The sequence below is a fragment of the Hippopotamus amphibius genome, chromosome 1, assembly GCF_030028045.1.
Source record: "Hippopotamus amphibius kiboko isolate mHipAmp2 chromosome 1, mHipAmp2.hap2, whole genome shotgun sequence".
Lineage (NCBI taxonomy): Eukaryota > Metazoa > Chordata > Mammalia > Artiodactyla > Hippopotamidae > Hippopotamus > Hippopotamus amphibius.
In genome coordinates, this window is record NC_080186.1 from 68,974,484 (window position 1) to 69,092,727 (window position 118,244).

General features: G+C 35.7%; 2 protein-coding genes and 4 non-coding genes across 9 annotated transcripts; 1 reads left to right on the forward strand and 5 right to left on the reverse strand.

The window, feature by feature from the left end:
* Window positions 1-13,215: 13,215 nt before the first annotated feature.
* MSH4 (mutS homolog 4) lies at window positions 13,216-95,523 on the reverse strand. The gene is made up of 20 exons (XM_057715996.1): window positions 95,239-95,523; window positions 90,000-90,182; window positions 84,562-84,722; window positions 83,147-83,257; window positions 80,310-80,425; window positions 79,246-79,419; window positions 75,418-75,590; window positions 68,246-68,313; window positions 54,996-55,070; window positions 52,266-52,330; window positions 50,992-51,161; window positions 45,861-45,997; window positions 44,763-44,866; window positions 43,372-43,496; window positions 41,912-42,112; window positions 38,757-38,875; window positions 36,986-37,114; window positions 27,342-27,516; window positions 25,939-26,027; window positions 13,216-13,627 (listed from the first exon to the last, which is right to left on the reverse strand). Exons 1-20 carry the CDS (start codon window positions 95,474-95,476, stop codon window positions 13,436-13,438), a joined length of 2,805 nt encoding a protein of 934 aa, XP_057571979.1. The 5' UTR covers window positions 95,477-95,523; the 3' UTR covers window positions 13,216-13,435.
* LOC130842359 (U6 spliceosomal RNA) lies at window positions 74,605-74,711 on the forward strand. The gene has a single exon (XR_009050412.1). It is a non-coding gene; the product is annotated as a U6 spliceosomal RNA (small nuclear RNA).
* A 1,344-nt stretch (window positions 95,524-96,867) lies between the features above and the next one.
* Window positions 96,868-104,643, reverse strand: RABGGTB (Rab geranylgeranyltransferase subunit beta). 4 transcript variants are annotated; one of them, XM_057715958.1, is made up of 9 exons: window positions 104,571-104,643; window positions 103,463-103,570; window positions 102,635-102,832; window positions 101,374-101,479; window positions 100,500-100,552; window positions 100,312-100,422; window positions 99,625-99,750; window positions 97,853-98,002; window positions 96,868-97,436 (listed from the first exon to the last, which is right to left on the reverse strand). In XM_057715958.1, the coding sequence occupies exons 1-9, from the start codon at window positions 104,571-104,573 to the stop codon at window positions 97,296-97,298; spliced, it is 996 nt and encodes a 331-aa protein (XP_057571941.1). In that variant the 5' UTR covers window positions 104,574-104,643; the 3' UTR covers window positions 96,868-97,295. The 4 variants fall into 4 exon arrangements, with proteins under 4 accessions (XP_057571941.1, XP_057571950.1, XP_057571964.1 ...); XM_057715967.1 differs by lacking the exon at window positions 104,571-104,643 and adding an exon at window positions 104,518-104,537; XM_057715981.1 differs by lacking the exon at window positions 104,571-104,643 and adding an exon at window positions 104,291-104,452.
* LOC130843128 (small nucleolar RNA SNORD45) lies at window positions 102,422-102,493 on the reverse strand. Its single transcript, XR_009050739.1, has one exon. It is a non-coding gene; the product is annotated as a small nucleolar RNA SNORD45 (small nucleolar RNA).
* LOC130843139 (small nucleolar RNA SNORD45) lies at window positions 103,111-103,193 on the reverse strand. The gene has a single exon (XR_009050750.1). It is a non-coding gene; the product is annotated as a small nucleolar RNA SNORD45 (small nucleolar RNA).
* On the reverse strand, window positions 103,743-103,821 carry LOC130843150 (small nucleolar RNA SNORD45). The gene has a single exon (XR_009050761.1). It is a non-coding gene; the product is annotated as a small nucleolar RNA SNORD45 (small nucleolar RNA).
* Window positions 104,644-118,244: the final 13,601 nt, after the last annotated feature.

Below are 118,244 nucleotides of genomic sequence, written 5' to 3' on the forward strand. Positions count from 1 at the left end.
CTTTCTACTGGAATTCTTATTATTTCTATATTTCTCAACATGGTTGATAGCATCACCACCTAGAAACATATTTAACTTTTCCCTTCTGTATTAATTTGCTAGGGCTGCCATAACAAAGTACACTAAAACAACAGTCATTTATTGTCACAGTTCTAGAGCCCTGAAGTCCAAAACTGAAGTGTTAATAGAACCACACTCCCTCTGAAAACTGTAGAGGAATCCTTTCATTTCTGGTGGTTTTCCAGCAATCTTTGGCATTACTTGGCTTGTAGATGTATCGCTCCAATCCTCTATCTTCACATGGCATTCTCCCTGAGTCTTTGTGTCTTCACATGGCAATCTTTTAATGACAGCAGTCATATTGGATTAGGGCCCCACCCTACACCAGTATGACCTCATCTTAACTAATTACATCTGAAATTATCCTATTCCCAAGTAAGGTCACATTCTGAAGTGCAGGGGGTTAGGACTTAACTATCTTTTTCAAGGGGACACAATTCAATCCATAAAAATCAGGTAAGTCATGAATCACTAAATCTGGCTATTGAGCACTAAATCTCCTTAATATTTTTCAAATCAATGTCTTCTCTCCTCCACCAACCACTCCATCCTCTCCATTCTCTTCCTTTATACACACACACACACAAACACCTGTTCCATTCTCACTGTTTCTACACTTAATCATCCATTCTCTTCTGCACTACTGAAATAGTTTCTTAAACCATCTTGCCTCCTTGGTTTCAACCACACATTCCAAAATCAGTTATACCACCACTCAGATGATCTTTCTAAAACAGAAATCTAATTATGTTATTCCTCTACTACCACCACCACCACCCCTCTTCCACTTTCTAGCAATAGACTAAAAACTCTTCAGTCATTTAAAGGAGAAACTGATGTAAAGCACCTACTTTATCTTTTTGCCACTCTTTCATATGCACTCTATCTCTCAGCTAAACCAAACTGCTCACTGTTTCACATATCATTCCTTTTACATATGCTGATCCTTATATAAAATGCTCTTCCCTTCCTGAACACTTGACATACTTTACTACATTTTAAACTCCCTTGACCCACAAAGAACTATAAACTTCTTTTGTGCTTCTACCCTTCTTATGTTCCTCTATTATTGTACTTATCACATGGTGTTCCAACCCTACTATCTATGTCTTTTTCTCTTAACTACACCTGAAAAGTCCACCTCAAGGTCAGACATCTTTTTCTGTGCCTAGCACCTCGTACGTTGTCTGTTCCATAGTAAATATTATTGGATTATATTTTTGGTAGTTTTTTAACAGTAAGACCTACTCTGAAAATTTTGTTTGAAGGGAAAGACATTTAAATGTGTTACCAGAGAGGTTCAACTAAAAAGCAGGTAAAACATAATTTAGGAAAAAGATTTTTAAAAATCACTGCTTATTAAAGAATGAACAGAATAGCTTTAAAATATTTTAAATGTAGTACTCACTATACACCTATTAGAATGGCTAAAAAAGTTTTAAAAACTGACAATACACCAAGTGCTAAAGAATGTATGGGGTGGGGAGGAAAGATGGCAATGAAGTAGAAGGACATGGATTGCATCCCTCTCCACAGATGCATCAGGAATACATCAAAAGATGCAATAATTCCCGCAGAAAACCAGCTGAACACCAGCAGAAGACCTTGGACACCAGAAAGGACTGCAAAGATCCCAATATAACTGGGTAGGACAGAGGGGAAAAAAAAAAAAAAAAGGAAAGGGACAGGTCCTACACCCTGGGGCGGGGGGAGCTGAAACAGAGGAGGGACTGCCGGATCAGGGAAACATCGCTTATCTGACGGGGAAACCCCTTCTCCAACAGGGAATTTCATTGGGTCAGAAGGGAGGCATTTGGGACTGTTCAAATAGGGTGAAGTGGCTGAGCTGTGGCAGACGGGAAAGAGTGAGAAACATACAGAGGGTCCGCACCACAGCTCAGTGTGTCTGGACTGAGACGTGGGTTCACAGCTGAACAGGGGGTCTGGGACCTGGAACGTGGGAACCAGAGAACTGGTTCAGGGTGAGAAACATTGTTGGCTGTGGGGAGATGGACTGAGGCGACAGAAGGGAAGAAATCTGCAGTGGAGAACGGCTACTGCAGAAAGCTGGGCAGCCATGGTGGCAGCTCGCTAGTGCTGACTCACAAGCAGGGGGGAGGAGCCACGGGTGTAGCCTCTCTCTAGGCACCTGCGAAGAACAAAGGGAGGCCCCCTCTGGGCCTGGCTGTCGCAGTTGACAAGGGATAGAAAAATCCCCCTAACAGGCTGGCCTGGTGTGCCTGCAGGCGAGAGCCAGAAGTCTGCAGAGTGGCGCAGCTCTGGAGACATTCTGTTTGCACCTGAGCCTACAAGCTTCCCTCTGCAATAGGCACCACCACCACTGCCAGGGCTCCCGCGACCCAGGCAGGGCGCTACTGAGCAGTCATACACAGTGAGGAGGAGCCACGGTTGTAGTCTCTCTTTCGGTGCTTGCGACAAACTAAGGGAGGCCCCCTCTGGGCCTGGCTGCTGCAGTCAACAGGGATAGAAAAAGCCCCCTGACAGGGCTGGCCTGGTGTGCCTGCAGCTGAGACCCAGAAGAATTCTGCAGAGTGGCCCAGCTCTGGAGACATTCTGCTAACACCTGGGCCCACCGGCTTCCCTCTGCAATAGGCACCGCCACCGCCTCCAGGGCTCCTGTGACCCAGGCAGGGTGCTACTACTCACTCACTCCCAGGGGAAGGAGCCAGTACTGTACCCTCTCTCTCCCCACACACCCGTGCCTACAGATGAACAATAAAGGAAGCTCCACTGGTCGCAAAGTAATACAAAAAGCCCCCGAGGACCACCCATCAGGCACCTTGCACCAGGCACCACTGAAGAACCACACTAAGGCCAGATTTCCTATACCCATGCCACCAGCATCCCTGTGCATTTGGTGTCACCACCAGGGCTCCCGCAATCCAAGCAGGGTGCTACTGTTGAGTCACACACAGGGAGAGGAACCACTATCAAAACTTCTGTTTCCCCACACACCTGCATGTGCAGATACACAATAAAGGAAACCCTCAATGAGGCAGACCCAAAGAGCTCCAAGGCAGCCTCTGGGCCAGACTCTGGTGGTTAGACCACACGCAGAAGCAGGGACAAAACCAAAGCTGAACACCAGGGACAGGTGGACTAAGGAAGAGGTTCTCAAATCTTTCTGTCAGATATACATGCTGCAGACTAAACCCCTGTGATCAGCTAGGTAGACTCTATGTCTTTGGAATACCTGAGTAGACAATGAATGTTCCCACAAATGAAAAAGGTCTAACTCTGGCAGCTGTGGACTGTGGCAGCAAGCACATATAGGAATAGGGTCAGATCAGAGCCTAAATGGACCCCATAGGACCCACAGCAGGTCCACAGTGCAACCCAGGGGCAGCAGAGGGCCTCTTGGGGAGGTGAAGGTGGCCTGAGGCCCAAGGCTTGTAGAAGGACACTTACAGCTGGGACCCCAAGGAAACAATGCTATTATTATTAATTCTATTGATCTGCTCCATTCTGTGGTCAGTTCTAGCTTTTTTTTTTTTTTTAAATTACAATCTTACTCCTAAGGGATCTACATGTTTTATAACATTGTTTATTCTATTTTTTCTTCTGTTTTTATTTTTAGCCTTTTTATATATTTCAAGCAAAGTTTTTTGTAGTGTTGACTTTATCTCTCCTATCTTTTCTTCTTTATCTTTTATACATTTCTATTTTTTTCTTTTCATCTTTCCAGTCATACTACACTCTTCTGTTGCTCTGTCTTCTATCCTTTTTTAGTTTATCATAATATACTTTTATTCAATATTTTTGGTCTGCCCTGTTTCCTTGCTTTATTATCCAGATGACACACTGCTTTGGTTTTTCTTATTAGGTTTCATCTTTATCTTAGTTCTAATTATAATTGTTTGATTTCGTTTGGGGGATCTTCAGTTGTCTGGTTGTTCTCTTGCTCTTTAATATATTTGATCCTCATTTGCACAATTTCCCTGGTTTTATGTTTGTGGGGGCTTTTTCTGTTTTTTTTTTTGGTTTTGAATTTTTGTTGGTTTTCTCTTTGATTGTCTGATTGCATTCTGGGGTTCTTCTGTCAGACTGTTCTAGTGCTTTATGTTCTATGGGGTTCGGTATTTGGGTGTCTTGTGCATGTACCTGTTTCCTTGATTTAGTGTTTCTTTGACTTAACCCTTTGCCATTAGTATGCGGCTTGGATAGTCCTCTTTAATCCCCTTTACTGCCATGACAAGAGACCACTGAAGTCTGGATTACTTGATCAGAAGTCAAGTTGGAGGCTCTGGGGAGGGAGCACCAAATCCAGGACACTAGACCAGTAGAGAGTCCTCAGCCACAGGGAAGAATAACCACAGAGAATTCTCATGGAGCCCTCTATCAGAGTCTAAGACCTGGCTTCACCTGACTGCCTGCAACTGCCAGTGCTGGACACCTCACACCAAACTACAAACAAGACAGGAACACAAACCCACCCATCAGCGCATAGTCCACCTAAAGTCATATTAAGCTCACAGATATCCTAAAACAAACCACCTGACACAGCACTGCTCATCACAGAGAAAAGACTCAGATCCACACACCAGAAAGCAGATACCAGACCCCCCCACCAGGAAGCCTACTCAAGACACTGGACCAACTGCACCAAAGGGGGCAGAGAGCAGAAACAAGAGGAGTTACTACTAGACAGCATAGGGAAAGGAGACAGCAAATCCTATAAATTAGACAAAATTAGAAAACAAAGAAACACCTTGCAGGCAAAGGAGCAAGATAAAAACCCACAAGACCAAATAAATGAAGAGGACATAGGGAAATTGCCTGAAAAAGAATTCAGAGTAATGATAGTAAAGATGATCCAAAATCTTTAAAACAAAATAGAGAAAATACAAGAAACATTTAACAGGGACCTAGAAGAACTAAAGAGCAAACAAACAGTAATGAACAACACAATAGCTGAAATTAAAAATATTCTAGATGGTATAAACAGCAGAATAACTGAGGCAAAAGAACGAATAAGTGAGTTGGAAGATAGAATGGGGGAAATAACTGCCACAGAGCAGGAAAGAGAAAAAAGAATAAAAAGAACGGAAGACAGTCTCAGAGACCTTGGTGACAACATTAAGCACATCAACATTTGAATCATAGGCATCTCAGAAGAAGAAGAAAAAAAGAAAGGGTCTGAGAAAATATTTGAGGAGGTTATAGTGGAAAACTTCCCCAAATGGAAAAGGAAATAATTAATCAAGTCCAAGAAGCGCAGAGAGTCCCATAGACAATAAACCCAAGGAGAAATACACCAAGGCACATATTAATCAAACTAACAAAAATTAAACACACACAAAAAATATTAAAAGCAGCAAGAGAAAAGCAACAAATAACATAAAAGGGAAAACCCATAAGGATCACAGCTGATCTTTCTGCAGAAACTCTGCAGGCCAGAAGGGAGTGGTCAGGATATACTGAAAGTCTTGAAACAGAAAAACCTACAGCCAAAAATACTCTACCCAGCGAGAATCGCATTCACATTTCATAGAGAAATCAAAAGCTTTACAGACAAGCAAAAGTTAAGAGAATTCAGCACCAGCAAACCAGCCTTACAAAAACTGCTAAAAGAACTTTTCTAAGTAGGAAACACAAGAGAAGGAAAAGACCTACAAAAACAAACCCAAAACAATTAAGAAAATGGTAATAAGAACATACATGTCAGGCTTCCTAGGTGGTGCAGCGGTTAAGAATCTGCCTACCAATGCAGGGGACACGGGTTCGATCCCTGCTCCAGGAAGATCCCACATGCCTCAGAGTAACTAAGCCCGTGCACCACAACTATTGAGCCTGTGCTTTAGAGCCCATAAGCCACAACTATTGAGCTCATGTGCTGCAACTACTGAAGCCCACACGCCTAGAGCCCATGCTCTGCAACAAGAGAAGCCACGGCAATGAGGAGCCTGTGCACCACAACAAAGAGTAGCCCCCACTCACTGCAACTAAAGAAAACTCACGCAAAGCATAAAAAAAAAAGACCCAACACAGCCAATGAATGAATGAATGAATGAATGAATAACAAAAAAAAGAATATACATGCCAGTAATTACCTTCAATGTAAATGGATTAAATGCTCCAACTGAAAGACACAGACTGGCTGAATGGATACAAAAATGATGCTTATATATGCTATCTACAAGAAACGCACTTCAGACCTAGTGACACATACAGACTGAAAGTAAGGGGATAGAAAAAGATATTCCATGCAAAGGGAAGTCAAAAGAAAGCTGGAGAGCAATACTCATATCAGACACATTAGACTTTAAAGTAAAGACTATTACAAGACACAAGGAAGGACACTACATAATGATCAAGGGATCCATCCAAGAAGAACATATAACAATTGTAAATATCTATGCACCCAACATAGGAACACCTCAATACATAAGGCAAATGCTAACAGTCATAAAAGGGGAAATCAACAGTAACACAATAATAGTAGGAGACTTTAACACCCCACTTACACCAATGGACAGATCATCTAAACAGAAAATAAATAAGGACACACAAGCTTTAAATGACACATTAGACCATCTTGACTTAATTGATACTTATAGGACATTCCATCCAATAATTATAGAACACACTTCCTTCTCAAGTACACATAGAACAATTTCCAGGAGAGATCACATCTTGGGTCACAAATCAAGTCTTGGTAAAATCAAGAAAACTGAAATCATATCAAGCGTCTTCTCTGACCACAACACCATGAGACTAGATATCAATTACAGGAAAAAAAATGTAAAATATACAAACACAAAGGAAGGTAAACAATATGCTATTAAACAACCAAGAAATCATTAAAGAAATCAATGAGGAAATCAAAAAAAACCTAGAAGCAAATGACAATGAGAACACAACAAGCCAAAACCTATGGGATACAGCAAAAGCAGTTCTAAGAGGGACGTTTATAGCAATACAGTCCTACCTGAAGAAACAAGAAAAATATCGAATAAACCACCTAATCTACACCTAAAACAATGAGAGAAAGAAGATCAAAACAACCCCAAAGTGAGCAGAAGGAAAGAAATCATAAAGATCTGATCAGAAATAAAAGAAAAAGCAAGGAAGGAAACAATAGCAAAGATTAATGAAACTAAAAGCTGGTTCTTTGAGAAGATAAACAAAATTGATAAACCATTAGCCACACTTATCAAGAAAAAAAGGGAGAAGACACAAATCAACAGAATGAGAAATGAAAAAGGAGAAGTAACAACTGACACCACAGAAATACAAAAGATCATGAGAGACTACTACAAGCAACTATATGCCAATAAATTGGATAACCTGGGAGAAATGGATAAATTCTGAGAAAAATACAATCTTCCAAGACTGAACCAGGAAGAAATAGAAACTATGAACAGACCAATCACAAATACGGAAATTGAGGCTGTGATTAAATATCTCCCAACAAACAAAAGCCCAGGGCCAGATGGATTCACAGGCAAATTCTATCAGAAATTCAGAGAGGAGCTAACATCTATCCTCTCAAACTCTTCCAAAATATAGCAGAAGGAGGAACACTCCCAAACTCATTCTATGAGGCCACCATCACCCTGATACCAAAACCAAGCAAAGGTGTCACAAAAAAAGAACATTACAGACCAATATCACTCATGAATACAGATGCAAAAATCCTCAACAAAATACTAGCTAACAGAACCCAACAGCACATTAAAAAAATCATACACCATGATCAAGTGGGGTTTATCCCTGGAATGCAAGGATTCTTCAATATATGCAAATCAATCAACGTGATACATCACATTAACAAATTGAAGGATAAAAACCATATGATCATTTCAGTAGATGCAGAAAAAGCTTTTGACAAAATTCAACATCCATTTATGATAAAAGCTCGCCAGAAAATGGGCATAGAAGGAAATTACCTCCACATAATAAAAGCCATATATGACAAACCAAAAGCCAACATCATTCTCAATGGTGAAAAACTGAAGGTATTCCCCCTAAAAACAGGAACAAGACAAGGGTGTTCACTCTCAGCATTATTATTCAACATAGTTTTGGAAGTGTTAGCCACAGCAATCAGTGAAGAAAATGAAATAAAAGGAATCCAAATCGGAAAAGAAGTAAAATTGTCACTCTTTGCAGATGACATAGTATACGTAGAAAACCCTAAAGACTCTACCAGAAAACTGCTAGCACTGATCAATGAATTTAGTAAAGTAGCAGGATACAAAATTAATGCACAGAAATCTCTTGCATTCCTATACACTAACAATGAAGGAGAAGAAAAAGAAATTAAGGAAATACCCCCATTTACCAGTGCAACAAAAAGAATAAAATATCTAGGAATAAACCTGCCTAAGGAGGCCAAAGACCTGTATGCAGAAAACTATAAGACACTGATGAAAGAAATCAAAGATGATACAAACAGATGGAGAGACATACCATGTTCTTGGGTTAGAAGAATCAACATTGTGAAAATGACTGTACTACCCAAAGCAATTTACACATTCAACGCAATCCCTATCAAACTGGCAATGGCATTTTTCACAGAACTGGAACAAGAAATCTTACAATTTGTATGGAAACACAAAAGACCCTGAATAGCCAAAGCAATCTTGAGAAGGAAAGACAAAGTTGGTGGAATTAGGCCTCCTGACTTTAAACGATAGCACAAGGCCACAGTGATCAAGACAGTAGGGTACTGGCACAAAAACAGAAAGGAAGATCAATGGAATAGAATAGAGAACTCAGAGGTAAACCCAAGCACATATGGGCACCTTATCTTTGACAAAGGAGGCAAGAATATACAATGGAATAAAGATAGCCTCTTCAATAAGTGGTGCTGGGAAAGTTGCACAGCTACATGTAAAAGAATGAAATTAGAACACCTCCTAACACCATACACAAAAATAAACTCAAAATGGATTGAAGACCTGAATGTAAGGCCAGACACTATAAAACTCCTAGAGGAAAACATGGGCAGAACACTCTATGACATCCATCAAAGCAACATCCTTTTGGACCCACCTCCTAGAATCATGGAAATAAAGTCAAGAATAAACAAATGGGACCTCATGAAACTTAAAAGCTTTTGCACAGTGAAAGAAACCATAAACAAGACAAGAAGGCAACCCTCAGAATGGGAGAAAATACTTGCCAACGAAGCAACGGACAAAGGATTAATCTCCAAAATATACAAGCAGCTCATGCAGCTTAATACCAAAAAAGCAAATAACCCAATCCACAATTGCGCGGAAGACCTAAATAGACATTTCTCCAAAGAAGACATACAGATGGCCAACAAACACATGAAAAGATGCTCAACATCACTAATCATTAGAGAAATGCAAGCCAAAGCCACAATGAGGTATCACCTCACACCGGCCAGAATGGCCATCATCAAAACATCTAGAAAGAACAAATGTTGGAGAGGGTGTGGAGAAAAGGAAACTCTCCTGCACTGTTGGTGGGAATGTAAGTTGGTATAGCCACTATGGAAAAAAGTTTGGAGGTTCCTTAGAAAACTAAAAATAGAACTACCATATGATCCAGCAATCCAACTACTGGGCATATACCTAGAGAAAACCATCTTCCAAAAAGAAACATGTACCGTAATATTCATTGCAGCACTATTTACAATAACCAGGACATGGAAGCAACCTAAATGCCCATCAACAGATGAATGGATAAAGAAGATGTGACATATATATATATACAATGGAATATTACTCAGCTATAAAATAGAATGAAATGGAGCAATATGTAATGAGGTGGATAGACCTAGAGTCTGTCATACAGAGTGAAGTAAGCCAGAAAGAGAAAAACAAATACTGTATGCTAACTCATATACATGGAATCTCAAAAAACGGTACTGATGAACCCAGTGACAGGGCAAGAAAAAAGATGCAGATGCAGAGAATGAACTGGAGGACATGGGACTTCGGATAGGCAGGGGAGCGAAGGGGAAGCTGGGACGAAGTGAGAGAGTAGCATTGACATAGATACACTACCAAATGTAAAATAGATAGCTAGTGGAAAGTTTCTGCATAACACAGGGAGATCAACTGGATGACGGGTGAGGACTTAGAGGGCCAGGACAGGGGAGGGAGGGGATATGGGGATATATGTATAAATTCAGCTGATTCACTTTGGTGTACCTCAAAAAGTGGCACAAGAGTGTAAAGCAATTATATTCCAATGAAGAGCTTTAAAAAAAATAAAAAAAGAATGTATGGGTCAACTGGACCTCTCACACATGGCTGACAGGAATGTAAAACTAGAGTTTGGCAGCTTCTCATGAAGTTAAATGTACACTTACAATAAGACAGAGCCATCTCACTCCTATTTAACCCAGATAAATTAAAACTTAACACTCACACAAAAATCTGTACACAAATGTTTACAACAGCTTTATTCTTAATCACCAAAAACTAGACACATAAATGTCCTTCAGTGAGTGAATGGATAAAGTTTTGGTACATACAAACAATGGAATACCAGGCAGCAGTAAAAGGGCACAACCACATGGATATATTCTAAAGTACATTATGCTCAGTAAAAGAAGCCAGTCTCAAAAGGTTACATGCTATATGCTGGGTAAAAACAAAGCTATAGAGAAGGAATGTTTAACCAATTCCAGTGATGCTTGGGTTAACATTAGGGGTCAGGGAAGAATTTGGCTACAAAGGGACAGTACTAATGGAATCATCTGGTGGTGATAGAACTGTTCTGCATCTTGATTGTGGCAGTGGTTCCACGAATCCATTAATGTGCCAAAATTCATAAAACTGTAGACCAAAAAAGATTTAACTTTACTGTTATGCAAATTTAATACTAAACAAATGTTTTACTTCCTAGGCATGAGGATAAGCTGCCCTTTTCCTCTACTGCCATATACCTTACCCCTAGACTTGAAAAAGATTACTTTATGTGAAGAGAAATGTAGAACAGACTAAAAGAATGGCTTTAAGGTGGAAATTCAAGGAGTTTGCTAAAACATTATGGACATTTATCTTAAAAGACTGAATTATGAGATAATGATCTATAGTTTTAGAGAAAGGCAAAGGCGAAGAGGTACTGAAGAGCTGAGCAAATAGACCTGAAAATTAAAGAATGGATTCTAGCATTCACCTCTATCCTATAGGACCATGACTTCATTATTATATCTTGAATTGATTTGCTTTTTTATGTTTCTGCTACACACAAAATGACTGAAGTAGAAGTATTTAATTTTAAGAAGATATAAATCCATTTTTATTTCAGTATTCCAAATCTAAAATAAAAGGGGTTAATTAGTTGGCTGCAGTTTTTGCATCAAAAGCTCTAAATGATGAAAAATTTCTTAAAAGTCTGGTGGAATTCAATATTGAGGTTAAATGTAAAGGGAAGTTAATATATTTGAGGAAATGATATTCAGCATATTTCATACTTTACACCTGTCTCTGCTTGCCTGTTTTTCTTCCATGGCCCCGTTTCCCTCCTGCCTTTTACCATTTCCTCCCTTTTCTTCCCTGCCCTCCCAAACAATGTGCCATTCCCTTTTCCTCCTCAGTGCCTTCTAGAAATTTCCCACAAGTCTAATTATCTAACTGCTTTTAGGAATGGCCACATAAAATATAATTCATTTCAAAGGCTGTGAATTAAAATGTGGCTAATGGTCAAATTCAAACACTGTGGTGCTCTATTTCTAAAACATGACAATAGGAAATATAAACAGTCTAATAAGACATTTAACACATACCTAATGCAATTACTAACACTAATTTACAATTATTTTTCAAAAAATTGTCATTCAAATTAGAACTTTTTCAATATATCTGGCTACTAATGTATATTTAGAATGCTGAGAAAGAATTTAGTAAAGTCAAAAATATTAATATTATATTTTATAAAATAAAATATGTGTATATTAACAAAAATAGGGCCCTAACCAGTCTGTGAACAGCTTTTTGTAATAGTAATTCACAGTAATTCAAATTACTATGAATCTTGCAGCTTATTGAATGTATACCCTGAGTTCCAGATACTTAGTTTCCAAAAGTAATTTACCTATCTTAGGCCTTTGGGCTGAGGTTATATAAATAAGTCTTCTACTGAGATGGAACTGTAGAAATAAGGTGTTTGAGAAGACAACAGTTCTTTGTAGTTACTGAACAACTGATGGTCTTCCATTTTCTTCTGTCCATAACCAGAATAACCTTTGGGTTAGCTCTAAAAGGTGGTATGAACTGCATGCCTGCGGAAGTACAATTTTATAAAATGCTCCCTCATGAACCAACAATTAAGGTAAATATATCAATATTACCTTTCTGCTGCCTTAGTTACTCACCTAAAAAAGATGGCCAAAAATGAAAATTTGGAAAATGGAAAGGAGAATAGGTTGGTTAAGAGAAAACAGAACACCTGGCTATTTGGTAAGTACTCCTTCCAGAAACACTCTGCATTACAGAATATCTATTTGCTGTATGTCACCCTTTAGAACTATACTGAAGGCCAAAAGGAATACTTTAAATTTCTCATTATCATTCTAACAAACTTCAGAAGCATCCAGTGTTGGAATCTAGGGGTATTAATTAAGAAATTGAGTCATAATAAGAATGTAAAAAAAAATATTGCTTCTCAGTAAGAGTATAAAAGAAAACCTCACCTAAGTTTTCAGACCTACAAAGAAAGACTTCTTTTAGCTAGGCTATTTATGATAACATTTTAAACCATAACTTGTAAATATAACTTGTAAATAAACTTAACATGAAGTTTCATAAATGAAAAAAAAGTGTCACATTAGACTGACTTTTTTCTAACATAAAAATCAGTTCTTGGACTTCCTAGGTAGGGCAGTGGTAAAGAATCTGCCTGCCAATGCAGGGGACACGGGTTCGAACCCTGCCCTGCGAAGATTCCACATGCCACGGAGCAACTAAGCCCGTGTGCTACAACTATTGAGCCTGTGCTCTAGAGCCCATGAGCCACAACTATTGAGCCCATGTGCCACAACTATTGAAGCCCATGTGCCTAGAGCCCATGTTCCAAAACAAGAGAAGCCACTACAGTGAGGAGCCTGCGCACCACAATAAAGAGCAGTCCCCGCTCTCAGCAACTAGAGAAAGCCCATGTGCAGCAATGAAGACCCAACGCAGCCAATAAATAAATAAATAAATAAATTTATTAAAAAAAAAAATCAGTTCTTTAAATAGTTCTCATTTCTTATATAACAACTATTTCCTTATACAGAACATATAGATGATAATTCTGAGGTTAACATAATGCAATTTTCAATTAAAATATAAAAAATAGCATATATTACTCTCTTTTGCTCTTGGGAAAAATTAAATCTAGGTTTCTCATATTAAGACATTATTTCATTAGTATAAGATGTGAATTGTTATTATTCTTCAGTCTTTCCTGAAACTTCTTCAGCCTTGGGAAAATCTGCTTCATACTTCTTTTTGAGATTACTTAAATATGTTCGTAAACTGTCTGGATCCAATTGAGAGTTTCGAGCAGTTTGAACAAGCCTAGTGGCTAGATGGTACACAGCTCTCTGTCTTTCCATCTCAGGGGTACTCCTCTGGCTTTGCTGTTATTGAAAAAATATAGGTAAAAATTAAAAGATGAATATGATGGTTTTTATTTTGGCAATATTCTATCTCCTTTCATAGAAATAAGAACTCAATGGTTAACCAGTCCCTTTGGATAAGTCAGTCCCACCCAACTCGTAAATAATGTACCAGAAGAAACACATATTATTTTGGAGAATAAAATTTCTCATGAGTATTTACTACTTTATGACAGACCATTAATCCTGGAAAACCACTTCTCAATGAAAAAAAAAATCTGCTAAAAACAGGTTAAATTTCTCAACACAATGCCAAAAATTAATGGAACATCCACAGAGCTATGTTCTATACAAACATTTTGTCATTAAAAAAGGTATGGGAAAACAGCACTCTGCTCATTGTTACGCAGTACTCATAATTTTAAATGTCACTCAAAGTACTACTCTGCTATCTCCTACTGTAATTCCCCAACAGATAAACTAGTAGACAGAACGGGTCATCAGTAAACTGCTTGTCCCTTAAGAGAGTTCAGGTATAGAACTGCTAGAGCCTAAAAGAAAATACTGCCAAGAAAATACTGCCTGAGGGGTAAATTACATTTTTAAAATAAGCAACATAAATTGCTAGTTGAAATTATGCCTTAATTCTTAACAAACTATACTTAAGGATACGCAAGAAATAATGTTTAAAATGGGAATCTTCTAATACTTTGGAACACCTTTAGATATTCAGTCCTTGAATACCTCCCTTCAGGGTTGGGAGTACAGTTAGAAAACTTTTCATTCATTCCTTTTCCTGAGCTAGATAGAGGAATCAGAATTTTCAACCTTAACTGTTTATGTAGACTTAGCTTCTGTTCACTAAGTGAAATACAATCTTTTTAACTCCTTCTCAATAGCCAAGAATTCCAGATATTTCTCTACTTTCACTATAGGAAAAATGAATACAACTCCATGAGGTAGGATAAGATTATCATATATTGATCCATCCATCCATTTGATATACTGATTGATCAACTACCAGTTTATTATTTAAATAACAGTTATTGAATATCTATTACTATCTATATATATTCCAGAAGCTATAACTTGTATTCATGACTATGGGGGCACATGAAAATGTCATCCTGACATGACAATGAAACTCAAAAAGCTCTGTCTTAAAGTGAAACAGACATGTTCACAAGCAATTGATTAATCATGAAAAGTCCCATAAGATAAATATTAAAATATTCATAGGAAAGCAAGTTCACTTCTAGCTTGTGGCAAGAAAAGCTTAAATAGGATGGAGTATTTGAAATGAATCTTGATGGTTAGAAGAGTGTAGAAGGGAGGGCATTCCAGAAAGGAAACAGAGAGAGCAAACACATTAGAAAGTGTAGTACACAATCAGGTCAAAATGATGAAACGATATGCAATTCAATGTGGCAGAAATGTAGGTTATTGTTAAGTTGAGTGATGTTATATAAGACTGGGGTAGTAAACAAAGGGAGATCATAAACCAGTAGTTAAGAAACTTTAATTTGCTTAAAAATCATCTGAAGACTAGTTAAAAGAGTAAATCCTTGAGCCACAGGAGACTCTTGAAAATCTGGAATAGTACCCAGTATCCAAGGTGATTCTAATGTAGGTAATTCTCAGATTACATTTTGAGAAATAATCATAGAAGACTTTCAACATTAAGCTAAGGAGTTCAACTTTTATTTGGTAAGAAACAGCTAAAAATTTCTGAGCAGGTTAACAACAAAAGAACTATGCATTCGAAGACAATCTGGGAGATTAAAAGATGGTGGCGATATGGGGATATGTGTATAAAAACAGTTGATTGAACCTGGTGTACCCCCCAAAAAAATAAAATAAAATAATAATAAAAAAAAAAAAAAAAAAAAAAAGATGGTGGCGAAGTAGAAGGATGTGGAATGTATCCCTCTCCACAGATGCATCAGGAATACACCAAAGGCACAATAATTCCCACAGAGAAGCAGCTAAACACCAACAAATGACCTCACACACCAGAAAGGACTGCAAAGATCCCAACATAACTGGCCTTTTTATATATTTCTACTTCTAGCTAAGTTTTTTGCAGTGCTGACTGTATTTCTCCTACCTTTTCTCATCTCTATCTTTTATACATTTCTATTTCTTTCTTTTTCTTTTCATATTTCCAGTCACACTACGCTCTTCTGTTGCCCTGTCTTCTATCCTTTTTTAGTTTATCTTAACATACTTATAAGCAATATTATCAGCCTGCTCTGTTTCCTTGCTTTATTCTCCATATGACACACTGCTTTGGTATTTATTATTAGGTTTTGTCTTTATCTTAGTTCTAAGTATAATTGTCTGATTTCATTCTGAAAATCTACAGTCTGTCTGGTGGTACTCTTGCTCTTTACTATATTTGATCCTAGCTTTCAAAGTCTCCCTGGATTTGTGTTAGTGTGTGTGGTGTTTTTTTTTCTTTGTTTGCTTGTTTTTGTTTTTCTTTTTGTTTTGTTCTGTTTTGATTTTGAATTTCTGTTGGTTTTCTCTTTGATTGTCTTATAGCATACTGGGGTTCTTTTGTCAGGTCTTTCTAGTGCCTTATGTTCTACTGGATTTAGTATTTGGGTGTCTTATATGTGTATGTGTTTCCTTGACTTAGTATTTGTTTGACTCAACACTCTGCCATTAGTCTGGGGCTTGAAAAGCCTTCTTTAAACCCCTTTATAGCTGGGACAAGCAACATCTGAAGTTTGGACTACTATGAGAAAACAAAGAAACACCTTGCAGGCAAAGGAGCAGGAAAAAAACAAACAAAACAAAAAAAATGAAGAGGAAATAGGAAAAATGCCTGAAAAAGAATTCAGAGTAATGATAGTAAAGATGATCCAAAATCTTGATAATAAAACACAGAAAATACAAGAAACAGTTAATAAGGACTCAGAAGAACTAAAGAGCAAACAAACTGTAATGGACAACAAAATAACTGATTTAAAAATACTCTAGATGGTATAAACAGCAGAAAAATTAAGGCAGAAGAACGAATAAGTGAGCTGGAAGATAGAATGGGGGAAATAATTGCCACAGAGCAGGAAAGAGAAAAAAGAATAAAAAGAATGGAAGACAGTCTCAGAGACCTTGGTGACAACATTAAGCACACCAACATTCAAATCATAGGCATCCCAGAAAAAGAAGAAAAAAAGAAAGGGTCTGAGAAAATATTTGAAGGGGTTACAGTGGAAAACTTCCCCAACATGGGAAAGGAAATCATTAATCAAGTCCAAGAAGTGCAGAGAGTCCCATACAGAATAAACCCAAGAAGAAATACACCAAGGCACATATTAATCAAACTAACGACAATTAAACACAAAGAAAAAATATTAAAAGCAGCAACAGAAAAGCAACAAATGACATAAAAGGGAAAACCCATAAGGATCACAGCTGATCTTTCTGCAGAAACTCTGCAGGTCAGAAGGGAATGGCAGGATATACTGAAAGTTCTGAAAGAGAAAAACCTACAGCCAAGAATACTCTACCCAGCAAGAATCTCATTCAGATTCAATGGAGAAATCAAAAGTTTTACAGACAAGCAAAAGTTAAGAGAATTCAGCACCACCAAAGCAGCCTTACAAAAATTGCTAAAGGAACTTTTCTAAGTAGGAAACACAACAGAAGGAAAAGACCTACAAAAACAAACTCAAAACAATTAAGAAAATGGTAATAGAAACACACATGTCAATAATCACCTTAAATGTAAATGGATTAAATGCTCCAACTGAAAGACACAGACTGGCTGAATGGATACAAAAACAAGACCCTTCTATGTGCTGCCTACAAGAAACACACTTCAGACCAAGGGATATATATACAATGAAAGTAAAGGGATGGAAAAAGATATTCCATGCAAAGGGAAGTCAAAAGAAAGCTAGAGTAGCAATACTCATATCAGACACATTAGACTTTAAAGTAGACTATTACAAGAAACAAGGAAGGACACTACATAATGATCAAGGGATCCATCCAAGAACATATAACAATTGTAAATATCTATGCACCCAACATAGGAGCACCTCAATACATATGGCAAATGCTAAAAGCCATAAAAGGGGAAATCAACAGTAACATAATAGCAGTAGGAGACTTTAACACCCCACTTACACCAATGGACAGATCATCCAATAGAAAATAAATAAGGACACACAAGGTTCAAATGACACATTAGACCATCTCGACTTAATTGATATTTATAGGATATTCCATCCAAAAACTACAGGATAAATTTTCTTCTCAAGTGCACACATAACATTTTCCAGGAGAGATCACATCTTGGGTCACAAATCAAGTCTTGGTAAAATCAAGAAAATTGAAATCATATCAAGCATCTTCTCTGATCACAACACCATGAGACTAGATATCAATTACAGGAAAAAAAAAACACAAACACAGGGAGGCTAAACAATACACTATTAAACAACCAAGAAATCATTAAAGAAATCAAAGAGGAAATAAAAAAATATCTAGAAACAAATGAAAATGAAAACACAACAAGCCAAAACCTATGGGATACAGCAAAAGCAGTTCTAAGAGGGACGTTTATAGCAATACAGTCCTACCTGAAGAAACAAGAAAAATATCGAATAAACAACCTAACCTTACACCTAAAACAATGAGAGAAAGAAGATCAAAACAACCCCAAAGTGAGCAGAAGGAAAGAAATCATAAAGATCTGATCAGAAATAAAAGAAAAAGCAAGGAAGGAAACAATAGCAAAGATTAATGAAACTAAAAGCTGGTTCTTTGAGAAGATAAACAAAATTGATAAACCATTAGCCACACTTATCAAGAAAAAAAGGGAGAAGACACATCAACAGAATGAGAAATGAAAAAGGAGAGGTAACAACTGACACCACAGAAATACAAAAGATCATGAGAGACTACTACAAGCAACTACATGCCAATAAATTGGATAACCTGGAAGAAATGGATACATTCTGAGAAAAATACAATCTTCCAAGACTGAACCAGGAAGAAATAGAAACTATGAACAGACCAACCACAAATACGGAAATTGAGGCTGTGATTAAAAATTTCCCAACAAACAAAAGCCCAGGGCCAGATGGATTCACAGGCAAATTCTATCAAACATTCAGAGAGGAGCTAACATCTATCCTTCCCAAACTCTTCCAAAATATAGCAGAAGGAGGAACACTCCCAAACTCATTCTATGAGGCCACCATCACCCTGATACCAAAACCAAGCAAAGGTGTCACAAAAAAAGAACATTACAGTCCAACATCACTGATGAATACAGATGCAAAAATCCTCAACAAAATACTAGCTAACAGAACCCAACAGCACATTAAAAAAATCATACACCATGATCAAGTGGGGTTTATCCCTGGGATGCAAGGATTCTTCAATATACACAAATCAATCAACGTGATACATCATATCAACAACTTGAAGGATAAAAACCATATGATCATTTCAGTAGATGCAGAAAAAGCTTTTGACAAAGTTCAACATCCATTTATGATAAAAGCTCGCCAGAAAATGGGCATAGAAGGAAATTACCTCCACATAATAAAAGCCATATATGACAAACCAAAAGCCAACATCGTTCTCAATGGGGAAAAACTGGAAGAATTCCCTCTAAGAACAGGAACAAGACAAGGGTGTCCACTCTCACCACTATTATTCAACATAGTTTTGGAAGTTTTAGCCACAGCAATCAGAGAAGAAAAAGAAATCAAAGGAATCCACATTGGAAAAGAAGAAGTAAAATTGTCACTCTTTGCAGATGACATGATGTTATATATAGAAAACCCTAAAGACTCTAGCAGAAAACTGCTAGCACTGATCAATGAATTTAGTAAAGTAGCAGGATACAAAATTAATGCACAGAAATCTCTTGCATTCCTATACACTAACAATGGAAGAGCAGAAAGAGAAATTAAGGAAACTCTCCCATTCACCATTGCAACAAAAAGAATAAAATACCTAGGAATAAACCTGCCTAAGGAGGCTAAAGATCTGTATGCAGAAAACTTTAAGACACTGATGAAAGAAATCAAAGACGACACAAAGAGATGGAGAGACATACCATGTTCCTGGATTGGAAGAATCAACATCGTGAAAATGTCTGTACTACCCAAAGCAATTTACAGATTCAATGCAATCCTGATCAAACTACCAATGCCATTTTTCACAGAACTAGAGCAAGAAATCTTACGATTTGTATGGAAACGCAAAAGACCCCGAATAGCCAAAGCAATCTTGAGAAGGAAAAATGGAGTTGGTGGAATTAGGCTTCCTGACTTCAAACTATACTACAAGGCCATAGTGATCAAGACAGTATGGTACTGGCACAAAAATAGAAAGGAAGATCAATGGAATAGAACAGAGAACTCAGAAGTAAGCCCAAACACATATGGGCACCTTATCTTTGACAAAGGAGGCATGAGTATACAATGGAATAAAGACAGCCTCTTCAATAAGTGGTGCTGGGGAAATTGGACAGCAACATGTAAAAGAATGAAATTAGAACACTTCCTAACACCATACACAAAAATAAACTCCAAATGGATTAAAGACCTACATGGAAGGCCAGACACTATAAAAATCCTAGAGGAAAACATAGGTAGAACACTCTATGACATCCATCAAAGCAACATCCTTTTTGACCCACCTCCTAGAATCATGGAAATAAAATCAAGAATAAACAAATGGGACCTCATGAAACTTAAAAGCTTTTGCACAGCAAAAGAAACCATAAACAAGACTAAAAGGCAACCCTCAGAATGGGAAAAAATAATTGCCTATGAAACAATGGACAAAGGATTAACCTCCAAAATATACAAGCAGCTCATGAAGCTTAACACCAAAAAAGCAAATAACCCAATCCACAAATGTGCGGAAGACCTAAATAGACATTTCTCCAAAGAAGACATACAGATGGCCAACAAACACATGAAAAGATGCTCAACATCACTCATCATCAGAGAAATGCAAGTCAAAGCCACAATGAGGTATCACCTCACACCGATCAGAATGGCCAGCATCACAAAGTCTGGAAACAACAAATGTTGGAGAGGGTGTGGAGAAAAGGGAACTCTCCTGCACTGTTGGTGGGACTGTAAGTTGGTACAGCCACTATGGAAAACAATTTGGAGGTTCCTTCAAAAACTACAAATAGAACTACCATATGATCCAGTAATCCCACTCCTGGGCATATACCCAAAGAAAACCATAATCCCAAAAGAAACTTGTACCATAATGTTTATTGCAGCACTCTTTACAATAGCCAGGACATGGAAGCAACCTAAATGCCCATCAACAAATGAATGGATACAGAAGATGTGGCATATATATACAATGGAATATTACTCAGCTATAAAAAGGGATGAGATGGAGCTATATGTAATGAGGTGGATAGAACTACAGTCTGTCATACAGAGTGAGGTAAGTCAGAAAGAGAAAAACAAATATTGTATGCTAACTCACATATATGGAATCTAAAAATGGTACTGATGAACTCAGTGACAAGAACAAGGATGCAGATACAGAGAATGGACTGGAGAACTCGAGGTATGGGAGGGGGAGGGGGTGAAGGGGAAACTGGGACGAAGCGAGAGAGTAGCACAGACATATATATACTACCAACTGTAAAATAGTCAGTGGGAAGTTGTTGTATAACAAAGGGAGTCCAACTCGAGGATGGAAGATGCCTTAGAGGACTGGGGCAGGGAGGGTGGGGGGGACTCAAGGGGGGGTGAGTCAAGGAAGGGAGGGAATACGGGGATATGTGTATAAAAACAGATGATTGAACCTGGTGTACCCCCAAAAAAATAAAAAAATAATAAAAATAAAATAAATTAAAAAAAAATAAAAAAATAAAAAACGATATAAAAAAAAAAGCAAAAAACAAACCATATGATAGTCTCTACAGATGCAGAAAAAGCTTTTGACAAAATTCAACATCGATTTATGATAAACACTCTCCAGAAAATGGGCATAGAAGGAAATTACCTCCACATAATAAAAGCCATATATGACAAACCAAAAGCCAACATCATTCTCAATGGTGAAAAACTGAAGGTATTCCCCCTAAAAACAGGAACAAGACAAGGGTGTCCACTCTCACTATTATTATTCAACATAGTTTTGGAAGTGTTAGCCACAGCAATCAGTGAAGAAAATGAAATAAAAGGAATCCAAATCGGAAAAGAAGCAAAATTGTCACTCTTTGCAGATGACAGAGTATACGTAGAAAACCCTAAAGACTCTACCAGAAAACTGCTAGCACTGATCAATGAATTTAGTAAAGTAGCAGGATACAAAATTAATGCACAGAAATCTCTTGCATTCCTATACACTAACAATGAAGGAGAAGAAAAAGAAATTAAGGAAACACTCCCATTTACCAGTGCAACAAAAAGAATAAAATACCTAGGAATAAACCTGCCTAAGGAGGCCAAAGACCTGTATGCAGAAAACTATAAGACACTGATGAAAGAAATCAGATGATACAAACAGATGGAGAGACATACCATGTTCTTGGGTTGGGAGAATCAACATTGTGAAAATGACTGTACTACCCAAAGCAATTTACACATTCAACGCAATCCCTATCAAACTGGCAATGGCATTTTTCACAGAACTGGAACAAGAAATCTTACAATTTGTATGGAAACACAAAAGACCCTGAATAGCCAAAGCAATCTTGAGAAGGAAAGACAAAGTTGATGGAATTAGGCCTCCTGACTTTAAACGATAGCACAAGGCCACAGTGATCAAGACAGTAGGGTACTGGCACAAAAACAGAAAGGAAGATCAATGGAATAGAATAGAGAACTCAGAGGTAAACCCAAGCACATACGGGCACCTTATCTTTGACAAAGGAGGCAAGAATATACAATGGAATAAAGATAGCCTCTTCAATAAGTGGTGCTGGGAAAGTTGCACAGCTACATGTAAAAGAATGAAATTAGAACACCTCCTAACACCATACACAAAAATAAACTCCAAATGGATTGAAGATCTAAATGTAAGGCCAGACACTATAAAACTCCTAGAGGAAAACATGGGCAGAACACTCTATGACATACATCAAAGCAACATCCTTTTGGACCCACCTCCTAGAATCATGGAAATAAAATCAAGAATAAACAAATGGGACCTCATGAAACTTAAAAGCTTTTGCACAGTGAAAGAAACCATAAACAAGACAAGAAGGCAACCCTCAGAATGGGAGAAAATACTTGCCAACGAAGCAACGGACAAAGGATTAATCTCCAAAATATACAAGCAGCTCATGCAGCTTAATACCAAAAAAGCAAATAACCCAATCCACAAATGTGCGGAAGACCTAAATAGACATTTCTCCAAAGAAGACACACAGATGGCCAACAAACACATGAAAAGATGCTCAACATCACTAATCATTAGAGAAATGCAAGCCAAAGCCACAATGAGGTATCACCTCACACTGGCCAGAATGGCCATCATCAAAACATCTAGAAAGAACAAATGTTGGAGAGGGTGTGGAGAAAAGGGAACTCTCCTGCACTGTTGGTGGGAATGTAAGTTGGTATAGCCACTATGGAAAACAATTTGGAGGTTCCTTAAAAAACTAAAAACAGAACTACCACATGATCCAGCAATCCCACTACTGGGCATATACCCAGAGAAAACCATCATCCAAAAAGAAACATGTACTGTAATGTTCATTGCAGCACTATTTACAATAACCAGGACATGGAAGCAACCTAAATGCCCATCAACAGATGAATGGATAAAGAAGATATGGCACATATATACAATGGAATATTACTCAGCTATAAAATAGAATGAAATGGAGCCATATGTAATGAGGTGGATAGACCTAGAGTCTGTCATACAGAGTGAAGTAAGCCAGAAAGAGAAAAACAAATAATGTATGGTAACTCATATATACGGAATCAAAAAAAAAAATGGTACTAATGAACCCAGTGACAGGACAGAAATGGGGATGCAGATGCAGAGAATGGACTGGAGGACACAGGGTTGGGGGCACAGGGGGCGAAGGGGAAGCTGGAACGAAGTGAGAGAGTAGCATAGACATATATATACTGCCAACTGTAAAATGGATTGCTAGTGGGAAGTTGCTGTATAGCAAAAGGAGATCAACTCGATGATGAGTGATGCCTTGGAGGCCCGGGACGGGGCGGGTGGCAGGGAGTGAGGGAGGGAGGGTAGGTGGGGATATGTGTATGGGTACAGCTGATTCACTTTGGTGTACCTCATAAGCTGGTACAAGAGTGTAGAGCAATTATATTCCAATAAAGTGCTTAAAAAAAAAAAGACAATCTGGTAGGTGTATGTAGGATGGGTTGGGAAAGAGACAGAATCAACTGCATAGTCCTAATGGGAGTTAATTAAGAAGAAGGATTCATAGACTCTGATGGGTCACTGGGAGATTTGAAAGTGAAGAGATAAGAATATTTTTCAAAAGATGATAAATTTAATTTTGGACCTACTAAAGAGTGAAAACATAAATTAAGATTTCAAGAAGAGATATGGATAAAATATATAGATTCAGCGTCAAAAAGAAATGAAAATGTAAGCCAAGGAAAGGATGAGATCACCAAGAGTATAGAATTTTAAACAAAGAAACAGCAGTAAAATCTTAGGATACTTCTATTTGGTAGGTGGAATAATAAAAAGCACTAGTGAAGAAAGGAAAGAAGTAATAATCAAAGAGGTAGGAGGATGAGAACATTCAGGAGAGGACAATTCTACAGTAGTCAAGATAGGGAAGAATTATGAAAAGGAAAGAAGGGTAATGTCAAATGCCATAGAGGGAAAAAGGGAAGATGAGAAGTAAAGAAAAGGCCATAAGGTTTTATGAATAGTTAGTATTTAAGAGGAAACTTTCTGTAGGGTAATGGCAAGATCCAGTCTGCAAGAGGAATTGGAAGAAGTAAGTATAGACTACTCTTGAGAAATTACCAGTAAAAGGAAGAGAAATATAGTTTGAGAAGTAAGGTAAAAAAAACAAAACCTAACCATATTCATAGGAAAAAGAAAAGTCAATAAAAAAACACTAAGAATGAAAAGAGAAAAAAAGAAACTGATGAAGAAACTGATCTTAATCGAGATGGGAAGAAGGTAGAAAAGTTAACCTTAAGGTTGAAAATGAATCTCTTCCTCTGAGATAGGAAAGAAGAGAAATAGGTGAAAAACACATTCTAAAATAGAGTTCTGAAGGAGGAAAGGTTCAAGCACTCATCAGAATGACCTCAAGTCTCTCAAAAAGTATAGGAGGTAAATTTTTTGTAGACAGTAAGGTTATTGAGGGCTCAGAAGAGTAGAAACATTTTGAAAGAGTTACTATAAGAACTGAAGAAAAAACTATTCAGTAAAATATTCAACTAAAGTTATGATATAGTGATTTACACTGGATAAAATTAGCCTGTCTTGAATATATTTTGAGCAGCATCAGGAAATTCAAAACTTAGAAGGCTACTGAAGAGGTTGCCCATTATTGGAATTTGGCAAGAGGAACTGTGAAGAACTAGGCAATGAGAGGTTCTTTAAAAGTGGAGCGCTGCCAAAATTACTGGTGAAGGAATTCCAATGGAGTAATTAGGCAAGTAAGGTAATGAAAGCAGTCTAGGAGGGTCAAAAGACTGAGGAATGCAAAAAACATTGAAGGCAGGTTAAGAAAGAGTGAAAGACACAGGAAACTGTTAGTACCAAAGAAAATTTCATACTGCACCTAGCTTAGTTTACTGAACACATTGGATTCTTAAAATATAAAGCAATCTGATGTGAAAAAAAAAAAAAAAATTCCAAATTTTCAGTTAACAGACGTGAATTCAGTATTGCATCTACTGCTTCCTAGCAAATCATTTAACCTCAGCTATAAAAATGTAAGTAAAAGTAATACCTTTATTATTTATCTTTTATTAGACCTAACTGCTTCAAGAAGAGTTATGAGGCTTATATATGATAATGGATAGAAGAGCTGTGAAAACTATTTAAAAAGATATGAAAATGTTGTGCATAGTGATTATTTTTAATGCTTACTTTTTTACAGATTTCTTATAAAGTCAGCATAGCAATAAGTAGGAACTGAACTGTTTAACTTTTGTCTCCTATCTTATTAGTAGATTTGCTGGGAAAAATTGTAATAGATCAAACCAAAAAAGTTTTGAGAAGTAAAAAGGATTTTATTTAGGAATAAGGTTTTTGTTTTATATATTTTAATTATCAGTTATTATATATTTAGATCCAAGACCATAACAAATATGTACACTAAAAGTATCTTCTTGAATATGAAAAACAATTCTTATTGCTAAAGAGTTTCTTACCAAAATTTGTCTGGTAATTTGAGTTGTGATTTCTTTGGCATCTAAGACAATGGATGGTGGGAGTGACGAAACCTCTGCAGCTTTTAATCCTAAAATTATAAACAATGGGGCTTCAAGATTATTATTGCTGGTTTGGTTATGTTTGTTTTAATCAGTATTAATCTTTTCTTCACAGATTTAAACTTCCTTTCTTAGGCATTTATAAACGACTTCATTCTCAAAATTAAGTTTTCCTAAGTTCTGGATGACAGCTTACCAATTATGAGATTTAATTACTTGCTAAAACATGTAAGACAAATTAGAATATCAATTACCTCTCAAGATACCTCTGAAATAGCGAAAACATGACAGGAAAAGGAAAAGTTGTAATTAGAAAATCAAATAATAGCAATGACATTCAAATTTCAACTACAAATTCATTTGGTTTGTAGGTCAAAGGACATATGGGCTTTGCAGGGGAGAAGAAAGTATAGTCAGAGATAAGCCTAGAGCTGAATATTCATCTATCCAGCAGATAGAGGGATCAATGAGGGAGGAATTTCTCAGAAGACATAACCAACTAGTATTCTCATGTGCTAATAGTTTATTGCTTTAGAGGCAATAGAAGCAATACTAACATTTATTTGAAGTTACTAATTGCTAGGCACTATGCTAGGCAGCTTGTATTTGATAATTCATTTAATCTTCACAAATCCACATATATCACCATTTAATAGATGAAACTGAGGCTTATAAAGATTGAACATCTGATACAAATTGTTATCCATTTGATTTTCCCATTTCAAATAGCAAAAATGAAGATGCTTTTTTTACCCTCACAAAGGTCACATTCATAGCTAAAATAATTTTTGAAACTTTATATGTAAAACTCAACTGAAAATTCCCTGAATCTGTGCAACCTTACCTGTCACATAATGATTTAGACAGAAAACATCTACCCAAGTTTATGAACACACATAATTTGATAATACATTCCATTTTAAGACTTAAGATTTAGTTATCAAGTTCCCTGAATCTGAAGAAAACAGAGGAAGGACCCTGTTACTGAAAGAGTGTCTAAGAAATACATAATTTTAAATTCATTATGTAAGTTGCAAATATAAACAACATTTTTCTAAGGATAGAAACTCTACTTCTGAGGCTTTCATGTATTATAATTCTACATAATTACTGTTAATGTTTTAAAACAAGCTTAATATATATAAAAATGTGAGTTTCACATAGAAAATACAGTCTTAGAGCATATAAGCACTCAAAAGAATGAAAAGGGAAAGTTGCTTAGATTGACAGTCAGGTAAAGAGGAGAAGAAAGTTTGTCTTACGAGAAAATGTAGTGTTTCAGTGTGTGTGTGTGTGTGTGCGTGTATATATATATATATATATATAATTTCTATATGCAATACCATAGTTTTTTTCTTCTGTGAGTCCCTTAGAAAGTTTGTAGGTATACAAGATTGCTTCTTTATTTCTTGAGGCGTTCTTTACATGTTGAACTTCAAAATGAACATTTTCTACATTAGGATACAGAACATCTATATGGCATAGTTCCAGGAAATGTGTAGCAAACAGTGTAAATGCCTAGAATATACAATAATGAATATCAATATTTTTAAATGAACTAGAAAATTTTATTTTAACTATTTAAACAAAATTTTAGTTTAACTTTCTGAGTAGCTTAGCAGAAATGCAAAAATAAAACTGATGAACTTTGAGGATAACATGGTCAATTCATCTTAAAATGTTTTGAAATTTTATATTCAACGAAGAAAACATGTTTATTATGTTTACATACACGTATGTTACATTATGGGAAAGAGAACAAATGCAAAAATCATAAAAAAAAATCTGAAGATATTGAAAGGATGAAGTTTACCAGAAATAAAGCTATTAGCTGAGGTAATCATTTATTACAGAAGTAATCCACAAATGAAATTATAACATTCCCCTCCACTTTTAAAAAGCTCTAAAAGTAGCTTCCTTCCGTATAAGTAGTTTTGGGAAACTGAAATCAATGGATTGTCTCAGGTATTTGAAATTGCAAAGGTTTCTGCTTTTATATTTGCATTGTGTTTGGGTTAGGTACTTAAAGAGGAAAAAAAGGTTGAGAACACTGCTTAGTACGATGATTCTTAAACTTTAGTAATCCCCTGAGGAGGTTGTTAAAAATGCAAATTCTTGGTGTTTATCCCCCTCACATTCTCACAATCAGCAGTGTTATTTAGGGCCCTGGGGAACTGAATTTTCCCTAAGTACTTCAGGTGATTTTGATGGAGGTGGTCCAAGCAACTTAAGACCAGCACAGTGGCCTCCTGCCCAGAGTTACTAAAACAAAAGGAGATGTGACTAACTAGTTATGTTTTAAGACACTAGTGAGAAACTAAATAGGTGATTAGTGGAAAATTTAAATATTAAGACATTAGAAAGAAAATATCTGACTGGCAAATGGCTATCAACTATGGAAAGAGTATCAATGGGAGGAATGGTTTTGTATATGACAGAAAAATAATAAATCTCAAAAACTGCTAAACAAATGAAAAGGGGGTATAAAACAAACCAAATTTACAAAGCAATAGGAAAATACTTAGAAACCCAGTAAACTATCAATATTTAGGAGCCAGAGACCATGTTCATAATAACAATAATATCCTCAAATTTTATATATCAAATCAATCTATTCCAGTAACTCTGTAAACTCTATTTCAGGTTAATTTGATTTAACAAATAATTATTCAAGACCTTTCTACTACAAGGACTGTGCTAGGCCCTAAAGATACTAGGTTAGAAAAAAAACAATTAACTTTAAGCTCCTTAAAAGTAAGTAGCAATAATTATATTTTTACTATCAAGCCAGCTGCTTCAGGATGGTTGAGGAACATAAGACAAGTCCATGAATACTGGTTCACTGCTGCACTGCATTTGCTATGAAGTGAGTTCCTTAATCAGAAATAGTTCTGCAATTCTGTGTGGAATACCATGATGGTGGATAAAGCATTCTGTTAAGTTCATGGGTGGTAGTTTTTGCAGAAGCCATACATTCAGAGAAGGCAAATCTGTATCCAGAGTAAGTATCTAGTCCAGTAAGACAAGTTGCTGCCCCTTTCTTAATGGAAGTGGTCCAATGTAATCAACCTGCCACCAGGCAGCTGGCTAATCACCTTAGGGGATTGTGCTGTATCAGAGGCTAAGTGTTGGTCAGACTGGGCACTCGGGGATGGCTGTAGCCAGGTTGGCCATGGTTAGTGGAAATCTATGTTGCTGAGCCCATGTATAACCTCCATCCATGCCATCAATACCAATTTGTTCATGAACCCCTTGGGTGATGGCAGGGGTGGCTGGGGAAAGAGGCTGACTGGTATCCACAGGACAGGTCATCCTATCCACTTGATTATTAAAAGCCTCCTCTCCTGAGGCCACTCTTCACTGACTATTCACACAGGACACAAATGTCTTTACATTTTCTTGCCTAGTCAGAAAGATTATCCACATTCCTCTTCCCCAAACGTCCTTGTCACCAAATTTCCAAAAATATTCCTTCCAAGTCTCAGCCAGACCACACTGGCCACAGCCCATGAACTGATATATAATCACACACCTGGCCATTTCTCCTCACAAGCAAGATGAACAACCATGTACGATGCTTGAATTTCTGCCCAATCACTGTTTTCCTTCACCAGTGTCCTTCAGGGACTAGAAAGGGTATAGTGCTAGAGCTGTCCACTTTTGGGTGGCACCTGAATATCATACAAAACCACCTGTAAACAGGCAAGTCTTCTCTTCTTCTGTCAACTCTCTATGAGGCCACAGGTGCAAGGTGACAAAGAGAAAGCAGTGTAGGAGGAGTGGGGACCATGAGCACTTGAGCCATTTCTTCATGTAACTTGTGCCTTCATGGCCTTCTCAGGTCCAAGGGCCTGTCAAAGGGGCCAAACAGCATCTCTGTCTGTCACTGACACTTGAAACACTATTGAATCTGCTTGATTATATGGCTTAAGTAGCAGAGCAGCTTGCAAGGCTGAAACTGTTGCAGAGCCTTCTCTTGCTCTGGGCCCCATGCAAAACTAGCAGTATTCAGGTCACTTGGTAAATGCGCTGGAGTAACACATCCAAATGAGAAATAGGTTGCCTCTAAAATCCAAAGAGGCCAACAATGCATTTTGCCTCTTTTTAGTTATAGGAGCCAGGTGTAACAACTTATATTTCTCTTTAGAAGGGATATCTTAACATGCCCCATATCACTGGACTCCTAGAAATTTCACCGAGGTAGAAGGCCCCTGTAATTTTTCCTTGTGTAAATTAAAAAAAAATTTGATGTATAGTTAATTTACAATGTTGTGTTACTTTCGAGTGTATAGCAAAGTGATTGAAGCATGCATACATGTATATTCTTTCTCAGATTCTTTTCCATTATAGGTTATTATAAGATATTGGGTATAGTTCCCTGTGCTATACAGGAGGTCCTTGTTTATCTGTTTTATATATAGTATTGTATATATGTTAATCCCAAACTCCTGATTTATCTCTCCCCAACCCCCACTATCCCTTTGGTAACCATACACTTGTTTTCTACGTCTGTGAGCCTATTTCTGTTTTGCTAATAAGCTCATTTGCATTATTTTTTTAGATCTCACATATGTGATATCATATACGTCTTTCTCTGACTTTCTTCACTTAATATGATAATCTCTAGGTCCATCCATGTTGCTGCAAATGGCATTCATTCTTTTTTACAGCTGAGTAGTATTCCATTACACACCACACCACATCTCCTCTATCCATTCATCTGTCAAAGGACATTTAGGTTACTCCCATGCCTTGGCTATTGTATATAGTGCTGCTATGAACAGTGGGGTTCATGTGTCTTTTCAAATTATAGTTTTCTTTGGATATATGCCCAGGAGTGGGATTGCAGGATCATATGGTAACTCTACTTTTAGTTTTTAAAGGAACCTCCATACTGTTCTCCATAGTGGCTGCACCAATTTACATTCCCACCAACAGTGTAGGAGGCTTCCTTTTTCTCCACACCCTCTCTAGCATTTATTATTTGTAAACTTTTTAACGACTGCCTTTCTGACTGGTGAGAGGTGATACTCATTGTAGTTCTGATTTGCATTTCTCTAATAATTAGCAATATTGAGTATCTTTTCACATGCCTATTGGCCATCCATATTTCTTCTTCAGGGAAATACCTATTTCTTCTGCCCATTTATTGATTGTTGTTTTTTTTTATTAAGCTGTATGAGCTGTTTATATATTTTGAAAATTAAACCCTTGTCTATAGCATCATTTGTAAATATTTTTTTCCCATTCTGTAGGTTGTCTTTTTGTTTTGTTTATGGTTTTCTTTGCTATGCAAAAGCTTTTAAATTTAATTAGGTCCTATTTGTTGTTTTTACTTCCATTACTCTAGGAGACAGATCCAAAAAAATATTGCTGCAATTTATGTCCAAGAGTATTTTGCCTATATTTTCCTCTAGGAGTTTTATAGTATCCAGTCTTACATTTTGGTCTTTAATCCATTTTGAGTTTATTTTTGTGTATGGTGTTAGGAAATGGTCTGATTTCATTCTTTTACATGTAGCTGTCCAGTTTTCCCAGCACCACTCATTGAAAAGACTGTCTTTTCTCCATTACATATTCTTGCCTCCTTTGTCATAGATTACTTGACCATAGGTGCATGGGTTTATTTCTGGGTTTTCTACCCTGTTCCACTGATCAGTTTTTGTGCCAGTACCATATTGTTTTAATTACTGTAGCTTTGTAGTATAGTCTTAAGTAAGGGAGCCTGATTTCTCTAGCTTCGTTCTCCTTTCTCAAGATTGCTTTGGTTATTCAGGGTCTTTTGCGTTTCCATACAAATTAAACAATTTTTTTGTTCTAGTTGTGTAAAAAATGCCACTGGTAATTTGATAGGGATTGCACTGAATCTGTAGATTGCCTTGTGGTCATTTTAACAATACTGATTCTTCCAATCCAAGAACATGGTAGATATTTCCATCTGTTTGTGTCATCTTCAATTTGTTTCATCAGCATGTAACAGTTTTCGGAGTACAGGTCTTTAGGCCCCTGTACTTTTGTCGGATTTACCTCCCCCTCCCCCGACACACAGATGCCTTACCAATAAGTCTAGAGTAGTTGCTACTTTGTGCTCACTAGGTCCAATCAGCATAATGTTATCAATGTAATGGACCAGTGTGATATCTCATCAAAAGGAAAGTAATCAAGATCCTTACAAACTAAATTATGAGAGTTGGAGAGTGGATATACCTCTGAAGTCAGACAGTGAAGGGGGTACTGCTGACCTTGCCAGCTGAAAGCAAACTGCTTCTGGTGAACTTTATGGAGAAAAATGCATTGGCTAAATCAATTAGCCGCATACCAGGTACCAAGGGATATGTTAATATGTTCAGGCAATGAAACCTCATCTGGTACGAATAGCTGCAATTGCAGTCACCACCTGGTTAAGGTTACAATCATTCACTGTCATTCTCTAAGGTTCATCTGTCCTCTGCACAGGCCAAATAGATGAGTTAAATGGGAATGTGATGGGAATCACCACCCCTGCGACTCTCAAGTCCTTGAGTGTGGCACTAATCTCTCCAATCTCTCTAGGAATGGGGTACTACTTTGGGTTACTATTTTCCTACACAGAAACAGTTCTAGTGGCTTCCATTTGGTCTCTCCTACCATAGTAGTCCTCACTCCACAGGCCAGGAAACCAATGTGGGGATTTTACCAGCTGCTGAATACACATATCCCAATTATACATTCCAGAACTGGGAAAACAACTGGGAAAATAACCATAAGATGGGTTGCATACCCACTGTAAGACAGACCTGGGCTAAGGCTACATTGATCATCTGACTTCCATAAGCCCTATTGTGACTGGTAAGCCAGTGATGTTTTGGGTCTCTGTAATTAGAGTCAGTTCAGAGCCAGTATCTAGCAGTCCTCAAGAAGCCTGATTATTTCCTTTTTTCCCAATGCAGTTACCCTGATAAAAGGCTGTATGTTCTTTGGGGGAAGGCTGGGAGAAAAATTAACAGAGTACATTTTTGGAATATACCAGAGTCCCTCCTCAAGGGGACCCAGCTTCCCCTTCATTTAAGAAGTTCTAGATCTGTAAACTGGCTCAGAAATTGGCTGAGGGGCCTTGATTCTCTTTTTTATGGTTCAGGCTTGACATGTACACTTGGCCGACTTATACAGATCAAGTAAGAATTTAATAAGCTTCCTTTCTATTTTACTTCTAGGAACACCACAATCAACCAGCCAATGCCATACAACTGCCCAAGTCAAGACCATTCTGATTGCTGCTTTGGACTCTGCTGTCTGTTTTGGTAACCATGCCTGTCTTGCCTTTGGTAGTAGAGTATCATCAGTTGGCTCCTGCCACACCAAGATATAATTACTCCCACTGTATTTAGGTTTTCCAATTCAGTAACTGCAGTTTCCACCATAAGATCTGGCCTACACAGAATAGTGATCACAGATCACAGAGCTCTTCAAGGATGCTGGGGCTCTCCTCACACATTTATTTCTCACAAGTCATGGTGAAAGGTATGTCTTCTGGACCCTTGCAGGGTAGGTGAGTAGGTCTTAAATGACAAATCCATAATAACATTCCAATTCCCCTAAGCCTTTGAATCTTTTTTTCTACATTTAACCAAGGCTGGTACTGGGCTATCTTTTGGTTCATGTTTCAACTAACCAACCAAACATCCTGAACTGCAACATTAAATTCAAAACCTCTGCTTAGTGAGTCCATATCAATAAGTTTGGCCTTATCCAGCTTTACATTCCTTCCATTATTATCCCACAGCCTTAATATTCAGTTCCATACATGTTCCCCAGATTTCTATCTGTACAAATTTAAAAACGCAAGTAGTTCTTTTGAAGTGTAGTTTACCTCCTCGTGGGCCATACTTCGTACCTCACCTTTAGGGGCCAACTGGGACCTGAGTCTATGTATAGTTAAGAAGCAAATAAGGATGGTAAGGGTGGATCCTGAGGAGGTTTAGCATTGTCTTACATGGCAACTGCCTCAGAGGAAGCCATTACAGTTTCTTCAGACAAAACAGAGTTAATCCCCTCAGATGGGCAATGAAGCTACTCACATTGAGGGTAGAGAAGCCTCTTCCACTGGCAAAGAAGACTCATTAGAACTTAGAGGTTCAATGTTCCCAGCTTCAGTAGACTTCCCACATGTCCCCATTCTAACTTTCAGGATTGCATTCCTTCCCAAGCAATGTTCTGACTTTAATAACAGAGTTGCTACTATGTGGCTGGGAATTCAACTTGCATTATAATTCAGCCAGTCACAGAATGAGATTCTGGATTTTCAGTAACCTTAGGCTATAGAAGGTAAGAGTCTCCTTCAGGACACATATACAAGCTTTCAGGTCATTTATGCATGGATTTACTCAGGAATTTGAATTCCTGAGCTCATCTCCTTTTCTTTCCCTACTTTGTTGAGCAATAGTAGAAGCAACCAGACAACCTCATTATATTTGTTAGTTTGCCAAAACCTTTGAAAGTATCATATACACAGTTACCAAGCTCCTTGCTTCTTGTAAGTGGTTGATTAAGAATATCCAATAGTGATATTTTGCATATTTCTATTGCTAGATCACACTATGCACTACCAGTGCTTTCTTTACTACTGGAAATAGTCATTCGTATCTTTAAATCTAATTAGATTAGAAAGTCAATTCCAGAAACTCCAGAACTCAAAACATTCATCCTTAAAATTTTGTTCCCCTAAAACCACACTTGATATTAAAATTTATATTAGGCAGGGTTCTCCAGAGAAACAAATTAACAGAATGTGTGTGTGTGTGTGTGTGTGTGTGTGTGTGCGTGTGCGCGCGCCTGTCTGCAGACAGAAAGAGAAAGACTTATTATAAGGAAATGACTCATGTGATTATGGAGATTGACAAGTCTTCAAAGCTGCAATCATCAAGCTGGAGATCCAGGAAAGCTAATGATGTAGTTCCACTCCAAGCCCAAAGGCCTGAGAATCAGGAGGGTCAACAGTGTAGTTCTAGTCTAAACGTTAGCAGGCTGAATATGCAGAAAGAGCTGATGTTTCGGTTCAAGACGGAATGCAAGAAAGAATAGATGTTCTAGATCGAAGGTAGTCAGGCAGGAGTTTCCTCCTACTCCAAGAGGGTCAATCTTTTCATTCTGTTCAGGCCTTCAACTGGGCCCCACTCAAAAGTGACTGGATAAGGCCCACCCACATTAGAAAAGGCAACCTACTTTACTCCTTATTACCAATTCAAACACTAATCTCATCCAGAAACACCCTTACAGATATACCCAGAAAAAAATGTTTGACCAAATGTCTGAGTACTCCATCGCCCAATCAAGCTAATATATAAAATTAACCATCACTATTACTAATGAGCTTTTAATCCCAATAAGCAATATATGCATCTTATTTACATGAGAAATTCTTATCAACTGAAATAGAATGGGAATTACAAAGACTAATGTTACCTATTAACATTAGTTTTTATTCATCACATACCTTTCTTTAAGTATAAAATAAGATTTTTCTCCAAAAAGAATGAGAAAAGAAAAAATATGAAAAAATAAAACTACAAAACAAAAAAACAAAAACAAAGAAACCAAAAAATAAGATTTTTCTCATTCTATATATAATAAATCATTACGGACTCTTATTTAAGGTACAGAACCTCATCTTAGGGATATTTTAAAGTACTTTAAATATAGAAAAATATTTTTATGTAAATTTTTTCATACCAATATATATTTTGAATGATTATCTAAAAAGATATTTTAAAATTACCTTAAAAATAGAGCAAAAAATCATAGTTTGTTTTACATAGTTGATTTATGAAAAAATGTTTTCTTTAAAGAAATAAAATCTTAGGAAAATAAAATAGATTTTCCATAAAGTGACTTCAGATACATAGTTTATTAATTCATGTTGTAACACTGCAGTCAGTGTTATTATATGTGGAGTCAATTATTGAAATGTTTTCATGTTTTGCTATTTAATTTGATTAAAGCCAAGTGACTGTTTTTGACATTATTTTTATTTCTTGATTTCCTCCTTTCCTTTTGTACATTATGACTATCATATTAACTGTTCTTGCTTCCATGAGAAATGAAGTAACAAAAAATATAAATGCTATGGTATGATTACATTACTTAAAATTATTTTAAAGAGCTATTTTGTAGGTGCCTGTAAAATCCAATCGTGATAAGTTTACAAAGGATACATCAAAAAAGGATTCAACAAATTATTTACAATAGCCAAGGTATGGAAGCAACCTAAGTGTCCATCAACAGATGTATGGACAAAGAAGATGTGGTGTGTGTAAACACACACACACACACACACACAGTGGAATACTACTCAGCCATTAACAAGAATGAAAAATTTTTTAATCGAAGTATAGTTGATTTACCATGTTTCAGTTGTACACCAAAAGAATACATATATTCTTTTCCAGATTATTTTCCATTAAAGGTTATTGCAAGATATTAAATATAGTTCCCTATACTATATAGTAGGTCCTTGTTGTTTATCTATTTTGTATATGGTAGTGTGTATCTATTAATACCAAATTCTTAGTTTACCCCTCCCCCCTTTCCATTTTGGTTACCTTAAATTTGTTTTCTATGTATGAAAAAAAATGAAATTTTACCATTTGCAGCAACATGGATGGACTTGGAGGACATTATACTAAGTAAAATAAGTCAGAGAAAGACAAATACTGTATGATACTACTTAATATGGAATCTAAAAATTACAACAAACTAGTGAACAAAACAAAAAGAAACAAACTCACAGATATAGAGAGCAAACTAATGTTATCAGTGGGGAAAGGGAAGGAAGCAGAGGCAAAATATGACTAGGGGGGAAAAAAGGTTATTACGGGATTATATGAAATCATTTGTGTGAAACTTTTGAAAACTGTAAGGCACTATAGAATTTTAAAAATATTTCATTCAATACAACAATTTTTGAAAAGGGCTCAAAATTAATGTACTTAACATAAATAGAGAAGAATACCTTTAAGCTCAGCAGATATTCACAAACAGCATAGCAAATGCCAATACCTTCTTCTGTATTAGTACCTCTGCCAAGTTCATCAATTAATATGAGTGATTTGCCATTAGCATTATGTAGAATATATGCTATCTGAAAATATAAGTTCAGTATTATTCATTGCAACCAAACAGCTGCCACTATCATAGGAAAAAATGAGGAAAAATCCAGTCTCTTTATTAGTTCATTTGAAATATATTTTTACAGAGAAATCCTGCTGAGCAGAAACTAACACATTGCTTTTCTTTCTAAAAGTCTCATTACTAACAATTCCAATAGAATAGCTGATGTGTACATAAACAGACATATGCATATGTGTATGAGACAACAGAGTAAATAAATATTATCTAAAATATTGATGTTTCCGATACAGTGAAATAAAGCAATGAATGAAATGTTTAAATAAAGCACAAAGATGGTCATTTTCGTCTCTACAAATGACTAATCGTCATAAAATGCTTTAAACTCTCTCTCAAATTTATTTTAACATCTCTATAGCCAGTAAAAATGAAAAGAAAAATTTAGGGAAAAGCATCCAAGTCCACTGATTCCCAATTAAACAAATAAATTTAAACCCATGCCCAATAAAGGCCTATGTCATGACACAATAGTAACCTTCGTGGCCATTTTACCTTTCCACGAGACTAAGCTTCTTGAGAGCTAGGATCATTTAAAAATACATCTCAGGACTTCCCTGGTAGTGCAGTGGTTAAGAATCCTCCTGCCAGTGCAGGGGACATGAGCTGAGCCCTGGTCTGGGAAGATCCCACATGCCATGGAGCAACTAAACCCGTGCACCACAACTACTGAGCCTGTGCTCTAGAGCCCCTGAGCAACAGCTACTGAGCACACATGCCACAAGTGCTGAAGCCCACGTGCCTAGAAGCCCATGCTCCATAATAAGAGAGGCCACCACAATGAGAAGCCCGTGCATTGCAACAGAGTAGCCCCCCACTCACCACAACTGGAGAAAGCCCATGCACAGCAATGAAGACCCAATGCAGCCAATAAATGAAATAAATAAAATCAGACTGTAACTTTAAAAAGATAAAATAAAAATGCACCTCAAGCATCTAGTCTATTGCTATATTCTCCCACAGATATTCAACATATACTAAATAATTATATAAGTATCATATACTGTGGGCAAATGATAACTTTATTCTCCCTCTACCTAAAGAAAATTAGGCAACTGTATAGGGATCCAATAACTCCTTCCCACTGAAGATAGCCCAAGAGCTATACTGAATTCTTTTAGCCCTTCAAGCTTATTTGACATTGCTCAGATCAAAAATAGGTGATGATACATACTTTGTTACAGGAAGTAAAAATTCTACAAGAGCACAGAAGAGGGTGATTTTTAAAAGCCTTTTAACACAGTGATCTTTTATTTTAAAATCAAGCCTAACAGGGACAATAGGTACTATGTAAAATGTTCCTGAACAGGTCATTGTTCCCTGAAGTCTTTTATATATTCCATACAAAAACATGCATACACGTTATCATTCAATAATACTAGCTTTTTCTTTAAAGCTGTATTTGTCAATAAAATATGTGCTGCCATTTCCACATAAGACAGAAATTAGGAAGCTGTCTTTGACTGCCCTCTGGCTCTTGTAGAGGAGTATAAACACATCTGCATGCTTTAGTATAAGAATACTTTCTTATGTTATTATTGACCATTAGTAGGAGAAGTCAATATGTTTTTAACATAAGAAAAGCTGAGTTTGGGTACCTCTTTCATTTCCTTCATAAATGTTGATGAATTTGTTTCGATATCATCATCAGTACTTATTCTTGTAAAAATCTGTTCAGCAATTCTAAAGGAAGCATATTCTGCTGGAACATATGATCCTACAAAATATAAGGTCAAAGTAAACTGAGATGTTTTTATAAAATATAAGTACTACTAACATTTTGCACTTTCCACCAACACAGATTATTTACTAGCCTATCTAAGGATTAATATGGTAGAAAGATCACTGGATATGGAATTAGAAGACATGGCCCCAGCTCTGTCATTAACTGTATAACCTTGGACAGCACTTCAATTCTTCCAGCTTCATCTTCCTCACATATGAAATGGAAATGCTTACCCTACCTATTGTACAAAGTTATCTGGAAGTTGAAAAAAGATAATATATATTCAAGTACATTAGAAAGATTTGTTACAAACTTGACAAAAATTTTAAATAATATAGTTAGATGACAAAGAATACTCAAAATGTGAAAATCTGAAGGAAATAGTTATGAAGTTCAAGTTGATAAAATCATTACAGAAAGATATATTAGGAAATCTCTGTTATTAGAAAAGTACAGAAATATCCACGATTAGAACGAAGGCAAAACATTTAATTTTTTTAATAAGGTATATTTTCATCCACAAACTGTTTCTGTCTGAGAAATTATCAGGCTAACTAATCTAAAATATTCATCTTTTGAAAACAAATCAATCTGATTAATGCACCTACCTGTATACAAAATGGGATACAAAAGGGATTCTAAAACCATAGGAAGATAAAAAATATACAAATAGTTGAATGGGAAACGTATCAAGTATACAGAACTCTGTACAGACAAAATGGTGAAATAATGGGAGTGAAGAAACAAAGCCAGATTAGTCCAGGATTTAAAACAAAGGCAAGGGTGAAGAATAGGATCCATCTCTGAATAATAAGGACTAGCAGGAAGAGAAAGCAAAAGTCAGGATAATACTAATAAAAATAAAAGTAATAATAACAATAGTAATTATAATGATCGCACCTCAAGAGGACAGGTATCTTAAATACAACTTTCTCATAAGATTGCCAAAAGGATTAAAGGGGAAAATAAATGTGAACGTATCAAGTACAGAATATAGTGTATATGGTATATGTTCATATTTTCCCTTCTCTCTTACCTCCACCAAAAAGGCTCTCCACATATCATCAGGTCACAGAAACCTATTGGCTGATATTGTGCTTCTAATCTGGCTCTCCTCTAACCATACATTAGCCAGAGTGAGCTATCTAAAACTCAAATCCAATTATGCCATTCTTCTGCTTAAATTTCAATAGCTCCCTATAGATTTCTGGATAAAGTTCTATCTCCCCCATTAACTACCTAAGGCCCTTCACAATCCGACTCCTGCCCATCTCTCCAGCTTTAAGCTTGCCACTTCTCACAGCCACTCTGTTCTACAAAGCAAAAGAACTACTAAGCCTCTGGATTGCTTGTAGTTCTTTGCGAACATCATACCGTTTTTTGCTTCTGTGGTTTAGAACATGCTCTTACCTCCATCTGGAAAGTCTCCTTCTTTCTCATACCCCTCCCTTAAGTCCACAGCATTTTATGTATATTATCTTGCTTAAACTTTACAACAATTCTTAGACATAGGTACTATTATAATTTTTATTTACAGATAGAAAAACTAAGGAGGTTAAGTAATTTGCCTAAGATCACACAGCAGTAACTAGACAAGCTAGGCCTAGTTCCAAAGTCTATATTCTTAACTCTGGTGCCTTTCAAGTCCTACTGTTTCCTTTATGATCAGATCATATGAAATATTTTATATACTTTTAGGTATTTCAGAGGCTGAAGAGGGACAGTGACAAGAGGAATAATAGTAATTTTCTTAAAGTATTTGAAGGGCTATTCTCAGGAGATACTAGATGATTCTGAAAAGCATAGAAGAATCAGGACTAATGAGTAGAAGTTATAGACAGTCAAATTTCAATTCAGTATAATGAATGTTCTAACAATTACAGCTATGCAACAATTAGATAGCCTGTTTTTTTTAAAGGACCGAACTCCTCATAACTATTCAAACAGAAGTAAGATTATCATGTCACGTATGAATCAGTATTCTTATAAGGGGAGGGAAGTTATCTAAGATGGCCTTTTAAACTATAAACTCAATAAACTATTTACTCTTTAATCATTCATTCGCTCATCTCTAATTTTCTTTCCCAGTAGTAAGGGTAAATTTGCACTATATAATCAATATTATTATTGCTGTATTTCCCTTACAATCCATTACATTAGACCAAGCTTTTTCAACCACATCTTGGGCTGGATAAATCTTTCTTGTGTACGTGTGTGGCCTAGGGTGGGGAGGTGGGGATGAAAGGGAGAAGGTGGCTGTCCTGTGCAGTGAAGGATATTTGGCGGCATCTCTGCCATTTTATACTCCCTTCAGTTGTTACAATCAAAATGTCTCCAGACATTGCCAAATTCCAGGGGGTGAGGGGACCCAAAATCATCTCCGGTTGAGAAATACTGCGTTAGGACCAATAATTTCATCTCTGATTCATATAGTCCTCAAGGAACCCAGTTTTCAGAGATAAGCGGTGAGTTGTGGCTCTATGCCAAGAAATATGTAACAATGTTGGGCCAGTGACAGCCATTTACATGTGTGTAATATATCAGTTGCTGTGGCCAAGTCATTGGTACCCCTTAAATTAAGTAAGGGATATGTCTCTGTGCCCAATGTTATAATTTTGGGAAAATCTTCCATGAGTTATTAAAGGCAGCAGTTTATCCTACTTATTTCACTTTTTCTCCCAACAAAGTTTTTGAATCTCAGATAATTATACGATTCCGTTTAGCAATAGTTGATACAACTTTAATAGCTATAGTAAGGAAGTTTCTACTTTTGTTATATCCCACAAAATTTTCAGTACAATACGATCCAAATTTAATGGAGCTTAGTAAATACTAAATAGTAAAAGTTACTTTATATATACATATATTATATTATATATATATATTTGACACTATTATACTTTTAGGTAAGAAAATCTACTCCAAACTGTTCTTGGGTTAATTAGGCACCTAGATCTAAAATACTGGGCATGAAATATTTAAAATGGGGAGCAGAATTGGTAACTATAAAGTAAATCCATAACTTACCAATCTGGGCCATAATCTGACAAAGAGCAATCTGTTTCAAATATGTGGATTTTCCACTCATATTTGGTCCAGTTATGATAAAAAAATTACTCCCTTCTGTAATATAGGTATTGTTGGCAATAGGTTTTTCCACAGATATTTTTTCAAGAATGGGATGCCATCCCTGTTTGATTGCTAAAGTATCAGTAAACTCTGGCCGAACTAAAGAGAAAAATAGAATGTTTTCGAAAGATTAATATATTTATACTTAAAGATTTTGTGGTGTGTACATACTGTTTGTACTTTAGTGATTTTACTAGGGTCAATTTGGAACAATATCATTAAGGTATTATTTTATCCCTAATCCCTCTAAATTATAATTGACATACTCTAATCACATCACAACTTTTATTCATTTCCAGAAAAATCTAAGATTTAGTTCCCTGTCATTGTACTGGGCTCCAAAACAGTTCATAACATTTTCAGATTTGCATAAATTAAAAAGAATCAACCAGCCATTCATAACACTTTAAAAATAACAATTAATTTACAGGTACTCCAAAATTGTACATTTACTTAATCCTTGCCTTAAGCATTATTTCAAATTTGGCATACTCAGCTTTTCAAATGAGATCTGAAAATAGAGTAAAACCAAATAAAAACATAACTTTAACGTCCAAACTTATAGAAACTTTGTCTAAAAAGAAATCTCAGAGGATAGAGAAAATAGACACAAAAGATTTGTTAATTTATAGCAAGAAATAAAGATCCGGTCTCTATAGATAATTCCTGAGGTGAAGGGAGGAGGAAGAGGGTGGGAGGACAAGTAAAAATTAAAATGCTACATGCTTCTAGATGAAACACATGGATAAACTTGAAAGCATTCATTATAAAAGTGAGGTTGATCAGAAAATTTTTTTTACTATTTTTAAATCATTTTTAACACCAAAAATTCACTATTTTTAAGTTTTGAGTTTTAGGATGTCCCTCTCAAAATGGAGCAACAACAAATAGCTTAATAGTTAAGAAAATTACTATTAAAATAGCTGATCTCCAATGTAAGCTTTTGACCTCCAAAGAGACAAAAAAGATTAAAAAGTTTTGGCCTATATAATACCAATTGAAAAATTTAACATTTCTATAAGAAATACAGAAGTATCAAAAATGAAAAAAACCTTGCAAAATACCTTTTCCCATCATACAGTCTTTCTTATTAAGGGAACCTTTAAAGTTTCTTGCAGTATTTTTTTTCTTACTGATTTCTCGATTTCTCAGTAAATAATTTTCTAACTTGTAAAAGAAAATTTAAGGATAATTTCACTTTCTCTATTTCGAGTCTCAGTCTAGGACCACAGGCAAGAGACTATATTTCAGGTCAAAAAATAAAAAAGGTAAACCCATTCATAAGTGTTATATAGAATTTCTTGAATGGAATACAAATTTCAGTATGCAACATATTTATCCCAGAGAAAATAACTTACCATAGTCAGAAAGAGTGCAGGCATGAGCAAATGACAGTAACATATCCAGCATTGACACAGTATCAGACAGCTTATATAAGCAATGAATATGTTCATAAATCTCACTAAGCAGTTTGCACACTATCCTGAAAGTACATGTTTGGTAAGACAAGCAGTGCTTTTTACAGAGGGACATACAATGTAATTGTAAAACAATATTAAATTCATTGCCTGAGTTAAAATAACATTCACAGTTGAGTTGTATACTACAGATAAAGTCTATTGTTCTATTGCCTCAGTTTAAAGATGAGGAAATTGAAGCACATACCCAGGGTCACAGTCACTTAATAGCAAAAATCCATTTTCTAATGTGTTAACACCAAGCTTTTTAAATAACTGCTTTCACTAAATATTCATAAAATAAATTTTTATTAATAGGAATATTTTATATAGGTAAAATCAAGCCTTCACTATACTTCAACAGATCTCATCTGCTAATAATTTTGTTTTCGCAATGCTAAATTTAACACAAGAGCTATTATGTATTTTCTCTCTCACCCATTCTCCCTCTCTCTCTCTCTCTCTCTCTCTCTCTCGCTCTCTCTCTCTCTCACACACACACACACACACACACCCTAACAACATAATTATTTAAGCTTTTATGTGGCAGTTATCATATTGTGACATAATATAAAAGTTTTTCCCTTACATGGAGAAATATGTTCCCCAACTACTTATATTTTATAATCTTTTTGGTCTATGCTCTGAAATTGTTTTGAAAGCCCAACATTTATCATCTCAGCTCACCAATTCTGAATGTCCTAGTTCTTATTTCTAGACACATTGCTACCATTTCATGAACAGCTGAAGACTAGCATTATCGTCATGTTGCTATGTAAGTACTAAGGCATGAGAATTTTAGGGCTTACATACTAAAGGAAAAGAATAAACTAAATGAAACTTATCTGGGCCCAAGATAAGCCCAGATGTGCCAAGTTCTACATCATGATGGAATATATGCTACAAAAGTATCAGTGGTACTACAGATATTTCAAGCTCATGTCATTATAACATTTCTTAAAACTTTATCAAAAGAATGAATGAAGTACTGCTGAAATGCAGAAATTTAGTTGGGTATCAAACTTTTTCTATAACCCAGTATAATGGGTTTGTTTTGTTTTGTTTCGTTTTTGTAATTAAGATTTGCCCTGAATGTTCTGTGAGGCTCAGTGATCCTAACCACAATGACAGACTTTAAAGTTTTAATTGGCTTTCCAGGAAATGGTCTTTCTTTGCTAACATTCATAACTTTACAATTTTCTGCAACCAGAGAAAGAGTCAATTAATGAAACTTATAGTACCTCAAATTAAATCAATTTAGTTCAGTATTCAAAAATTTCAAATGCTCTTACATATAAGTCATGTGATAGATTTCTCTCAAAGACTCTTGGCATCTTTCATTCATTTTAATTAAATCTGCTGATGTAAAGCTATAAGAATTTTTCACTTTAGAAATCTGGTAAGAGATTAAAAAATAAATGTCAAGATACATATATACTCTTATGAAGTAAAACATACAGATTTTAAACAATAGAAGTATCAGTACTTAGGTTTAATCACTTTAATTTTTGAGGTACCAGTCTCACAAAAAAAGTCCCAAATAATATTTGTGAAAGAGAAAAAGAAGATTACTTCTAAAAAGCAGAAGTTTTTCACCTGGTCCATCTGACATTATTTTTACAGGTCTTAAAGTAGCCATGTAGAAATTTTAAAACACTACATCATATTACCAAGTAAAAACATGCATTGTGGATAGTAATCCTCACTCCATCTCTGATCCCTGTCTTAGCCTTTGTCCCATATCCAAATCTCATTCGATCTCTAACCCCATTACTAACTCTCCACCCATTCTTTACTTCATCCATCCCTCATTACTTGGTAATACAGTATGTATTTTAAAGACCTGAAAGTTGAATGGTTTGTTTTTGTCAAAAGGTACTCTTGGGGGCAGAGAAAACAAAGGTTAGAGTGGGTTAGACTTTACCAAACTGGTATATTATGGAGGAGTTAACATATATATTGATAAAATATCACCCTGGCCCAAAGGTTTGGCAATATTGAATTTTTTAAAATTAAGCAAATTTCTTTACTTTAGGACTTTTAAATAGGCAGATAAGCATTGAGAATAATCTAAAACAGGAAGAGTACAGTATTTTCCAAACTTCTTTGATCAAAAATTCCTTTTGGACTTTCTTTCTTCATTTTCCTTTTTTATCCATACCAAGCTCCCAGAACTGCAGGAAACACTGTGTTTGTTATTTTTCTAAAAAAATTTTCTAAATCCCTCTTAGATTAGTAAAGCTGACAGGTGGCTGGGTAGGAGTAAGAGAAGCAACACAGAGAACATTGAGAAATTTGTCATGTAATACTCAAGAAGTGCTTGAAAATACGTAAATGCAATTCTGTAAAATCAGAAACAATAAGTTCCTAATCAAAACTCTAGAATGAACCTTAATAAACTCTGAAGGAAGTTGATCATTGGGTAGGGCTGTACAATCTGTAGTCATCTGAATGAAAAATCCTCGAGCAGAGCTAAAACTTGTCCTTAAAGGAAGGCTATATTTTTCTGCAAGCTGCGATATCATTCCTAGTGACCAGAAACAAGAAAAACAAAAAACAAAGAAATTTTGTGAGAAAATTACTCTTCATGTTTAAAAAAATCACATAACTTTTTCTTGTTATTTTATATATAAGTAGGAAGGTCTTGTTACACTTTTTTTTAAATTGAAGTACAGTTGGTTTACAATATTGCATTAGTTTCATGTGTACAACATAGCCATTCAGTGGGGTTTTTTTGCAGATTATATTCCATTATAGATTATTACAAGACACTGAATATAATTCCCTGTGTTATATAGTAAATCCTTATCATTTATATATTTTATGTATAGTAGTTTGTATCTGTTAATTCCACACTCCTAATTTGTCTGTCCGTCCGTCCCTCCCTCCCTCCTCCCCTCCGGTAACCATGAGTTTGTTTTCTACATCTGTGAGTCTGTTCCCATTTTGTACATAGACTCATTTGTATTATTTTTTAGATGCCATATATAAATGGCATCATATAGCATTTGTCTTTGACTTATTTCACTAAGGCTAATATTCTCTAGATCCATCCGTGCCGCTGCAAGTGACACTATTTCATTTTTTTATGGCTCAATTATATTCCATGGTATGTATGTCACATCTTCTTAAGCTAATTGTCTGTTGATAGGAACCTGGGTTGTTTCCATGTCTTGGCTATTATAAATAGTGCTGCTATGAACATTGGAGTGCATATATCTTTTTGAATTATAGTTTTTGTTTTTCCCAGATATATACTCAGGAGTAGGTTTGCTGGATCATATGGTGGCTCTATTTTTAGTTTTTAAGGCAAGTCCATACTGTTTTTCATAGCGGTTGCACCAATTTACATTCCTACCAAGAGGGTATGGGGGTTCCCTTTGTTACTCTTTTAAACTCTAACAATTTTTAATATCTAAAATATGTGGTTAGGTATTCTTTTAAGAAAAAACATTGTGGTAAAAAGGTGGTCATTCTGATAATTATTTTGAAAGAAAAAGAAATTGTAAAAATTTAAAAAAATAAAACCAAGACTAGAGTATAATCTCTGTACTAGGAATACTGGAGTTTGTTATTCATTCCATTTGTTTGATATTATACACAGAATATGTATAAGGACTCTATCAAAAAACTACTAGAACTCATCAATGAATTCAGTAAAGTTGCAGGATACAAAATTAATATACAGAAATCTGCTGCATTTGTATATACTAACAACAAACTATCAGAAAGAGAAATTAAGAAAACAATCTCATCCACCCTGTATCAAGAAGAATAAAATACCAAGGAATACATCTAAGGAGGTAAAAGATTTATACTCAGAAAACTATAAAACATTGGTGAAAGGAACTGAAGACAGCACAGAGAGAAAGATATACCATGTTCATGGATTAGAAGAATTAATACTGTTAAAGTGATCATACTACTCAAAGCAATCTATAGATTCAATGCAATCCATATCAAAATATCAATGGCATTTTTCACAGAATAATTCTAAAATTTGTATGGAACTACAAAAGAACTTGAATAGCCAAAACAATCTTGAAAAGAAGAACAAAACTGGAAATATCATGCCCCCAATTTCAAACTATACTACAAAGCTATAGTAATCAAAACAGTATGGCACTGAAACAAAAACAGACACATAGATCAATGCAATAGAAGAGAGAGCCCAGAAATGAGCCCACACTTACATGGGCAATTAATCTGACAAAGGTGGCAAAAATATACAGTGGGAAAAAGACTGCCTCTTCAATAAATGGTGCTGGGAAAACTAGACAGCTACAAGACTCAAACTGGACTACTCTCTCACACCATGCACAAAACTAAATTCAAAATGGGTTAAAGAGTTAAATGTAAGACTGGAAACTATAAAGTTTCTAGAAGAAAACACAGGCAGTAAGCTCTTTGACATCAGTCTTAGTAATATTTTTTTGGATGTGTCTCTTCATGCAAGGTAAACAAAAGCAAAAATACACAAATGGGAGTATACCAAACTAAAATCTTTTGTACAGTGAAGTAAACTATCAACAAAACAAAAGGGCTACCTACTGAATGGGAGAAGATATTTGCAAACAATATATCTGATAAGGGGTTAATATCCAAAATATACAAAGAACTCATACAACTCAATATCAAAAAACCAAAACAACCTATTTAAAATTGGGCTGAAGATCTCAATACATATTTTTCTAAAAAAGACATACAGATGGCCAACAGTTACATGAAAAGATGCTCAACATCAGTAATCATCACAGAAATGCAAATAAAAATCACAATGAGATATCACCTCACACTTGTCAGAATGGCTGTTATCAAAAAAGATGACAAATAACAAGTGTTGGCAAGGATGTGGAGAAAAGAGAACCCTGGTGCACTGCTGGTAGGAATGTAAACTGGTACAGCTACTATGGAAAACAGTTTGGAGATTCCTCAAAAAATTAAAAATAGGTAAATCAACTATACTTCAATTAAAAATAAATAATTTTTAAAAATTAAAAATAGAACTACCATATGATCCAGCAATTCCACTCCTGGTATTTATCCAAAGACCAAAAACAGTAATTCAAAAAAATATATGCACCCCTTTGTTCATTGCAGCATTATTTACAGTAGCCAAGATAAGAAACCTACCTTACTGCCCATCAATATATTATAATATGGCTAATATTATAATATTAGTCATAAAAAAGAATGAAATCTTGCTATTTGCGATAACATGGATGGACCTTGAGGTGTGTTATGCTAAGTGAAATAAGTCAGACAAAGAAAGACAAATGCTGTATGATTTCACTTATATGTGGAATATAGAAAACAAAAATGAATAAATGTAACTGAACAGAAACAGAGTTACAGATACAAAGAACATTCAGGTGGTTGCCAGAGGGAAGGGGGTAAGGGGAAGAAAGAAATAGGTGAGGGAAATTAAAAGGTACAAACGTCCAGGTGCAAAATAAATGTGTCACGGGTATGAAACGTACAGTGTGGGGAATACAGTCAATAATTATGTAATATCTTTGTATAGTGACAGATCATAACCAGACTTATGGCAGTGATAATTCTGAAATGTATAGAAATATCGAATCACTATTTTGGGTAACAGGAACTAACATAATGTTGTAGGTCAATTATACTTCAAACAAACAAACACAGAGAAAAAAGAGATCAGATTTGAGTTTACCAAAGGCAGGGGTGGGGAGAGGAGGAACTGGATAAAGGCAGTCAAAAAGCACAAACTTTCAGTTATAAGATAAATAAGTACTAGGGATGTAATGTACAGCATGATAAATACAATTAACACTGCTGTATGTTATATATCAAAGCTGTTAAGAGAGTAAATCGCAAGAGTTCTCATCACAAGGAAAAATATTATTTTTTCTATTTCTTTAATTTTATATCTATATGTGACGATAGATGTTCAGTAAACTTTTGATAATCATTTCATGACGTATGTAAATCAAATTATTATGCTGTACACAAACTTATACAGTGCTATATGTAAATTATCTCAATAAAACTAGAAAGAAAAAAAAGGAAAAAATAATTATATAAATTACTGCCAATAATTAATTCACAATAAGAAATTCTCTCTACAAAACATATTTTACAAGACAAAATATTCCAAGAAGGAAATAGGTGATTCATCAAATAGAATTCCTTAAAAAGTCCAAATCTTCCTATAAACTACAAACTCACTACAGAGTTCTAAATTTCTAAATCTATATTTTTAACATTATGAGCAGTAATGGTTTGAACATTACCTGAGAAAACTAACATCTTTATTCCTCAAAATGAGTTCCTCCAGGAATTTTCCTGTTTTTCTCAGTGGTACCACCATTCTCAGGCTAAAAATTTTAATTAGCACCAACGGCTACATTTCTCTATACCATGGCCATATCTACTCAATGATTAACTCATCAATTCTTCCTTCAACCTTTGCATTTCTCTCTTCTCATATACAACCTAAATAATGCATTGTTAACTTGTAATAGCTTAAAATAGTTCCTCTTTCCATTGCCCCACTCAAATTCATTCAACATATCTTCTTGATCAATTTCACTCCACAGAGCAAAAACATCTCAGTGTCTCTCCATTCTTCTTGGGAAAAATCTCCAAACTGGCCTTCAAAAATTAAATTCTGATCCCCAGTCTACATTTCTGACCTTATCTCTTACTAGTTCTGTAAGGAAATACCCTATTCCATCCTAACAAACTTCCTCACTCATCCATTAAGGTTTCCTCGAGCTTCTGTGCTTCAGTTTGTACCACTGCCAGAGGGTGGAATTCCTTTTTAGGCTATTCTAACTACTAAAAATATTCCCATCCTCTATGTTTCCACACCCAGTCACCCTCTGACCCCTAACCTACTATTTTTTAATTCACGTATCTTACATCCATGTGAAATTATGCACTATATATGATTCATATACTTTATATATCAACATGGATATACATATATATATACACACATATGTGTGTGTGTGTTTCTTTATTATCTGTCTCTACTACTATTATAGCTCCATGAGGAACAGGGCCTTTGTTCTGTTCACTATGTATTCCCAGTACCTAGGACAGTGTCTATATTTACTAGAAGATTAATAAATTCATGAAATGAATTACTATACTAACTCAAATGCTACCTCTTCTAGACAAAAATAGTATCTCTTCCTCCACTGAAACTCTTTAGCACTGATAGCCAGTATCTTTCACGTAATTTATACACAAGGCTGTATGAAGGTAAACTACTCTTCTAGTCTTCATGTAACCCTATATTTAAATTTGAAGAAACTCTATATTTAAGTTTGGAAAAAAGGAATTTATTAAAATACTTTGAGATCTTTTTTTTTTTAAGGCTCCTTAAGTGATAACATGTGTTAACCTTATCTGTTATTTGTTTTAGTAACAAAAAATAAATTTAAAATGCGCATAGTTAATATCATCAGCAAAAAGGCACAGCATGTCCTAAAAAAGTTTGTTTTATTTCTAAAAAACAGAAAAAATACGCTCAAGTAATTAAATTACCTGCTATGTCATCTACAATCTCTGTATATGTTCTTCTGGCTATGTCAAGAAATTCATTTATGTTAGATCTCACTGCATAGCACTTCTGAGTCCTCATGTTCAGGCATCCTTTCATGTACCTTGCATCATCATTAATTACTGTTTTAATCTTGTCTAGTATGATTCCAAACCTAAAAAAGACCATTATAGGCCATAAGTCAAATGGTTATTTTAACTGATAATTTGAATAATAGTTAATGACAGTAAATAACATTTTCTTAAAATTATTGTTGAAAATTATTTTGCAAATAAATAATTAAATAATATATATAAAATTACATAAGTTAGGACTGTGACTACATCAATTTTAAACTATTTTGTCAGTCATAACTACTCACCTAAAATAACATGAGACCACCAAGAATAATCCTACAACTGCTAATAAATAGATCTCCCAAATTATACATACTAACTATGTCTGTGAATATAAAATATATCCCTAAAGCACTATTATAAAAATTCTGGCTTCATGCTCATTAACTCAATAAACATTTACTTATACCATGTAGCAATCACTGTGTTAGGTACAGGAATTCAAAGAAGGGTTAACATATGTTCCTTACCCTCAGTTGGGGCAAGGGACACTAAGCATATTACGAGACAGTATAACAGGAACCTTTCAATTATCAGTGTTTAAGTACAATGATCATGCAAACCAGAAGTCCAGTAACGCCTATTTTCTTAACCTTTTATTTTACACTATATACTGTTCTGTATTTATTTTCAATAATGTCGTTTTTATTATTAACCTCATTTTGTGACCTCACACAAGGTATGAATCTTGAATCAATAAAAACAGTTTTTAAGTATCACAAGTCTTTTTGGTCAAGAATGAAGGTCCATTGCTAAAAGCAATACTAAAATTAAACTGTACTTAGATCTTACTCAGTATTCATATAGACTATGTTTTGGTTACATTAAGTCAAATAGTATATTTTTATATTTGTAAGTCTTTCCATGGAGAATAGCTAAAAAAAAGAAATATTAAAATTTTGTATGATTTCAATTTTTAATGCTATTCTAATTGTCCATAAACACAAATACTCAGTGTGCTGTTACCCTATTGATTGGTATTTATAAAATATAATGTACAAATAAATTTTTAATGAATAGTTTAAAGTTTTTGTTAACCAGAGTTCAAGTAAGTGTTCTATAGAATACAGAGTTCTTAAAATCAGTTATAATTAGGAAGAAAGGAATAATCGCTATTTTATTAACAGTTGAATGACAAAGACCTCTTATCTTCCAAGGAACCACAGTAAGCTCTTAATAAAGGTGTGCTACAGTTCTTCAGAGTAATCTATTAAAGAATAAAAAAAAGATAGTTAAGGATAATAAGTTATAACATTATTCAAATAAAGTATTTTAGACTCATCTAGTACTTTGCATTTTACCAAGTACTTTCTTGCTTAATCTTCTTATTTAGATATTCATAAAAGAAATTTTAGGTATGTAGGTGAAGACAAATTGTATCTGGCCCATTTTCCAGATAAAGAGCACACGGCTAAACAGTGTCATCCACTGCTTTTATTTTTCCTGTCTCCCAGCTAATCACTAACACAAAACTACCTATTAGTGGCAGTTACTTAAACAGTTATCATTGTACAGAGTACTCTATGTATAACTCCAAAATTTGGGTTAAATGTACATTAAACTAAAAAAGTGTTTTGTATATTTGTAAACAGAGCAAATTCTCCATTCTTACATGGCAAAAATAGGGATTTTACTTTGCTTAATGGAAACTGTGAGTGGTCGCTATTTGAATAAACAGGGAAGAAAGAAAACACAAGTTACCTGACTTTTACCTCTTATTTTAGTTTGCTATGAGACAATGGCAATAAAAACTTTTTTTGCTTATTAACAGAAAAATATTTACATACCAATAAAAACTAGAAATTCATAAAAGCATAAAGAAAAACATTTAAATCACTCATTCTACCAGTCTCCCAAAGATAAATACTACAAGTATTATGTATGATATATTTCCTGTCACTTTTTCAAATCAAAAAATTTATATCATTACATGCTACTTTTCTCCCCCACTTAATACTACATCACAAGCATTAGACCCCCTTCATGGTAAAATTTTTTAATAAGTCAAAATATTCTACCTGTGGAAAGCAAATAGTCTCTTCCCTTAATTATTGGAGTTCTACACTACTTACAGTAATGTAATATAAACAGTGCTTCAATGACCATCACAGGACATAAATCTCGGTCATCATTTCTTAACAGTTTTTCTGAATGGATTTCTAGAAGTAGTATAATAGCATCAAAACATATGATATGTGTCATAAAACATTCCTGTAAGGAATGTACAATTTGTACTCCTACCAGCTATCTATGAAATTGCCTGTCTCACTGTTCTCTCATTAGCAATAAGTTGCATCCATTAAGAAAAAAAAAAATCTTTGCTTTTTAATTTGCATTTCTTTGACTAATAGTGATGTTGAACATTTTTTGGTACTACTTATTAACCATTTGGTTTCCATTTTTTTGGCCATTTGTCATATTTCCATTGGCAGACCAGTACTTTCTTATAAAATAACATAAGTTTAATGATAACAGAAATACTTCCTCTGACATTTCTTATAAATTTTTCCTTTCATTCACTTTTACTTTGCCTTAGACATATCAAAGTTTGAAATTTGTGTTTCATCAACTCATCAATTTTGGGGGATGATTTATTATACTCCCTTCATTCTAAGACAGATGACAACACTTTTGAAATCTTTTGCCAAATTGTTTTGTGTGTGTGCGCGTATTAGAATAAACTCTATAACAAAATTCTTCCACATTTTTCACTACTTTTATTTTACAAAAGTGGTTCTTCTTTGTCTTTTAATTCAAACATTTTTAATTGTTTTACCCCATACAGTATTTTAAAATAGATGAGAAAAATCACCATTTTGTAACCATTAGAGTTACTTCAGGTAAGAGTGAGTCATTAATAAACACTGAAATCAGTGGGCGAAAGCTTGATGAGGAACAGTATATTTACAGAGTCTCAAGGTATCTCTCCACAGATTACTTATAACTTTATAGTGAAGCAATTGATCAAAGTTATTATCACAAAGAAGGGGAAAATGACATCATGTGCCTCCTGATGTGATATACTGAGAAAGATATAACATTGCTCATAGAGTATTATTGCCAAATATGGGTAAGCCAAATTTAATCATGAGGAAAAAATCACACGAACTGAGGAATATCCTATTAAATGGACCCTTACTCTTCAAGATGTCAATATCATGAAAGACAGTAGAAACTTTTCAGTTTAAAATCGTATAAAAAAATAACATTAAATACAGTGCATGGTCCTGGACTGGATCCTGTATCAGGAAAAAAAAAATACCATAAAGAACAGTATTAGGACAATTGGAAAAATGTGAATATAGGCTATACATAATATACAGTTGATCCTCGAACAACACGGGTTTGAACTCTGCAGGTCCACTTACGGGTAGTTTTTTTCAATAGTAAATACCACAGTACTACATGATCTGCAATTGGTTGAATTTGCAGATGTGGAACTGCAGATATGGAGGAACTGTGGATGTGGAGGAACTGAATATACATAGGGCCAACAAGTTACAGGCAGAATTTCCACTGCATAGAGGGTTGGTACCCCTGTCCCCCATGTTGTTCAAGGGTCAACTGTAATAGTATTTTATCAATGTTACATATATTGAATTTTAAAATTATATTGTGGTTATGCAAGAGAACATCTTTGTTCTTAGGAGTTATGCACTTTAGTATTTAGGTACTGCAACTAATTCTCAAATGGTTCAGTAAGAGTAACAATGAGGATAATAACATGAGTGTGTGCTGGGTGTGGAAAGAGAGAATACGGGAATTCACTATACTATTCTTGCAACTGACTCTAAGTTTGAAATTTTTTCAAAACAAAAATTTTAAAAAACTAATGCTAGACATGTTTTGTACAAGATACACACATAAAATACCTTTAAAGGATCCACGAGTTCCAAGGTATGTTTTAGGTATATTAAATTTGTTATCTTTGATTCAGCTGCATTAACCTATTAAGATAAAAATCCAAATGTAGACACCATAAATATTTAATATGTGGATGGGTTTTCCTCTTGAACATTCTACACTTATATTTTCCATATGTTTTTATTTATCAACCTAAGCAGGATAACAGTTTAGACAACAGTTAAAAATTACTGACCATCATGATAAGCCAAATGCACTAGTCTCGTGTAAGTCTGACAGTGAGAAGAGTTTACCTTACTGTACCCAACTTTCATTTCTAACTCAACTGTTTGTGTCCAGCTTAACTCACAGTAGCAATAGGGGATACAGTTCAGTAGTGACCAGCACTAAGAGACTAAGATTAATTTTAAAAGGCAGAAAAGATACTTGTTAATGGATGATATTTAAAAAATCTCCAGATAGTTATAAATCCAAACCTCCCAGATAGTTATAAAACAACATGGATTTCCCTCATCGAGGGCTTCCTAGGTGGCGCAGTGGTTGAGAGTCCGCCTGCCAATGCAGAGGTCATGGGTTCGATCCCAGCTCCAGGAAGATCCCACATGCAGTGGAGCAACTAAGCCCGTGTGCCAAAAAAAAAAAAAAAAAAAAAGAAAAGACAATATTCTGGATTTCCCTCATCGATCCCTGTTTACACAAGCAAAACAATTTTCATAATTCCAGTGGTCCAAACTAATTATAGATTTTCAAAATCAAGCAATGTCAAACATTCTAAATTTAATACATAAACTTTTTATAAATCAAATATACCATCTCCAGAGCCAAACACTGGTACTAAACCTGGGAAAATGAGGAATGTTTGTGAATGGACTAATTTACCAATACTGACAAGGAGTTTCAGGATATGACAATTATGACATAATGTGCTTGATATAGAGTTGTTGTATTTTTTTATTTTTATTGAAATATAGTTGATTTACAATGTTGTCTGAGTTTCAAGTGTACAGCAAAGTGATTCAGTTACACAAATATAAAAATATATATTTATATATATAAAGAATATATATCTTCTTTTTTTACATTCTCTTCCATTACAGGTTATCACAAGATATTGAGTATAGTTCCCCATGCTATATAGTAGGTCCTTGCTGGCTAACTATTTTATATATAGTAGTGTATATAGTTTAATCCCAAACTCCTAATTTATTCCCCCCACCTCAGTAACCACAAGTTTGTTTTCTATGTTTGTGAGTTCATTTCTGTTTGGTAAATAAGTTCATTGTATCATTTTTTAGATTCCACATATAAGAGATATCATATGATATTTGTCTTTGTCTGGCTTACTCTACTAAATTTGATAATCTCTAGGTCCATCCATGTTTCTGCAAATGGCACAAATTCATTCTTTTTTATGGTTAATATTCATCTGTGTGTGTGTGTGTGTGTGAACACACCACATCTTCTTTATCCATTCATCTGTCAATGCACACTTAGGTTGCTTCCATGTCTTGGCTATTGTAAACAGTGCTGCAGTGAACACTGGGGTGCATGTGTCTTTTCAAATTATGGTTTTCTCTGGATATATGCCTAGGAGTGGCGCTGCAGGATCATATGGTAGCTCTATTTTCAGTTTTTTAAGGAACCTCCATACTGTTCTCCATAGTGGTTGTACCAACTTACATTCCCACCAACAGTGTAGGAGGGTTTCCTTTTCTCCTCACCCTTTCCAATATTTATTATTTATAGACATTTTAATGATGGCCATTCTGACTGGTGTGAGGTGATACCTCATTGTAGTTTTGATTTGCATTTCTCTAGTAATTAGCAATGTTCAGTATCTTTTCATGTGCTTTTCGGCCATCTGTATGTCTTCTTTGAGGAAATATCTTTTTAGATCTTCTGCCCATTTTTTGATTGGGTTGTTTGCTTTTTGATATTGAGCTGTATTAACTGTTTGTATATTTTGCAGAGTAATCCCTTGTCAGTCACATCATTTGCAAATATTTTCTCCCATTCTATAGGTTGTCTTTTTGCTTTGTTTCTGGTTTCCTTTGCTGCACAAGAGCTTTTAAATTTAATTAGGTCCCATTTGTTTATTTTTGTTTTTATTTTTATTACTATAGTAGACAGATCCAAAAAGATACTGCTGCAATTTATGTCAAAGAGTATTCTGCCTATGTTTTCCTCTAAGAGTTTTATGGTATCTGGCCTTACATTTAGGTCTTTAATCCATTTTGAGTTTGTTTTCCTGTATGATGTTAAAGAATGTTCTAATTTCATTCTTTTACATGTAGGTGTCCAGTTTTCCCAGCACCACTTATTGAAGAGACTGTCTTTTCTCTATTACATATTCTTGCCTCCTCTGTCAAAGATTACTTGACCATAGGTGCATGGGTTTATTTCTGGGCTTTCTTTTCTGTTCCATTGATCTATATATCTGTTTCTGTACCAGTACCACACTATTTTGATTAGTATAGCTTTGTAGTATAGTCTGAAGTCAGCGAACCTGATTCCTCCAGCTCCACTTTTCTTTCTCAAGATTGCTTTGGCTATTCAGGGTCTCTTGTGTTTCCATACAAATTTTAAATCTTTTTTCTAGTTCTGTGAAAAACACCATCAGTAATTTGACAGGGATTGCACTGAATCTGTAGATTGCCTTGGGTAGTATAGTCATTTGGACAATATTAATTCTTCCAATCCAAGAACAAGATGGATATCTTTCCATCTGTTTGTGTCATCTTCAATTTCTTTCATCAGTGTCTCATAGTTTGCAGAGTACAGGTCTTTTGCCTCCTTAGGAAGATTTATTCCTGGTATTTCATCCTTTTTGATGCAGTGGTAAATGGGATTGTTTCCTTAATTTCTCTTTCTGATCTTTAGTTATTAATGTATAGAAATGCAACAGATTTCTGTGTATTAATTTGGTATCCTGCAACTTTAACAAATTCACTGATGAGCTCTAGTATATTTAGTATTTTCTATGTATGGTATCTGAAAACAGTGACAGTTTTATTTCTTTTCCAATTTGGATTCCTTTGATTTATTTTTCTTCTCTGATTGCTGTGGCTAGGACTTTCAAAATGATGTTGAATAAGAGTCGTGAGAGTGGACATTCTTGTCTTGTTCCTGATCCTAGAGGAAATGCTTTCAGCTTTTCACCAATGAGTATCATGTTAGTTGTGGGGTTTTCATATATGGCCTTTGGTTATGTTGAGGTAGGTTCCCTCTATGCCTACTTTCTGGAGAGTTTTTATCATAAATGGATGTTGAATTTTATCAGAAGCTTTTTTTGCATCTATTGAGATGATCATAAGGTTTTTATTCTTCATTTTGTTAATGTGGTATACCATACTGATTGATCTGCAGATACTGAAAAATTCTTGCATCTGTGGGATATATCCCACTTGATCATGGTGTATGATTCTTTTACTATATTGTTGGATTCAGTTTGCTAGAATTTTGTTGAGGATTTTTGCATCTATATTCATCAGGGATATTGGCCTGTAGTTTTCTTTCTTTGTGGTATCTTTGTCTGGTTTTGATATCAGGGTGATGGTGGCCTCAGAGAATGAGTTTGGAAGTGTTTCTTCCTCTGCAATTTTTCGGAATTGTTTCAGAAGAACAAGTGTTAACTCTTCTCTAAATGTTTGATAGAATTCACCTGTGAAGCCACCTGGTCCTGGACTTTTGATAAATGTTTGATAGAATTCACATGGTCCTGGACTTTTGTTTGAGGGGAGTTTTTTAATCACTGATTCAATTTCAGTACTTGTAACTGGTCTGTTCATATTTTCTATTTCTTGCCAGTTCAGTCTCAGGAGATGGTACCTTTCTAAGAATTTGTCCATTTCTTCTAGGTTGTCCATTTTATTGGCATATAGTTGCTTGTAGTAGTTTTTTATGGTTCTTTGTATTTCTGTGGTGTCAGCTGTAACTTCTCTTTTCATTTCTAATTTTATTGATTTGAGCCCTCTCCCTTTTTTACTTCATGAATCTGGCTAAAGATTATCAATTTGGTTTATCTTTTCAAAGAACCAGCTTTTAGTTTTGTTGATCTTTTCTATTTCTTTTTTAGTCTCTGTTTCATTTATTTCTGCTCTGATCTTTATGATTTCTTTCCTTCCACTAGCTTTGGGTTTTGTTTGTTCTTCTTTCTCTAGTTGCTTTAGGTGTAACATTAGGTTGTTTATTTGAGATTTTTCTTGTTTCCTAAGGTAAGCTTGTATTGCTATGAGCTGTTTCTTTTTGAAGCCTCCTAACCTATACCCCCATTGCACAATACCTGGACTGTTCCATGACATATGGATTAATTTAGAAGAAATATTCAAATGAATGTTGTCAGCCCCAAAACAAGTTATCTCATGCTCTCTTACAGTGAATCTCTGAAACTAACTGGAAAATTAAAAATAAATAAAATTCACCAAACACGAAACAACTATCATCACTATTACCAAAGGAGAATATCTTCCAAAAATAACCAAGATACTCTTGAAGAACAACAACATGGAAGGACTAACTCTAATGAATATCAACTTTTAATAAAGTTAGAGTAATTAAGAAACTGTGGTATCAGCACAAGGGCAGACAAAGAGACTAATTTTACACAGTAGAGTCTAGAAAGAAAATCATATATGGGCACTTAATTTATGACAAAGGTTGACTGTGGAGCAGTAGGGAAAGGAAAGTCTTTTCCATAAATGGCACCAATATGATTATTAATCTGTACAAGAAAAAATTAAATATGGCCCCTTCTTCACATCACATGCAAATATCAATTCCAGGTGGACTATAGATCTAAATATAAAAAGTAAAACAATAAAGCATCTGGAATATACCAAAGAAGAACACCTTCATTACCTCAAGTATTCTAACTGAACTTTTATAAGTTTTATAATTGATGATTCGGCACACATTAATCACAGGTTCAAACTAATGGCCAAAGTTGTTTACATCTCCCCCATGGTCTGGCTTTTGTGGGCACACAAAAATCACATTACAAACACTCCAACCACAAATCCCACCATCTGTGTTTTGCTTCCTACCACATAGGGGATGTTCCCCCCTAACAACTTCCTACTACTGCAGTAAAAAAGGCTTTTGCAATATTTTCCCCTCACTTCTCCACCTCCTGAGCAATTCTGGTACCTTCCCCCCATGTGATCCTGCAGGAAGTACTTCTTCTTCTCAGGAATTGTAAGTAATAAGAATCTCCTTTAAATGGCATTAGTCGCTCCATGTCATCACTCAGTGATCTCCATAAATTAAAATCCCATGGGTACAATCAAGACATTAGGGTAAGTAAAGACTTCTTAAACAGGATACAACAAACACTAACTATAAAGAAAAAAAAATAAATTTTGACTATATTTAAATTAAGAACTTCTAATAAGTCAGACAGAGAAAGACAAATACTACATGACCTTACTTATATATGGATCTAAAAACAAACAAACAAAAAAACAAGCTCATAAATACACAGAACAGACTAGTGGTTGCCAGAGTTAGGATGTGGGGGATAGGCAAAATGGGAGAAGAAGGTCAAAAGGTACAAACTTCCAGCTATAAAATAAATAAGCCAAGGGGATATAATGTACAGCATGGTGACTATAGTTAATGACACTGTATTGCATATCTGAAAGTTACTAAGAGTGTATATCTTAAAGTCCTCATCACAAGAAAAAAAAATTATAACTATGCATGGGGATGGATGTTAACTAGATTTATTGTGGTGATCATTTCGTAATATATATAAATAATGAATCATGAAAAAAGAATTTCTTTTCATCAAAAGACACCACTGACACAGGATAGGTTCTCCAAAACCCAATTTTTAGAAACCAGAATTTGAGGGCAAATAATTTACTTGAAAAGTAATTCCAGGAAGTACGGGCAATACCTGATGCAATGATGAACAGGCTACCAGTGCATGGTACTGTGGCTCAATTCTGCTGGAGACTGCTGAGAGATGGTATAGTGTAAGGTTCAAAAACTACTTCTAGAGGTAAGGAAAATGGGATATTTATTCACCAACTCCAATTGAGTATTGGTCAAGACCTATTGCTGGGGCAACAACTCTGATTACTCTCTAGTCTCTCCTGTGGCCAGAGAAATTCCTCAGGCAGAAAGTTTCAGCTGCTTGCAGTAAGAAGCCTTCCTTACACAAAAGTGAATGCCAGGGGAATGTGGGTGGCACACCAACAACATCTACTCAACAATACTGAGTAAAAAAAGCCAATTACAAAGTGGGAAAAGATATTTGCAACACACAGAATCAACAAAAGACATATAAAAAGAAGCTCTACAAATCAAAAAAGATGATAACTCAACAGAAAAACAGACAAGACTTTCACAAAAGAAGATATTCAAATGGTCAATATACATATGAAAGGATGTTCAACCTCATTAACAGGAAAATGCAAATTAAAACCACAATGAAATACTACTATCTACCAACCACTATGGCTAAAATTTTTAAACTGATAATATCAGGTTTGGGATAAGAGCAATGGAACTTCTCATACACTCCTGATGGGAGTGTAAATTGGTAAAATCATTTTCAGAAACATTTTGTCATTGTCTATTAAAGTTGAAGATGTATCTCATGACTCAGAAGTTCCATTCCTATATACCCAATAAAAATATGTCCAAAATTATATTAAGAAACAGGTATAAAATTGTTAAGCAGTATTGTTTCTAATTGCCAAAACCTGCCAACAACTCAAAAGTCCAACAACAGTGAACTGACTAACAGCATATTCATAGAGTAGAATATTACACAGCAATGGAAATTACTGAGCTACAGCTACATGCAACAACATAATTAAATCTTACAAATACAATGTTGGACAGAAGAAACCAGATTAAAAAATGCACACTGAATGATTCCTTATATGTAAAGTTCTTTAAAGAACAGGTAAAGCTAAGTTATAAAGAAAAACAAAAAAGTAATAAAAAATGGTTTCTTTTTGGAGGGAGGTAGAAAATAATGAAAAGGAAAGAGCATAAGGGGAGTTCTGAAGTACTGGCAGTATCTGTTTCTTTACCTGAGTGGTCATCACATGGGTGTTCACTTTTGTAATGCTTGAAGACATTTTTGGCTGTAACAACTGGGGGTAACAACTGGATTCTACTGGCATCTAGTGGGTGGAAGCTATGGATACTGCTAAACATTTTAGAATGCACAGAACAGTAAAAGAATTATCCATCCCAACATGTCAACAGTGCCAAGTTTGAGAAACCCTGCATTAGAGAAGCTGCCTTACTATAAGTACACAGGTACTCTCTTAATCTCTTATATCACTGATGATTTCCTGTTTCTTCTTTCTCTCTCTTTCCAATCTCTCCCTACCTTAATGGCTTTGAAAAAGTATACTGCTGTGAATCCTACAGTTGCAAGGTACTAAATGTTGCCCATAGCACATAAGCAGGGAGGTAGACCGTTCCCTAGGGGAGTACTCCAAATGAGTATCCCACCTGAATGACACCTTAACTACTGTTCGTAAGACCCTAAGCAGAGGACCAAGCTAAGATACACATAGACTCCTGACCGACAGAAACAGTGAGATAATACATATGCATAGCTTTAAGCTGCCAGAGTTAAGGTCACTTGTTATGCAGGAATAGAACACTAATACAGTCTCTTTACAGCTTGCTTCTTGAAAGCCAAGAAGAGAATCTCTCCATGGAGAACTGGGAGACAATTCTCTACTGGCCTTTTGCATTTTTGCATATCTTTATGAGCAATGGCACCAACTGCCTTTGTTCTGCGCAGACTTTTCAAGGATGTTTGTATAGTGAACAGCCTTGAAAGACATAGTACCTCCTTCTAGAGCAAAGGGCAGGTTTGCTTACAGTCTTAGAAGATAAAGATGGTGCCTCCCTGCAGAATAGCAGGCAAATATGCTTACTGCCCATTATAAAAGATTCAGGTTCCCTAAGATGAGCAATTCTCACCTGTAAAACACTGCATGTGTTATGTATGGCCTAGGTATCATCTATCCCTTTTCACATTGCCCTGTGGGAAATGGAGCTTGGGGAACCAGTGCAAGAAAACACTGATACTCTGGATACTGCTATTGTGAGTATAAAGTCCTTTTTCTCTGATCCAGGAGTCGGTGTGTTCTGTCAGCATTTATGAAACTGCGGCAGCTAGCATGTTAGCTTGCAAGTAGGATAGAATATCAGATCCCTTACAGTTCCAATACTATGCTGTAATTGCTTTTTTTAGCCAAAATCTCAAAGTGAATTATAAATTCCTTTGGATTAGAGACTTAATTCTTACTGTATCCCTAGCAGTCATTACAATGCTTAGTAAAATAACTTGTTGAATTAATTAAAGGAGTCATGTACTAGATACTCTATATGGTGGTCTGAAATCAATGGAAAAAAATTAACAATTATTCAAAACAAAGCAAAGAAACTTGGGTAAAACCTTGAAAAAAAAGTTTTATTTTCAATGAATACTTAAGATAGGAAAATACACATCTTCTAAAATCAATATTCTTAAAGAGAAAATAAGAACTCATCTTAGGCAAACAATCCCATATTCGAAATTTTCAGAGAACGTTTAGTTCACTCTGAAGTTTAAGCCAATCATAAAATTCAGCCAAAAGAACATTTAGTTCATCCACAAGTTTAAGCAAACCATGCAATTTAACCAGCACAAGTCAGAACTAATTTAGTAAATATTGTGTTTAATTAAGATATATATATGCTTATGTTAAATGAAGAAAAAGCCTCATTTAAAATATATCTCCAGATGGTCATGAAAACAGCAACTGAGAAACAGTATAAGGAATACCGAAATTCATGAATTATGTATAAAGTCAATATATTACTTAAGTTTCTTTAAAAGTTAGTAAATCTCATCTGCAAAGTATTTTTTTACTTTATTTTTCTTCCTCTTTTTAAATAAAATTTTTATGGGAGTATAATTGATTTATAATATTGTATTAGTTTCAGGTGTGAAAAGTATTTTTTTAAAAAACCTCCATGGGACTTTCCTGGTTGCGCACTGGTTAAGAATCCACCTGCTAATGCAGGGGACACAGGTTTGATCCCTGCTCTGGGAAGATCTCACATGCCATGGAGCAACTAAGCCTATGAGCCACAATTAGGGAGCCTATGCTCGAAGAGCCACAACTACTGTGCCCACACGCTACAACTACTGAAGCCTGCACACCTAGAGCCTGTGCTCCACCACAAGAGAAGCCACTGCAATGAGAACGCACCACAATGAAGAGTAGCCCCTGCTCTCCGCAACTAGAGAAAGCCCGTGCGCAGCAACGAAGACCCAACACAGCCAATAAATATATTTAAAAACAAATAAATTTATAAATAAATAAAAAAATAAAACTTAAAAACTTCCACAAAGGACAGATGTGCTGATTAGGAAAAAATTTACAACTATGACTGGTCCCCGCAAAACCAAAAAGGATGGAAAGCAGCACTGGCCCTTAAAAACCTTTTGGAGCTAGTTACAGATTGCCTTTTTTAACAGGAAAAAGATTCCAGATTCTCAGTTTACAGAATTTCCTTACACATAGCCCACCGGGCTTTTCTAAAATCTGATAGTGAAACTGATTACAGAAGCTGGTTAGTTAATCACAGATATTTCCCAGAGAGGTAGTTGGCTAAACTGATATTTCTTTCTTAATATAACCAGAAACAGTCTAATGCAAAAACATGCACAGCTGACCCTTCAACAGCACAGGTCTGAAATGCATGGGTCCACTTAAATGTGAATTTTTTTTCAATAAATACATATATATACTCAAGATGCACTTTCTCTGCCTTATGATTTTCTTTCCTCTAGCTTACTTTATTGTAAGAATACAGTATAAAAACACACAAAGTATAAAATATGTATTAATCAGCTGTTTACATTATCAGTAAGGATTCTGGTCAACAGTAGGCTATCAATAGTTAAGTCTGGGGGAAGTCGAAAATTATATGAGGATTTGCAATTGTGAAGGGGGTCAGCACCCCTAACCCTCATGTTGTTCAAGGGTCAACTGTATATTACTAATTCTTATAGCTGGTGACACTAAAACATGAATATGTATGACTGTGTAACAGTACACATTACACAAGGTGACAACAAAGGGGCTGCTCTGAGGTATAATCTGATAATTAATTCTCTCCTATAATGAAACTGAAACAAAGCCTTTGCTTATACACTGCTACGAGTTGAATTGTGTCCCCCCCAAAAAAGATACTTTGAAGTCCAGACACTCAGTACCTCAAAATGCGGTCTTATTTGGAAATAGGATCATTGCAGAAGTAACTAGTTAAGATGACATCATACTGTAGTAGGGTGGACATCTAATTCAGTGTAACTGGTTTCACATAAAAGACAGCCATGTGAAGATACAGACACAGGGAAACGACCATGTGACAAGGAAGAGAGAGATTAAAGTTATACAGCAGCAAGCCAAGGAACACCAAAGACTGCCAACAAACCACCAAAAGCTCAGAATAGGCAAGAAAGGATTCTCCTACAGGTTTCAGAGAAAACACAGTCCTGCCAACATCTTGATTTCATACTTTTAGCCTCCAGAACTGAGACAATAAACTTATCTTGTTTTAAGCCATGCAGTGTGTAGTATTTTGTTTCAGCAGACCTAGGAAACTAATACACATACTAATTATCAGTACAGAGTAGCCATTTCCTATTCCTACACTGCATTGCATTTTTCTGTTTTAAAACATGTAGTTCATAAGTAAAACTGTTACTTAAATTATTTAAGATCTTTTCCATTTGAAAATATTCAAAACAGAGACCTCTGGTAAAAGATCATAAAGGCTAATTGTGCTTTGCATTTATATTCATAATTGATTACTCATTTTTAAGTCTCTAAAAGTCCTAAAACATTTGATGACTCCAAAAACACTGCTAAACAAGTACGGAGTAAAATAAAGGTTAATGACACATGCTAGCAAGAACATATCCAAAAGTAAACTGAGGAACCCTCCATGTATATTCAGAAACAATCTTATTTTAATATAAACACTGTGCTTTAATATTAGTTGTCAGGGTCCAAACAGGAAGAAGAGAGCATCCCTGGCGTAAGGGAAGCAAAGCCAGAACTGGGTGAGGATGGAGAGGTGGCACAGCACATGAGGATAAGAAGGGCACCATATCGGAGGGCTACCTGGCACAAAGTATATGATAAGCCTGAACAAGGTCAAGAGGGTATCCAGGCAAGGGAAAGGGGGCAGCCTGCCCTTGGATTCTAAGTAGGTAAGTCCCTGCGTAGGAAGGCATCTTTATGCAGAGTATCAGAGCCTGAGTGAGGTGAGAAGAATTTCTGGATAAGAGAATGGTTTAGCACAGAGTGCTGGAGCACTGGCAGAGTGGAGACGGAATCTGCATGGGGGAGGGAGCAGCAGTGATCAGAGATTGGTCACGTACAGGAGGATGAGTCAAATATGTTAATATATTAAGGATAATGGGAGCCAGGTTTCTCACTGTTAGAGAAGGGAGTTACTACCATGGAAAGGGAGAAAACTAGTATGAACCCTAGGATATTGGACTGAATTGGAGGTATTGGTGTTAACTCATGGTTTTCAGCTGTATAGATGTATAGAAATAAATATAGAGGTAAATGTGTATATATTTTTACATTCATTCATATATATACACGTATTCCCTAGACATGAGAAGGGTTGGGAACCATGATGCCCTAAGCAAAGAGTACACCTAGTACCCAGATCTTGATTTTTATAAATACCCCATTAAAACGAACCAAGGCTCCTGGGAAAATTGGCTCATTCAAAGGCTGGAGCAGGAAAAGTATAAGAAAAGCTTCATTCATTTTCTTGAGCCAGAAAATAATTAAGTGCTCAAAGAATGATGGGCATATTTCCAAAGGACATTGATACCAATTAAAAGAGCCTTGCACTAGTTAAATCTGAGACAATTTAAGAATCAAAATAGTGATAACAGACTATAATCAATTGAATAAAATATGAAACCATGAGTCCACAGACATTAAATAAACAACTTGAAAGTTTGATAAGGAACAGAATATTTACATGGTCTCAGAGTTACTCCCCACAGAAATCCCATTAACTACATAGGGAAAATAGTAATTTCACAGTGGAAAAGCCTAGTGGACACCACACCAATCAAGTGTACAAAGTTAACATCATCGCAATGGAGCAAACTGAAATTGTGAGCCATCTTGATAAGATGCAATATTCCTGCCAAAGATACATTACCTGAATCTAATGATGAGGAAACATCAGACAAACCCGAACTGAGAGAAAATACATACCCGTAATTTTCAAGTGTCAAGGTCATGACTGAAGACTAAAGAGACACAAAAACTAAAGGCAGTGCTTGATTCTTAACTGAATCCTTTATCTATAAAGGACATTATTGGCAAAACTGGGAAAACCTGAATGGGGTCTGAGGCTTGTTATTCAATGGTATTATCATCGTTAATTTCCTTATTTTGAAGGTTTGCTGCGGTTGAATAGGAGAATATCCTTGTTTGTAAAAAATACTAACGTATTTGTTTATGAGCAAAAATATACAGGTGACACTTGAACAACACGGGTTTGTACAGTGCCAGTCCACTCATAGGTGGATTTTATCCAATAAATACAGTACTACACAATCCAGTTGGTTGCATCTGTGGATGCAGACCCCTCATCTGCAGAAGGCTGACTGTAATCTTACAGGAGGGGACACCCCAACCTCTGCATAAGGGTCAACTGTACATGTATTTCATTAGAGTAAATATTTTTCAATTCACCTTAAACGGAAGAATGAAAACCATCTATTACTTCTTTATAGAATGTACCTATAGGCACTAAGTATTTAAATTTATAAAATATCCAAAGACTTTGTTTCATCCTTAAAGGTTAAGCATATTTGAAAACTAATCAAACTTCACATAATGATCACCTTTTAAAGGACCTGTAATCTTTGGAACTAACATAATTTTTCTCTAGTTTATTAAGCAAATGTTATTATCTAAGGTTTTCGAAAACTATATCCAAACTCTTTAAATATTTGATTCATGAAAATACACCAATTCTTCAACTAAGAAACTTTACATTTTAAGTATATCATATATGATAATACATTGAGGTAAAAAGTTTCCTTTAAAAAGGCATACTACTCCAGATAGCAATAATGAAGTACTTTTCCAAAAGATTTTCATATTTTCCGATTGTTACATCATATTAAGACAAGTTATATCACATATAACAATATAACATATAACATATAATTTATACATAAACATACCGTGTCTTGTTTTGGAATTTGGACTAAAACAGAAAGAAGCTGCTCTGTATCAAGAAATCTTGCTATAACTGAAACAAATAAACAATGAGCAGTTAAACTTTGTTACAGTTTAAAATATAGACTATGTAAAACATTACACTCAAATAGTAGAACTGTTCTACCTGAAAATATTACCTGTTTTAATTGTCTTCATCTATCTTACATTTACCAGGAATAAAATAAATAAATTCTAGTGGTCTTTTCCTAATTTTGATTACTCAGAACTTGTCTTCAAATTTTGACACTGTGGATCACCCCTTCCTTCTTGAAACTCTACTTCTCTGACATTTAGATGTTGCTTATCACAATTTTCTTCCCACCCTTTTGATTTCTAACTTTTCTTCACGATACTTAAAAGATCAGATAAGATTAGTTTATAAAACACAGTTCAACCACTAACCATGTAACCTTCCAGAAGTTATGTAAGTTCTCTGAACTTTAGTTTTCTCATCTTTTAAATGTGGATAATAACGTCTTCCTCCTAGGGTTGCTATGAGAGGATTAAGTGTGATAATATGTGTAAAGTCCCTCGCACATACCAGGGTTCAAAACTGTTATTTTATTCTTCTCAACTCATTTTCCAACTTAAAGTACACCATAAAAGTAAATTTATAGATAATTGTAATCTATCCCTTTTAAATATCCCCAGGTTTTTTTCTTTAAACTATAGTAACTATTTCTTAATGACTCAAGGTTATTATCAACATTGTAATGTGTGATCTCAAAGTTTTTGTGTAAATTTATTGTTACTTTCACAAAGTGGCCCCAATCTGTTATCCTTTAAAAAAAAAAGCAAAACTAAATACAAAAATTGTATGTCACTTCCTTCTTGTTCAAACTTTTGATATTCTTCAGTTTGCCTACATCTAGAACTGTGCCTCTTTCTAATTTAACACTTCTATGGTAATTATGTTAAAACTGTGTTTAAAAAAATTAAAGTAAATCGGCTGAGTATTCTATTATAGTTATACTATTATATTATACTACTATGACATTTTATATGTGAGTCCACTAGTCAGATTCTCTTAAGCCCTCACAGAGCTTGGCCTTTCTCTTTTTCAGTCTCTTCCTTCTTCCTTTCCCCAAAACTACTGTAACAAACAAAATAATGTTTCTAAATAAGGATTTGACCATATTACTCTCTTGGTTTAGAATCATCACCTCCCTATTGCTTTCAGGATAAAATCCAAATTTCTTAGCATTATATAATGGCCCTTCATAAACCAGCCCCAATCTTCATTTCCTGCCATTCCCCAAGGCTTTAAGTCATAAATTACTGGCCATGCCTTAAACACAGCAATTCTTTTATAACAATGTATTAATATAACTGCAGAAGCTTATGTTAACTCTACCTTCCTCAACTTCTGAAAAACAAGTGTACCCTAGAAAGTAACGACTGCTCAAGATCACAGTCAGTAGCACCCATACCAGGTCTCTATCCCAGCCACTGCAACCAAAAAACATTTTTGTTACCCCTATGCACATCAACACACTTTGCTCAGATGTGTTCCCTTTGCCTTGAGTATCATTTTTAGAATTCTCCTGTTGTCAAAATCCTACTCTTTCCCTTAAGACAGAGCTAAAATTATCTCTGTGACTCCTGGATTCTATATTTATCCCAGCTTCCTCCTCTGTTTCTACAAAATATTATTATTGCATTTATCACACTGTATCATATTTATTTATTTAGAGTTCTGTTTCTCTAATATGAATGTAATATCCCTGAGGACAAAAACTTATAACTTAATTTTCATGTTTTGATCCCTATTATAGAATGCCTACAATAAAGTACATACTGTTCTTTTTATGTGGTTCACATTCTCATATTTTAATAAACTATAAAAATTACCCTTGCTCTATATTGCTACCCCCCACTTTATTAAGATAAATGATAAACTGTCAAAATAAAGAAAATACAGAAATATTTAACATTTGTAGATGCCAATTTAAAACTTTCCGTTATAAGGTATTATAAAACTTAAAATATATCAAAATTAAAATTTCAAATAAAATCCAACTTTTTCACTAAAATCTCATCATATAGAACATTATAATCTTTGGAACAACAAAATACAATTTTTCAACATGTTCAACAATAAATCAATAGCTTAACAAATATGAATACCTAGCAAATATTATGTCCAAGCCTCGTATGGGAATCATCCAACAAAACATGCACCTACAATATGGTAAGACAAGTGTCATAACAAGACACTACAGGCAACATGTAGAAAAGATGCCTAATACAGACTTGGGGAGTCAGAGAGGCTTCTAGCATAGTGACTTCTAAAATGGAATGGTAAATTATGAACTGCAGTTGACTAAAGAGTAGCTTGTGAGAAGAAGTTTCAGGAAAGAAAAAGATTCTAGACAAATGCTACAGAGTACAAAAGCCAGAACATGATATGCACAAAAACAGACATGTAGATCAATGGAACAGAAATAAACCCATGCACATATGGTCTATTAATCTATGACAAAGGAAGCAAGAATACACAATGGGGAAAAGACCGTCTTTTCAATAAATGGTGCTGGGAAAACTGGACAGCTACATGTAAAAAAATGAAATTAGAATACTTTCTCACACCATATACAAAAATAAATGCAAAATAGATTAAACACCTAAATGTAAGACCTGAAACCATAAAACTCCTAGAAGACAACAGACAGAACACTCTTTGACATGAATGGTCAATATTTTTTTGGATTTGTCTCCTAAAGCAAAGGAAAGAAAAACAAAAATAAACAAATGAGATCTAACGAAACAAAAGCTTTTGCACAGCAAAGGAAACCATCGACAGAATGAAAAGACAATCCACTGAATGGCAGAAAATATTTGCAAATGACATATCCAATAAGCGGTTAATATCCAAAATATATAAACAGCTCAAATAACTCAATATCAAAGAAAACAAATAATCTAATTAAAAAATGGGCAGAAAACCTGAATAGATGTTTTTCCAGGGAAGACATACAGATGGCCAACACGTACATAAAAAGATGCTAGACATGGCTAATAATCAGAGATACACAAATCAAAACCATAACGAGGTATCACCTGACACATGTCAGAATGGCTATCATCAAAAAGGTTACAAATAACAAATGCTGGCAAGGCTGTGGAGGAAAGGGAAGGTTTGTACACTGACAGGGGGAAGGTATCAATATATTGGTGCAGTCACTGTGGAGGTTTCTCAAAAAACTAAAAATAGACTACCGTATGACTCAGTAATTCCACTCCTGGGTATATATCTGAAAAAAACAAAAACACTAATTCGAAATGATACATGCACCCCAATGTTCATAGCACCATTATTTATAATTTCCAAGATATGGAAGCAACCTAAGTGTCCATCAACAGATGAGTGAATAAAGAAGATGTGGTATGTATGTATATAAACACACACATTCACACACACACAATGGAATACTACTCAGCCATAAAAAAGGGTGAAATTTTGCTATTTCCAAAAACATGGATGGACCTGAAGGGTAGTACACTTAGTCAGGTAGAGAAAGACAAACACTTTTATGTGGAATCTAAAAAATAAAACAAATGAACAAATATAACAAAACAGAAACAGACTCATATATACAGAGAACCAACTAGTGGTTACCAATGGGGAGTGGGTAGGGAGGAGGGGGCAAGAGAGGGGTAGGGGATTAAGAGGTACAAGCTACTATGTATAAAATAAGTAAACTACAAGAATATATTACACACCATAGGGAATATAGCCATTATTTTGTACTAACTTTAAATGGAATATAATCTATAAAAATTTTGAATTATTATGTTGTACACCTGACACCAATATTGTAAATCAACTATAACCCAATGAAAATAAATTAAATTAAAAAAATTTTAAAGCCAGAACATGACACAGTATGTAATTGAAAAGAACTTCAATTATACTAGAAGGTAGAATGGAAAGTGATGAATAACAAGAGATGTTGTGGGAGGTGATAAAGAAAGAGCCGTCCAGAAGAGTTTGGATTTTATACTAAAAGTAATGAGAAGAGATTGAAGGATTTTATACAAGTGGATACGTGGTAGCCCCGCAAAGATGTCCGCATCCTAATCCCTGGAAACTTTGAATATGTTATCTGGTAAAAGGGGCTCTGGAGATGGGATTAAGTTAAACATCTTGAAATGGAGAGATTATTCTGGATTATCTGTTAGTTCCAAAGTAATCACAAGCGTCCTTATAAGAGGGAGGCAGGGGAATTCCCTGGCGGTCCAGTGGTTAGGACTCTGTGCTCTCACAGCCCGGGGCCTGGGTTCAATCCCTGGTCAGGGAACTAAGATCTCACAAGTCAAGCAGCCAAAACAGATCCAAAAAAAAAAGAGAGAGAGAGAAAGGCAGGAGGATCAGTCAAAGACAGAAGATACAAGGACAAAAGCAGAGGTTAGAAAGTGGAGAAGAAACTATTCTGCTGGCTTTGAAGATGGAGGAGGAAGGGCCATGAGCCAAGGAATGTAGATGGCCTCCAGAAACTGGAAAATGCAAGGAAAGAGTTTTGCCCCTAGAGCCTCCAGAAAACGTGGACCTGCTACACATTGATTTTAGCCCAGTAAAACTGATTTCTGACTTCCAGAACTGTAAGATAATAAATTCATGTTGTTTGAAGCCACTAAATTTGTGATAATTTTTTACATCAACAGTAAGAAACTGACAAAGAATAATATGCTCAGATTTATATTTTCCAAAAGATCACTCAGACTCCAATATAGAGAAGAGACTGTAAAGAACAAGACTGGAGGAGGAAGGCCAAATAGAAGGCTGCTGCAACAAATCAGGTTATAGATAAATGGTACCCCAGGGTGGAGCAGCAGCACTGGGAATAGAAGCTAATACATGGAAGAGATATATAGAAAAGAGACTTTGCAGAATTTGATGATTAATTTCAGGGAAGGAAGTGTCAAGAATGACTTCCAGGTATCTGGTTTGCTAAAGAGCTTGGATGTAGAGCTATTCTCTGAAATCAGAAGAGACTGATTTAGAAGGGAAGACAGCACAGTTTGGACACATTAAATGTGAGGTAATTAAGGAACGTCTGATAAGTGCTCAGTAGGCAATCAGAGGTATGGGGCTGAAGGTCTGGAGATATCTAGGTATTAGATGTAAATGTGGAAGTTATGAATACGTGAATGATAAGACCAGGAAGGTGGGTAAATCATATACTAAGAATATACAGGGTAAAAAAGACAATCTAGGACATACCTTTGAAGAGCCACAGCATTTAGGGAATGAACAAAGGAAAACAAGCCTAAAAAGAAGACTCAGAAGTCATTCTCTCTTCCATTTGAAAGAAAGGACTCTGGGGTTTTTACTCTGTTACCTTATCAATGATAGAGCTTTCTGAAGACATTCCAAGACAGTATACAGGCCTATAGTCTATTAGGAAATTGTAAAGATAATATTAGAAGGGAGATACCCCATTGGTTTTGACTGGATAGTCACAAACTTTTTAAAGAAATGAGTGACAGAGCTTAAAAAATAGGAAACTCCAAAGAAGTAGGAAGAAAATCAGGAAATTGTACAATCACAGAAGCAAAGAAAGACAGTAATTCAATAAATAAAGATTTTTGGCAGCACCATAGAAGTTGGATTTCAAATAGAACGAATATGTGTCCATTAAATTTAAAAACAATGAGACTGTGGGTGAATGTTTTAGGCTGGGTTTTCCAGAAGCAGATGCTGAGATGAGGATTCATGTGCAAGTAACATATTAAGAATTTGCTTCCATAAGAAACCAATAACAAAGAGAAGAAGGACAGAAAAGGGAGAAAAAGCCAAGCAAAAGCATAATTTCAGGCAAAGCCCTATGGAAGGTAACTTCAACAGATCCTGTAAAAGGCTTCTGGACTTTAAGTTACATTCATGGTTTTTGCAAAAACGACGTGAGAGAGCTGGGCTTTCATACTCCCACACCATTCAGTCATTTAAGGGCTGCAATCCACTTTTGGCACTCTGTGCTTGAGAGCAAAGCCGTCTAACAGCCAAGGGCAGGCATCTAAAAAAGAGTCCAAGTGCAGGCCATTAGAAGCAAAAGCACACAGAGCAGGGAAAAGGGGCACACACAAAGGTAAAAGAGACCCAAGAGGAACTGGACAGACAACCAACAATATCTGCTATAGTTACCCTGACAAGGGCAGTCCCAGTGCAGTAGTGGGCACAGAAACAAGACTGGCTGATTGAAATGCAGTGATGAGACAACAGTGTGTGCAGAACATTTGTTTTTCAACAAGGTGATAAATGGGAGAAGAGAGATAAGGTGTTGCTGTGAACAAGGGTGACCAGTTAAAAAGTGGCCTTTTCGTGCTCGTTTCGGCAGCACGTATACTAAAATTGGAACGATACAGAGAAGATTAGCATGGCCCCTGCGAAAGGATGACACGCAAATTCGTGAAGCGTTTCATATTTTTGTCAAGGAAGGGAGGGAATACGGGGATATGTGTATAAAAACAGATGATTGAACTTGGTGTACCCCCCAAAAAATAAAAAAAAATAAAGTGGCCTTTTCGTACCTCTCCCAAAGCCTCACAAAATACACAGGAAAATATAGAAAAATATGAATATACTCAACAACATTGGAAATGCAGAGTCACAGTCAGCATAATGTCAGAATTCTGAAGAAGTTATATTAATTAAAAGGTACTTAGAATTGGACTGAGGAAAACCTAAAGGCGGCAAATGCCTTCTAGATTTTTATGTACCACTTCAATTTAGACCATAAGAACAACAGGAGGGGAGGCTGGGGAAGTGGGAGTATGGAAGACAGATCAAGCTGATAGAAACCAGGAATTGGATCAGGATCAGTGCATATAAACTGCCCTCCCACCTACAGATTTAAGAAGAAAATTGCACCGCCATGCCAGTGAACAGGTCCCAAGGGCAATTCTCTTACCTCATGTTATAAGTTGGACTGTATCCCCCAAAAAGAAATTTTAAAATCCTAAGCCCTGGTATTTGGATGTGATATCACTTGGAAATTGGATCTTTGCAGATGTCTTCAAGTTAAGCTAAGGTCATTGGGATAAACCTTAATCCAATATGACAGGTATCTTTTTAAGAAGACAATGTATCTTTTTAAATAATTTGTATTTGTAAAAGTAGATGATATTCATTTACCTGACTGAAGTCCAAAAAAGAGTTCCTCATCTTGAAGCAGTTCTTGAACACAATCTAATCTCATGCTAATGGTTTCAACATCAACTAGAGGTTCTAATATATTAGAACGAAGTCTTCTACTTCCTCCAGGAGTCTTAGTATAATTTAGAACACCAAAGAGTGTGTGATTATTCCTTTAAAAACACAAGTAGGAAAATTTTATTAAGTATACAAAGGAAAATCCAATAAACTGTAATTTAACTTTTAAAATGACCCTATAATCTACAGTAGTGATTCTCAAACTTTAATATGCCTACAAATCACATGCTGATTCTGATTCAGTAGGTCTACGGTGAGGCCTGAGAAGCTACATTTCCAATTAACTCTCAAGTATGCTGTCTGTCAGTCAGTGAGGCACACTTTGATTAACAAGGACTGACAGTATCTTCTATGTTAATGGCTTTCTCCATAGATCAGTTACAACACTCAGACTAATATAAAATATTCTAGTCCATGGTATTCCATAAATAATAGCAAGATATCAATAATACATTTTTAAGGGGAGAGAGAACTTTTACACTGATAAAATGAATATTTAATATAATCACTCTGTTCTAACTTAAGAAGTTAGAGAATTACAAGTAAAAGAGAAAGAAAGAAAATATCAGGTACAGAAATTGTTAAAAACAAACAAACAAGACTGCACAGAGAATGACCAGGAGGGTTGCTTTAGTTAGGTTGGTTGAGAAAGACTATGTATATTTGGCATCCATGCCAAGATGATGATGAGATGGGAATAATGATGACAATGATGGTGAGAACAGCTAACATATATTGTACACAAAGTATGTGCCAGGCGTTATTCTAAGCACTTTATATATATTAACTCATTTTATTCTAACAACCATGGTATGAGATAGATGCTATTATTAACCACATTTTATAAGGGAAAAAAACCAAAACACAAAGAAATTAAGTACTTTGCCTAAGGTTTCCAAATAAGTGAACAATAAGAAAAGAGTTGACAGTTTAAAAGGGTGAAATAGAACAGCAATTTAAGCCCAGATAGTCCTTCTGGCTACAGAACCAGAAAGATGATCAAGGTTGGTAGAGCACTGCAAGTGAGGAAAACAATTAAGGGAGATGAATGAAGAAGTTGAGAGAGACCAGAACACAGAAGTCCTTGTAGGCCATGGTAAAATGTTTGAATTATACTCTAAATGTAATGGGAACGCTGGAAGATTTTATGCAGGGACGTTCCAAGATCTAATTTCTAGTTTAAAAGGATCACACTCTGGCCACTAGGTTGAGAACAGACTAACTATAGGAGGGGAAGAAGGCAGAGAGACAAGTTAGGGGCTATTACACTATACAGTAGTCCAAGCTAAAATGATGGAGGTATGGGTTAGGGTTGTAGTCTTGAAAACGGTAAGAAGTGATCCAGAATATGTATGTACTCTAAAGGCTGAGTCAACAGGACTTACTGACATACTGAATTTGGGTTAAGAGAGGAAAAGAAATAAAACTGACTTTTAATTTAAGTCATCAGACTACCAAATTTTTGGTGTATCAACTTAAACAGATTTTTAGGGAACTATTCAAATCAAGTCCTGGCTGGGAGTTGGGGGTGGGGATCACCATAGGTAAGTCACAGGCACAATTTTGAGAACTTGTCTTCTGTAGGAACAAAGGAAGTGGGGAACACACCTAAACCTGCCATTTGCTATAGAAATCAATGGGTGAAACAGTATGCTGAACAAGTGACAAATCCATAGAAGCATTAGAGCTATTCAGATAGTTCAGTAGGTAGCATGCCCATCTTTTAACCTAAATGTCTTTGGTTTGAGTCTGTGAAAAAATCTCAATTTCTCCTTTCAACTATAATATGAACTCTTGGAGGTCAAATATCCTATCATTTAATATACAGCAGAAACTCAAGCACTGTTTGACAGTGATAATGGTAAACAAAGATTAACTATGAAATGCGACAAAGTAAAACTGACTATAACTTAACTACTTCCTCTGCTATGATCATATCATTTATTATACAAACTTTCATATCACTATACAGTCATCCCTTGGTATCTGTAGGGGATTGATTTCAAGACCTCTAGCAGATACCAAAATCTGCAGATGGTTAAGTCCCTTATATAAAATGGCCTACTATAGTGGGTCCTCCATATTCACAGGTTTCATATCTGCGGATTCAACCAACTGTGGGTCCCTTGGCTATGGAAGGCCTGATGTACACTAAGTAAACATTAAAGATACTATGATACTATGCGTCTCCTCCTCTAGACTGTAACTCCTCAAGAAGAAAAACGATGACTCACTAATTCTTTGTACCAAATGGAACCCATATTAAACTATACAGGTTTGTCCTTACTATAAACACCACCACAGGTTGATTACATTATCTTCTAATAACATTTTGATTCTAGTTTAGGTACCCCAACCACTATGAAATCTTATAAACACTGTGTGTTTGTGTGTATGCACGTGCACACATATGGATGCACACACTTGCATGCACACACATGGGCAATCTCCCATCCTCCATCGTGTTCATGCTTACCATCAATATTCCTTTAACTAAAGCTAATAATAAACCAATAAAACCAGCAATCTAGTCATACACAAAGACCAAGTTGATTCAACTATTTTCATCTTCTCAAATGATTATGTAGCCCCTTGAATTTCCTGTATTTAATGCTTTTAAATACAAAGTGATTTTAACTTTGTAGTATTCAGCATAAAATAACTTCTTTTGTATTATGGTAAAACATACAGAACACAAATTTTACCATTTTAACCATATTAAGCACACAATTCAGTGTCATTAGGTACACTTGCAATATTGTGAAACCTTTACCACCATTCACTTCCAGAGCTTTCTCATCATGCCAAACAGAAACTCTGAATCCATTAAATAATAACTCCCCCATTCCCCACTTCCCCAGCCGCTAGTAGTCTGTCTACTTTCTGTCTCTTATAAATTTGCCTAGGCACTTCATATAAATGGAATCATAAAATATTTTTCCTTTTGTGTCTGGCATATTTTGCTTAGCACAATGTTTTCAAGATTCATACATCTTGTGGCATGTATCAGAATTTCATTCCTTCTTAAGGCTGTATTTATAAGTAAATATACCTTATTTGTATACACCTTATTTTGTTTATCAGTCACTCATTGATGGACATTTGGTTTGTTTCCACATTTTGGCTACTGTGAATAATGCTATGAATACTTGTGTGCAAGTAACTGTTTGAGTCCCCACTCTCAATTCTTCTGGGTATATACCAAGAAGCTGAATTTCTGGATCATATGGTAATACTATGTTTAACTTTTTGAGGAACCACCATATGGTTTCCCAAAGTGACTGCATCATTTTACATTCCCACCATAGATAGACTAGGATTATAATTTCTCCATATCCTCACCAACATTTATTTCCATTTGCTTAATAATTACCATCCTAATGGGTGTGAAGTGGTTATTGTGGTTTTGATTTGCATTTCCCTAAACGACTAGTGATGCTGAGCATCTTCTTATGTGATTACTGAACCTCTGTATTTCTGCTTTGGAGAAATGTCTGTTCAATTCTTCTGCCTAGTTTTGAAATAGACTATTAGTTTTGTTTTTTCTTGTTTAGTACAAATATCTTCTTAAAATCTGATTTTGGTGAGACATCTGAGCAGTTCAGCAACAATGGTACGAGGACCAAAAATATGTTTAGTCAATATTTCTCCATCAAACAATTTAAAGAAATGTAAAGTAACTATTCATAGAAAAATATGACATAATAAAATATACTGATATATTTTCTAAAAAAAAATGGATCATCTTACCTAGAGTCTTGATTATTAATTAGTAATTCAAGGTTCTGGGCTGATGATGAATCTATCATGGCTGTCTGTTCGCTACCCTGGAAACAAATCTTCAGCGATTTTGGTGCATAAACTGAATTTTGAATAAATTCAACATATTTTAATAAAGCTGCAACGGCTGCAAGGCAGTAATACCTGTAAGGTGACCAATGATACATCATTATAAATCTCTGGAATAAAAAAAGCATTGCTATAAAAGAAAACATTTATTTCACTTTAATATTAGTAAAATTATAAATATTTGCATAGCATTGCTTAAATTCAAAGGGAAAAAGCACATCAAGTCTTCCTTACTTTTGATAACTAGTTAAATTACCTCTAAAACATAAAAGTTGATAAAAACAGACAATTTTCTGAAGTCTGAGACTTAAGGGATATTAAATTTCCAATAAGTCACACGTTAGAAGTCAACATTCAATGGTAATTTTGTGTCAATTTTTGATGTACCATTCTAAGTACATATTCAAATAATGTTGAAAAAGTCTGAGAGCTTTAAAAGTACAGTCAGGAGGTCCCAATGTATAGGAAAGTATGTTTTGATCTCGGTGAGAGTAGTCATACGATTAACTTAGTGAATAAATGTTCCAACCTGGCTCAAAGAAAGTATCTGCTCAGCATGTTCTAAGAAATATCCATTCCAAAAATATCATTCCCTGTCTCATTCTGAAGGAGTAAGGTATGAAGTAACAGGAACACAGCTTTAACTGTGTTTCACTTCTGTGCCCTCACATTTCTGGTTTACTGTAGCTACTCTTGAGCTTTACACTCCAAAGTAAAGTGAGTAGCAACCATTAGGGCAATAGATTATGACTAATTTGGAGAAATTCTATATAAATTAAGTTAGCAAGATATGCCTTATGTATAAATTTTAGTTAACTATTTTACTATTTCAATAATTACTGAGTTTTATGAGCCAGGCACTTTTCTAGGTGACAGGGATATAGCAAAGAACAAAACAGATAAAAGACCTTTCCCTACTGGAATACACACTAGAGATTTACTACTTGCCCTAAATCTTAACTTACTTGGACTGAACCTCCATTAGGACAGTGCTGAATTCTGCTATGCATAACTGTTCAATGTACTCTAGTCCTTTTGTTTCATTGAAGTATTTCCTTTGGACAGTAGTGAAATTAACGTTCTGAAAAGAATTTTTAATTTCAAAATAAATTGTAAGTTTCATGCACTTGCCCAAAACTGCTTTCTTAAAAACATGCTCATATATGGGTAGGTGGCTTAAATATTGTATGAAGTTTATTTTTCATTATTTATTATTTTCTAAAGTTAAATAAGAAGTTTTCTTAGTTATTTAAAAAAAGAATGCTGGTCTGTCTTGCTAAGTGACTTGCAGCAGTCTGTAGCTCTTATTAAGCCATACTCACATGAAATTTAAGTATGACAATAAAGAATAAACATGAGAGTCTCTGACTTCTACTAATTTTATTCTACAGCAACAAGAGTAACAAAGGTTTTACATTCAGCCTCATATACACTATCATAATTGAGAGACGGTAAATCTTTGTAATACGCTAGTTGGGGAAGCCAAAAATATCACTTCCAGCTACCAAATCTATGAAATGCTATCTACATGAGGTGAATTTAATTTATAAAATAAAGGAGATAATGGAACTTTTTTTAAAAGAGCAAAAAAAAAAAAAGCATGCACTTGCAGAGTAAAAGGTCTGCCTACTTTGAATAAAAGTAATAGGTAAGAAAGGTAATATAATAACAGTGGACTGTGAAAAAGCTCTAAGACTGAAAAAAAAAGTTATAAGCAGGTAGAGAATTTGTTATGTGCCAAGACTGTTTGAACAGTTATCTCATTTAACCTTCCCCATAGCCCTATGACATGTCTTGTATTAACTACAATTTTCCTCTAAGTCAAATTCTGAGAAGTCAAGAAACTTTTCTAATATCATACAATTGATATGCGCCAGAGTTGAGACTTGAATTTAGATTTCTTTGACTACAAAGTCCATGTTCCTTTCACTTTATATTGCTTCTGATCTAATTAAGGTATTTTTATGGTAAGTGTGATAATGATAACAATAACAACAACACTGATTTCTCCCTCTGCTTGTAACACTTTCCTACCAAAGACTTCTATGCTTCTCTCACTCCCTCCAGGATTTTGCCCAAGTGTAATCTCATCAATGAGACCATTTCTGATTAGCCTATATAAAATATCAATTCTCTAGGAGGTAGATATATTATTGTCCCTATTTTACTGATGAATAAAAACTGAAGCTTAATGAGGTTGATTAACTTAACTTGCACCCAGTCATTTGGAATGAGGATTTGAAACCACAGCAGTCTGGCTCCTCTCTTCTTAAGCACTATGCTATAATGCCTTACATCTCAAGTGTAGTAAATACATGTTGTTTTTGCCTTTGGAGGATTTATCTATCCCACATTCTATGTTGTTCTGTCCATGTAGGACTGTCAATTACAGTACTCTGTGCTCCACAGCAAAAAGCAAATGACCTGGAATTAATCAATCATAGTGCTTCTACCCCCAGAAACAGCGATTAATCTAACATATGGGAACATGAACAAAGCAGAAACAGCCAGGGTCCTTCTCTCAAATTCACATATGTACACTGGAAGGAAGAACTTATTTTTTACTCTCAGTTGGCTAAGCTGAGTTGACATTGGCCTGGAGCCATCAGCAATCATTTTATTAAACCTCACAAAGGCAACCTATCTGCAGTCAAAAAAAAAAAAAAAAAAAAAAGAGAGAGAGAGAGGCGGTGGTGGAGATGAGAGTAAGGATAGGATCTATCCAACCATTTGGCTTCTCGGTTACATAAGCCAATAAATTTCTGTTTTTATTTAAGCTACTTTAAGTTGAATTTCTGTTATACACAAAAAAGGTCTTAGAATGCTTAATCAAAACAATATAATGAAGGTATATGGAAAGGTATACATAAAAAAGGGTGATGAAAAGAAGTCTGAAGTAATAAAAGAAAGAGAAAAAGAGTCCTGCCTAATAGAGACAATAGGTTTTCAAAAGAAACCATTTCTGGCAATGAGTCAAAGACAGCAGAGCTACTCTGGATCTCTAAAAGCACAAGAAATCTTATATGACTGTAGGAGCTGAATATATTAAGAACCATAAGGAACTCATTGGATCATAATCTCAGCTTGGTTTCAAACATGTTAAAGATAAGTCTACAAACATAACAAAATATAATATATTCTGAAAATAATTTGCACTCCTCAGGAGCTATTCTAATTGCAATGCTGCCTACTTGGTTCAGAACCATAGCCTCCATCCCACAAAGCAGGGAGATTTGCTAAAGGGAAAAGATAAACCACATAGTGAAAAGGCCCTTACTGAGAGGGAGAGCATGGCTGGATAAGGTTCCAGAGCACTTACCTGTCACAGTCCCACAGATTGTGAGACAGTACATGCTGCCAGGGGAAGCTGAAACAATTCTATAATACACATTAAATCAAATTCTCCAAAACAAAAAGTACTTGCTGATAACTGCTATCCCCTAGAAGAATAAGAACTTCAATTCAACTAGTCTGGCCGCACAATAACTACCTTACAGGAAGCTATACCTAAGGAAATCCACGCTTTCTCTATCTGCTTCCTGTATACTCTAGGAAACCTCCTTATTATCTAAAACATTTTTCCTTTTTTTCAAAGTATATCAAGTGTACCAAATCCAATAAGTGAATTCCTTGTCACTTTTATCATGTGTATTAATAGTCCCTTAGCTTAGGACTTGTACATAGTGAGTACTTTAGGGTAAATATAAAGTTACTCAAATTACTGTTCTTAAGGATGATATTATAAACGGATTTTAAACAAATAAGATCTTGAATGTTACTAGTGAGATTAAAAATCACTTACCTTGAAATTTTCTGTGATGAGAGTAAACAACTTGGTTGAATTCCCAACAACACAAGCAGTATTTGCCATTATTATTTCCAAAGGTGATAAAATTTTGAGTTTAGTGATCACCTAAAATTGTTTGAATAATAATTTCTTAAAGGTTAGGATTCTCTAAAACCAAAAAAGTTTCATATTTTTCTGAGAGATAAGTACTTATAATTAATTCAGATATACAAAATCACGACTGTCCTAATTATATATTTCAATTAAATATATTTCTAATAGTGATATGTTGAATATACATCCTATAAAACTATAATACAAAATATTATCATAAACACAGGTTATATTTTACTTACAATAGTTTGTTAACAGCTCGTAAGCCCACAAATAATTTTAACTTATCAAATATGTATTCCTAAAAGCTTTTTTTAAACAAATTCATCTACTTGATATTTTATTCATCTCCATGAAAAATATAACATTCAATAGTGTAACTATGGCGATTCAATCAATATGGCCACACAGGTACAGCTTAGAAGTTGAAAAGTACAGAAACACAGATGAGAAACATCTGCTTTATGACTGATGCATTTCACAGTATAAGGTGCATTTCTTAGAACTAGTCTAGACACAGAAATTCTTAATATGCTGAACATTCCTGTTTTTTAAAAAAAACTTTTATCCTATTCTTTTTAAATTAAATAGAAATGTGAAATACCCAGATATGCAGTACTAATATCATTTAGGTTGTTAGCTATATTAAAAAATTAATTATTAGGTAGGGAAAGGAAGTCTACATACTGGGGAACCATAAAGGGGAATTAGGGAAAGAAATAAAGAACAATAAAACAATTAAAAATAGCATAGTATATAATGTTTTTTAATAATAGTAATTGGGTCAAATAACTTTTTAGAATATAGAGATTAGGAGTAGACTACCTCTACCTGAGAAGTCACACAAATTTCCATGACAGCAAGCCAGTGGCCCAAATTAATGATCAGTGATAGGAAGTGAAGGCAAGAAGTTGAGAGACTAAATTATGACTGATCTAAGACACCAGTTTTCCTTATCTCTGGAAAATAAAATTCAAATACAGTTCTGTGGAAACAATTTTTCGGAGATAGCATTATTACATAATGCTATCTTTGGAATGAGTCCAAGATTGATTAATTTGAAGATATTAATTTTAGAAACTAATATTAACAGTAATTTGGAATATTCAAGTAACAGCAAAACATGTTGTTTTAGAACAAAATAACACTAAAAACAAAATCAGATGTAAAACAATTTTAATTCAGAGTAACCGACATTGGTGCAATAATGCATAACCATCATTCTATCAAAAAGTGAAATAATTAGGAAAGTACTGACTTGAAAATCTGCAAAGTGCCCTCTAGATGAACCATCTTCTAGGAATATAAATACTCACCTTTGCATATGTTGTGTTGTCTGCAAACTGAGATAATATAATTTGTGGGCTTTTTAAATCAATACTTGCCATTCCTATTTCACCTCTGGCAAGTCCTCTCCCTTCTACAACAGCTACAATAACTGATGGAGAGTGTGAAGAAACTGCAGATGAGGATGCAGCTGTTAAAAAAATTTTTTAAAGAAAATGTATAGACGTTAATAATACTTTCTAGTTCTTTCTCATAAGATCTCAAATCACCAAATCTAGGACACAGCTACTGATACCCAAGAAAAAAAAATCCTGTTTTCCTCATCAAAAACTGTCTTTCCATATCCAGATCAAATAAATGTGTTAATTCTCTATTTTGTCAAAACTTAACTTCACATTTAGAAATAATAAACTTATATGTTGTCTTATTTTGCATTTTATTTGAATGAAGTCATAAAGAAATACTAAATTTGAGGTCAGAAAACAGATTATTTATCTTACCTTGAAAGCTATATGAATTTGAGCAAATTATGTCATAATAAATAATCATAAATCACAAAATATAATATAATAATTGCCTTACCTAACTCAAGAGGTGGCTGAAAGTATCAAATGGGATAATATTGGGGTGGCCAAAATGTTTGTTCAGTTAATGAACACACTGTTCAATAAAGTTCTTCGTGAAAATGAAAAACGTGTCTTTTTTACTTAAAACTGAACGAAGTTTTTGGCCAACCCAATATATAAGAATGTATTTTATTAAGTATAAAACATTATACAACTACAAACTCCAATTATGATATATATGTGTAATGTTGGATATTTTATTAAGGTGCCAAGAATGTTCGACGTTCCTTACTTGAATTAACTTTGTCACACTGATTGTATCAATAGATATTATTTTCTCCATTTATTTCTAAGGAGATTGAAGCATGAATGGAACTGGTAGAATCTGTACACAGGCAGCCTGGTTGCAGACCTCGTACTCTTAATCACTACATATATTACTGATTTTGAGATCTATGCCTTACAAACCATAAATATTCAGGTAAGTAGTTTAACCTTTTGAAATTTACCATTTCTTTATCTGTAAACTGGAAGTACCAAACCTTTTTAACAAAGTTGTTATAAGAATTAGATGTAATATAGAAGGGTTTTATAAAGTATATAAAAATATAAGGCATTATTCATGGATAAAAAAATGTCACACTACTAAACATATCTAAAATTTTATTTTTAACAAAGTAAAATTGTCTTTTATTCCCTTTTCAACCTTTCAATATGCCTTTTCTTTCCTCCTTTCCCTCCCTAATCTAGAATCCTTTTTGGTTTTCTATTCTTCTGACACCTACAAAATTATTTATACATTTATGTTATCTTAGTCAGTAGTCAACTTGAGTTCATTTAAAAACCTATTGTGTCTAGATCTTAGAAACTTTTTTGCCATGAAAGCCTTTTTATACATGGTGATTGAGTTTATATTAGATCTACAGAAGTCAGTTTAAGTTCTGCAATTGAATATGACCTGTCCATTTTTAATTGGAAACTAAATACCAACTCTCTGTACTTGGAAATTCAGCACATTCAGAAGACAATTCCCTTAAACTTTAAAAGGACATTTACACTGTTATAACTCTGTTATAAGTAATACTAAAATGAGCATCATAGTACATGAAGCTTTTTTCTGGGTCTCTTATTTCCCTAAATTGGCTCCTTAGAAGTCAATTAACTGGAGCAAAGGAAATCCATCACTTTTAAAGGATCTCACATACATGGCCAAATTTCCTTTCAGAATTGTACCAACTTTTAATTCCATCAGCAGTAAATGAGAAAAACCAATCTTACTCAATCCTTACCGTTACTAACTTCTGCAATGTATTATTATTGTTGTTATTATTATTAGCTGGTTTAATGGACCAGTGCTTAAATCTGTATTTTTTAAAATTACTATCAAAATTGAACATCACTTACTATATCCACTTGTTTCCTGTATTTTGAGATGTTTACATCCTTTTTGCACAATTTTTACTAAGTCAATGTTTTTCAATCTGTTTTTATGAGAATTTTGTAAATCAATGACAACAATTTACAGTTGCTACCAATCTTGCTTTTTTTGATATCACAAAGATTTCTATTTTTGTGTTAACAATCTTTTCCTTTATAATTTCTTCCATTACTTTTCTGCTAAGAAACTCCTCCTTCATTGAGATATTGTAAGGGACTTGGAAGGAATAGGATTGGACAATAATGACAAGGAAAGATGGCGAAGAAGCATGTGGATGGATCTCTTAAAATGGGCATAGACTGTGAAAATATTTGTCTTGTGAATGCTCATCTAAAGGCATCCATCCACTGTAAAGGAGACTCTTAATAATGGACAAAATGATACACTCCACTGATATCAATTAGCCTCTTTTCCCAGACACCACAGTGTTTCCTTCATAGACCCATGAACAAATTGGCCATGGTGGCAAGAACTGAAGCTATGCACAGGCTTAGCAATATTAACATCCTCTTACAAAGGCTGATCTGGTTAACCCTACTGCTGAGTGCCTAATCTGCCAACAGCAGAGATCAACATTAAATGCCCCATATACTACCATTCCCCAGGGGGACAACACACCACCCGATGGTAGCTTGATTACACTGGATTTCTTCCAAAAAGAAAGGAGCAGATATTTGTCCCCAAATATGTGTTCATCTAGAATACGGATCTGCCTTCCTTGCTCACAATGCCTCTGGCAGCATCACCATCTATAAACTCAGAGTGCCTTATCCACCATCATGGCATTTCACACAGTATTGCGTCTGATCAAGGAACTCACTTCACAGCAAAAGAAAGAAAATGCCATCAATGGGCTCCAGCTCCTTGAATCAACTTGTTTTACCACATACCCCATTACCCAGAAACGCCTGGCTTAGTGGATAGGTAGAATGACTTACTGAAGACTCAATGCCAATTGGGAGACAACACCCTGAAAGAATGGGGTTCTGTCTTAACAGGATGCAGTTTATACTTTGAATCACAGATGCTGTATTCCTCATAACCAAAATACACAGGTCCAAGAATCAAGGAGGAAGTAGGAGTGGCTACTCTGTTATACCTACCAATCCACCCAAAGAATTCTTGCTTCCCATTCTGGCAACTCTGAGCTCTGTTGGTTTGGAGATCTTAGTCTCCACAAGGTTACTGGTTCCACCAGGTGATACAACAATGATTCCAAGATGAGACTGCCACCTGTCCATCTTAGGCTCCTTATTTATGCTACTGAACCAATAGGCAAAAAAAAGGGGGGGGGTATCTATGGATGGGGTGGTCAATCCTAATTGGCAAGGGGATATCATGTTGTTACACACAATGGAGGCAAAGTGGACTAGGTATGGAACCTGGGGATTCTCTAAGGCACCTCTTAGTATTTCCAATACATAGTAAAGGTTAATGGAAAACTACAGCAACCAAAAAGAGGCAGAATGACTAAGGACTGAGACTCTTCAGGAATGAAGGTCTGGGTCATTGTACCCTTACTGCTGCAGGTAAGGGAAATATGGAATGAGTAGTAGAAGAAGGAAGCCACAGATTTCAACTATAACCTCACGACCAAGTACAGAAACAAAAACTGCAGTAGCTTTGGATATTTTCTCTATGCTTTGTTATATGCATGTTTATTTGTATAAACTAACCATTTTTCTCTCTTTTCAATTTAAAAAAATTTATGCACAAGTTATTGGAGGTTAACTTTACAATTTAGTCTCTAAGTAAGGGAATATTCAGTGGGACCACAACTGAATTTGAGATAATTAATATGCAACAACTGGTGGGACTATGAATCTTCTCATTTGGGGAAGAGTGAGAATCCCCTCACTTGCAAGTAGAAACATAGAGTCATTTTGTTGTTGTAAAAGGAGCCAAGTGTGTGTAAAATGACATATATGGAAGTTAAACAGCCAAAGGAGTTGTGCCAGTTATCAATTTATTATCACTCAGCTCCAAATTCACACTTCAATATAAGCTCTGCAATAATGGACAGAATTGCTATAAGTATTTCTCCTTTAAAGTATGCATAATGTTAAGTTTTCTCAATTGAGGGCACTGGAGGGACCCTGCAAGATGAAGGGCTCCCTGCAGTTTCCACTGCAGTATGGTGGGTCAGCAGTGTAGGTATGATGACATCTGGTGGTGATGTGCCCAGCTACACATCCAAAATGTGCTGTCCTCTGGTGACCACACGGCCGCAGTGTGGCAGGGTAACAACCTTCCCAGAGCCCTCTTAATACAGATATCCTGCACTCCAGGCCTCCTGCCCATACTAATTCCTTCGCTCTTTCACTCTCTCCTCAAATCTGTCTCCCACAGTCCTCTTGATGCCACCACCCTCCCAGCGGGGAGACAGGTGTGCTCCAGGCCTCCAACCCACATCAGAGACCACTCCCATTGCACAGCCATGTTCTAGCCACCAGCTATAGTTTACTCACCCTGCTTGCTTCCTGTCTGCCCTGGACAGCAGACCAGCTCTGGCCTGGCAAATGTGCAGACACTACTGAAATTGCCATTCAGTATTCACCTTCTCCAAAGAGATCTGTATCCCAGCTTTGGAAATGGGACCCAGAGGGGGGCCACTTCCAAATATGACCTCTTGGGAGTCCCCTCAGCCTTAGCGTGCCTCACAGAGTTTTCTTACACCTTACAGTTACTCTTTTATCACAGTTTAATAATTCTTTATATTAAATCTTCCATATTTAAAGCATTGTATGGCTCTACTTCAGACTGGATCTTGACTGCTACAGTCTCTGTCTTTATGGAGTTTACAGTCTAGCAAAGATAGACAATTTAAAATAGATAATCAACCTCATTTATAACAAAGAAAATGTAAGTTCATACTATAGTTAGGCAGTATTTTACAATTGGTAGACTGGTAAATATTAAGGAGTCTTGACAGTACTAAATGCTAAATAGGATACAGATCAACATGAACTCTTATATATTGCTAGTAAGAGTGTACATTGGCAGAACCACTTAGAAAAACAATTTGTCAGTATTTCGGAAATGTATACATTCATATACCTTTCAACCAAGAAATGCTTACACGTGTAGACCTATTTCACCCATTTTCCCCTCAAGAAAATCTAGATTTAGATAAATTCTCAAACTTAAGTATTAAAAAAACACTCAATAGGATTATCAGGATCAACTTTTAGATTTAAGCAAACATATATAAAAGGAAGGGCCTTCTTTCTTGTGCTTTGTCAGAATGATAAAAATAATGTAGACTTGCATTTTTAAACAAACAATATCACAAACTATGTAGCCTTATTAATCTAGCCTCAAACTGTAGATATAGCTAAATTGATGTATTTACCGTTCAGTCTTCAGCCTCAGTTACAAATAACTTCATATTAACTTAACTATCCTAATATATAATTTACAAAAAAAGTTTCAAAAGGTCAATTAAGCCAATATTTCACTTTACCTGAATATCCCATTTGCGGTGTCCAACTTTTATAACCTGTTCTCTGAGGGTTTCCAGCAGATAATGGAGTTTTTAGTATTTGAGGATAATTACTGTCTTGCACAGAGGATGAGCTTGTACCAAGAGTAAAATTTGATGCAAATGTGTTTTCTGCATAAGATCTTTTGTTTCTAAAGTATGAACCTAAGTTCAAAAAAATTAAACATGATTCAGAATTATACAATGTAGTACTAATTCCTATAATCTCTATAAAACTTCATCTGATAATGATTTTTAATATAACAAATTATGACAAATTTAACATTACTGATAAATAATCTTGTAATAAAATATAATGAAAAGTGCTTGCTAATATGGCTTTTTTATACAAGTTCACTGATATTACTCTTGCTAAAACTACCTTCTAATCTTCAAATATACCAGATACATTTACTTTGTATAGTAAATATGATGCCTCTTTTTCTCTGTTGACTTCTTCATTGAAACTCCCTCCTCCCAGGCAATAAAAAGAGAGTTTGATATAAAGAGAGTTTTAGGCTCATTGGATTCAGTTCCTTGTTTAGTTACTTACCTATTGATTTATTACCTATTTTATAGGGTTGGCATAAAATATGAAAGAATGTGCATACACAGCACAGTGTTTTGGCACATAGGTTTTTTTGTTTTTTAATTGAAATATAGTTGATTTACAGTGCTGTGGATACACAGAAGTTCTAAAAAAAAAAATGCGGTCTCTTTTCTCCTCTTCCCCTTTATTTCCGTAACAACTCTTTATCTTCATTCTTCTTAAACCACTTTTTTTTTAGTTTCTTTTGCAAGGTCCTTTTTCCTCTGTCTGCCTCTTAACCGTTGGCTTCCCAAGGGTGCATACTTTTTCACTTTCTCTCAGAAGTCAAAATTATACATTTTCTCTGAGCATCTCATCTATTATTTTGGTTTCTATTAATATCTATTTCCTGGCAACTCTCAAATCTTCATATACAGCACTAACTCCTCTCCAACACTATAAACCACAGGGTGGCAAACTTTTAAATTAAGGGCCAGATGGTAAATACTTTAGGCTTTGTGGGCCATAGAGTCTGTTACCATTACTCAACTCTGATACTATCACAGGAAACAGCCATAGACAATAAGTAAGTGAAGGAACACAGCTATGTTTCAATAAAACTTTATTTCTGGATATTGAAATCTGAATTTCACATAATCTTCATATGTCACAAAATATTTTCACTCTTTTACTTTTTCAACCCTTTAAAAATGGACGGACTGGGGCTTCCTAGATGGCTCAGTGGTAAGAATCCACCTGTCAATGCAGGGGACATAGATTCGTTCCCTGCTCCAGGAAGATCCCACATGCCGGGAAGCAACTAAGCCCGATCGCCACAACCACTGAGTTTGCACTTTAGAGCCCGTGCGCCACAACTCCTGAGCCCATGTGCTGCACCTACTGAAGCCCACACGCCTAGAGCCCGTGCTCCACAACAAGAGAAACCATGGCAATGAGGAGGCCGCGTACCACAATGAAGAGTAGCCCCCTCTCACTGCAACTAAAGAAACCCCACGCGCAGCAACAAAGATCCAACACTGCCAATAAATAAATAAATTAATTAATTAAAAAAAATAAAAATAAAAAATGCACGGACTTCCCCAGTGGTCCAGTGGTTAAGAATCCACCTTGCAATGCACGGGACACTGGTTCCATCCCCCGTAGGGGAACTAAGACCCCACGTGCCGTGGGGCAACTAAGGCTACACACTGCAACTACTAAGCCTGTGTTCCACAGCTACTGAGCCCACACACTCTGGAGCCCACGTGCCACAACTAGAGAGAGAAGCCCATGAACTGTAATGAAGAGCCCGAGTGCCCCAAAGGAAGATCCCGCATGCCGCAACTAAGACCTGACACAGCCAAAAAATAAATAAGTAAATATTTAAAAAAAAATAAAAACACAAAAACCATTCTTAGGTCTATACCTGCATTGCTCAATATAGTAGCTACTTGCCACATGTGGCTATTTAAAAATTAAATAAAAATTAAAATTCAGTTTTTTTGGTCACACATTTGCCTAGTGGCTATTAGACAACATAAGTATACAATATTTCTATCACCACAGAAAGTTCTGTCAGATAGTGTGGATCTAGGACCCTATATCTAACTACCTTTTTGGATGTAAAGCTTTAGATATTTTCCCAGAACTCTTAAATGTCTAAAAGTGAACTCATTATCTTTTCCTCAAAATTTATTCTTTCTTTTCTACCAGTTGTGGTCAACTGCATCATCCTGCACCTTTTCACACAAGTCGTAAACTTAGAGGAGTCATTCTTAACTCCTCTTTCATGAATCCAAACACCCACTCAGCGACCAATTCTTGCAGTTTTGTTTTTTTTTTTTTTTGGATATCACTAAAATTTCTCTCCATCGTCACTCCTACTGGCCCATTTTAAGACTATATCTTCTTCAGGCCTTTTTCAAAAGTCTCCTAATTGTTATCCTTGCCTTCAGTATTATGCCTCTCTAATCAATTCTTCACATCATCACCAGTGATCTTTCTGAAAAAGAAATTTCACTATGTCTCCCTTTCTTACAATTTCTCAGTATTTCCCCATATCCACCACAGGATAAAATCTAATTTCTTTGTATGGGGCCCAGGAGGAATCAGATAACACATCCAAACTAGGATAATTTAAGGAGAGTTTGATAAAGGGAATATTTACAAAGGGGTAGACAGGGTATCATCATAAAGAAATGTGTAGAACCAAGACAAAGTATGCTCCATACCAGCCCTAGGGTTAAAGGAGCTAAGGAAGGGAGTGATTACTAGAAACTGGAGACACAAAGGACTGCTTCTTGTTCTCAAGTTACTTTTAGACTCTAAGCTCCTTCTTGAAACTTACTTCTCCTAGTTCTCCTCCAATTTCCTTGACCTCTATCTTTCAGTATTTTCTTTACCTTCTCCCCTCTGGCCTCAAATCCGTATCTCTCCCAAGTTTCTCTTCTTAGTTCTAGATCCATATATTCAATTGCCTCAGTATGAATATATGAATACCTCAGAGGTTCTTCACACTCAGCATGTCCACAATAGAACTCATTTTCCCTCTTAAAGTCTCCTACAAAATTCCCTTCACCAAATACTACCATCTATCTAATCATCAAAGCCAGAGACTTGTTTTTGGCATGGTGAATAAAACCTATTTGCCTCCCAGATCGAATTCCTACAAGTACTCAGTTTATCTATATCAGGAAGAAATACGATATATAAGACCACCCTCTGGCTCTAGCCAAACAAAACTATTTGCAGTCTACACACACAACATACTATATCATACTTCTTCTGTGCCTTTGCACATATTTTTCTTTCTTAAAAATGTTCTCCAGTTTTTCTCCTCCTTCCCTATAGCTAACATTGTCTTATCCTTCAACACCATCACAAGTTGAACTTCCTCTGCAAAATTTCTTTTGCCACTTTTATTCCCCTACTATAAAATTAAATACCTCAAAATCTGTAAATAACTCAAATACAATTAGCCTTTAAAAGTGTATTTACTGATTTTTAAGTCTGTCTTCCCTACTGAACCATAAGTTCTTTGAGAGCAAATAATATTTTTATCCTCAGCTCCTAAAATAACTATTTTATCTACTTGGGTCTTCACTCCCTCTGTAAAATTGGGACAAAAAAAAAAAAATCTTCCTTGCAGAATTACTGTGAAGATCAGAGATACAATATGCCAAATAAGAAGCTAGAACAGAGTAGTGCTCATTAATTAGTGGAAGTTACTACTGTTGAAAATAAATGGGTGAAAAAGCACTTCATGAAGAAGGGGATTTTACTGACAATGTAAACACGTATGCTGCCTTGGAAGAACTGCAAGTAGGTCAATTAGGTTAGAAAGTAGGGTAATTATTAAGAAGTGATGGGAGATAAGACTGCAAAGATTGAAAACAGGTCCCAAATGGCCTTGGATATCCTGCTAAAGAGTATGATTTTTTAACTGTAACAAATACACAGTCACTGACTGAACGAGTTACAATATGACCCTTGGAGTATTACTATTATGTTTATTGAAGAATATTTCTAGAATTCCAATTGGTCTTTCCCCTTAAAAAAAAAAAAATACACAGTCACTGACTGAAATGCCAAGAGACTTAAGATTTTCATTTTCCACATAACTCTAGTGACACTGTAAGTAAGCTTGGAAGAAAATACTTAGGAGTCTGAGGCAATAATCCAGGCATAAAATTATGAGGGCCTGTAATGGCAAGCATAATAGAAAAGAATTATTTAAAAGAAAGTTAGACAGAACTTGTCAACTATTTGGATGTTATGAGTGAGGGAATACTGGAATTACTGAAGTCTTCTAAGTTTAAGATTTAGAAAATCCAACGATTGAGATAAGAGAAACAGGTTGAGGAGCTGCAGAGAGAGGAATTCAGTTAATCACATAGTGAGTCTGAGGGTGTCCACTGGTTCCTCACTAGAAACTTAAAAAGACAGTCTGAAACAGGAATCTGGAGCATTGATGAGATCTGAGCTATGGTGATAATCACATCCAGATAGCGCTGGCCTAGGAAAAAATCTCTAAGCACAAACCATTAATGTGGGAACTAACAAAGGTAACCATAGTTCTCTGGAAGGCAGGAGAAAAACAGGGGAGAATGGAAACCAAATTAAGACAGTTCAAGAGAAGACTGGTCAAGAATATTAAACACAGGGGAAAGGTCTCGAGAGTTGAACTGAAAGGTGACCACTTGGATTTGGCATTTGTTACCTTACCATTGTGTTGCAGTGCTGTGTGGAAAAACGGTGACAGTTTTGTCATGGAGACTGACTGAATACAAAAAAACGAGTTGAACTCTCCTTGAAAGACATTTTTCATACTAAACATATTATTCACCCCTATTAGACAAAATGTTAAATCTGGTCTGTTTTTACAGCATCCTAGAAAGACTTGGGAGAGTCAAGTGCAGGAACCAAGAGGTTCACTAGCCCTATCACAATTCACACACAAATTCAGGCATCAGTCATGAGGGTCGGGGAGGTGGGACATACGGGATGTTAATACAGCCTGTTTCAGAACTGAACTGTCCGCCATCACAGCCTCTTAAGAGTCCAGCTCTTTAATCACTCAGACCCACTAAATCCCCAGAGCATCCCCTTCTCATCATCCAACTGATACTTCTCTGTGGTAACCACCAACCATGGCTGCCTGAGCCTCCGGGAATTCACACAACCCCTCCTTGCCTTGAGCTGGCCGGGCGCTGGGCAGCTGCCGAGGGAGACTGCTGCTGCTGCTCCGGTCGCCTGCTGCTCCAGACGTTCCTGGAGGGGAGGACGCGGAGATGGCCTGAGCTGAAGGGCGGCTCTGAGGAGTCTCCTGGAGTCCAAAACTGTAGCGGGGACCCTGGGACCGAGCCTCTACCGAGGAGGGGGAAGCCGCAGGGCAAGAAGGCGAGGTTGGTGTGATCTCAGGCCTCAGCATCCTCACGAATCCTCTCAGAGCACCCTTCGCGGGGCCCAAAAGCAGAAGTTATACCGGAAAAGGCGGGAGCACGGCGCGCAGGCGCAGGAAACCTCACAGGGCGCAAGCGCAGAGCCCCAGCATGCAGCACCCGCGCACTTTTCCTGCCATCTACACGGGAGCAAGGCACTCCCGTACGTTCCGGTCCCATCGCCTCCCGCAGAATGTGGTCAAGCTTAATGTGGCTGTACAGATCTCCTCAGATGAATAGATTTCAAGGCCCATCAATCCAATTTGATACTCCCATTATTCACACTGCACCCTATTTCCCTTATTGCAAGGCGTTTGGTGCTAACATTTCCCACATACCTCCAAATACACTTCGTTTCTTTCTAAATACAGAAACTATCACTATGCACCCAGTGCTTGTGATAGTGGGAACAAATTCAATGTTCACACATTAGTACAAACCATCTAACATTTGTCTCGTGACTAAAGAGCCATTAACCCCTTACAGCTTAAACATTCACAAAGCTGTTATCACTGCAAGACTGCCCTTCACCCGGTAAGCATATGGCTGTGTGCACACTTATAGTGGTAAGAATCAGCTTAAGAATAGGTATCTCTTGGACAGTTTCCTCTCAATTTCTAGTACTGGGTTTTCACAGACTACACGAACTCAAATTAGCTTTACAACAAATGACCTTGCTCACTTTTCTTGAATACAGACACACTAATACCAACTTCATCAAGATGCCAGGATTGTGAAAACAGAATACTCTGGATACTATTAGAAGTTCATTACTGAATTCATGCAATTATTAAGTACTTCAATAAATAGCTCACCCACATGCAATGACTGCAGTCCTCAAATTTCCAAATTCCAATGACACCACTTAAATAAAATTATGTTCCAACGACTTTTAAACTTTCAGAAACAAAATACTGGCAAGTCTACCCAAACTCTTCAAATTAGTTAACTATCAAAAAACAATGCTAGACATTTCAATCTCACATAGAAACTGACATTGGTCAATGTGTTGAGAATCACTACTCACATGTAAAGTGACGCAATACACAGGGTATTGCAAACATACTTGAGCAAATTTCACCTTCCATCCGGAAAAATGTTCATTAAAATACTTTGTTTTCACCAAAAACATAAAACTCTTAAGGGATTTAGTTGTGGTCTAAGTTTTCTGAAAATACAGGTACAAAGAATATTGTGGCAACTATCAACTTGTTTCCTTACTGGCCAGGAAAAAAAAAGCCAACAATCCCTTGGCATTCTGACATAAAATATTACTCATAAGTGAGAATGAAGTATAGTCCAAATTGCAATCCTATTCTAAGATGGTGAATTGTCATTTACCTAAATCACTTTGTAACCAACTCAAGTAACCACAAATATATGAAATATTCCCAAATTTCAGCCATTTATTTTTTTCATCTTTTAATTCCTATGGGGTTCATCAATTCTTCATCAGTTAACATTCTCATTGACAAAGACCAATTTACATTAACTATAGTTACATGTAACAAGCATATCAAGGGAGTACATGGGAAAATCGGAACACAAGACTTAATCAGCTAGAGTTCAACTCAGTTTGCTATTATGGAGACATACAAGATAACAAATACACTGAACCATAAACAAAATATTAGATACAATAGAGGTCTTTAATTTACAATATGTATAATCATATAATTTATTTAAATCAACACAATTCATGTACAGAATATTAACATGGCAGTCATTAAGTTTGTTAAGCACTTCAAATACTGAAATGTTAAGATGGTAAAAACTACACTAAGCAACTTTTGCATCAAGGGATCTAATCTAGCTCACTAGTTCAGGCTGAACATTCATTCTCCGAAGCACTTCTTCAGGCATACAAAAAACAGGGCTAACAGGTTTAATCTGTTCTTCTCCCAAAAGTGACAATCCAGCAATTCCAAAAAGAGTATGAAAAGGATCTACCTATTAAAAAAATAAGAATTTATAGAGTATTACCAAATGAAAACTTCTAAAACCCTGCTTCTTAACAATGATTATACTGGAGCCCATTGTATTCCCTTCATTTGAATGTATGCTTAAAGTTTGCTGAAATAATGATGGTTTCAAATTGTGTTTTTTAAACACAGGACCTGGCCTACACTCACCTCTTGGCAGTAAGTAACCAGAAATTTCTGTAAATTTGTTTCAGATCTTTCACATATTCTTAAATAACAATTATTTAAAAAGAATCCTTTCAAAGCAACCCTTGGAAATACCACCCTTTCCCACCATCCCCCTATTCTTAACTCTAGAAACTTAGAACCCTTAGAACCTTAAGAGTAACACAAAGCAACACTAAAAATTTTAACTATTACATAAACAGTCACAAATATACTTGCCATATCTCCTGGCCTGTCTGCAAATCCTCCAGTTTCTTCATCTTGACATGCTAAGATGAAATTGCGCAGTTTCTCTCTATCAATCCAATGAAGCCTTCCAATTATCTTTAGGGAAGCCAACACCCACCAAGAATAGCATACATCTGGTAGCTAGAAGGAAAAAGCCACAAGTTGCCACAATTGTATTTTCTAGTCCAAATATTGTGGGTCAGAGGGGAATCAGGTGATATATTGGCAATGCAGTGTCTGAAACACTGAAATCCACAAATACAATTGCTTAGAATTAAAGATAATCACTGCAAAAAAGACCAAACACTCCATTCCATTAAAAACCATGCTAAATGTTTCAGTTTCAGTACTCAGCGATAACCATCCATCTACCTTAATTTCTATTTGCAATGAATACCTAAATTAGCCCCTTATCCAGAAATATGGAGGTAAGGCTCATGAGATCTATGGTAATATGTATTCCATTGCCCTAGGTGGAGCATTTTCAACAAGTGCTGTCCAGGCAGGTACACAAGCTGCTTAAAAAAAAAAAAAAAAAAAAAAAATCACCCTGGCAGAAGTTCCCACCTTAGGCTGAATTTCAACAAGAACCCTGGATGATTCACAAGCACATGAGAAACTGTCCTAGATTGTAAGTATAGTCCCAAACCCCAACCATTTTCTAATTATTGAAAAGTTGCCCAGGTTTTTCATTGGATCTTAACTAGAAACCACTGTGGTTATTTCCCTATGCATTAACTTATTCAGAAATACTGAGCAAGCAAAAGTAAAACAAAAATACAATGACCCAGATAAAAGCATCACCATGCTCTATCTTATTTTAGGTCAGAGACTCAGCAGGCTACAGCCCTTGAGTCAAATCTAGACCACAATAATTGTTTTTAGTATGTATAAATGATTTTTAAAAATAAGTTTTGTTAACATTGTAAAACAACTACACCCCAACTAAAAATAAAAAGTTTTGACAGGAAAATCATTAAGAAATTCGTACCTGTCTATAGAAATTTTAAAGGGACACGACCACACCCATTCATTTCTTATTGCCTATAGCAGCATCTGCTTTTCACGGCAGTAGCATAGCTGCAACAAGACCACAGGTCAAAGCTAAAAATATTCACTATCTGGTCTTTACAGACCTAATTTAGATTCTGAGAGAGCTAAACAAAATTGGGTTTTTCTTTAAAAATTAACAAAGATTTTAAATGAAAATGTTGTAATTCAATCTTTAAAAAATCTTTCATTTGGCAAACCTATTATACTTTCCCACCCATAAGCTGGCATGGAGATTTCCATACAAGATCCATGTGTTAATAGTAGCCATTGACTCCCAGATACACATAATGCATGACTGAGTCCCTGGTCTAGGTCCAGAACTAAAAGGTTTAAAGAAATAGCTTTATTTCAATGCCTGAAAAATACAAGGCCTTCAGAAGGATAAGGAAAAAACCCTTTAAGAATTTATACTATAAATACAAACATATTTTAAACCCACGAGTAGTTGTCATGGAGAGAATCAAAAGGTATCATGCAATCTTTTCCTAAGTGTCTTTTAAATGGACACCAGGGTTAATAAGCATTTCAACTCTAGTTGTTTTACTTTTGCCAAGGGCATTTTTTAGAAGGTACAACTGAAAATTTGCAAAGTAGTAAGCTAAAAAGCTCTATCATTTACAAGAGCAATACTGAAAAATCTACGACAAAAAAAAAAAAGTCCTCACTCAAGGTTATAAAACTTAAAAACAGTTCATATTATGAAACAATACCTTCTCTGGCCTTCCATTGAGTCCACCTGATGGTAGCTGTCGTTCACAAAGCCACCAACCAAGTAAATCAGAATTTACTTGATGCAACTGACTAGTAATAGCCAGGAATCCTGTGCAACAATAGATCTAAAATTACAGACATAAAGTACATGTATATAACAGTCTTTCAACAGTAACATAGTGATAAAAACTACTTAAATTACTAAAGCTCCATTTCTAACTGAGAATTTGCTGACAGTTCAAAAAACTGCAAACATGAACATCACATAATTATTTGAACAAATCCAACCATGCTACTAGGATGCAACTCTGCAATAAAAGACTACTGTTGCAATTTCTTCATGGCTAAAAGCAAGCTTTGACAACCATGTATATATACAACATTCTCTGGCACAAGCAAACAGGTGCTAAGGATAGGTAGGGACAGAATGTTTTAGTTAAAAACTAACTGAAGATCAAAATATATTTTCAGGAATTAAAATGTACTTATGTTTACCTGAGTCAGAGGATTTCACCAACAGGAGACTGTATACAAAGTAAACTACTGTAACAATGCCTTCCTTTATCAGCAATTAATTCTTACATAACATCCCACATTACATTACGTCAAGTTAACTTGCTATTCGCTGTTGCATGAGTTATCCCTTCAAAAATGATACTACATTTTAATCTGGATTAATAAATTACCTGCCCAGCATGGGATTCAGAACCTGGCCTGCAACCAAATCCACCATCAAAGTTCATACATGACAAAACAAATTCAATTGCCTTTTCCACATTAATAGCATCCAGCTTCCCCTGTAAATAGAAAATATGCCTATTAAATTCTAGAATAATCATGAAAGCTTAATCATTCCAATACATTTAAAACTTACCAACAGAGCCAAAGTTGCCACAGCACAAAAAGAGAATCTTGTATCAATTTCTCCTAAAAGTAAAGGGATCAAACCAAAACATTTATGTTACCAGAGGCTTCTGATCATATTAGGTAGTAAAAGTTAATTAAAAACCACCTCTGTACAACTACCATGGTTAAATTTCCAAGAGTTCAGGCTTAGTACTTCTAGTCACAGGAGGAAAGCTAAATCTGAAGTGTGATCACTTACTTCAAAGGAAACTAAGAGTTAGAAAACTGCTTTGTCAAAAATACAAGCAAATAAATTGCTTAGAGAGACCCAGAAAGGTAACAGAAAGAAAAGGACTAGTCAATTTCTAAGAATGATAATAAACTTACCCTATTATATAAATGTAGATTTCACATCCCATGAAGCAGCTGGTCTCTCCGGCCTGCACTGTATTCAGCCCTAAAGCAGAGATTATCTACATTTATCAAGTAAAGTACTATTCCCTCCCTCCACTCAAATATTCAGTAAGTTTGTAAAGTTTTTTGAATATCTCCCCCTTGCCAGAAACTTTTTAAAAAACTTTACAAAGCCACCAAATATTGGGGAAAAAAGTTTCACCTACCTTATCTTTTAGACTGGCCCCCTCTGTTCCAGTACTCCTGTATGCTGATATAACTAGCACAGTGCATGCTGGAACTTCCAGCAGGCCATTAACTCCAGATAGACCAGCTGCTTAGTGGGACCTGAAAAGATGAAAAACTTAAAAATCTCCTTACAAATTATTAACAAAGCCCCCAATTTGTTGTACTTTAAAATTTGCAACAAAGCCTACTACTACAATAAACAGTGAAGCAGGACATTTTTATATCGGTATTTTGGGTGCCATGGATTAAAGTGACATTACCCCAAATATCTCCAGCAAAAGAACCATCTTCTTTCTGTAGACTCTGAACATATTCCACAACTTTATTCACGTCAATAATATTAATACTATCATAGAGAGTAAGAATCTGTAACAAAAACAAACCCTGGTAAGTAAATACCTCTTCAACACATCATTAGAACAAACTTTTCTTCCTCAGCTACCTTTTAAGTTGTCAAGCAAGCATGTTCGTCTATGCACACTGTTAACTTTTCTCAAATATGCACTTCTACTATGCAGTAATATTATAGGTATTACCAACAAACACAAATTAGCCACAAAGCATTATTTTTATATTTATATGTTGTTAACTTAGCACTCTTAAGACTCATATATACTAACTTACGTACACTTTAAACCCTTATTTGTGGATCTTCACTGATATCAAAATTAAAGCTAACTCCCCAGAGGGAATTCCCTGGCAGTCCAGTGGCTAGGACTTGGCGCCTTCACTGCCGTGGGCCAGGTTCAATCAACCCCTGGTCAGGGAACTATGATTCTACAAGCTACAGCTTGACAAAAAAAAAAAGAGTTTTAACTTAAAGAGTTAACTCCACGGAAAAAAGAGCAGAGCCGTGACAAGCAGGGAACCACAAGGAGCTTGGTATGTCCAGAAATTAGATGAAAAGCAACATGAGACTAGAAGAGAGGAAATGACCAGGCCATGGAGGGAAGCAAATGCCATGCAGGAAGTTTAACCAATACAAAAAATAGCTAAATGAAGGAAGCTTCTTTACACATGTAGTAAACAGGCTTTGAGCAGTTTATATAATCCATCATGCTCTTCTGAGTACCACATGACAAAATCTTTAGAACATACTAATTTTCTTTAGAATATAATTTTTTTTAGAATATACTGGTTTTCTATTATCAGACAAGACTTACATAACGTATTCTATCGGGATAGGTCATGCTGTCTAATAAATAAACCAGGTTTCAGTAGCTTAACACCAAAGAGGGGGACGACACTAACTCCACTTACTGATTTTCAAATACTTACACATACTGAAGATAAACATAATTACCATCCAAGGTCTCAGTGTAATTTTAGAATTCACATCAACTTTGGATTCAGCTAATACATGCCATCACATCATTGACCTTGTACAGCAGATTTCATTTGAAAAGATGAGTAACTTTTCAACAGATACGGATTTTGTTGGCTTCCTGATAACCTAGTTGCAATTTCCCCACTCAGGTAAGAGAATACACTACCAACACTGCGGAATTTTTTAGTATTTACCTGGACAGCACTAAGAGTGTACAAAAGATGAGGATCATGTCCAATACTAGCACTTATTCCACCACACTCGTGTTGACAAGACTTAATAAATGTCAGAATTTCTTCTCTATTCATGCGATGTAGCTGTCCCATGAGATCCATTACGGTCAGACCCCAATAGATGCCACTCATTCTCAAATACTCAGACATACAGTATTCCTAAAATACAGAATAACTTTAATGCATCAGTTTGAATCGATGCCAGGTTAAGATATTGAACACACGAAGCTAAACAGTCATACTGTTACATGGCCATGACAACTTCACAGCTATAAGGTTATGGGAATTCATCAATACTAGATGCTCCCCAACATTTCAGCTCTTTGCATACTACAGGGTAAAATATTTACTTCCAATTAAGTTGCTTATTTAATTTTTTCTGAGATTTTCCTTGAGAGGAACAATGGGAACACCATTCTTCACGGTAAAACTTTTTCAAGGTCTCAGCGTAATTCTAGAGCTTAAGTGTTATTACACATCACCATAAACTCAGGTAATACATGCCAACACATCATTGACCTTGAAAGTATTACCTCAACTACAAAAATTCTATTCCGCACCTCAAAATTCTTACAAATCTGGGCAGGAGAGGTATCTACTTTGTTTGCCAAAGCCTCTATATAATTTCAGCAAGAACCATGGTTAATTCCCATGGCCCTTCAACTACAGATATCAGTCCTTGGCATGCAGGAGTTGAATACTACTCTTAAGCAAGGGCCATATTAACGTGACTGCTTATGCAGAATAGTCAACACCTTTAAACACTTTTCAACATAAAAATATACATACGTAATCATCTTTCTTTGAGCCATAGGATGCGATATAATCTGCATGCTTCTCCAATAATAGGGTGTCAGGTGCATCTGACTTGATAACAACATCCTTCTGCGGTGTGCCCTTTCACACAAAAAGTGATTTCGTAATTTTTATCTTTTAACGTCTGACCCCCAGAGCATATATTCAATATACATTTGAACTCTGATTTCATCTTGCCATATAAAAACTTTCACTTCTAAAAGTATCTGACTAAAAAAAGAACTAAAGCCCTCATAAAGATGCAGGTGTTTTTCAGGCCTCAGAGTAATTCTAGAGCTAAAATAGTAATAATCAACTTTAGATTCAGAATACATGCCAGCTCATCATCGACCCAAAAAATTACCGTCTTCATCTTTCACTTAGTTAAGTAAAATAAACAGACTATCAAAATTTACAAATCTAAGACAACAGACGGTTTACATGCCGCAGAAACCTGAAGCATTAAAATAAAAACCCAGCTAGCTCATCATCTGCAGTTAAGTTCTTTAATGAGATTTCATTAATCCTAGAAAGTCAGGTTTCAAAGCACCTTCCATGCTAGTTTCTACATTTCCAACAAACCCCCAGGTGATGAGGATGCTGCTCTAGTTCTCCACATTTCTTATCTACATCTTTGTGATTGAGACTACGTTTTAAGTAGGTCATGATCATTACCAATAAAAATGAAGTAGTTAATTTCCTTCGTATCCCATTAAAATTTACTAGATCTAACCATACCATTAGTAATTCCAACAATTTTAAACCATATGGGTACACGTAAATTAATATATATACATGTATATGTAAGGAATAAAGAACTACCAGGCTTTTTTGAAGGATTAAGAAATCAGGTCGTTGAACCCTGAGGCCCGCCCGACACGAGGAAGTCTGGCCGCAATTGCACCCGCGAGATCTGCAGAAAACGCTGAGTAATACTTCACCCTGTCTCTGAGCCCTCAAAAAACGTTCCAAGGTCTGCGTCTTAACCCAACCATTCTCCAATACTTAGAAAACAACCTTTGGTGACTCCTTAAATATTCATAGCCTACCAAGTCTCCTCCCCACGCATCTAGACAGCAACTCTAAACACGTCCACACTCACCATGTCTGAGAGCAAAAAGAGAACTTGACTCTTCTCTGGGCGGATTTAGGCGGCACGCGCCTGCGCAGAGGCGTCCCTCAAGCCCCCTCCCCTCCCCGACATAGCTGACCACACTCCCGCCTGAAGGAAGGAGCAGTTCCGTGGCTGCCCTAGGACCCCACTGACTGCTCATAGCTGTCCTTGGTGCCTGCTTACAGTTTCCGGAGCGCGTCTTCTCGTAAGCTCCGCGGTTTTGTCTAAAACAGTTTTAAGTAATATTTAAATACCTGAATGACTTTTAAGAAATCGTGTGTTCTTGAGACTCTTTGAACTTTGAATATCTGAAATGGCTGGTAATAGAATGGCACGTAGTTAAGTGTTGAATAAATGTTTTTGAGTGGATGTTAGTGAAATGTTCACATTCCTCTCCTGTTTGCCTTGGCTGTTTCGGCCTGTTCCCTCATCTACTCCCCCCACATCTTTAGGAAGTACTGATATCTGAAACAACGTTCAGCAAAGAAACCCCCGCGTGGCTTTTATGAGCTTTCCACAGAAATCGGGTTTGCTGGGTGTGTTACCACAGCTGTTTTCAATTGTGCTTTCTTGGGCCTGTCATACTGTTGCAGAAGAAACGGATCCCGCGAGAAACCAAGCACAACACTAGGAGAGTTGGAGAACTCAGGTTTATTGAGCCAGCGGACCCAGACGAGCTAACGCTTCAAAATTCTGGGGCCCTGTTTTAGGGGAGTCTTCTCCTTATATAGGTTAAAACATACAGCTATAATAGGTACAAACTGATTGGCTACAAATTACTATAGGTCACGGGCAGTTACAGAGCTTGGGAGTTGCCATGGGTTACACACATAGTAGGGGGTCCTAACAGGAACTTGTATGAGCCGGACATTCCATTCCTATCAGGACTAAGGTCACAATTTGCATTCTCACATTGGTTGCAGGTTGAAGTGAATGGTCACTTAACAAGTCTGTGTGCAAAGGGTCTCAAACAAAGGCTTGGGGTGGGTGCCTGAGAATGAGACAGTCTTCCCTTATCTGATCACTCTTAGTAATTCATTTTACTGTTTAACTGAGAGTGGCGAGCAGGCCTTTGCAAGGTAGAGAGTAAGCAATTACAAGTATGGAAGTTTCAATTTCCTCATCAATACTTAAGCGTTTTTGAGCACCCATTAGAAAATATTGGCACCCCACAACCTTGTGTTCAGTAACGATTTGAAGAAGTGTTCCTGACACAGTGATGCCTATGTGGGCTATCGATAATTGAGAGAATGTTGAATCTACTGTGATGATAGATTTCATTATTTCTCTCTGTAGTTCTGTTGATGTTCACGTTTATAGTTTGAGGCTATTAAGTGTATATAACTTTAGAATTATCTATTTCTGCTGAGTTGAGCCTTTTATCATTAAGTGATGATTATGTCTAGCCCTAATAATTTTTATTTTAAAGTCTGCCTTGTTAAATAGTGTTGACAAAAAGTTAATCAGTTGCTCTAAGAAAGAAATGGAAAATTTTTATTTGAGCCAAATATGAGAATTATAACCGGGGAAGAGCATCTCAGAAGGCTCTGACAACTGTTCATCAGGTTAGAAGTGAAGGTACAGTTGTATGTTTTTTACGACAAAGGGCTGTACATCAAATGAGGTATTAGTGATAGCTTACATAATCCAGATGTGTCATCATGATAGGTCGTGTGACCCCTTACAAGATAAAGAAGGAATGTTAGCTTGTAAGGATGCTGGGAGAATGTTGCTCTTTATGGTTGAGCAGGTATTCCTGCTGAGGGGGGAGGTTTGGTCCATGCATAATGCAAATACACAACACAGTGTTGGGAGACAGGAGGCCAAAAGACAGAATTTTTTTATGTTTAAAATTTTCTTGTCTTGCCATAAAATTACATTCACAATAGTAATGTAATTTCCCCAGCTTTCTTTTGCTTCTAAATCAGGTGGGAGAGGGGTGGAGTGGAGTGAGAGAAACCAAGGGAGAGAGGGAGAGGTCAAATCTCCTGGGAAAAGCAATGCTCAAAATAAGAATAACACAAGCATCAGATCCAAAAAATAACATTCTGATCGAGGCAATAACCGCTTAAGTAATGAAAAGTAAGCCTCTCTTCCTACTTTATGAATTCATTCATCAAACATGTATTGGATGCCTAGAATGTGCCAAGTATTATTTATTCTAGGTTCTGGGGGTACAGTGGTGAGCAAAACAGAAATATGTATAGGGAGCATACGTTCTAGCAATTCCTTTTTTTTTTTTTTATTTTTTTGGGGGTACATCAAGTTCAATCATCTGTTTTTATACACATATCCCCGTATTCCCTCCCTTCCTTGACTCCCCACCCCCACCCCGAGTCCCCGCCACCCTCCCCGCCCCAGTCCTCTAAGGCATCTTCCATCCTCGAGTTGGACTCCCTTTGTTATACAACAACTTCCCACTGACTATCTATTTTACAGTTGGTAGTATATATATGTCTGTGCTACTCTCTCGCTTCTCAGCTTCCCCTTCACCTCCCGCCCCCTCCCAAACCTCGAGTTCTCCAGTCCATTCTCTGTATCTGCGTCCTTGTTCTTGTCACTGAGTTCATCAGTACCATTTTTAGATTCCGTATATGTGAGTTAGCATACAATATTTGTCTTTCTCTTTCTGACTTACTTCACTCTGTATGACAGACTGTAGTTCTATCCACCTCATGACATATAGCTCCATCTCATCCCTTTTTATAGCTGAGTAATATTCCATTGTATATATATGCCACATCTTCTTTATCCATTCATTTGTTGATGGGCATTTAGGTTGCTTCCATGTCGTGCCTATTGTAAATAGTGCTGCAATAAACATTATGGTACAAGTTTCTTTTGGGATTATGGTTTTCTTTGGGTATATGCCCAGGAGTGGGATGACTGGATCATATGGTAGTTCTACTTGTAGTTTTTTAAGGAACCTCCAAATTGTTTTCCATAGTGGCTGTACCAACTTACAGTCCCACCAGCAGTGCAGGAGAGTTCCCTGTTCTCCACACCCTCTCCACCATTTGTTGTTTCCAGATTTTGTGATGATGGCCATGCAGACTGGTGTGAGGTGATACCTCATTGTGGCTTTGACTTGCATTTCTCTGATGATAAGTGATTTTGAGCATCTTTTCATGTGTTTGTTGGCCATATGTATGTCTTCTTTGGAGAAATGTCTATTTAGGTCTTCTAGCAATTCCTTTTTTTTAAATTTTATTTATTTATTTATTGGCTGCATTGGGTTTGTTTTTGTTTTTGTTTTTGGCATATGAAAATTTATTACTATCATGCTTTCATCATTCAAACTTATGATCTTGGTCTTTCCTTCTTGCCTTTGTATAAAGCCAAAAGAGAGACAATGGCTACTTTGACAACCTTAAAGTGGACTCCAGGAACGTCACCAACAGGATGACCTTTGCGACCAAAGCCAGCAACCAGAACTTCATCATTTTCCTCAATAAAATTCAAACAACCATCATTGGGTACAAAGGCTGTGATTTTTTTGCCATTCTTGATGAGCTGAACCCTGACACACTTCCTGATGGCAGAATTTGGTTGTTTTGCATTGGGTTTTAATTGTTGCGCTCATGGGCTTCTCATTGCTGTGGCTTCTCCTGTTGTGGAGCACAGGCTCTAGGTGTGCTGGCTTCAGTAGTTGTGGCACGTGGGCTCAATAGTTGTGGCTCACCGGCTCTAGAGCACAGGCTCAGTTGTGGTGCACAGGCTTTGTTGCTCTGTGGCATGTGGGATCTTCATGGACCAGGGCTTGAACCCATGTCCCCTGCATTGGTGGGCAGATTCTTAACAACTGCACCACCAGAGAAGTCCCCGTTCTCGCAGTTCTTGTAATTACATTCAGCAATTCTATTTCTAGCTATTTATCCTACAGATATACTCCCTTGGCTATGAATTGACATATGCAAGAATATTCTTAACAGCAGTCTTCGCAATAGCAAAAGATAACAAATATTTTAACCATCAAAAGGTGAAATAAACTATGGTGTATTCAAAATTATGCAGCCATTAAAAGGAATGAGGAAACTCTGCAAACATTGTTATGGAAAGATTTACAAAATATGTTAAGTGAAAACAAAAACAGAATGTACCAAATGATGTACTGATGTACCATATGCTACCATCTGTGTGGGAAACAAAGGGAAAAATATATGGATATATTTGGGAAGGCACAGAACCAAAGCAGTTGCCTACTGGAGAAGTGGGTGGCTGTGGACAGGATTTAAGGAAAGCTTTTCATTGAATACTCTGATACTTTTGAAACTTGGTATGTTTTACCTCTTCAAAAAATAAAAATATCTCCCCTCCAAAAAACAAAGTAGCTACCTATATATATATAAAAAAAAGTTCATCTCTGCCTCTAGACCTCTGCTGTCCAACATAGCCACATGGAGCACTTGAAATTTGGCCACTTGGATTTGAGATGTAAGTATAAAATACACACACCATTTTAAAGATTTAGTAAGAAAAATAAAAATGTCTCATTAATAATTTAAAAGTATTGATTGTTGAAATATTTTGGATATAGTGGGTTAAAGTATAGAAAGAAACTTAATTTCATCTGTTACTTTTTACTTTTTTAACGTGACTTAGAAAATTTAAAATTACACATGTAGATAGTCTGTGAGCTTTATGAGAATTGCTCTAGTCTATGAGCTTTATGAGAGCTGTAGTGTCTGTTTTGTTCACCATTTCATATATTACACATATTTTGTAAATAAAAAAATTCATCGTTACCTACAATTTTGTTCAACGGCCATATTGTGACTGGCTACAACTATGAACATAGTTTCATTAGCATTCGATGTCCAAACTGTTCCTAGTCTGGTTTAACATCTTTATAATGTCATGGAATAGCATTTCCAGGGGACAGCAGTATCATATTTAAACTAAGATGCCACTGACTATAAGAACACATCCCAATTGCAAAGGCATCAAATGTAGAAAAAAATAGCCAATAGCTATTAACCTAAAACTTGTCTGGATTTCTGGGATATTAAATAAGAAAAAATGGACTTCCTAGGTGGCGCAGTGGTAAAGAATACGCCTGCCAATGCAGGGGACACGGGTTCGAGCCCTGCCCTGGGAAGATTCCACATGCCACGGAGCAACTAAGCCCATGTGCCACAACTATTGAGCCTGTGCTCTAGAGCCCGTTAGCCACAACTACTGAGCCCATGTGACGCAACTATTGAAGCCCATGCGCCTAGGGCCCATGCTCCACAACAAGAGAAGCCACTACAGTGAGGAGCCTGAGCACCACAATGAAGAGTAGCCCCCACTCACCGCAACTAGAGAAAGCCTGTGTGCATCAATGAAGACTCAACGCGGCCAATAAATAAATAAAATAAATAAATAAATTTTAAAAATAAATAAATAAGAAAAAATATGCATTTTGGAATTAGTGAAACATAGTAACTGAATCATTGTTTTAATTGAAGTATAGCTTATTTACAATGTTTCAAGTGTACAGCAAAGTAATTCAGTTTCATATATATATACTTTATATATGTATATATATTCTTTTTCAGATTCTTTTCCATTATAGGTGATTATAAGATATTGAGTATAGTTCCCTGTGCTATACAGTAGGTCCTTTTCGTTTACCAATTTTATATCTAGTAGTGTATATCTGTTAATGCCAAACTCCAAATTTATCTCCACCTACCCCCGCTATCCCCTTTGGTAATCATAAACTTTTTTCCTATGTCTGAGTCTATTTATGTTTTGTAAATAAGTTCATTTGTATCATCTTTTTGGATTCCACATATAAGTGATTTCATATGATATTTGTCTTTGTCCGACTCTCTTCACTTAGTATGATAATTGTCTATGTCCATCCATGTTGCTACAAATGGTGTTATTTCAGTCTTTTTTATGGCTAAGTAATACTCCATTATATGTGTGTGTATACACACACACACACACACACACACACACACATGATCCATTCATCTGCTGATAGACATTTAGGTTGCTTTCATGTCTTTGCTATGAGTCATTTATTTCTGAAATAGCAGATGGAGAAGCAGAATATTACATGCTCCTTGTTCCATATTACCCTTGTAAAATTATATTATCTTCTATAGATTTTATGACATCCCTGATTTTCTTATTCCTCCATTTTTGGATTCACTTCAAGCAAATGAAATCTTATCTGAAGTCTTAGAATTGCAGGCCTTCTTAAGTAGTTCCAATAATAAAAAGAACTCTGGATAAGGAAAGATGTAGGTATATAAGGACTAGAATTCTGGAGCCACTTAAGAGAAACATTTTAAACAAACATGTAGATGAAAAACATTTTAAAATGTAAAATCCTGTCCAAGGTATTTCCCTGGTGGTCCAATGGCTAAGACTCCATAATGACAATGCAAGGGGCCTGGGTTCAATCCTTGGTCAGGGAACTAGATCCCACATGCTGCAACTAAGACCCAAAGCAACCAAATAAATAAATAAAATTTTTAAATAACTAAATAAATATATAAAAATGTAAAATCCTGTCCTTTAATTATGAACTATAAAAAAGGGCTTGAAGGTTAAAAAGAAAAAGAAGATACATTGAGACATCTAGGTTTTAAGATTTAAATTGGATGCTAGAAATTTGTGTTAATATATTACTTGTTCTCTCCTTTTTTTGAGTTAAATAAAATTTTTGACATATGTTCACTTTATATTTATACGCCTCATGATTTTACCATTTTGAAAATTATACATTTGCTTGGATACCCAAGTAAACTCAACAGATAGAGCCAAGTAAACTGCATCGCTTGAGAATGGCACCTCAAGATCTACATAAGCCAAGGCAGGTCTTTTCTTGGCTCTCACATCCACTCCATGTGGCAATAAGGCCTTAACTTTTTTGTACTCTATTTATGTAGGTTTTGCCCTCCTTACTGATTTTGTGTCTTGTTTTTGTTTCTGCTTTAGGCATAGTTGGTTATTTAATCTCATTGGTGGCAATAATTGAGAGTGTTTTTATGACCCATTTGGTGATCTCTGTCTACTATAGAAGTCTGTTCTCTCCTGGGTGAGAGATGACAAAGAATCTGGTTTATTCACGCTTGTCTGTGTATGAGAGCTCTAGTCAGTTAAGAATTTAAAGCCCACTGAAAAGGAGAACAGCTTTGAGATCTGGACTGGGTTTACTTTTGGCCTGTGCCTGAAGTTGTTGTAGATCTGAAACTTTTAAGTTCTCAGTGTGTCTGTATGTTTATAATTGAGGAAGGCTTTGACCTCTTATTGCACATCTATGAAATACTTTCCCACCTCTGAACAGTGTAAACTAATAAATCAGATTATGCCTCATATTAAGGAACTCTGTTCTGATTGGTTTATAGAGATAATGGGCCTTATATAAAAGGATTAGTCCCCAAATTAATAGAAAAATTTTAAAAATCAACTTCTAATACTTTGAATGAGCTAAAATAAAGGAAAGCAAACATTCTGATAGAAACTACTAGCTCAGAAACATTTTTAAAAATTCAAGTTCACATAGTAAGATGAATTTTTTCATATCTTCATATTAGAGAGGTTTGTAATTTGGGTTAAAGAAAAAAACAACTATGTGTCTTTTTCTCTATTTATCAGTGTAAGTATAATACAAGTATAGTACTATATGTTTAAGTGCAGTTTATTTTTTAAGGAAGAAACTGATTAGTCTGGATTTCCTAAACTTTTTACATTGATTTATTGGTCAAATTAGCTAACCTAACACCTAAATAAAGTTTAAGATTTTGAAAATGTAATTTTGGGTTCCAACATATTGAATCATAATTCTAAGAAAATTTGTTTATTCCAACAGTAATTATGTTTTGAAATATGTCGGATTATTCATAATTTCCATGATCCTTGGGAAATGTAAAACCGTGGACTGATATTGAATTAATGAATAATCAAACATGCCTGGACTGTTTCTTGGATAGAATATTGAATCATTGATTCCTGAGCATAATTTTAAGTTTATATACTTTTGTTTCTTATTTTGATGTGTTATGGAGTAAGTTACATACTTGGGTCAAGTTAATAAATGTTTCTTTTTGCTGCTTTAAGGTGTAAAGGGATATGTGTAGGGGTATAAGGTTGTGTTAATTATTCATGAGCTAGACTACTAAAATGTTCATATGAAAAACAATTCTCAATGACCAGCCTCCCAGCTTTCTCTGAAGTAGAAGTTAATTTCTTCAATTAAATAATAAAAATGATTATCAATAACTAGAGTTGGACCAATAGTGACAGAGAAATACAACTATGTATGTGTTTTTATTTTTTAAGAGAAAATGAGTAGCTTCATTCCAAGTATCAGTTTGTTCTAGAATATGAAAAAGCATAGTGGAAGGACAAAACTTTAGGAAAGTGAATTTTATTTGCCTTGGTGTGTAATACCTGAGTCTGACAAAAACACTGAAAGGTGCAAAAATTTTGGTAAAATTTTAGCAAAGTTCACTCAGTTTTATGGGGCTTGCTTACTTGGTTTAATGATTAACCCCTTCACCAAAGGTAAAAGGTTACTCTTTACCTTCTGCCTAGAAAGCAGAGATTTTTTAGTATTACCAGAATAAATTTTCTGTGTTGTATATGTTGAAATTCTAATATCCTTATTTTTTTAAAAAAAGGAATAAAGTCTTCTCTTTTGAGAAACAGATAAAGTTCTACAGAATCATGTTACATTTTTCTCTATTTTTGTTATCCTTTTAATTAAATAGGTAAACAACTGCTCTTTCTTAGGTACCTATAATCCTGTCTTAATCAAGTGATCAGATCATCTCTGACATCTCTTGATTTTGCCTTCTCAGGGTTAAATCTTGAATTTAGAAAAATAAAAATTTCAGGATATATTTTATGTCTAAATGTATCTTTGAAATTTCCTGTAAGAGAGGGATTGGGGGGCTGGAATCTCTTCTTTCACCTCATAAAAAGAAAGATACTGGAAATAATTGTTTATCTCATGTACTCCATATTTCTTATTTACCAACACTATACTGTGGGAAATTTGTAGGAAATTTTTGGTAAATATATCAGATCAACTTAGGCTTCCATAGCTTAAATTTGTATAGCTAAAATGCTATTAATATAAATATGTTCAAAATTGTATACTTTATGAGAAGGCCCTGGAGATTTGTCGGTGCTCTTGTTTCCCTCAGGGGAAATAATGGTTTAATTCTTATGAAATAGTTATGCACTATGCTGTAGTAGAGGTTTTGACTCACTTCCATTCTGATTCTGTTGGGTATAGTAATTAACTACAACTTTCAGTCTTGGTCATTGCAGTGGACTGAATGTTTCTGTCCCCCCACAAATTAATATGCTGAAATCCAAATCCCCAGTGTGATGGTATTAGGAAGTGGGGACTTCAGGAGGTAATTAGCTTATAAGGGTAGAGTCCTCATGAATGGAATTAGTGCCCTTATAAAAGGGACCACAGAGAGCTCTCTTACCCTATTTCTGCTATGTGAGGATACAAGAAGTTAGACATCTGCAAAACAGAAGAGGGCAGGCATCTTGATCTTCAACTTATGATCTTAGACATATGACATAAAAATTGTGAGTTGAATTTATTCAGTGTCTAACTGAGGACTATAGCCCAAGAGAAAGACTCTCAAATAGCTCTGAGAAACTATTCTGAAGAGGAAAGAGAGGAGGTCAGTATACATGTGATTTTGGTGAAGGAGGTACGTGCAACCAAGCACATGTCTCCGTAGACGGTTGCTGCTAGTCCTGAGGAACAGATATCTTAGTTAATGGTTTTAGTGCTTTTCTAAGTATGGGAAGATGCAAGAATCCAGGCTTGTAAAAAATTTCTCCTGAAAATACCTATCTATCTGAAGGTCTGTTCTGTCAGTTTTCCCAGAGCATAGAATGCCTCATTCTGCCCTGAATTTCTTTCAGGTTGTGTTGAAGGTCAGTGACTGCAGTGGCTAATAGCTTAATTCTTAAAAGAACTGGATGGCAAGTTACATTCTTTAGCTGGCAATGGTATTGTTACAGCAGCCTGAACTGAAACTATCTACAGATAGTTTCTGTTTTACTCTGATGCTAGCTTGAAGGCTCTGCCTATAGACCTACAGGCCAAAGTTTGTGCATTCAGGAAGGAGCAGTCTCAGAGCCTCATGGAAAGAATCAGGTGCTTTGAACTATCAATAGATACATCAAAGAATAGTTTTGTGAGTACACATTTCCACGCTGACATAGCTTAGACAAATTTCACACCATACCAGTGGACTAAGTCAGGATTTCTAGAATTCATTTGTCTAGAAGCAGACAACTTCTTGAAAGTAGTTTACTGATCCAAGATCCAACAGAGCAATTACAGAGAACTGAATGGACCAATGAGGGAAATTTAACCGTGGTTACTTGTTTGGAAGATTGTTTATACAGTTGTTATGTTCTATTTTTATGGATATATGAGGAAGCCCTTTTTACTTCTTAGGCTACCTCTAGTCTTCAGTTTAGTAGATTCTGCCTTTGTAAACTGGAATTTTAAAATGGTATCTGATTCTCACTGTGTCCCCAGAATTTAGAAACATTTACTGAATCTCCTTACATTTCATGGCAATATTTTGGTTCCAGAGGCTTTTAAAAGTCCAATTTAAATGTCCTTATGAAAACTTTCAGACAGAGGTTAATCCTGCAGCTTTAATAATTGTTCAGTATCGCATGTCTCTGGATTTGCAAAGTAAATTTGAAGAGGCCTACACAGTTAAAACACCCTTATTGTACAAAGGTAAATAATTAGGCCAAACCTAATGAAACCTGTCTTTTTGTAATCAAGAGTAATCTTAGCAGATTATTTGTGATCACAAGGAAGAGACTGTCAAAAAACATTGTCAAAGACTTGGAAATGGATAAAAGAAATTATTGAGTGTCCTTTTAGTAAATTGCTAGGTATTATCTCATGGATTCTCTGGGTATTTTCTGAAGAGGTATATACCTGTGACTATCTATTGGCTGGCTAAACTGTTTTCCAACTCTGTAAAGTTAAAAGTTAAATTGTAGAAAATAGAGAGTAATGAAAATGAACCATGAACTACAGCTGGTTTCTCCTGTATAGAAAAGATGACACCCCCATGACTTCCCTGGTGATCCAGTGGTTAAGACTCTGTGCTCCCAATGCAGGAGGCACAGGTTCGAACCCTGATCAAGGAAATAAGATCCTGCATGCCACACAGTGTGGCCTAACATTTAAAAAAAAAGAAAGAAAAAAAAAGATGACCCCCTCTTTAAGTATTTTGCCCCACCAGTTTTACATCTATTAGCAAATTCTTTTAAGCATTTCTAACTGCTGATATGTCTGTTCTTCAAATTCTCCCTTATACAAGTTTTAACATCTTGTTCGTTCTCGCATTCATTAATTAGTTAAATGAAACCTAAAAAAAAAAAAAAAACTGTTGCTTACAGAATTCAATTAATCTCCAAAGAACTTTTGTATTATCTGGTTACAGGGTATATATTCAAATCAATCGATGTCATTCTAGAAGCCATATAAACAGCCATTTTTTTTTAATCCAAAGAGGTTTGGAACAATCTCTTCTCCCTATATGCAGATTGATGACTCTGGTAGATTCCTTAAACATTCATTAAATTTGCCATAAACATACCAGATCTTTTATAAAATTATGTCTTTTCCAGGAACCATCAAGTCACAGATTTAGGCAACTAACAATCATGTTTGTAGTCTAACTCTACCTATCCTCCTGGCTGTAATGGCCCTAGTCAGTCAGCTTTTATAAGTGCTGGGAAATCTAATGTATAAGCATTAGGTCTTATTCTATCATGGGATCAAAGAAGCAGAGAAATAAATTAGGCTATAGAAGAAGAAAGAATGAAACATGACAAGGAAAGTAGAGTTGAGAGATAGAAAAGTACTACTTCATGGGTTCCTAAAGACTATTTGGGTTCTAGACCCTTCCTAAAACTAACTCTGTTCCAGTCTTCAGATCCATGAGGCACTTTAATATACTTAAAATATATTTGGGCTTCCCTGGTGGCACAGTGGTTAAGAATCCACCTGCCAATGCAGGGGGCATGGGTTCGAGCCTTGGTCCAGGAAGATCCCACATGCCTCGGAACTACTAAGCTCGTGTGCCACAACTACTGAGCCTGTTTTCTAGAGCACGAGAGCCACAACTACTGAGCCCATGTGCCACAACTACTGAAGCCCATGTGCCTAGAGCCCATGCTCTGCAACAAAAGAAGCCACCGCAATGAGGAGCCTGTGCACCGCAATGAAGAATAGCCTACCCCCACTCTCCACAACTAGAGAAAGCCTGCATGCAGCAAAGAAGACCCAATGCAGCCAATAAATAAATTTTTAAAAATAGAAAATAAAATAAATTTGTCCACATTTTGCTTAAGTAGCTTAAGTTCATTTGTGTTACTTATGACTAAAAGCTCTAATTGATAGTTATATAATTGCTTAATACTTATTATCAAGGGTATTTTAATATTCTCATTATATGGCTTTGGAATACAGTTACATGTCTAGAAGCTTTAGGTTTACAATATGTAGGTGAATTTTTGAACTTATGTAACTTCAAATTTGTATTTGGAATGTATATATTCTATTTAACTTGTAATTTCTATGTAATATCCAATTTATTTAGAAATTTCTTACCAATCTTGAGCTGTGCCATTAAAACAGTTTCATAATTGAGCATGAAAAAGCCATTTAAATGTTTTTGGTAAAAGGTTAGATTTTTATTTTTATAATTTAGTGAGGTGTAAGAGGAAATGTATTCGGTCTTTGTCCCCAGTCCCTGGATGAGCTTATAATCAAAAGTGGGGTGCTCACAGCTCAAAAGCTAATAAAGAGGTAAGACTGGTGGAAAGGAAAGTTTGCTGTATTTTGGATGCCAGCAACCCGGGGCAAGGGGTGGGGGGAAAGGGCAGATGCCTGTCCAAAGGCTGACTCCCCCCCGACCCCACCAACCTGACAATCAGTGGGCAAGAGCTTTTATAGGCAGAGGGAGGGGGCTACATGCAGGAACAGCACAGTCAGCTCTGACAGTCATCTTGAAGTTCGTCATGTGGTGGTCTGACCAGCATCATCTTGTTTTATGTACAGTTAGTCTTCAGTTCCAGTGTTGGTTTGTTCCTACTTCCTTGAAGTCAACTCTTGGAATTGTGGCAGCTTATGTCATGGCTATAGTCTGGTCATCATAAACTTCTTCCATCTGGTGGGGATTTCAGTATCTATAAGACAGCTCACAGGATATGGCTCAGAATATTATCTATAGCCCATGAAGAGGAACTAAATGTTCTTGACTTCGTTTACTGACTAAACTATTATTGTTTTGTCCTATTTGACTGCTTTTCTTTGCTTCTGCATTTATTTTCTCACTTCTCTAATTAAACATTCTTTGGCTAAAGTTTTTCTACAGACAAAAGGCAGATGAAGCACATGGGGTGGGTGGGGAAGGACCATAGTGTCTTGCTCCATTTCAAGCTCATCAAGTCCTTGGAATTCCTGAGCAATATGAGTTGTTTTTATTATTTTTTTTTAAATAAATTTTAAAAAATATATATTTATTTGGCTCTTCTGGGTTTTAGTTGCAGTGTGTGGACTCTTTAGTTGCAGTGTGTGGGATTTTTAGTTGCAGCGTGCAGGATCTAGTTCCCTGGCCAGGGATCGAACCTGGGCCCCCTGCATTGGGAGCA

Excerpts from the sequence above, each read along its gene's own strand:
- MSH4 (XM_057715996.1), bottom strand. The coding sequence starts at position 95,476 with ATGCTGAGGCCTGAGATCACACCAACCTCGCCTTCTTGCCCTGCGGCT. Across the intron at positions 83,258-84,561 it reads ACAACACAACATATGCAAAG|GTGATCACTAAACTCAAAAT; the intron begins GTGAGTATTTAT and ends AAACAATTTTAG. Across the intron at positions 27,517-36,985 it reads AATATCTGCTGAGCTTAAAG|GCATTTACACTGTTTGCTAC; the intron begins GTATTCTTCTCT and ends TGTATATTCTAG.
- RABGGTB (XM_057715958.1), bottom strand. Across the intron at positions 102,833-103,462 it reads GCTCAAAGAAAGATGATTAC|GAATACTGTATGTCTGAGTA; the intron begins GTATGTATATTT and ends TCTGTATTTTAG. Across the intron at positions 98,003-99,624 it reads TCAATGGAAGGCCAGAGAAG|CTACCAGATGTATGCTATTC; the intron begins GTATTGTTTCAT and ends TTTTCCTTCTAG.